Source organism: Symphalangus syndactylus, chromosome 7 (assembly GCF_028878055.3).
Source record: "Symphalangus syndactylus isolate Jambi chromosome 7, NHGRI_mSymSyn1-v2.1_pri, whole genome shotgun sequence".
In the NCBI taxonomy this organism is placed as follows: domain Eukaryota; kingdom Metazoa; phylum Chordata; class Mammalia; order Primates; family Hylobatidae; genus Symphalangus; species Symphalangus syndactylus.
In genome coordinates this window covers 115,310,428-115,454,606 of record NC_072429.2, presented here as the reverse complement: position 1 = coordinate 115,454,606, position 144,179 = coordinate 115,310,428, and the positions used below count along the sequence as shown (strand labels likewise).

The window sequence follows — 144,179 nt, the reverse complement described above, 5'->3', positions numbered from 1 at the left end:
ATTCAGTAACTTTCAACTGAAATATTATAATGACTTTGGCACCCACACACCAAATTTACATAACGAGCTAAGTGTTTACTTAAACTCATCCCCTAAGAGTCGTCTCTGCCTGCTTAAAGAGTTCAGAAAGCTTTTATAGATTTTCAAAAGGAGTTTTTCCTCTTCAGTGCCAAAACTGTGTACTAAAGGTAAATTTGCAAACAAACAAAGGGGCGGGGGTGGGTCCTGACAAATATGAAATGCAATTTTTAAACTTCCCATTCATTTAAACAATTTAAGCTTTTATTCAGGAAACTGAATAACTGTTTTCTGAATATATATGAATTTCTTATGAGAGCAGTCGCTCTCAGAATTATTGTTGCCATAATCCACATAAATTTACAAGAATGTAGTTCTCCCCTCCCTTTTTAGTTGTGGAACAAGAAGCTGATTGTGGATGTAGTATGAGTTGAAATATTTTGGAAATCCTGATCTTCACCCCCAAAATGTGCTTTGGTCTGCCGCCTTCTCCATTTTGGCTGATGGCAACTATATCCTTCTAGCTGCTCAAGCCGAAAACCATCATTTTACCTCTTTTCTTTCCATTCTGTGATGAGTTGAATCATATTCTTTAAAGAGATTTGTTGAAGTTCTAACTGCCAGTACCTAGGAATGTGACATTATTTGAAAGTAGGGGCCGGGCGCAGTGGCTCACCCCTGTAATCCTAGCACTTTGGGAGGCCAAGGTGGGTGGATCACCTGAGGTCAGGAGTTCGAGACCAGCCTGGCTAAAATGGTGAAACCCCGTTTCTACTAAAAATACAAAATTAGCCGGGCATGGTGGTGGGTGCCTGTAATCCCAGCTACTAGGGAGGCTGAGGAAGGAGAATCACTGAATCCGGGAGGTGGAGGTTGCTGTGAGCCGGGATCGTGCCACTGCACTCCAGCCTGGGCAACAAAGTGAGACTCCATCTCAAAAAAAAAAAAGGAAGAGTTGTTGCAGATGTAATTACAGTTGGGAATGAGGTCACACTGGAGTAGGATTGGCCTCTAACCCAATATGACTGATGTCCTTATAAGAAGAGGAAAAGAAACTAAAAGGAAACTAAAAAGAAAATAAACAACAAAATCCTTCTAGTAGGAGATAGCTAAAATAAATAAATAAATAAATATTTAAAGGAAAAAAAAGAGGAAAAGAGATGCAGGGACATAGACACAGGTGGGGACAGCACCCTGTGACTGCAGAGGTGGAGGTGGCAGTGCTGCAGCAGGAGGCCTTCCTTAAGGCTAAGGATTGCCAGCAACTGCCAGAAGCAAGGAAGGGGCAGAGAAGGATTAATTCTGCCCTGAAGGTTTCAGAGGGAACCTGGCTCTGCCAACACCTCGATTTCAGACTTCCAGCCTTCAGAACTGTGAGACAATACATCCCTTTTTTGTTTTTTTGTTTGTTTTTGAGATGGAGTCTCAGTCTGCGGCCCAGGCTAGAGTGCAGTGGTGTGATCTCGGCTCACTGCAACCTCCGCCTCCCCGGTTCAGTGATTCTCCTGCCTCAGCCTCCCTAGTAGCTGGGATTACAGGCACCCACCACCACACCCAGCTAATTTTGTATTTTTAATAGACACAGGGTTTCACCATTTTAGCCAGTCTGGTCTTGAACTCCTGACCTCAGGTGATCCGCCCACCAAAAGTTTTAATGGCTTCATAGTATTCCACTTTAACCTGGGAACTATTTATTGACCATGTATCAGGTGACAGACACTATAATTATTTACACCCCTATCAACTCTAGTTTACCTATTAGAAAACTGAGAAGGAGAGACCCAAGTTGATTATTTAAACCTGAAATTACCTGACTCTCAAACTCAAGTTCTTTCCTACACCAGAGCTTCTCAACCAACCTGCACATTAGAAACACCTGGAGGATATTTACATTACACAAATGCCTGGACCCATCTCAGACTAAAGGGATCTAATTCTCTCAGGTTGGAGTTGGATATCTATTAGTTTTATTACTGTTCCCCATAATCCTGGTGCACAGTAAGAGCTGAGAATCGTTGTCTCACAGCATTCTGCTTCTCACACTGATTGTACATATACCTATTTCTGACTTCCTTTTTCTTTTTCAGATTTCTTTTTTTCAGAAGGTCCTGGGTGTGTTTAGCCAGAGCATGGTAGGGACCAGATGCATAATGATAGGCCATTATTTCCAGAAAGGTTACAGTACTTCCTCATTGCAGTGAGAAATAATGGAGGATCGTTAGGTGTCTTCCAGGCAGCCAGTGCAGAGTAGATGTCAGTACCAAGGATAATGACACAGTAGGGAGGACACCGAGTCAGACACTGGTCAGATGATGGCTCTCTTATCATCAGCTTTTTTTGGTTGACAGAGAGAGAAATGAAAGAGTATGTCTCTGTCCTTTTGAAATTAGCAGTGATCTCTGGGAAACAGCTTTAGGATTGCTAGAAGGTGAGGGGCAGTAGGCAGTCTTGCCCTATTAATTACACTTGTTCTAAAAAAAATAGGTGTTTTATGTGCAACAGTGTGTACACACACACACACACACACACACATATTCAGAATACTCCCAATCAAAATAATCCATTAAAATAGAGTGATGAGGGCTGGGTGTGGTGGCACACGCCTGTAATCCTAGCACTTTGGGAGGCCAAGGAGAGTGGATAGCTTGAGCTTAGGAGTTTGAGAGCAGCCTGGGCAACATCCAAAACGCCGTCTCTATAAAAACTACAAAAATTCGCTGGGTGTGGTGGCACCCACCTGTAGTCTCATAGTCCCAGCTACTCTGGAGGCTGAGGTGGGAGGATCACTTGAGCCTGGGAAGCTGAGCAGTGAGCTGAGATGGTGCCCCTGCACTCCAGCCTGGGTGACACAGTGAAACCCTGTCTCAAAAAAAAAAAAAATATATATATATATATATATATATAGTGATGAGAAAAGCAGTAAATAATTTTTAGAGGTAAGTTAGTAATATTTCCGTTAAGATACACATTTGTAAAAAAAAAAGATACATGTTTGCCAACAATAGATTTCTAACTATTTCTTCCTTTTGACCACAATGTAAGATTCCTTTCTCGAACTGCTGATTATTTCCAAATGTACAAGTGTTCCAGGCATAAAGTTTTGAGCAATACCTGTGCTGTATTGACAAGAAAAGTTACATAGCTCCTGTTTTGTCATACATAAAAGAAACAGTGAGAACATGTCTGTGATACTGACAGTCATGAATCAGGAAGGCCGGAGATCCTATGAAACAGGTGATAATAATAGACTTTATTTACTTCAATTCAATTTGTTCATTCATTTACTCATTTATTCAACATTTATTAAGCACTTTGGTGCCAGAAATGACATCAAGCACTACTGGAAAACAAGAGTGGAATAAAATAATGTCTTTGAACTTTAACCAAAGAAAATCCTAGTTACAGCTCTAAGTGTCAGAATGTATTGTTTCAGGGAATGATGATGAGAGAGAAAAACCCAGAGCTGTCAAAATCAGGGCTGCTGCCTACCTAACTAGCTACGTGGCTTTACCACCATTCTCAGGGGCCTCAGATGGGAGAGCACATGCTAATAGCAAACATGGGTCTTCTAAACTTCAATGGCATTCCTTTCATGCCTTGCTCTTTCTGAATGTAGAAAACTAAGTAAGTCCTAGTATGAATGCTATTACTTCCGATAGCTAAACTGCACCATGTTCACATTGCTCAGCACGTTAAAGATTTGTTTGCTAATTCAATTTTGGAGATCAAAATATTTCATCACATAGGGATTATCATTTTCATATAAAGTTAAACAAAATATCATTGTAAAATAGTTGGGCAAAATGACGAGCGTCTGGAAGATTTATCTTTTCAGCATTTAGTACCCGTGGGTAATCTGTGACACTTTGGCAACTGAAAAGAACAGATGGCATATTTCTGACTGCATGAGGTGGTGGACAGTGAGCATTAGTAAGCTGGCAGAGACCCACTTGAGATTAATTCATAGGAGAAAAAGAAATAAAATATTAGCACCCAAATAGCTTGTCGGTAAATTTTGTTTTTTCCCCCCTTTTAAGGAAACTGGAAACAATTGGATATATTTGCTTTTCTTAGTTACCTACCACTAAATACATCTAAAGTGCAGAGGTATATTTTGTTCAATCCACTTGGTTTCTTGACTAATTCTTGAATAAGAATGTATTGTATGCCTACTGTGTGTACACTTTTTAAACAGCTTTATTGATAAATAATTTACCTAATACACAAATTCACTCATTTAAAGTATACCAATTCAATGGCTGTTAATATATTCACGTTGTTGGGCATCAATCATAACATTTGACTTTAGAATTTTTTCACTACCCTCCCAGAAAGTCCCTATACCCCCCTCTTCATCCCCATCTCCTCTAGCCTAAGGAATCCACTAATCTACTTTCTGTCTTATGTATTTACCTATTCTGGACATTTCATATAAATGGAATCATACTATATATGATCCTTCATGACTGGTTTCTTTCAGCATATTTTCGAGGTTCATTCATCTTGTAATGTGTAGCATTTCTTTTTCTATAATATTAAATAATATTCCATTGTACCACCTTTTGTTCATCCACTCATCAGTTGATGGACATTTGAGTTGTTTCCATTTTGCAGTATCATCAATAATGCTGCTGCGAATTTTCATGTACGTGTATCTGTTTTAATTTTTCTTGGGTATATGTCTATGGGTAAAATTGCTGGATAATATGGTAACTCTATGTTTAACTACTTGAAAAACTGCCAGACTGTTTTCCAAACCAGTTGTACCATTTTACATTCCCACCAGCAATATAGGAGGATTTCAATGTCTCCATATCCTCTCTTGCAGTTATTTTCTATTTGATTATAACCATCCTACTAGGTATGAAATGGCATCTCATAGTGGTTTTATTTGCATTTCCCTGATGGCTAGTGATGTTGAAAATCTTTTCATCTGCTTATTAGCCATTTGTATATTCCTTTGGAGAAAAGTTTATTCATATCCTATGCCCATTTTTTAATTGGGTTGTTTTTAAACTTTTATGTTGATATAATATTGGGTGTTTTAAATTATTGACTTGTGGTTTCTCTATATTCTAGATACAAGTTTTTTGTTTTTGTTTGTTTTTGTTTTTTTGAGACGAAGTTTCACTCTTGTTGCCCAGGCTGGAGTGCAATGGCGCGATCTCGGCTCTCTGCAACCTCTGCCTCCCAGGTTCAAGCGATTCTCCTGCCTCAGCCTCCCAAGTAGCTGGGATTACAGGCAAGCACCAACACTGCCGGCTAATTTTTTTGTATTTTTAGTAGAGACAGGGTTTCTCCATGTGGTCAGGCTGATCTCAAACTCCTGACCTCAGGTGATCCGCCCACCTCGGCCTTCCAAAGTGCTGGGATTACAGGCGTGAGCCACCGTGCCTGGTCAAGTTTTTAAATCAAATATGTTATCTGCAAAAATTTTATTCCATTCTGGAGGTTGTCTTTTCACCTTCCCAAGTTTAAAGATAAACTTAGTGCTTAGACATGATTTTTTTCTGATACCTCCTTGCCTGTCTTGGTAATAGGACCTTATATTTTTCCTTTAGTAGACTATGCCTTATTCAATCTCAGTCTATCTAATTTAGGTAGAGGTGATCTCTTCCTCTAGCTCCAGAATAGACACAAGAAGCAAGGCTGGCCAAGCAAAATTCTTGTAGTCCATCAGGGTCTAGTTAAGAGAAAAAAACACAGCAGTAATGTAAACAGAGAACATTTAATATAAACACATATTAATTAGGTATAAAGTTATTAACCAGATAACTAAATAGGTAAAAAGTGAACTCTAAGGATTCTGGAGGTAGTAACTGGAGGAAGCAGTTTCTGTCCCTAAGTCAAGGGGGACAAAAGGAAAGGGTTAGAATTCTTAAAATTTAAAAGCTTGAAAAAGGATCCCTATGGAGCTGAAAGCTCTGAGAAGCTAGGCTTTAATCCACAGGTGCTGATGTCTCTCAGCTTAGTGGCAGGGCCAAGTACCCAGACAAATCTCAGAAGAGTGGGCTCCAGCCAACTAGTGCTGGTATCTGGTTCTCTGGTGGGAGGGAGGGGGGTTGAAGCAACACAGCAGGTTCTGCAAATGTTGCAAACTTGATCTGAAGCCTACTTGGATGAGAAATTGCTGCTGCTAGAAGGGAAGAAATGATATTCTCAAACGCTACAAGCAGTAAGCTCACAGGAAGCAACAGGAGGAATTCAGTCTTTTCCTCCCCCACTAACCTTCCAGATCCTGCCTCTAGAGCCCATTATTGGCAGAACCCAATAAAAAGTAGCTGTTACTGGAAAATTGTATGCTGCAGAGTTCCAGCTCCAGCATCACAATGTAGAATATAGAAAGGTGAGCTTGGAACTGGCACAACGCACCCCTTTGCCTACACTGCATCCATATGCACCCTTCTATACATATATTTAAATTTTCATACAACAATTAACAATCTGTTTTCTCTTTTTTTTTTTAAGAGATGGGGACTCACTCTGTCGCCCAGGTTGGAGTGTAGTGGTGTCATCATAGCTCACTGTAGCCTCCAACTCCTGGTTTCAAGAGAACCTCCTGCCTCAGCCTCCTGACTAGCTAGGACTACAGGTACACGCTACAGTGCCTGGCTAATTAAAAAAAAAAATGTAGAGACAGGGTTTTTGCCATGTTACCCAGGCTGGTCTCAAACTCCTGGCCTCAAGTGATCTTCCTGCCTCAGCCTCCCAAAGCACTAGGATTACAGGAGACAGCCACTGCACCTGGCCCTCCCTCTTTCACCTAAGATGGTGCAACTATTTTTCATACAAATAAATCATTGTATTGGGCCAGTGTGATGTTGTGTAGAACGTCAAGATGATCAAGATCTCTTCAGACTATATTATGGCTGAGAGCCTATGAGCCAACATATGCATGAAGCAAGACTGTGAAGGTGTACTATTGACCTTGTCAAGAAAAAACAAAGTTCTTTTCATTTATTTATTTATGTATTTTTTCCAGACGGAGTCTCACTCTTGTTGCCCAGGCTGGAGTGCAATGGCATGATCTCAGCTCACTGCAACCTCTGCCTCCTGGGTTCAAGCGATTCTCCTGCCTCAGCCTCCTTAGTAGCTGGGATTACAGGTTCCCGCCACCATGCTTGGCTGATTTTTGTTATTTTTAGTAGAGAGCAGGTTTCCCCATGTTGGCCAGGCTGGTCTTGAACTACTGACTTCATGATCCACCTGCCTCGGCCTCCCAAAATGCTGGGATTACAGGTGTGAGCTACTGCACTCAGCCGAAAAACAAAGTTCTTTTAGTGGTCCTAGCACATTGATAAAGAGCAGGGTATGGGGAAGGGGCCAGGTGGTGTGGGGGTGGGGGGGCAGTGCACATTTTTGTATCAGGTGTCAAGAGCTGTATTCATTGTTCCAGTGAAGACATTACATCTGAAAAAACTTCTGGAAATAAATCACGCCTGATTAACATTAAAATAATTCACAGTCATTGGTTTTAAGATCATCTACCTTCTGCAGAGGCCCAATAGATGCATTAGATGGAGATGTAATAGGAATAAACACTACTACCTCATTCTATCACTTGATGATAGTAGCGTTAATAATCTCTGCAATTCCTCCAATGATGTCCTATCTTTTGGTTTATTATACGGCAGAAAAGAGAAATTCCAACAGCTTCTACTTGACCCTTCCTATCCTAATGACCCTTAGTCCATAAATGAGAGCCAATATGGGGACATGACCAGCTACCAAGTATGTCTTTAACAACTATACATTCTGAACTGGGAATAAACAGGATGGGCTCAAGTACCTACTGAGCTCACCGGACTCAAATTTGACCTATAACTCAATTTTTCTGTCACTTCACCACCATAAACTCCCATTCTAAATGGTGGTCCAGTAGCATTTTGAGAGCCTAGCAATTAGCATCAATTCAGAACCAGAAATACTCCCAAAAGTCTGAGTATTTCTATTCCCCAATTCACAGTCCCTCTAGAAAGTGACCACAGGTCCCTTTGGGAAAGGGGACTTGAAGCACTGCTACAAGTATATACTGTAATTTTTATATACTGGATTCTTTCTCTGGAGAACCCAGCCTCCCCTTAAATTAAGGGGTTCTGGCCCTTGAACTGTTTTAGTCTGGAAATTGGATGAGTCATGACTCTCCCTTCTGGTAGACCTAACCTTATTTCATTTTCTTTTTGGTTTGTTTGTTTGTTGAGACAGGGTCTTGCTCTGTCACCCAGGCTGTAGTGCAGTGGCATGATCAAGACTCACTGCAGTGTCACCCTCCCAGGCTCAAGCGATCCTCCCACCTCACCCTCCCATGTAGTTAGGACCACAGGCACATGCCACCACACCTGGCAATTTTTCAATTATTTTTAGAGATGAGATCTCCCTATGTTGCCGAGGCTGGTCTCAAACTCCTGTGCTCAAGTAATCCTACCACCTTGGCCTACCAAAATGTTGGGATTACAGACATAAGCCACCACACTTGGCCTTCATTTTCATTCATTCAACAAATATGTATTGACACATTCTACTCAGTACAAATTCGTGTATTATACATTCTATATTCTTATATGGAATATATATTTTTATAGATTATATGGAATATATAGAATATATCCCTATATGGAATATATAGACTATATTCCTGTATGGAATATAGGTATAGGGATAGTATTCACAAAAAAAAAAACTGAAGTACAAGGAGATGAGACTTTTGTTAAAATATCTTTTAATTTTACTGGCAAAATACATCAATGACTAATATATTCCCGTATGGAATATATTCTTATATAGAACATATAGAATATGTATATATACATATGTGTATATATCTATATACATATATATATCTTGGTGATATAAAACTAATTGGGAATAATGTCATGTACAGAGATAGTAAGCAAACATTTTTAAAAACATTTTAAAGACTCCAAACTATTCATTTCTATCCACCTATAAAAAACTAGTAATTAAACCTGTCAAATCACAGCCATCTTGCTTTACCCAGATTCAGAAACATGAAATCCTTTTACCTTTGAAACTCTAGTTTCAAAGCTGTTCTAAAGTGACTTGGTTTTAATTTATATACTTGCAGGGATGAGAAGTAGCTGTAGGGCTACAAAAATGTAAAGAATACAGTATCATGCCCATACACAACTGCAAACACTTATTTTTAAGTGTTCGTAAAAGACAGTGGTCTTCAGAAACACCCCTTTTCAGACTGGAAAACTTTCAGAGTTCAAAAGTGCATGTATTACACTTTTATCCCCAACAGAGCTAGTAGCTACCCTCTAAAGCAGAGGTTAACATTTTCTTTTTCCAAACCACAGAATGGATTATGATCCCATGTGCATACTCCCATGGTTCCCTTCCCCAAGTTGTATGAAAAAATAAAGCAAATAATTATGAGGATTTTAGGGGTAGTGGTATAGGGATAGTATTCACACACACAAAAAACTGAAGTACAAGGATATGAGACTTTTGTTAAAATATCTTTTAAAGTAATTTTACTGGCAAAATACATAAATGACTAATCAGTTTTAAAATATTAAACATACTTTTTTTTTTGTGAGACAGGGTTTCACTCTCTCACCAGGCTGGAGTGCAGTGGCATGATCTCGGCTCACTGCAACCTCCGCCTCCCGGGTTCAAGCAATTCTCCTGCCTCAGCCTCCTGAGTAGCTGGGACTACAGGCACACACCACCACACCCAGCTAATTTTTATATTTTTGGTAGAGACAGGGTTTCACCACGTTGGCCAGGATGGTCTTGATCTCTTGATTTTGTGATCTGCCAGTCTTGGCCTCCCAAAGTGCTGGGATTACAGGTGTGAGAAACCACGCCCTGCCAAAATATTAAACTAATATATTGTAATTTTTAGTACTTCTATAATTACTGCTTCATAAAAGTGGATTTTTCCAGCTCTCCAGTTCAGATGCTATTAACAGGTAATCAGATAGCACTGATTAAGTAGAAATAGATTAAGAGTAATACCTAAAATTAATGTACTTTAGCATATTGAAATGAGTATCATCAGTGTATCTTTATCACTTTGTCTACACTTTATTAGGTGGCCTTAATGCTTGTCACTGACAAATGTTAACTTTCCTCACAAAACCTACAGTATTCACTTTTTTCCAGTATTTTTGCCTTATTAAAAATGTTTCTACCGTCAAGAATTTAAAACAGAATCATGACATTGCAATCCAAACACTACCTTGGCTTGCCAGATTAATCTACGTGTCACTCCTTGGTGTAAAGCTATAATTCCAATTTCCAGCAAAGAAGTATCTCTGAATTCAACTGAGAATGACATTTCTATGGGAATAAATGTGAACTCTCTCACATTTAACCATTAAGAATTTACTCATACCTCATCATAATAACCTAATGTTAGACTGAGAATCACTGCTCTAGGGTGGCTCCAGAAGCTGTCAATCAGGAACTACTGATAAGATTTCACTTGTCCAATTTTATACTTCCATCTTGCAGTACAAAAACATTTTAATTTTGGCCTGATAAATGACTAAAACAATTGCCGGGGGAATTGAGAGAGACAGGTTTCATTATTCAATTCCTAACTGAATTGACCCTCATTGATCCTCAGACTAATTTAGACACTTTTCAATAATATTCACAGTCAATCTCAAAGAGAATATTATTTCTGAATTCTTGCTATTGAAGTTAACATTTACTTCTAAAAGAAAATCATCATCCTTATTGGACAAGTGGAACTCAAACAAACAAAAAAACCCTAGTCATAATAATGAAAATACTGAGTTTCTGATGTACAAAGAGTGAAATATTCATATACTGGAAAAATGGTGCAGTATAAATGGGCAAAATTTCACTTTCTAGTAGGAAGTCAATAAATAATTGATGTATCAAAAAGTAGCAGTATAATCATACAATTTGGAAATATAAATTCTTCAACTACTAGAATTGAAAGAGGAAGTTTCTTCTGTCAATGTGAAAGAGGGACTGCCTCTTTTTTGTCACAAGCCTTTTAGAACTATAAGATTTTTTAAAACCGTCTGCATATAATGTTTGAAGGTGGGAATGGGACCAGAGAGGCGACAATTTTACCTGGAGAAACAACCTCCCGAAACCATTTAGTAAGTAAAGTGAATACCATCACACCTAAACCCATTCATTGTTTTTGTTTTTTTTTTATTTTTATTTTTTGAGACAGGTTCTCACTCTGTTGCCCAGGCTGGAGTGAAGTGACGCGAACTTGGCTCACTGCAATCTCTGCCTCCCAGGTTCAAGTGATTCTCATGCCTCAGCCTCCTGAGTAGCTGGAATTACAACTGTGCACCATCGTGCCCAGCTAATTTTTGTATTTTAGTAGAGATGGGGTTTTGCCATGCTGGCTAAACTGGTCACTGTTTTTATTTTATAATTAATTTTAGCTAAAGCACATGGGTTCATTTACAAAAATGTTTGGTCTTTTATTATAAATACTTCTAGTTGTAAAAAATTCATTTTCACATTTGAATGTCCTTAAAAGTATCCAAAGGATTCATTCTCCTTCTGCATTCTGCTTCTCAGAAAGTACCTTTGAGTTAGATCTGTTCCGAATTCTTTTTCTTTTTCTTTTCTTTTCAGAAGCAGATGATTGTGTGTCCGGTGCCTTTTTCTTTTTCTTCAAACAGCTAAGAGGGTTGGGACCACTTATTTTCTTGCGCTTTTTTCTTCTTCTCTGTTCAGGGTTTTTCACTAAACCCTGTTCCTCTTTGAGATGTTTGATACTTTCTTTCTCATGCACTGAGACAAGCTGACCTGACTCCACTGCTTTTACAAAGGCAATTGTTTTGGGGGAAGGTTTGTCCAAAACCATAGTGTTCTGAATAATAAACATGAGAGGAACTCCAGCCTTCCTTTTTACTTTCATAGACAAATTCTGATCCTATTTAAAAGAAAACATAATTATTTAGTTCAAATGTCAATTAAGGTACCTTAAATAGGTTTTCAAGAACTGTATTAAAAATCAAAGAGATAACAGATTTTATTTTTCAAATGAGTAAGCCTCACTTATTCATTTGAGTAATGGGGGTATATTTTATGATAAAGGAAGAAAAACATAAAAACGGAGCACAGTGTTAGTAGCAGCTGTGTGAACTGGATTTATCGATATTCTAGAGCCATAAATTACAAACTAATGCAAAGGTAAATGCGTTAGGTGGGTTTCTCCTGTTTCCACTCTAAGATATTCTTTGGAAAGGGTCAAGAATGCTTGAAGAGGTTAAAGGAAAAGAAACTGGGTAGTAATTAGCTACTCAGATTCTAAATTCGGCTCTGCCTCTGTGTAATTTTATAATTCTGATAATCAAATCTGTATGTATGTGAACTTATTATCACCCCCAAAAGTCTCTCTTCTCCTGCCTTCAAGAAGATGGGAATATTTTTCTTTAAAAGCCTGAAATATTTCATACTGTTGGTACAGTCTTAGGCAGTATGAACCATGACTTTGAGAAACAGTAGGAAATACAGGAACATGAAAAAACATTAACAGAATATAGGAACTTTGCTCTACTTATCCTCCCTTCAAGAACCCTACAACAAATCATCACATCTCATGTCAACAATTTCTCGTTTTAAAAAAAGAAACTTCTGCCAGTGTCCAGCATGATGGCAAACACCTGTAATCCCAGGTACTCAGGAGCTGAGGTGGAAGGATCACTTTAGCCCAGGGATTCGAGACGAGCCTAGGCAACATAGTGAGACCCTCAAGTCTCAAGAAACAAACAAAAAAAGCAAAACAAAGGAATCATGAAAAAAAAAACCAACCTTCCACTACTAAAAGAATATCAACATGCTTAAAGTTTTCCTCAAATTCTCAAATGACAATTGCTTTTACTGACTGTAAATTAACTTAGAAGCCTGTATTTTTAAAAGTCTAATCATTCTAACTTTTTTCTGATTATAAATAGCTCCATATGAAGTATAAATAGAAATGGTTAAAACTGCCTGTGGTTTTAAAAGTAGTATCACCTGTGTTGCCACAAAATAATGATGAGGATTTCCCTCTTCAACCATGGAAAGCAGACATTGTGATCCGCTCACTGCATTCTTGAAATGAGGACAATTTCGAACTTGGCATTTTTGTGCAATCAGTTTTGCCCCATATAAGTCCTTTCCCAATGTTTCTAGCTCTTTTAACACACATCTGAAAAGAAAAATTATAGCAGATACATTTCAGTTGTTTACATAAAGTGTAAAAAACAATAGTCAATTTTTTCTTAAAATAAAACTATGCCGTTACAATCTAAATTTGTCATCTGGTAACCATATACTTTAAAAGATGACTTGAAAAATGCATTTACCAAGTAGGAAGAACAACAGTTAAAATTTACTGAGCACCTACTATGTTCCATGCAGCATGCAAATTGCTCTTTACATAAATTCTTGCTTAATCTCAAAATAACCCTATGAAGTTAGGTTGCTTACCTTGAAATTATCCTTATTTTAGAGCACCCCATTGTGAGATTTCAAGAAACATGCCAAAGTTCAAGTAACTAGTAAGTGGTACCGAGACTTGTAGTTTGACAACAGCATCCTTGTCCCAACCATAGCATAGTAAGCTTCTGCTTCAAGTACAAATTGGTACACTTTCAAAATATTTTCAATTCAGAACAGTAAAAGTTCTCACGTCATCAAGTTGTTTTTAAAAAAACATGAAGTTATAAGAGTTCCTCGACCCTAGCCAGCCTTTGCCAGATTCTTTCTTGCCTCATATCCTTTATCATCTTTCTGTTTTAAGAAGATTTTGCTTGCTTTAGTCATTAGACTTGACCTCTATTTTGAGTACTGCCAGCCTGTGGATATCCTGCCATCAACTCTTCAAATTCACCATGTCTAAGATCAAACCACTTTCCTGCATCCAAATTTATCCTCCAAGACTTGCTATCTCTTTGAAATTATTATTTTCCCAGACACCCTAGATAGAAATCAGAAATCACATTTGACCTTCCTACCCTTCTTCACCCATACTCCTACGCCATCAGCTGCTCGACCTATCTATCTCAGTAACGTAACGTTTCTTTGGAGAACCCTTGGGTTCCTGCCTTTCCTCTCCCAGGTTTAGGCTCCCCTTACTTCTTGATTGAACAACCGCAAAACAGATTTCATGCCTCTGCTCTCTTGTTTCTCCAGTTTACCCTTCACATCACTGCAGTTATCTTTTCTAAAATAAAACCCAGGCCTGATAATATTCTGCTGTTCTACTTCATCAATTAACTCCACCTATCTTCAAACCTGAATATGAGTAAACTCTGTAGAGACCTAACTACTAGTGGCCAAGAAATATATTCCACTGAAAAACGAATGATCTGATTTCTTAAAAACATAAATTGCAAAATTTAAAGGGAGGGGAAACTGTTAAAATTTTTAAAAACTGCCTGGCATGGTGGCTCATGCCTGTAATCCCCATGCTTTGGGGGGCCGAGGTGGGTGGATCACCTGTGGTCAGGAGTTCAAGACGAGCCTGGTCAACATGGTGAAACCTTGTCTCTGCTAAAAAATACAAAAATTAGTAGGACGTGGTGTCACACATCTGTAATCTCAGCTACTTGGGAGGCTGATGCAGGGAAATCACTTGAACCCGGGAGGCGGAGGCTGCAGTGAGCCATGATCGCACCACTGCACTCCAGCCTGGGCAATAAAGTGAGACTCCATCTCAAAAATAAATTTTTAAAAAAAACGTAAGTGACATATAAATCAAATGTAATATATGTATTTAGTTTGAATCCTGATTTTTAAAAGGCTTCTTTATCTTTTCAAGATACATGCCAAAGAATTGATAGAATAATATCCTCTAAAGTAACCCATCAGTAAGGAGAGGTAAGGGATTCGACAAGATTGGCCATGTTAGTAACTGCAAAAGCTGGAGAGAGGTTTCATTATATTATTCTACTTTTGAGTTGTCTGAAAAATTCCAGAGTTAAAATAAATTTGTTAGAAAAATTGCTGTAGAATATAATCTTATGTGGCACTTTTCAACCTTTTTAATATCATAGCACTATATTTAAAATGTTAATATTTCTATGGCACACAGGAGTATATGGACAAATTGCTTGTAGACAAAAGCAATCAATTCAGGGGTAAAGACTACTGAAGGATTTGTCAGACAGCCCTAAAGACTAAGGGGATCAAAACTTTGGGGGCAGCCAGGCGTGGTGGCTCACACCTGTAATCCCAGCACTTTGGGAGGCCGAGGTGGGCGGATCACCTGAGGTCAGGAGTTTGAGTCCAGCCTGATCCACATGGAGAAACCCCATCTCTACTAAAAATACAAAATTAGCCGGACTTGGTGGCGCATGCCTGTAATCCCAGCTACTTGGGAAGGCTGAGGCAGGAGAATCGCTTGAACCTGGGAGGTGGAGGTTGCGGTGAGACGAGATCGTGCCATTGCACTCCAGCCTGGGCAAGAGCAAAACTCTGCCTCAAAAATAAAATAAAATAAAATAAACCAACTTTGGGGGTATCTGTAACCCAGCCGAGACAGTGCTTGAGAAATTCTGAACAAATACAGAAAGCTGTTCATTAAGTAGTGGTATGTGAGGAAAAGGAGACTATTAACACAGTATACACAGAAAAAGCCCATACTTTGTTATGGCTGTAGTTAGAGATGGGGGTTTCCTTATGTTGCTCAGGCTCACCTCAAACTCCTAGACTCAGGCAACCCTCCTGTCTCAGCCTCCTGTGTAGCTGGGATTACAAGTGTGAGCCACCTTGCCTGGCTTAAAAGTCCATTCTTGTGCTTGTGTGAGTGTGTATAAAGAACTGGATGGATGACACTGCACATGTTAACAGTGATTATTCGTGAGTAGTGGTATTATGAGTCATTTTAATTTTCTTTTTTTGCTTTTTTAAAAGTAAATATTCTACAGTGAAAAAACTACTAAATTTGCCTTCTTCCTAGTTTCACTCCCAAATATATTCTGTGCTGCAACCTCTTTCCCAGGCGTTTCATAACTCCATTCTGTGTGAAGAGTTCTCCACAACAAGAAGTGTCATTCTTTTCTGTCATTCAAAATAGTTCTTCCCCTCAGAATTGAACAAGTCAATGGGCTCAAATGTTACCTGAAATTTGTCACAATTCTCTCCTCTCTCCTCTTCATCCTGACAAGCTTCCATCCTAAGTGTTCCCCCATTTCAACGAAGTGGGGAAACATCAGACCTAGAGTGAAAACACACACTGCAGACTGACTTATGCACTTGACTGGCCATGAGGGAGCAGTGTGTGGCATATAGGGGGTACTTAATAAAGCGAGTTGAATAAACAAATGTCCTTGGGCAGATTCCTTAATCTCAAGTACTGACTTTTTGCCGTGGACATCAAAGATGGTAACTCATAGGTTCACTGTGAGGCTTGAAGAATTTTGGTTTAAACTAAGAAAAGCTATGCGAATGACAGACAGCAACCATTTGAAGACGGCACACTTTAGATACCGAAAAATGCTCTAGTACACTATACTCGTTTGAGCTTACAGCAATCTTCTAAGCATTTATCATCTTTATTTTACAAATGAGGAATCCGAGGCTCAGAGAAGCTAAATAACTTGACCGAAATCACAGAGCTGGTAGAACTGGGATCAAGATTCGAAGTCACATCACCCTGCTATAATGTGCTCTCATTCGCCAGGCTAACGACACGTGATATTCACAGGGCACTGTCCAATCTGCCTCTATTATAGGTATTCGCCTGACCACCTTCACCTCTCCACTTAACTGTCAACTCCACGTGGGCGGGGCGTTTTGCACATCCTGAGCTCGCAATGAAGGTCTGTGAGCAATGGCCTCGCCTCTACAACACCCGACGGACCCTCTGTGCCTCCTCCCCAGCCCTCCGGGCCCACCTTGTGGTGCACAGCTGCGTCTCCCCCATGAGGTAGCGGGGCAGCTGCTCCCGCAGCTGGATGCGGCCCCGCAGCGCCGCCTGACAGAAGGTGCCGTCCAGCAGGATCTGGTACGGCTCGCGGACTCCGAAGTTGTTGCGGAAGAAGCCAAGATGCTTCTTGGCATGTTTCTGCCTTGTGATCTTCATGCCTGGCTTACCGGGACCAAGGCCACCGGACGAGGAAGCATCAGTAAACGCCTCACGCACGCCCCAGTACCCTCAATGCCAGTTTCACCCGGAAATGAAGTGCCTTTGGCCCCGGAAGCAAACGCCCCTGTCTTCCGGGCCTGCCCATTGGTTTACGTCATGTCCATACTAGCGCGCACTTCCACCGCGGTGCCCGCGCTTAAAGGGGCGGTCCCTTAGGGCGGAACTTGTGCGTACGCGGGAAAACCGCTGGGGTGCGCGATTCCGCACTGGGGCGCACATGCGCAGTCTGGGGCCACGGTAAAAGAAAATTACGGGAATACATTTAGCGTGTTACTTACGTTTCAGAGGCAGGTAGCAAGAGCTTCTCTGAAAGACTGGCAGTATAGTAGTAGTCAGTGATAATATTGAGACTTAATATGTTCCAGACACTGTCCTAAGTGATTTACCTTACATTATTCCCCTGAATGTTTGTAATTCCCAAGTGAAAGAAGGAAATGATATATTGGATAGCTATGAGTGGGGAGGTTTGTACTGGCCGCTTTCCCATAAAGAAATTAAGCACGTTCACGAAGGGCACGTAGTTTGTTAGTGTCTGGAACCCAGTTTTCGTGCCTGAAGTTCAAATGTTCTTGCTACACCACCATAGAAACTAACGTCACTCAGGAACCATTTGTCAGGGCAAAGGGTGCCACACCATTTTGCATTTCCTCCTGCCTTAGGACCATCCTAAATCACTCGCACGGAGTGTTTTGGAACAACTCTCAAGAGCTTCGTTTGCCTAGAGTCAGAATTCCTAACCTTTGAGTCCTGGTTCTGCCACAGACCCAAGACGTTTGATCTTGGGCAACTCCCCAAGAAAGCTGGGTTCAACTTCCTCACTGTCAAACTGGTTGTAGGTCTAGATAAGTTTCAAGTACTCTTTTTATGTCCATAGTCTCTGACATAGGAAGATTACATACTGGGCCAATAACAGGAAGGCACAAAGCTGACTGAAGGTTTAAAAATTACTTGGTCAATTTGATTAATGAGGAGAATGAATCAGAAAATTTCAAGTTCTCCCGTGGCTAACTGTCGAGTATCCACTTCAAGGCAAAATAATCAAAGAATGGGGAGTATGGAATTTTGCATTTTTGTCCTGGCCTGGAATCTCTCCCAGATCTAGTTTTGGCTAAAGATTGAAAGAACCAGCACAGAAAATGATTTACAACGTGATTGAATGCATTGTTTGCATTTGGGGTTTTATTTCAATATATGGGTTTATGAAATTGGAATAAGATCTATAATGTTAGCCCTGACCTGAGTCCCAGCACATCACTTAGATGGTTGCTTTCATTTAAACTTAAAATGAATTTAGGAATTGGAAGCCATGAAAACTTTTGCAGGGTTGGATTCATGGTCTTTGAGTGTAATTGCTCAGTACTTTTCAATTTGAATCCTCTTTTTATCCCTGTATGCCAACTCTCTACTCCAACTATGCGCCCACCACAGACAGAGAAACGAGATACCACCCGAGTCTTGTAAAACAGTTAAAAAATTTTTTCTTAAATAGCCTCAGATTTATCTACCAGCTCCTTGGCGCCTTTTCAGTACTAAGAAAAATGTGGTGCGGCGCTAGGGATTTTAGTCTTATCTTAGTTTTTGTTGTTGTTTTTTAATTTACCAAACTACAGCACATTTTTTTTCCCTAAGCTCTATGTATATGACAGTGCCAGTTTCCACCCTATCTTCATTATGAAAACATGAAGATGATCTATAATGGTGATTATCGAGTTTAAAACAAAGTTTTCGGCCGGGCATGGTGGCTCATGCTTGTAATACCATAACTTCGGGAGCCCGAGGCAGGAGGATCACCTGTCTCTACTAAATTAAAAAAAGACAAAAAGAGAAAAAAATAGAGTTTTCTATTACAGCAGTGTTTCTCAAAACATCATCTTGGGATATGCAGAAAAGCTCTTAGTGTGCTTGTTTAAAATGCCCATTTCTGATTCAGAGTAAATATTGAGGGAGAGGGGTACTATTCACAGAGGAAGTGGCATTTATTACAATCTCCCCAAGTCATTATTATGCTCATTAGTGTTCCTGAAGGACTTTGTTTGTAATAAAACATCGTTTATCCAGTAAGATATTTTTATTAATTGGTCCACTTAATACACTTTTGTTTAGATGCCAAATGATCTGTAATGGAAAATCAATATTTAGCCACAACCAAGGCAGAAGCCAAATACTGCCATTATTGAATGAACTACTTGGATATAAATTTAAATCTGAAATTTTATTTTGAAAATTATGTCATTATTATAATAGTTAATATTCATTGAAATTTTTTTGACCTTATACTGAAGGAACAATAATTCATAACAGCATTGCTAGTTTTTAGCCTTTTTCTCAGGTCAGTCCACTGGACATTTTCCACGCCAAATAGAAATCCACATTCAGCTGGAGTAAGTAGGCGATTAATTTATTTTTCTTTATTTTTTATGTTCTTCATTTTATTATGTCTGGATCAAATATAGTTTTATAATATTATGCTGTTGTACATGATTTTGAAGTTTTTTTCTTCATGAAATTTTGATGAAGCCAAGTTGACATGAGAATAATTTATTTTTGAAACGTATGACTAATTCCCAAATAGGACTTTCTCATGAAAGATTCATGGCCTAAATGGAATTAAAGAGGTAAACATTAAATATAATTCATAAAGGTTACTTTGTTGAATTTCATCAATGTTAGTATAATTTTGTTTAATTTCATAAATGTTAGAAAATTTAGCTAACATATCTATTGTGATATTATTCTGCCTTATATTCATATCTAAATATTTATAAACATTTGTTAACATCCATTAGCTCAAAAAAAAATTTATTCCTAACATTATCTAACATACTGTCTAAATAAATAATTTAGCTAAATAAATATTTTAAGACAACTTAGGTAAAGCACTTTGTATTGAGGTCCTATGAGGTTCTTCGCTAAGATCCCCTAGGATAGGCTCCATCATGGAATGCCTTACTGTGAAATTTTATATGTGTCAGAAGGTGTTACAAAGGTCAGATATGGAGGCTGTCACTTTTTAAAATCATCTTTCAAATAAAATAAAATAACAAAAAACTTTATGTATTTCAAATTACAAAAATAACATATGCCTCTTAAAACAAGTGGAACAACACAAAGATAGTAATTTCTTCTCCCCTTGCCCAGATAACACTTTGATGATGTATTATGTATCTCTCTGCAATGTTTCCATATTCACATATTGATACATCATATGCATATATATACAATTTAATATTTATGTAGAGATACTCTGTTATGCAAAATTGAATCATATTTAACAATTCTATACATTTTGCTTTTCTCACCTAACAATCCTGTAGAAATCCCTACACAGGTCTACCCAAAGTCAATTGGCAGAGTTCTCATTCATTATTTTTAATGGCTGCATGACATTTCTCACAAAATCACCAAATATAACATAATAGATATGACACAGACTATGAATTTTCACCCAATATCTCTTCTCTTCTTTGTAGGAGTAGACTCCCGATTTTATTCTGGAGTGTAATGTGCCCAGATAAACAAATCCATTCCCCAGAATTCTTTTTTTCTTTTCTTTTCTTTTTGAGACGGAGTCTCATTCTGTCGCCTATGGTGGAGTGCACTGGCACAATCTCGGCTCACTGCAACCTCCACCTCTTGGATTCGAGCGATTCTCCTGCCTCAGCCTTCCAAGTAGCTGGGATTACAGGCACAGGCCACCATGCCCGGCTAATTTTTGTATGTTTAAGTAGGGACAGGGTTGCACTATGCTGGCTAGGCTGGCCAGGCTGGTCTCGAACTCCTGACCTCAAGAGGTCCACCCACCTTGACCTCCCAAAGTGCTGGGATTACAGGAGTGAGCCACAGCACCCAGCCTATTCCCCAGCATTCGGTGCAGTTAGGTAGAACCATAGGATTAAGTTCTAGCCAAAGATATGTAAGTGTAAGTGTTGCATGGAATTCTGGGAAGCCAGCTTAAAGGAAGTCAACTTAGCTGGGCAGTGGACACTTTTGGGTTTTATATCTCCTTCCTTTCTACTACCTGGAATTTGGATGTGATAGCTTTAACTCCAGCAACCTATTTTAGACCATGAGGTAATTTTGAGAATGGAGGTCATTCACTTAACACTGGCAAAGCAGATAAGAGGAGCTTGGATCGCTTGCAACTGTGAAACTGTCTTTCCAAACATAGACTTTCTACTTCTGGACTTCTTTTACATGAGAAGAAAAATAAACTTCTACCTTGGTTTAAAAAAAATGTTATCATAAGTTTATTTTTTATGTAGCCAAACTCAATGCTAACTGATAGAGGAAGTTAAAACTACTTGCCAGAATTTGTTCATAATTTTATATGAACAAATATGTTTGATGAGACTTTGATGTTAGTTGATGTTAGTCAATACAGTTGCCCTTCCTTTGAACAGATTCAAAATACTAGTTTATATGTTTCCTCTAAAAGGTAGAAAGTCTTCAAAGTTAAATAAACCAAATCTTTCTTTACATACTGTAGAAACTGTCTTGACATTTGTTTCTCTTGAAAGTATAAACAATTTGATTTGAATTTGGTATGTCAGTGGGATATATCTCCTGTTGAGAAAAGTTAGTTAAATATGAAGAGCCCCAGCTGCTTGGGTAAGGAACATCAAGGAAATGTTAGTGTCACCCAATTGTCAATTAATGAAAGCAAGCAGAATTCACGTATATCGGTCCTGCCAGTATCAGTGAGCTCTTCTTTCAGGTCAAATGACAAAGGAGAAGCTGTCTCTTAGAAAATGATTTCAAGAGATTTCTGTTTCTCGAGGATATTTCTAAACTAGACAGTAAACAGGAAGTGCCTACATTAGTTATCAGATGACTATTGTCAGATCACTATAAAATTAGACTAGCAAGTTTGCTTTCTGTAATAATTTATTTAGATGAAATCATACTTAGAACAAATACTGCCATGTTAGGTAAATTGAAAGGAATTTATTATTTCTGTAACAGATGTATGTATGTATGTATGTATGTATTTTTTTCAGAGTCTCATTCTGTTGCCCAGGCTGGAGTGCAGTGGTGCAATCTCGGCTCCTGCAACCTCTGCCTCCCAGGTTCATGCGATTCTCTTGCCTCAGCCTCCTGAGTAGCTGGGATTACAGGTGCCCACCACCACACCTGGCTGATTTTTGTATTTTTAGTAGAAACAGGTTTTCATCATGTTGGCCAGGTTGATCTCAAACTCCTGACCTCAAGTGATCTGCCCACCTCAGCCTCCTAAAGTGCTGGGATTACAGGTGTGAGCCACCTCGCCCAGCCCGTCTCTAACAGATTTAAATAGTGTTCTCCATTGGCATTTTACTACAAAATGTTTAATGGCATTAATTTAAATGATAAAAATAAAAACTGGTAGAGCAGAGCAAAAAGTTAAGAAGTAGTACCAATGGCAAACATATTTTACTGTAATGCAAAGCAAACTGCCATTTGAAATTTAATTATATTATTATTCAAACTAATAGAGAAGTTCACACTAAATGGGTCTTTCATTTTAATCTATCAAAGCACTTTAGAAGATTAATGAATCCTTATAAAATTACTCTAGGTAACCAAATATTGTTACTGTTACTTAAAGAAGTTTAAAGATTGGAAATTATGTCAGATTACAGCTTTAAAAGGATTTTCTAAAAAACACTATTTATTTATATTTAACAAAATGTTGAAGACAACTCTTTCACTCATGGTTTTGTATATATTTTTAAGCAGCAGGAGGACTCAGGGCAGAAACTGAACTCCTGGTGGCAAGAAATTAAACACGTTTTCAATAATCTAGTAGAATATTTTTTCAAAGTCTAGTATTTATAACTGAATTACACCAATATGAAGTATTAATTACATGATATTATACAAAATAAAAGTCACTCTTACAATCCTCTCAAATTTTTTTTACTGCAAGATTACTTTGTTTAAATATTAGTTGGTAAGTGGTGAATCAAAATACTGGGATGAAAAGTCCAATGTCATTTTAAAAATTATTATTATTTAAGCAAACATATAGAAAATGACCACATGCTAATTCTTATGTGTAAATGACTATTATTTTCTTTTTATTGGCTCCAACTTTATACTCTCTCTAGTTTCTTTCATAACACTGAACAAATTACCTAGCTCTTCAAAGTATAACCTCCCATAGTCTTATTTCACACGTGTACACAAAAGGAGGCCTATGACTTAAATTGATCTCAATGAGGCTAATGAGCAAGATCTTTTTTCTATGGCTGGGGGAGAGGTTTCCTTGAAATAAACAAAAAAAAATGTATTGTTTCAATTGCTACTGAGAGCTTGAGATTATAGTGGTAGCCGGTCTTTGGTCAGAACCCAAACGTGGCAGGAGACAGAGTCCGGAGAGTCATGAAGTAATGAAACTGGAATCTTTATGCTGCTTCACTTGGAGTATGCCCTTCTCTAGACATCCGGATCCATCATAGCATATATTTCCCTCTTGTTTAAAATAATTTAAATTGGCAGCCTGAGCATGGTGGCTCACACCCATAATCCTAGCCCTTTGGGAAACCAAGGTAGGAGGATCACTTGAGCCTAGGAGTTCGAGGCCAGCCTGAGCAACATTGTGGAACTGGTTATCTACAAAAAGTACAAAAATTATTCAATTTTGGTGCTGTGTGCCTGGAGTCCCAGCTACTTGAGAGGCTGAGGTGGGAAGATCACCTGAGCCTGGGGAGGTGGAGGCTGCTGTGAGCCGAGATCGTGCCATTGCACTCCAGCCTGGGCAACAGAGTAAGACACGGCAAGCACGTGTGTGTGCATGCGCGTACACACACACACACCCCACACATCTTTTGGCTCATCTGAATATAGAATGAGCCAGGTGAACCCCCAAATTTATACTCTCTGTTGTAAGTTAACACTCTCTATCGTAATAAAATGACATTTAACAACATTTAGGGGCTCATCTTTGGTGTCCTGACTCATTTTACTGCATTGAAAGGGGTTTAAGTGTCTTAGCCAAGTGAGGGAAAGCAGCTCCAATACTGGGTGGTTCTGAGGCATGGAATGGTCCCAGCCTGGCTTTTACTGGGCTGTGTTTTTCTAGTGGGTAGAGTTATTATGCCACAAAAGCTGAACTAGTTAGACTGTTTATTTTTTATTTGCTCACTCAGGTGTGACAGGCTATCCTCTGCTTCCTGTCCCCATGCAGTAATCACACATGGGCAGCACCCACAGCTTAGTTTGGAAGGCCCTCATCAGCCTCTCTCTTTTTGCCTGTAACTAAATTAGAAATATTTCCAGCAATTGGAGAAGTATGCTAAAAACATTAGTTTCTGTGACAAAGAGAATGAAGAACATCTTGTTGCGAATACAGGATAAATTTATTTTATATAATAAATAAATATCCACAATGAAATTAATACCCACAGTATTGAACTTCCTTATGGGAGGCCAGAAAGACAACTTAATTGTTGTGACCAACCATCTTTAAGTGATTAAATATATTCAGTTTCTGCTACAATCTGTTGTTTACTTTCTTATGCATACTTCAGGTTTATTTTGTTCTTATTCGTCTAGGATGTTAGAGAGCTTAGATGATGGATTTGACACATTTCCTTTTTCTAATGTAGGCAGTTAGCTATAAACTTCTTTCTCAGCACTGATGTATCTGTGCCCCACACATTTTAATATTTTATATTTTTGTATTCATCTAGTTCAAATTGTGTGTATGTTTTAAAATTTTTCCTGGAGACTTCCTCTTTGATCTGTGGAGTAATATTATTAGAGGTATGTTGCTTAGTTTCCAAATATTCAGAAAATTTTGTTATCCCATGTTTTAATTCGTTCTTTAAATCTACTGTGATTTGAGAACATACTATGAATAATTTCAATTCAGAAATCATTTAATTTGTTGAGGTTTAAACTTGCTGAGGTTTGTTTATGGTTCAGGATATGACCTGTATGTTCCATGGACACTTGAAAACAGTGTGTATTTTGTACTTTGGGTGTTCCATAAATGCTGATTTGATCCTGTTGGTTGATGGTATTGTTGAGTTCCTTATATCCTTATTGATTTTCTCCATAATTGTTCTATCCATTGTTGAGAAAGGGAGTTGACATGTCCAACTATAATTATGCATTTGCCCATTTTTTCCTTTCAGCTGCATGAGATTTTTCTTCACATAAGTTCTGATTTCTGTTGGGGCATACACATTGAGAATTCTCATGTGTTCTTTGTGATTGATCATTTTATCATTATTTGATGTCTCCTTCTGTCTCTGATTATTTTCTTTTCTCTGAATTTTGCCTTATTTGATATTAATATAGCCACTCCAGCTTTCTTCTGATTAGTGGTTACATGATATATTTTTTCCATTGTTTTACTTTCTTTGTACTTATATTACTGTTAGAAGTGAGTTTCTTATAGACAGCCTATGGATAGATCATGTTTTTATCCATTTATTCATTCATCCAATTGTTTTCCTTTAATTGGTATATTTAAAACATTTATATTGGCTGGGCGCAGTGGCTCACGCCTATAATCCCAGCACCTTGGGAAGCTGAGGCGGGCGGATCACCTGAGGTCAGGAGTTCGAAACCAGCCTGGCCAACATGGCAAAACCCCGTCTTTACTAAAAATACAAAAATTAGCTGGGCAGGGTGGTGGGTGCCTAAAATCCCAGCTACCCAAGAGGCTGAGGCAAGAGAATCGCTTGAACCCGGGAGGCGGAGGTTGCAGTGAGCCAAGATCACACCATTGCACTCCAGCCTGGGTGACAGAGGGAGACTCTGTCTCAAAAAAAAAAAAAAATTGACATAACTATTAATATATTTGGGCTTAAGATTGCCATTTAAGTTATTTTTTATTCATTCTCTCTGTTTTCATTTCTCTCTTTTCTTTTTCTTCATTCTTCTGGATTACTTGAACATTTTAAATAATATATTGATTTATTTATTTTGAGTGTATCTCTTTGTAAAGCGTGGATGAGGTCACCATAAAAGAGAGCAAAAATAGGGGAAAGAAGATGTTCAAAGTCTAAATTTCGTGCTCTTCAATATTTAAAGGTTGAAAAGGGGTAGAAAAATCAGCAATGGGAACTGAGAATAAAGGAGGTAGCCAGTGAGATAGGAATGAAATTAGGAACCGAAGTGCCAGAAATGTCATTGCTTCTGGGCCCTTTCTTGTCAAGGTGATTATATTGATTTCTTAATTCAAATTCTTCATATTATCTGTCTCTCTCTCTCTCTCTCTCACTTGTACCTCTTACATCTAGCGTATTTCATAAAGAGGGCCCACATGAACTGTCTCAGGACAGATGAAAATAACCCATTGTAGTATGTTTAGCACACGTGGCTGCAAAACCGTAGTTGGATATTTTTAAGGACAAAAAAATTGCAAAACAATTTTAAACGTTACTTTGTAGTTTTACTGTTATGAGGATATTGGTATGGTAATTCTGAAACAAAACTGTGTTATGTTGTAGGATAAAGCAATAAATAAATGTATTATTGTTTATAAATGGCCTGACTGTTTTCTAATGCTCATCATTCCAGCTACCTAGTGGTAGGCAAAAACCTCCAGTCTGGTTCTTCCATGAGAGATTTTCTTTCTTCTTTTTGTGAACGTCCTATTACCAATTTCTAGTGTAATTTTACCAGGATCAACCTTTAAAACCTCTAAATTTGTGGACTTTCTGTGTGACCTAGGATTTGGTCTATTTTGATAAATATTTCACATACACTCGAAATGAGTGGATATTAACTTTTCATTTTGTAGTGTTAAGAATTTGTAACATGTAACTATTTCTCCTCCCAGATTGAAACATAACACCAGATCCCAATGACAAAACAACAAAAAACTTCAGGGCAGGATATGCGGTTTATTGATTTAACTATTTCATCAGTTCTGTATACATATTGATTGAATAAACATTTCAAAAATAAGAGATAGGAAAAAAGTCATTTGGAAGTAGAAAAGAATGTTTTAAATTACTTATCTAAAATGGCTTCTTACAGTTGTCATATATTCTTTTAAGGACTTGAGATGTGTATTTCAGAGTAATGTGTCATAAATCAGCTTGATTTTTAGAAAATATATTCTGTATTATCCCTCAACAATACCTCAAATAACTTCTTTGGTACTTTACTCAGGTAAATCTCTACAAGAAGCTAATAGCAAAAGGCTACTATTTCTGGTAATTCTGATAAAAGTTTCTATGTTTTAATTTCTGTGTAATCTAAGTGGTTACAAGCAGCTATCTAAACGTAAAACAAGCTGTGCAATACTGGCTCACCGCTAATTAACAGAATAATGTCGGACAAATCACTTCTCAGTTTTCTAATATGCATAATGCGAGTTAGTATAGCACTTCATTGCAACATCTGAAATGAAAGCATTTTTACATAAGAGACACTACAGAAATAGTGCGAACTAATGCTATTATGACGGTTTGCCTAATGGTGAATGATTAAACATTTAAAAAGTTTACTTTCATCTTAGATCATTCCATTGGAAAGAGGTCGAAAATGTACAGTAGGCGTGCACAAAGGACACCGCCTGGAAAGAAGGTAAAACTGGGAAACAGGAGAGAGGCAGGACCCAATTTTGGCTTCTCCTTCCATCTCCGCCCCTCGAACGCCGGCCTGCGAGTGACGTCACGCGAGACTTGTAGTTCCGCTTCCGGTAACTCACGTTTCTCTTTCTTCCTGTCTGCTTGGAAAGATGGCGTCCCGCAAGGAAGGTACCGGCTCTACTGCCACCTCTTCCAGCTCCACCGCCGGCTCAGCAGGGAAAGGCAAAGGCAAAGGCAGCTCCGGAGATTCAGCCGTGAAGCAAGTGCAGATAGATGGCCTTGTGAGTGCTGTTTCGTTTCCTCTGGCCCACGTGCGGAGCGCAGTTCCCAGACCCGTCCCACCAGACGTACTTTGTAGCATTCTTCCCCTCGGGCTTGGTGTGGCTGGGCCAAAGTGTTTCCCTAGTACCTTTCTCTTTCATCTTCACTTTTTGTTCGGGAGACGCGACAACCTTCTCTTGTCTTCTAACGGGACAGTTGGGGCTTCAGAAAGGGGACTGAGAATAGGGGTGTGAGTGACAGGTTCCTGAGGTCTTGTTTTGAGATGACCGGTGGGGGCATTTGGAGAAAGACTTCTGGAGACCAGCAGCTAACGAAGGTCGAGAAGGATTTAGGGACCTAGTAGGGCTCTGGAAAGGAGAGAGTAAGGAAACTCCACTGCTTCCCTGCTGGGATCTGACATCTATAACGTCCCAAGTGGAGATGTACTTTGTAGCCACTCTTTTGAGCCTGTACTTCGGCGCTTTATCTGAAACCGTATAATTTAGAATAGACTGTTTTGTAGTGTTCGTTCTGAAAAACATAAAAGAATATCAAAGAGAAGGGCCTTAAGTGTATTTAGTAGTTAAGGTTCGTGAACTAGGACATGCAAGGAAATTCTTGATAAGGAAATGGACTTAGCTGGGAAAAGGAATATCTAGAATGAGAAATTTTATTTCTGTTGTTTCGAAGCAAAATGCATTTATATGACGTTCTAGTTTAAAAAGTATCCTTCCTGCCTCTCTTTTTAAAAAGCATCCTCTCTTCCTTTGATTTTTTTAAAGGTTATTTCCTATTAATGCAGATCTTAGATATTTGTAATAAGAAAGTACTTTTAAATTCATGGGAAAATTGTAATTGCAAGGGGGTATTTTTAAGTGGAAACTGCTGATAATTTAAACCCAGCATATAATTGAATCTGTTGAACTGACTTAGTTAAACTGGATACAAAAGTGTAGCCTGGTGGTTAAGAGCTCATTTAGTTTTTAGGCTCTTCCACTTAACCAGCTCTGTGACTTTAGGCAAGTTAGCCTTTCTAGGCTTTGCTTTCCTCATCTGTCAAGTGGGAATGAGAAGTATCTATATCATAGAGTTGTTTGGATTAAGTGAAAAAATTTATGTGGTGACCTGTAGTACAGTGTAATCACTTAATGTTAGTTATGATTTTTTTTTTTTTTTGAGACGGAGTCTCGCTCTGTCGCCCAGGCTAGAGTGCAGTGGCGCAATCTCGGCTCACTGCAAGCTCCGCCTCCCGGGTTCACGCCATTCTCCTGCCTCAGCCTCTCCGAGTAGCTGGGACTACAGGCGCCCGCCACCACGCCCGGCTAATTTTTTTTTTTTTTTGTATTTTTAGTAGAGACGGGGTTTCATCGTGGTCTCGATCTCCTAACCTCGTGATCCGCCCGCCTCGGCCTCCCAAAGTGCTGGGATTACAAGCGTGAGCCACCGTGCCCGGCCATGTTAGTTATGATTATTATGATGAGTTTAATGTCTGTGGTTAGCAGTTTGAAAGATGCAGGCAAGAGATTAACTTTGGAATGTTTTGCTCTAAATGTCACTTGTGTAATACTTTGAAAATGCAGGCTGGGCGTGGTGGCTCACGGCTATATTCCCAGCACTTTGGGAGGCTGAGGCAGGCAGATCAGGAGGTCAGGAGTTCGAGACCAGCCTGACCAACATGGTGAAATCCCGTCTGTACTAAAAATACAAAATTAGCCGGGCGTGTTGGTACGCACCTGTAATCCCAGCTACTCAGGAGATTGAGACGGGAGAATCGCTTGAACCTGGGAGGCGGAGGTTGCAGTGAGCCGATATTGTGCCACTGCACTCCAGCCTGGGCAATAGAGTGAGACTCCGTCTCAAAAAAAAAAAAGGAAAAGAAAATGGAGTTCTGTCTGGCCTGTGTACTGCCACTGTGGCTTTCCCTGGCTCATGGGAGGCAGATGTGTGTTCAGGAATAAATGACGTATCTTTAGAGACTGCAAATCTCTAAAGTTAGTGGGTGGACTTAGATTACACTTGTTAAAATAAGTACCACTTATGCACTTGGGAAATGTTTATTTCTTAGAAACATGTTTCTTATTAAATTTGCTATGTCACAACAGCACTCTTTGAATCACTTAGTTTCCAGAGTTGAAAAAGGCAACAGGTCGGTGGCATAAATCTATTTGGAGATCATTTATTTAGCAAATATTTTAGGACATTCTGTTAAGTGCCAAATACTGTCAAACACAGGGCAGTGATAAAAGCACTTCAGTAACAATGTCCTGGCAACTAAGAGGGATTGTTGAATTAAAAAGAGACCTGCAGGTGGAGATGGACTGGATCACTTCAGGTTTCACAAATAGGCAGTGGTGCTTAGGAAGGTCAAGAGACTGGTTCTCAATTTTTTGGACTCACAAATTACTATTTTTTATCAGCTCTCTCAGAATTGATTAATGCTAAGGAACCAATTAGTCCTCACAGGAGATTGGTTTATATACATGTAAATGTTGATTTACTCATTTACTGTGGAAGACATACCTTTTCAGTGGTGAAAACACTCATATCTACCACCAAAAAGACCCTTTTTGATTACCAAAGCACCTTGGAATTCGAATAAAAAATCAGAAGCTTACCAGTGACTCCAAAATCAATCATAATAATAGCAGGTAAAGGATTATTTTACTTGAGAGTTATTTATGTCCGGATTCTTGACGAACTTAGTGAATTATCTGTTACTCACAGTAGTGACTACCTCTGTGCTTTTGTTCTCCACCGGTTGGGTAGATATTAACAAAATAAATTCCTAACAACTTTCCCCCTTTTTGGACATCTGCCTTTCTGTCATTTATATAATTTTAGGCAGCTAGATTATATTGCAGTTGCAAGGTTCTTTTATCTTGGTTGCTCATATTTTAATTGTGAATGTTTTCCAGTTACCATAAATCATGTAGGAAACATTTAAATGGTATGTTCTTTATGCCTTTTACATTGTTGATACAGGGAATAGTGGTTACTCTAAATTTTATTAATGGATTATTGCACATGGAGTAACCAAGAATCATCCATCTTGAATACTATCTCCACATGCATGTCATACAGGTATACCCACGTTTGCCCAGATACAATTTAAAAAAACTCCTTTCTTAAACTCTTCTCTTTTCTTTCTTCATTTCTGTTTTGATGAACAGTGTTACTCTTAGGAAAGCAATATTACATACTAGCCAAGACAATTTTGAAGACAGACTTGGATTCAGATCCTTATTCCAGCAGTAAGCATGACCTTAGGGAAGTTATTAAATTTTCTAGGCCTCAGGTTCATCCTTTGTAAAATGGGGATGATGAGAAAGTAGTAACTCATAAGGGTTGTGAGAATGAAATTCCGAGGTATTTAAAGTGTTTAATATCATACCTGTGTCGTCATAAACACTCAGATTACTGTGTCTTTGCCACTCTCATCCTTATTAATGTTTTTCAAATCATTTTGAATGCTAACTTTGCTAATGTAGATTGGAATTGTAGAAAGAGCACTGAACTGGTAATCAGGAGACATGCATTCCAGTCTGCATCCACCAGTAACTAACAACACTTCTATAATTGTTTTACTCCAAAGGTACATTTTCTCATCCACAAAATGATTGCCACTATCCCTATCAATTTTAATGGTTTATGGTTTCTTTCTTTTACTTCCATACCTGAATCCTGAGGGTTCTTATTGGTGTGTGACCCCAGTCAATCACTATCCTTCTTTTTAGGCCATTTACTCCTCACCTTTTATGTTTCTTCTCCATCTGTGCATATTGGAGTGCCTCATGGTTTAGGTTTTGGCTTTTCTTTTAGTCTCTGCTTGACATAGGTAGTGTAACAAAGTTGATAAAAGTACATGCTCTGGAGCCAGACTGCTTGGATTTGAATCCCAGCTCTGAAATTCGCTGCATGACATTGGGCAAGTCTTTGTGCCTCATTTTCCTCATCTGAATTGTTTTGAGACTTTAAATGGACTGAATATATGTCAATAACTAGAACAATTTCTGGGACAGAATAAGTCACCATTTAAGCTTTGCTCCTGCTTTATTTGCAGTAATTATAGTAGTATTCTTTAAAGTATTCTTATCTGTGCTCACGGCTTTAAATATTTATATTCTAATAAGTCCTAGATTTATATTTCTGCCAGTAATGGCTCTTGAGTGCCTCTCTTGAATACCCATTGCCTGTTTGACGTCACTATTTGGATATCTCATAGGCATCTCGTATTTAACATGTACAAAATAGAATTATAGACTTGTTCTTCTCCTTACTTTCCAACACAGCACCCTGTATTTCTTTCTAGAATTTTCCACAGCCTGTAACTATCTTGTTTGTTTTCTTCTTTGTTTTTCTCATCAGAATGTATGCTACTCAGGGCAGTGACTATGCTTTTTCACCTGTTTTATCTCCAATGCTGAACCTGTTAATTCACAGAGTAGGATAAATGAATGAGTATGTACTCCATTTTATTATTTATACTACTCCTAATTTATGTTCTGATATCTTATATAGGTTATTTTAATATTGTTTTCCCCTGCCCTCTTCAGTCTGCGATTCATGCTTTTATTAAAACATTTATTTAATGTGAACATTCAGATTTTAACTTCTTTTCTTCAATGTTTTCAGTGACTTTCCATTGAATTTAAGGCCCACCAAAATGTTGTCCATGTTTCTTGTATTTATGTTCAGGTTTATTTCCTTTCTTTCCAAGCTTTGTGGGAACTGTACATTCTAGCCACTCAGACTAGTTGGTTTTTTCTTTAATAACTCATGCTAAAGGCCAGGTGCGGTGGCTGACGCCTGTAATCCCAGCACTTTGGGAGGCCAAGGCAGGCGGATCACGAGGTCAGGAGATCAAGACCGTCCTGGCTAACATGGTGAAACCCTGTCTCTACTAAAAATACAAAAAATTAGCTGGGTGTGGTGGTGGGCGCCTGTAGTCCCAGCTACTCGGGAGGCTGAGGCAGGAGAATGGCATGAACCGGGGAGGCGGAGCTTGCAGTGAGCCGAGATCGCGCCACTGCACTCCAGCTTGGGCGACAGAACGAGAGACTCCATCTCAAAAAGAAAAAAAAAAAAATGAAAAAAGTAAGTCGTACTAAAGACAGACCTAGATTCACATCCTTATTCAAGCAGTAAGCATGACTTTACTTTTGTTCATGAAGTTCTTTTTGAAATTCCTCTCTTTCATCATCACATATTGAATAAAAAATGTGACTTAATCAACTTACTCTGTTTTTTAAAAATTCTCCATATAGTTTAATTTGAATCTGTATACTCCGGATGTATTCTGTTCTTCATCCATTTAACAAATATTTATTGATTGCTGACCATATGCCAGGTCTAGCCCTGCTACATTCTGGGGTATATTGCAGTAACCTACATATTATGTAGGTGAGCAAGGTAGAACCCAGTCCCGACTCTCATGACAATTCTCAGCCATATATAGATGTAGATGAACCCAGAGATTAATCTCATCCTATGTTTAGCCTGATGTTTTAACACATTTATTCCTTCCTGGCACGTTGATATGGCCAAGACCAATTTTTCTTGTATTCTCCTCCATAATTGAACCCTTCCTTTCCTACCTTTAGACCTATATCATCAATTCCTCTGTATCTGTAATGTAGCAGTCCCTCAATATCCACAGGGAAACCAGGACCCCTGTGTATTCAAAATCCAGGCATACTGAAGTCCTACAGTTGGCCCTATGGATCCTTGCAGAACTCATGTATAGGAAAAGTTGGCCTTTCTTATATGCAAGATTCACATCCCTGAACCTGTGCAGTTCAAGCCCATATTGTTTAAGGGTCAACTGTATGTTCCCTTAGCACATAAACATCATCAGGACTTTCCCATATTAAAATTTTCAGCATTGTCTCTTTTAGCTCCCTGTGTTCCATTTTTTTTGCCCTGGCTTTTTTTCCTCTTTAAGTTAATGGTTAAAGAACTATATTTGTAGTCTTTCATACTTTCTGAAACTCTATTGGTGTTAGAATCTGCCACCACAAACTCCCTGAATTATTTCTACTTTTTAAAGATTATTGATAACATCAGCAAAGAACTGTAAAGCATATCAAAATGTCATACATGGAAGATAGTGTCTAAACATCCAGTTACCCACTATTCAACTTGAGAAACAGAACATTACAAGTATCTTTGAAGCCCCTTCCCCTTTTTCATGCCTTCCTTCAATCCCTTCTCCCCCTATGTGAATCACTGTTGGTGAGCTTTGTTTTAATGATTCTTTTGTAGCTTCACCACATGGAGTATTAAACAATTTGATTATTTTCACCTGTCTGTATGAATAAATATGAATTAAATGATAGTTTATATTCTCCTATGTTTTAAGTCTTGTTATGTCTGTCTCACACCATGATTGGTAGGACTTGGGGGTGCTCCTGGACAGTTATACTAAGTACCATAATGTTAAATTATTTTCCTAAGCATTTGTACCATTTCACATTTGTCCTAGCAATTTATGAGGAGCCCCATTGCTTCACATGTCTTTTATCTTTAGTATGGGTAGATACCCATTTTTGTCAGTCCACTAAGTTGAAACGCTCTCTCTCAGTAATCTTTTAATTGTCCATTCCAATAGACTTGTCAGTGTGTCTCTTATTGTGTACCTTGCAGGAGTCAGTGCTTGGTACTTCCTTGTGAAATGGGAGAATGGTTAAATTGAAAGAACTTGATAGAAGGAACTCTCCACAGGGCTCATTTTCCAAAGAAAAGTATCATTTGGAGGAGTAAAGTTATAAGCCTACCTAAGCATGTCGTAAAGCTGTTCAAAAATAACTCAGAGCTAGTCTTGTGGATGGAAATGTAGTGCCCGAGTCACATTCTGCTTAAAGTTGTAACAAATACAGATGAGTTAAAAAAAAAAAACAAAAAACAAAAATAAAGAAACAAAAGAATGGGTGTTCATTCTGTCAGGTGGTCTCATTGTTCCTAGACAAGATCAAGCTAATTCTTCCCGTTAAACTTTTCATGTTGAACCCACTTTGTTCCCGAGAACATTTGAATTGTACTTTCTTATGTTCATTAGACTCTTGCTATTCAAAGTATGATCCATGACCAGTAAGATGAGCAATGCTGGCTACACTTGAGTTTCTTAGAAATGCAGACATACAGTATCACAGAATCTCAGGCCCCTCTCTTGACCTACACAGTCAGGTGATTTATAACATATTAATGTTTGAGAAGAAGCATTGCTGTCTTCCTTTCTCTGAGCTTTTTTAATGACAGCTTGTATCACTCACCTTGGTATGCGATCCATACTGTTAGTGATTTACTGTTAATATATTTTCCCCTTCTCATTGAGATGATAACCCTTTTGAAGGCGAAAGTGTAAAACATTTGTCTCCTCCATAATTCAGTGCCTGAAACCTATTGCTATTGAAATTTCTTACCTTTTAAATTTTGTTTTCCCCTTTATCTTACTAGATACCTTATTCCCCTGGTTTTGTAAGTAAGGTAGAGTATGTTATTAATAAGTAGAAAAGTATGAGTTACATATACAGTCAGCTCTCCATATCTGTGGGTTCTGAATCCAGCAATCTCATCCATGGATTCAACCAACCATGGATCAGAAATACTAGGAAAAAAACAATTAAAAATACAAATGAAAACCAATACAGTATAATAATTATTTACATGGCATTTACATTGTATTAAATGTTATATGCAATCTAGGGATGATATATAGGAAGATGTGCCTAGGTTATATGCAATAACTAATACAACACTGTTTTATATAAAGGACTTGAGCATCTGCGAATTTTGGTATCCAGTTTGGTCCTTGTTTCTGTCTGAAACTCTTTTTACTTGTTGCTTATTTCTTCACACTAGAATATCAGCTTCCTGTGAGTGGCACCCATGTCAGGTTTGTTCACTGCAGTATTTCCAAGTGTCTAGAACAGTACCTCGTGTATAGGAGGCACTCAGATGTTGTGAATGAATGGATATACTCCTGTTGTGTGGAAATTTTCTTGAAAATCAATCATGAAGAAACTGGGTTAGTAAATGCTTGAGTGTTGGTGAGAAAAGAGCACACAGTTGAGGATAAGCTAGTTAGCTTTCTGGGCTTGTTCATGTTTCTCCATCTTTTTACTTGTCGATTTCTTATCTGTTTGAAAAATCACTAATGTTAATTGAGCACCTATTATAAGACCCTATACAGGGATGTTAGGTTAAATTTTGTGTTGTTTGGTTAAATTTTGTGTTAAATTTTAGATATTGTGATCCTCACAACAGCTTTGGGTATAAATGTTATCATTACCTTACCTACCTGATGATTATTCAAATCTAATGGAAAAACTTTGGTGGAAGTACTTTGTGGTTTTTTTTTTTTTTTTTAAGACAGAGTTTTGCTCTTGTTGCCCAGGCTGGAGTGCAGTGGCGTGATCTTGGCTCACTGCATCCTCTGCCTCCCAGGTTCAAGCGATTCTTGTGTCTCAGCCTCCCAGGTAGCTGGGATTACAGGCATGTGCCACCACGCCTGGCTAATTTTTTGTATTTATAGTAGAGACGGTGTTTTGCCATGTTGGTCAGGCTGGTCTTGACCTCCTGGCCTCAGGTGACCCACCCACCTTGGCCTCCCAAAATGTTGGGATTACAGGCGTGAGCCACCACAGCAGGCTGGTGGGAATGCTTTGTGACCTGAGTTGAATACTTCGAATTTGTAGTGCCAGGCTATCACATGTGTCACTGTAGATTTTTTGTGATACTCTTATGAATTTAAAGAGACTAGACAACAGCTTGCTTAAAGTCCATTGAAATGGAAGCTCTTGTCTGAGATCCTGGTCTGAAGTAGAATATAGTTTGGCCTTTTAATGTTTTAATAGCAAAAAAATTATATGAAAATTATATGACCCTTTGCCTCTTTTTTTTTTTTTTTTTGAGATGGAGTCTCGCTTTGTCACCCAGGCTGGAGTGCAGTGGCACGATCTCGGCTCACTGCAAGCTCCGCCTCCCGGATTCACACCATTCTCCTGCCTTAGCCTCCCGAGTAGCTGGGACTACAGGCACCCGCCACTACGCCCGGCTAATTTTTTGTATTTTTAGTAGAGACAAGGTTTCACCGCGTTAGCCAGGATGGTCTTGATCTCCTGACCTCGTGATCCGCCCGCCTCGGCCTCCCAAAGTGCTGGGATTACAGGCGCAAGCCACCACACCCGGCCTCCCTTTGCCTCTTCTTTAAGTTTTCTGACTTGAGTGGTGCATACCTAAGTTGTTTCACATGTGAGATAATTTTCTCAGTCAGATAATTTGAAATCCTTTCAAACGCCAAAACTTGCACATTTTAGCTATTTTAATTATATGTCTTTTTGAAGTGTAATACATAGTTTTCTGCTGCTTTAGTCAGAGAATATTGAACACAATCTAACCGTGTTTTGATAGCATAGTATTATCATTAAGAACATGTTATTGTGCCAGGCCCCGCCTGTAATCCCAGCACTTTGGGAGGCTGTGGTGGGCGGATCACCTGAGGTCAGGAGTTCGAGACCAACCTGGCCAACATGGTGAAACCCCATCTCTACTAAAAATACAAAAGGAATTAGCCGGGCATGATGGCGGATGCCTGTAATCCCAGTTACTCGGGAGGCTGAGGCAGGAGAATTGCTTGAACCCGGGAGGCAGAGGTTGTAGTGAGCCAAGATCACACCACTGCACTCCAGCCTGGACGACAGACAGAGACTCTGTCTCAAAAAAGAAAAAACCATGTTATTGAACCAGACAAGACAGTAGATCTGTCAAGAAATCCCTTTGAGTAGTCTGTTATTTCTATAATAAATGTCCCCTGTCATTGAATTTTAGGTGCCTTGAGTAGTTTATGTTTCTAGTTGGTGCCTTTTTTTGGTTGTTAAATTTATCTGTTTCTTATCCCCTTGCTTTTCAGGTTTTTATTTGCTGAGAGTGAAAAACCAGTTATGCAGGATTATCTGTAACCTGAGTATTTGTGAGTGAGGATTAAATTCATTACGCAGTCTGACATTTTGATTGCTTAGTTATATTTTTTGCTTAGGCAAGTAAGATGTTATTGCTTACAAATAGTAACTTTTTAATAGAAAAATCATTTAGCATACATTATTATATCTTGGTAGCTCCACGAACTGGGTGGACTAGTATTATCTGGATTATACATGTGATTTTCCCACTCCAAGAAGCTGAGTGGCTTTTCAAAGACATAAAGTGAATATATCCTGGAGCTTGAATTCAGATCACGTCTAGCCATCTTTGACTCATTTTCTTTTACATTTTATAGCAGCTTCATGTACTTTAAGACCCCAGTAGTTGTTACGTGTTGTGTGACAGGTACTGTTTTAAGTATTGTGTATTTATTATGGCCTTGAAGCAATACAACAACTCTTTGATATAAGAACCATCATTATCCCTATTTTATCAATGAGGAGACGTGGGCGCAAATAGGTTGTCATTTGATTAATGTCCAGATGGAGGAAATAGAAGTTAAGGTGTGTACAGAATAGTTAATCTAGTGCTTCTTGTTTGAGCATTGGGAAGTATGTTTTTCAGAACTCAGGTGTCTTACAGACTTCTAACTTTAAAATGTATGAGAAAACATATATTAGAATCTTTATGTTTGATAATCCGTCATACTGTAGAAGATGTGTAGCTATAAGAAGTCAATTTAGTAAATATTCTCAAGTTTGGAAAAATGCAACCTTAAACTGCTGAGTTCACATATTAAGATACTGGGAATCAATAGTAAAGAAAATCAGTATATTAAGGAGCATTGGGAAGAGTACTGGTAGGTGTTCCTAAGTAAGGTAATTTACCTACATTAGGTGGGTGGTAATTCTAAGTCCCTCTGACTTTTCCTTTTCTTTTTTCTTTGAGACAGAGTCTTGCTCTGTCGACTAGGCTGGAATGCAATGGCCCGATCTCAGCTTGCTGCGATCTCCACCTCCCAGGTTCAAGCGATTCTCATGCCTCAGCCTCCCGAGTAGCTGTGTGCCACCGTGCCTGGCTAATTTTTGTATTTTTAGTAGAGATGGGGTGTTGCCACGTTGGCCAGACTGGTCTCGAACTCCTGGCCTCAAGCGATCCACCCGCCCTGGCCTCCCAAAGTGCTGAGATTATAGGGATGAGCCACCACACTGGGCCAGACTTTTGCGTTTTTATGTTCCTCCCAAGATTTGGATAAACCTGCAAACATCCTAGGCCACTGGTTCTTTCTCTTAAGGTCATACAACTTATTGAAATTCATTGTCACTTGCTTTTTGACAGTGCTTACTGTGTTTGTGACGTATATGCTAGTGATGACAATCTATCGTTTGTTTCTTGTAGCTGTCGTCTTGGGTGTTATTTAAGGCAGCATACACAGGACTTCTCATGGAGGAGATGACTTAATCAGTTATGATCTCTAGGCCTGAGTTTGATATGAAGATAGTGAATGGCCTTCCTACTGTAATAAAGAGAACCTGAATGGGTAATTTCTTACATTGTTGATATGATTTTTAGTAATAGATATTGATTTTAATAGTTGGTAATAGTTACTGTTGGATTCCAAACTGGATGGTTTCCCAAGTAAATGGAATATGATCAAAATATTTTAACTTTAGTTGTTACAGCAAATCTGGCCTGGATTTATATGGTTAATGCCTCAAATATCTATTTAACATTAAAAGGTGTGGGTGTACAATAAGCATTTTTTATCTTTTGCTTTCTTGTCACCTTTTGCTTCAACTGGTTTCTGTATATGATAAATTTGGATCTTTTGTTCAATATCTCGGACTTCATTGGTTTGGCTGAGCAACTCCAGGTATTTTAAGTCTTGGCAGCAATGCTCTGGACTTGCAGCTCAGTCCTAGCCCATACCTTGGAGAAAAAAGCCTCTACAAAGCATGAAGTTTGAAAAGAATCTTTGCAAGTTCTTATTTTTGTGTTTAGATGTTCTTACTTTTACTTCATCAAGTCTACCATAGGTCGTTTCTTAGATAAAAACTCCTAATTTTAGCACTTACAGAAAACTTGGTTGCATTTGCTTTCTTTTCAAAATTAGTTTATAAGGTTTTTGGTAAAATATTTAGTTTATGGTACTTGGATATTATTTTATTTGGCAAGGTTTTAGATAATATCTCAAAGAGAATATGGCTTTGTTTTTTGTAAACTACTACTGGTAGGTAGATCATTCTTTAAAATGGTTATATCCAGTAAAGATTAGGTTTAATAGCAAAGTGTAGTGTAATTTACTTAGCTGTTTGATGACAAACTGTACTTGTTTCATCAAAACTGAAAGGGCTGAAGTGGATACTTAAATATGCTGGAGTAGTATGCCATATTCTTGTTAATGTTGGTACCATGCTCAAGCATATAAGAAAAAAATTGGATTCAGGAAAAACAGTGATAACTCAGTATTAACTTAGTCAATATATATATATGTTTAAGCCTTTGAGTCTTTGACCCTTTAAACATCAGCTGCATTTTGTCATAAAATTTTAAGATTTTCTTTGCCTCCAAAATAGTACCTGAACTGGTACTTAAGTGCCACAGATGTTTGTTGTATCTTGAGGCGTACTATGAGTTTTTTTTTTAATACTTTCTATATTTCCACCTCTCCCTGTCGCCATTTAATTTTATTTCCTGTCCATTAATGATACCACTGTCTACCCAAGTCATGCAGACTTCTGGTATCGTCTTTGACTATTTCTTGAGGTTTTTCCTAAGATCACTTACTTAGTTCTTTGAGTTTATAACTACATTGTCTGTACTGTTCAGTTCTTGCACTCTTTCTCAGCTATCACCAAAGCCTATATAACTGGTCTTACAGACTTTATTTTGTACTTGGACAGTGCTGCTCAGTAAGTTATCTTCTCAATGGACAGCTGTAGTCCTAAAACTCAACCCTTTGGAAAATCACTATTACACACAAAATAAAATCAAACTTTATTTCCCAACTTATTATTTATATATGTGTGTGTGTGTGCATGTGTGTGTGTGTGTGTATGTGTGTGTCTATGTGTGTGTGTGTGTGTATATATATATATATATATATATATATATATATATATGTATTTTTGAGACAGGGTATTGCTCTGTCGCCCAGGCTGGAGTGCAGCGGTGCCATCTCGGCTCACTGCACCCTCCACCTCTGGGGCTCAAGCGATCCTCCCACCTTAGCCTCCCTAGTAGCTGGGACCATAGGTGCATGTTACCACACCTAGCTAATTTTTGTTTTTGTTTTGTATTTTTAGTAGAGATGGGGTTTCGCCATGTTGGCCAGGCTAGTCTTGAACTCCTGGGCTCAAGTGATCCGCCTGCCTCAGCCTCCCAAAGTGCTAAGATTATAGGCATGAGCCACCGTGCCTGGCCTATTATTATTTTTTGAGACAGGATCTCGCTCTGTTGCCCAGGCTGGAGTGTAGTGGTGCAGTCATGGCACACCACAGCTTCACACTCCTGGGCTTGAGTGATCCTCCTCCTCAGCCTTCTAGTAGCTGGGACTATAGGTGTGTGCAACCTTGCCCGGCTAATTTTTTTATTTTTCTTTCATAGAGATGGGGCCTCTCTATATTGACCAGGCTGGTTTTGAACTCCTGGCCTTAAGGTGATCCTCCTGCCTTGGCCTAAAGCACTAGTATTACAGGTGTGAGCCTCCACCACCACCTGGCCTTGCCTGCCACCTTTTGTTTTCATCCTCCAAACAAGGGCTTGTAGATGGTGTTTTCAAGTGTGGTTTGCTGGTAGCCTTTAAAACCAAATAAAAAGTATTTCCTTTTGGAGAGAAGAAAACTCCCATTTTACATTTTACACAGAAATGCATCAGCTTCGGTTTCATTCTAAAGGACCTCTTGACCAGAAAGAAGATGAATAACCACCTTGTGGACTTACTGTGGTGCGCTTTTTATACAGGAAAATGGGAACGCTTTTAATTTATTAAGCCTGTTTAAACACAACCATTACACTGGGTAATACATGCATATGGCACACAAATCAAAGACAAGGTAAAAGTATATAGTGAAAAGAAACTCTCACTGTCATCCCTGTCTTCCAACCACCCTCTTCCCAGAGGCAATCATAGTTGCTTTATACATGTTTCCTTCTGCACTTACCTTAGCAAGGAGGCAGAAACAAATTATAATGAGAGTGCGCCCAAATCACCTGAAGTCCTGCCTTCTCTTTAAGCAGTGGCCAGTGCTCCTGAATGTAATAAACTTGAATGTAATAAACTTAGAATGTGTTAGAAGGTAGATAGTTCATAACAATTCTGAACAGTTTTTTTGTTTTATGAGAAAGGAAATGAATTTTGTTCCAGCTAAGCTTTTTAATCACTCATATTATTTTCGAAAAATTACCAACCAGGTACATGTGGGAAAATTTGCAGGTTGGTTATATATATTGAATTGGTAAAGCAGAAACTTATAAACATCAGTTAATTCTTAATTACGATTATATATTTGTAATTTGATTGAATCATTATACTTACATGTGACTAATTTTTATAAGATTAGTACCATTCTTTTGAATTTCTTGAGGCTAAATTCTCTATCTTCTCTTTTTCCCAACAATTACTAGTTGATTTAACTTTAAAAATGTGGACCATCAGTGAGCATTAGATCCAAGAGAATAACAATGAAATATGCCCTTTCAAATTGAAATATTACAGAGGTTGATATTGATTAAATGTATTGGAGCATTGTAACTAATCCCATATGTGTCAGGAGCAAAAAAATCTTTTTTTTTTTTTTTTCCTATTGAAGTTACTTAAATTTCTTTCACATCAAAACTTAACAGCAGTGATTTAAATCCCATTTGTTATTTGACTCAGCCAGTTATGAAATGGAACCCTATCCCACTTGAGCCATAAAATGTGTTAAATTTAAGACTAATGCAGCTTTCTGCTTTTTGAATTTACATTTTGGCAATAACTACCATCTTTGTTCAGTGTTAGAAAAAATGATCTAGGCTTAACCAAATAAGAAAACTGCCAAGTTCACAGATCAGTCAGTCAAAGAAGCCAGAATTAAATGAAAGTCTAGATACTGACTTTGCAGAATATGCTAAAGGGAGATTTTACAGCATTACAGTTTCTTTGAGAATAAAAATCTTCTACAGTAATAGCTGTTCCTTGGCGGTGATTGATGTGAGAAATTCAGGCTGTGGGCCTTACCTCCCAGAAGCTACAAAACTGTAATAAAGCTGAGTAGGAATTGTGCATCCTGCCTGACCTCTTCTTCAACTAGGCAGTGACTGGTATAGTTTGAGCTTTGTCTTTTCTATTTCAGACTTTTAAGAAACTTGTGGACTGTACTTTGTCTTTAATGATGTTTTAAGGGAAAATTACACATAAACATGCATATGTATACAGAATATTTTGAGTAAATTTAATTGAACTCTTGACTTTTTCATGCAGATTTAAAACATCGTGTTGTAAAACTTTGTGGTATTGGTTATTATAAGAGATAGTATGTCCAGCTGATTGATGCATCTTAAAGAAAATGGAAGTTTGGCATCAGTTGAGTTAATAAGTTATAATTCACCTCTTATTAGGCTGAAAAAAATCTCTGAGGAATGAGCTGAAAACATTCTGGGGAGACAAGTGTCTGTGCCATAAGGTTAACTAGGCATATTTTAGTCACTAAATATTCCTTGGATGGACAGATGGATAAATGAATGAGAATAGGTGAAATATGACAATTCTAAAAAAAAAGATAGAAAAAAATTAAAAAAGACATCAGACTTGATTCTAAAACATAAAAAGGAAAAAAGAGAAGAGGTGAAATGTTTGTTGTCATAGTTGTTATAATACTAGCTAACATTTACTGAGGACTTACTAGTAATTGTGTGCTAGGTAGTTTGAGTGGATTATTTTTTAATCTTTGCAACAGGGCTTGAGATTGGTACTGTCTTTATAGGAGGAAGGTATGGGTAGGGTAGATAAGGTAACTTGCCTAAGGCCGCAGGACTGGCACTCAAACTTTATTTTGGATTCTGGTTCCCAGCCCCTCAACCACTCTGCTGGTTTTTTCTGTTTGTGTAGACTACAGGGTTGGGGAGTCAGTCACATTGGTGTGTACATTCATAAGAATTCATGTTTAAGCTTTTAATAAAATTTTTTTTTTACTCAAACATTACATTTTTGCAAAGAAATAAAGATTTCTAGAATTACTGTGTACTAGACAACAAATGGAAGAAGACATCAGTGAGAGGTTTGAATGTTGGGGTTTCACCTGGGCTTCCTCACTGAATAAATAAATCACTGTCTTACCCCTGTCTTACAGAAGTTGTGATTCAAAGTGGGCCCGGCTGCTGAAATAAGTTTGTTTTTACCATTCTTAAAAATACAATGTTCAGAATAGAATTGGAGCTAAGGGAGTCGTGATCTGACCTCAGTGGAGGAGTATGCCTGTCATCTGTAGAAGCAGCAAGGAGTAGCAGAGAAAACTATTCATTTCTTGCTCTTCTCAACTACTGCCACAGTCTTATGTCACTGGGCTTATAGTTACATAAGTGCTTGGTAGCTGCACAGTTTGGAGCTCATGTCTATTGTGGTCATGTATTTTGAGAGACTTCGTGACATAAATTAGGAAGTGTTTGATTCTGTAGTCTAAATGCTCAGTTTTGGGAGTTGGGAAATAACTTTACCTGCTTAATGTTACGGATTCTGTAAACCAGTGCTATTCAAAGTATGAGGTATGGTTTGGGAACACTGGTCTGCACAGTATAAACACAGGGTTAAGATAGAGTGTTTAGAAACTTTTATTATAGTAGTTTGACACTGCTGTGATATCCAAGTGATATCCCTGGGTTTTGCGTGCGTGTGCGTGCGTGTGTGTGTGTGTGTGTTTTATTTTCATCTTTCTAGTAAGTAATTTTTATTGTATTTTACTGAAGTATTGGTCTGTGATAGATTGGGGGAAAATGGGTTCTTTAACACTGATAACTTGAGAAGCATTGTTGTAAACTATTTTCATGTCTATTTTGGCTAATAGCATCTTCCTGTAACCAGAGTTGCCGAGACCAGCGCAGTCGGGGAGACCCTAACCCAGCAGTGCTAGAGGAATTAAAGACACACACAAACGTGGAGTGGGAAATCAGGGGTCTCACAGCCTTCAGAGCTGACAGCCTCCAACAGAGATTTACCCACATATTTATTTATTGATTTATTTATTTTTCTGAGATGGAATCCCGCTCTGTTGCCCAGGCTGGAGTGCAGTGGCACCATCTCGGCTCACTGCAAGCTCCGCCTCCCGGGTTCACGCCATTCTCCTGCCTCAGCCGCCCGAGTAGCTGGGACTACAGGCGCCCGTCACCACGCCCGGCTAATTTTTTTGTATCTTTAGTAGAGATGGGGTTTCACCGTGTTAGCCAGGATGGTCTCGATCTCCTGACCTCGTGATCTGCCTGCCGCGGCCTCCCAAAGTGCTGGGATTATAGGCGTGAGCCACTGCTCCCGGCCCCCACATATTTATTGACAGCAAGCCAGTGATAAGCATTGTTTCTGTAGGTTATAGATTAACTAAAAGTATTCCTTATGGGAAATAAAGGGATGGGCCGAAATAAAGGGATGGATCTGGCTAGTTATCTGCAGCAGAAGCTAGTTAAGACTTGAGCATGTCCTTAAGAAGCAGGAGCATGTCCTTAAGGCACAGATCGCTCATTGCTATTGTTTATGGTTTAAGAACACCTTTAAGCGGTTTTCTGCCCTGGGTGGTCCAGGTGTTCCTTGCTGTCATTCTGGTAAACTGACTGCGCTTCCATTGTGGGCGTCAAGGCCATCAGGAGCATGTCACAGTGCTGCAGAGGTTTTGTTTATAGCCAGTTTTGGGGCCAGTTTATGGCCAGATTTTGGGGCCTGTTCCCAACAAGAGTAATAATTTAATAATTTAATTATACTGTATTTAAAATAGTATTGTGATCACTAAATACCATTACATTAGATTTACTTAACTTTTAAATTAGTTTTAGTGGTAAAACATTTTAATAATTCAGTGTTTTTTAATACTGTGAACTGTTTAAAAAGATGAACAGGTTGTAACCTCAGCATTCTGTAGCTCAGCTTTATAAAGCAGGCTAAAAATGATAGGTGGTATGGTTCTAACAGTTTAAAATTACTTCTGTCCCTAATTATTTTAGCAGGGCTTTTCAGCAGATCCTTACTGTGTCTGTTACAAAGATGATAGGAAACCTGCTTTTCCTGGTGAAGGTTTATTGTAATAAGTTTGAACAAATTGTTCAATTGTTGAAGCATAGGTTAGGCTTCTCTTAAACAGGCCTTTCTGCTTGTTGAAAACCAGGCCAGATGTTAGTTACCTCTTTATGTTGATGGTGTGTGTATATGTGCATATTTTCTGGCAATTTGTATATGTGTGTGCAGTGATATTCACAGAGTTGAAAAGGAGTCAGGTTAACAAGAGATGAGAATTTAAAATCAGCAGATGCTTTGGCTTGTAGTGTGTGGGCTTCTTTTTCTCATCCTTTCAAGTCTTAACTGCTTCATTCAGCCCGTATTTTACAAATGTAAAGGAACCTGCTAAAATCAAGATATACTATGTCTCCATCATTGTCAACTCAGTAGCACTGTCAGAAAAAATGAAACATTAGTTTGTTCTGTTTTGTGAAACTCCACATAGCAAATCAGTTACTGCTGTATTTTTAAAATCTTTTTCCTTAGTTTTTTTTTTATGCTTTTTGAATTAAAAACAAACACATGCTCCATTCTATTATAACTAAAATACAGATGTATAAAGGAAGAAGTATGTCCGTCCATACCATTCTTTTTTTTTTTTGAGATGGAGCCTCGCTGTGTTGCCCAGGCTAGAGTGCAATAGTGTGATCTCGGCTCACTGCAACCTCCGCTTCCTGGGTTCAAGCGATTCTCCTGCCTCAGCCTCCAGAGCAGCTGGGACTACCGGTGCATACCACCAGGCCTGGCTAATTTTTTGTATGTTAGTAGAGATGAGGTTTTACCATGTTGCCCAGGCTGGTCTCGAACTCCTGAGCTCAGGCAGTCCGCCCAGTTGGGCCTCCCAAAGTGCTAGGATTACAGGCATGAGCCACCCGCACCCGGCCTTATTGTTCTTCATTCAGACATATAACTGCATGTAGGTAATAAGTTTTTATTACTATTAATTTTATTTTTTATTTATTTATTTATTTTTTTTGAGACAGAGTCTCGCTCTGTTGCCCAGGCTGGAGTGCAGTGGTGGGATCTCAGCTCACTGCATCCTCCGCCTCCCAGGTTCAAGTGATTCTCCTGCATTCAGCCTCCCGAGTAGCTGGGGTTACAGGTGCCAGCCACCATGTCCAGCCAATATTTTGTGTTTTTAGTAGAGATGAGTTTCACCATGTTGGCCAGACTGGTCTCAAACTCCTGACCTCAGGTAATCGGTCCTCCTCAGCCTCCCAGAGTGCTGGGATTATAGGCACGAGCCACTGTGCCCAGCCCTATTAATTTTTTTTTTTTTTTTTTTTTTTTTTTTTTTGAGACGGAGTCTCGCTCTGTCACCCAGGCTGGAGTGTAGTGGTGCAATCTCGGCTCACTGCAAGCTCCGCCTCCCGGGTTCACGCCATTCTCCTGCCTTAGCGTCCCGAGTAGCTGGGACTACAGGCGCCCGCCACCACGCCCGGCTAATTTTTTTGTATTTTTAGTAGAGATGGGGTTTCACCGTGGTCTCGATCTCCTGACCTCATGATCCGCCCGCCTTGGCCTCCCAAAGTGCTGGGATTACAAGCGTGAGCCACCGCACCCGGCCCCTATTAATTTTTAAAACTTTATTTTTGGGTTATGGACTTTTTTGGGAATTTGAAGAATGACAAAGTCTTTTTTTTTTTTTTTCTTCCCCAGGGAAATGTCTTCAAGTACGCAGATAGAAAATATTGTTGATGATTTTAAGAGGTTGGTAGATCTTTTCAAGTGCATATCTGTCCTTCAGGTTTGAATGTTTGCTTTTAGGGCTTGCACACTTTGAGAAGTATGCTTTTCGATATAGAATATTGGGTAGTGTGAATTTTAAAAAAATATGTCTTTTTGGGCAGGGAGATGGTAAATATTTTAACATTTTCCAATTTCTTTGAATTTGTTTTACGTAAACAGGCTTTTCTAGGAACAAAGTATCTATTGTCTAAATAATCTCATTAAATTCCAAAATACTGTAAACAGGAAAATTCTAAGCAGTATACTTTGTCTTCAACAATAATACAATTTAATTTATTTTTGGTGACCTAGGTTTATTAAAAACATGAGTCAATAGATATTTATTTTATATTATACGTAATAGATAGGGTTATAGTTGTGGTTCTTAGCTCTTTGGGTATTATAGCATCTCAAGGGATATTTGAACTCTGAAATTCAGAGTAAAATTGGGAGTCTGCGCATGTATGAATTGTTTCTTCATCAGACTTTTAAAGTATGTACAGTTTTGTTCAGTTAAGGTATTTATATAAAATAAATTCCACCTTTTTCTTTTCTTTTTTTTTTTTTTTTTTTTTTTGTGAGACGGAGATTTGCTCTGTCGCCCAGGCTGGAGTGCAAAGGCGCGATCTCAGCTCACTGCAACCTCTGCCTCCCTGGTTGAAACGATTCTCCTGCCTCAGCCTCCCAAGTAGCTGGAACTATAGGCGCGTGCCACCACACCCAGCTAATTTTTTTGTGTTTTTAGTGGAGATGGGGTTACACCGTGTTAGGATGGTCTCAATCTCCTGACCCCGTGATGCGCTGGCCTCAGCCACCCTAAGTGCTGGGATTACAGGCGTGAGCCACCGCACCTGGCAATTCCACTCATTTTAAATGCACAGTTGGATGAACTTTAATAATTGTAAACAATTGTTTAACTGCTACCACAATCAAGGTTTATTAATGGAATAGTTTCCCCACTTGGAGAGTTTCCTGGTATCCTTCTGCAGTCAGTATTTGCCTTCTCACCTTGGCCCTAGGCAACCACTTATCTATCAGCTTCCTGTTACTATTGTTTTGCCTTTTCCAGAATTTCATATAAATAAAATCATATGTGTAGTACATAACATTTTGTTTAACTTCTTTCACTTTGCATGTTTTTGAGATTCCTCCTTGTTTTGTCTATTGGTATTTTATTCCTTTTTATTTGTGAGTATAATTCCATAGAATAGATATACAGGTTGAACATCCCTAATTGGAAAATCCAGAATTTGAAAAGTTCCAAAACGTGAAGCTTTTTCAGCACTGATATGATGCCACATTGGAAAATTGCATACCTGACTTCATGTGATGGATTGTTGTCAAAACAGTTTTACACCACACAGTTTATTCGGGGGTCTCCAAGGGAAAAAAGTCCCTCCCAGTCTCCTTCAGCTGTGTTACATATTTTTTTTTTCTGCATGCCCAAATTGCCCCCTGCAAGCATACCTGCAGAGCATAATAAAGTGGAGGCTTGATATATCAACAGCAGATTCCCCACGATGATCCACATGGGGCCAAGACGACCTATCTGCATTACTCATTATGTGGTGGTGGTGTTTTGGCTTATTCTCTGCTCTGTGGTGTAAAGATAGGGTTGAAAATGCAACTATTCCAAACTCTAAAACACTTGTGGTCCCAAGCATTTTGGATAAGGGATACTCAACCTGTGCTGCAGTTTATTTATTCATCTGCATTTGGTGGTTTGGGTTGCTTCTGGTTTTTAGCTATTATGAATAATGCTACCATGAACATTTTTAGACATGTCTTTGTGTGGATGTTTTTATTTCTCTTGGGTAGATTCCTGGGACTAGGTGTAGTCATTTGGTGCGTTTATGTTTAGCTCATAAGATACTGTAGTTACTGTTTTCCGCTTTCGCACTAGCAATTTTCATAGAGTTGAAGCTTTTTAGAAAGGTCTCAGTTTCTACTTTCGTGGCTCAGCCAAGTTCAGAACTCCATATCCTGACCCAAGAACAGAGATTGGATTATTACTCAGCTCCTAGGTTTTGCAGATTATATCTATGTCTGATGTATTTTGAGGCATGGCTGCATTAACTTGCAGGTCCTGAAAGTCCAATGTGTTTCTTAAAAAGTTTTCTTTTTACCTCTTAACTTTATTGGAGTTGCAACCTTTATTAGAGGAATTCTGGTGTTAGCGTCACAGACATGCCTACTAGGTGAAGATTGACCCTGACCCTGGCATTAGGAATACGCATATTGCTAATTAAAAGCTATGGTAACTTTTCCTGAAAGGATTTTACTAGTATATTGTGTTTTATAATTCATTAACAAAAAATAAATGAAATTGGTTGTTTTGAATTACTTAATGTTATTTTAAGATATAACTCTTCCTGCTTGGCATGGTGGCTCATGCCTGTAATCCTAGCACTTTTGAAGGCCCCGGGCGGGTAGATCACTTGAGGCCAGGAGTATGAGACCAGCCTGGCCAACATGGTGAACCCCGTCTCCACTAGAAATACAAAACAAACTTAGCTGGGTGTGGTGGCGTGCACCTGTAATTCCAGCTACTAGGGAGGCTGAGGCAGGAGAATCACTTGAACCTGGGAGGCAAGGTTGCAATGAGTTGGGATTGTGCCACTGCACTCCAGCCTGTGTGATAGAGCGAGATCCTGTCTCAAAAACAGACAACTTTCTGCCGGTAGGTGGGGTAATTATTTATCTACCAGTTCTTTTAGTAAAAACGTGAACGTGTATCACTCCCACCCTAGTGCTTATCCATCTAGAGGCCTTTTTCTTCCCCTAAAATACAACTTGTGTGCTTTATGAAATGTAAATATTAGCATTTTTATTTAGGAGATTAAAAATCCATAGTCGTCAAGTATTCTCTTCTCCCAAGTTTTCATAGGGCTGATGGCTTGTTCTTCAGTTCTGTGGTCAGGTATCCTCTCAGAAGCCCTTCCTGGATCCCCCTAAGTTAAGGCTGCTTCCCTGCCCCTCCTTGTTACATTTCCCCTTTACTTAGCAATTTCCACAATCTGTAATCACATGAATTTTCCTAATTGTCATTCTAGAATAGCGGTTCCTAAAGTGTGAGGATCTTGGACACCCTTTTAGAGAGTCTCCAAGGTCAAAACTTATTTTCATAATAATACATAATTTGCCATTTTTACTCTCATTCTTTCACGACTGTTTAATGGAGGTTTCCAGATGCTACATGATGTGTGTGATATCATAAAGGATTGACTGCAAGAACAGTTGTGATTATCCATCTGTTTTCTATTAAACCAGATATTAAAAAGATTTACAAAAATGTAAAACTATGTTTCTCCTCTCCTGGATTAAATTTTTTTGAAAATGTAAATTTTTTACAAAAATATGACACATTGTCATTCTTACATCCTGATAAAATTACCTTGTTTTATAAAATATTTTTCATTAAAACATAGTTTATATGAGCAGGTAATGCATTTATTTTTAATTTTTTTCAAAGCTTCCAATAGAGGTTATTTTTAAGAGAAATAAATATTTCAGACATTTCTTGGTTTGAATTTCTGATATGCGGATATCACTGTATAAGATTTTTGGGGGCCCATGAAAATTTTAGGGATTTTAAAAAATTTTCAAGAGTTTTTTTTTTTTTAATTTTAAAGGGCCGTGAAATACATGAAATATCTTTAGTCTTTGTTCATGGTTTCTGTCACACTGTTCCCCAAACCTTTAGGATTTCCTGAGTGATAGGACTGTCTTTTATTCATAATGCTTTTTCTTTGATCACACCTGAGTTAATGCTAATGAGGTGATTTGGGTCAGGCCCCTCAGGATGGAGCTGGTCACCCAAAAGAGCAAGTGATTAGAGGGTTGGAACCTTCAGCCCCACTGACCTCTGGGAAGGAGGGTAGGTGGGCTGGAGATTAAGCTCCATTAAGCTCTGTAAAAACTCTTGTACAAGATTTGATGATCTTTTGGGTTTCCAAACACTTGGAGGAGCTGGGAGGATGGAGGCCCAGAGAAGCTCTGTCCCCTAACCTCCGATACTTTGTCCTATGCATCTCTTCATCTAGCTTTTCATTTGTGTCCTTTGTCATGTCCTTTATAATAAACTGATAAATGTAAGTAAAGTATTTCTCTGAATTCTGTGAGTCATTCTAGCACATTATTGAATCTGAAGAGGGTTTTGTGGGAACTCCTGATTTATAGCTGGTTGGTCAGAAGTACTGGAGGCCTGGATTTGGGATTGGCATCTGAAGTGAGGGCGGTTTTGTTTGTAGGACTGTGTCCTTAACTTTTGGAATCTGACACTAACTCCAGGAAGATAGTGTCAAAAATTGAATTAAATTGTAAGATACTCAGCTGGTGTTTGGCGAATTGGAAGAATTACACGGTATAGAAAGAACCCACACATCTGGTGTCAGCAGTGTTGTGTGAGAATAAAGAGAAAGTGTGTTTGAGACTTGCTGTTCTAAAAATATGAGCCCCATGAAAGTAGGACCTATGTGTTTGATTTAGTTTCATATTCCCAGGGCCTGGCAGAGGTGACTGATCTGAAAAGTCACTCAGTAAGTATCTAAGTGAATGAATGAACGAATGAATGAGAGAATGAAAGAAGTCAAAATAACAGAAGCCTAGTGATTCTATGCAGAAAGATTTCAAATCTTTCTGTAGTTACTGGTCTATGCAGACATGTTTGATGGGAAATTATTCTAGTTCATCAAAAAGCTTTAATATTTATTTTGGTGAAATTTGAACTGTTCCCTGTCATGGAACTGAGTCTTTGATATGATTTTGATAGAGAGGTCTTAGAGATTGTGTTAAATCTTTCCCTTTAGGAAGGATGAAAGATTTTACCTGCCATTCTTAACTCTTCTAAATTTTAGATTTATTGACTTATAATGTTATTTATTTGGCTATTTTAGATTGGTATTTATATTTTACCCTATAATACAGAGAATACTTGTCATAGAAGTTAAATCCTTTCTTGCTTTTAGATTTTTGGGCAAAGATAGGTTTTCTTTTCTTTTTTTTTTTTTTAAAGCCAGACACTTTAAAAAGTAGCATTGTGTTCATTAGAGATGGCATATAGTCTGCTTTGCTTTTTCAAAGTTTGCACTGAATAGTGAACAATAGTAGAAAACTGTTCCCTTCAGGGTAATTTCAGCAGACAGGACATCTGTTTACTATCTTGCAGGTTGGGATTCCTTGAAGATCTGCCCAACTTGAGACTGTGTAAACTTCAGAAACCTGGGAAACGGTTTGAGAGACAACTGACCTAATCAGAGAACAATACTTACTGTTTAGGGCACATAGAGTAGGTTAAGCATTTAAACCCAGAAGATGACAAAGTTTCAGAAGGTGTAGAAGAATTTGATAAGTTAGGTTTCTACTGGCAAGTTTGCTTCTGTCCCTTGAGGCATAGTTCATAGAAGAATCCTCATTTACCCACTAATTTATAGGATAAGCAAATCTAGTCAGCATCGGTTCTTAACAGTCTTAGATACGGGGTCAGATCTAAGGTGTAAGTCTTACTGTGCTGCAGAAAACATGAATGTTTCAAGGTGGGTTGCTGGTATTACCTTCCCTCTTGTTTTTTTTTTTTTTTTTTTTTGAGACGGAGTCTCGCTCTGTCGCCCAGGCTGGAGTGCAGTGGCGCGATCTCGGCTCACTGCAAGCTCTGCCTCCCGGGTTCACGCCATTCTCCTGCCTCAGCCTCTCCGAGTAGCTGGGACTACAGGCGCCCGCCACCACGCCCGGCTAATTTTTTTGGTATTTTTAGTAGAGACGGGGTTTCACCATGTTAGCCAGGATGGTCTCGATCTCCTGACCTCGTGATCCGCCCGCCTCGGCCTCCCAAAGTGCTGGGATTACAAGCGTGAGCCACCGCGCCCGGCCCTTCCCTCTTGTTTATATGCTGTAGAGATTCTTCCAACTAGGGCTTGAATTCCTCTTACTAGGGTGATATTTATGCTTTTATAGACAACATGTTCACTTTTGGGTCTGTATGTCTCAGTGCTTTCACTTTTCAGCAACCCACGAAGTCTTAGAGGAAAGGAAATTGGGGTTTGACCAGCAGTGTATTGTAGTCACCTGAGGAGTTACAACAAAACAAAAACAAAGGAAAGCTAGGCTGTGCAACTTTATTAGAAGTTAGAACTAAATAGGATGTTAGAGTAAGTTGGAGAACCTGAAACCAGACACCGCCTACCAAAACCAGTATAGGAACCCAGCCCATATCAGTTAGCTGAATTTCAGGAGTGTACTCACGCATTAGTATACGTTAAAGCTCCCCAGGTGGCTCTAATGTGTATCCAGAATGAGGACCCCTCTTCATTTATCTAAAAAAAGCTCTTTAGGTGATTTTGCTCAGCTGAGAATGAGTAAATAGGGCTCCTGGGTGTATATGTGTCACAAATGTGGGGTCATTTGTGATACATATAAACAAAATATGTATATAACAGGAGAGCGTTTTTGTTTTGAAGAATGGTTAAGCTTTCCATGTGTCTTTTTCAGCCTTGCTGTTATCAACATATTTGGTGCACTCAGTTTGGTATCGCTCATTTATTGTGAAGTAATTAGAACTGCTTTGGACTCAGAAGTCAGATCTCACTTCCCTGGCTGAATTCCCTGTCAGCTTATCTCTGTTTCCTTATGTAAAATGGGAAAATAATATAACTGACCTCAGGGTAGTTGTAAGGATTAAATGAGTCCTTGCATGTAAGACAGTGGAGTGCTTGACATATCATAAGTGATAAGTGTTTGCCATTCATTCCTTCAGCAAAATATATTTTGAGTATCTTTTATGTGCCAGTATCTGTGTTAGGTGTTGAAGATGTGGTGAATAAATCATTCTTTCATTTTTATGGGAACATTTACGAGGGGAGACAATGAGCACAACATGGATTCTATATTAAAAGATACTTCAAATCTGCGAAACTTTGAAATATATATACATGGCAAATTCTTGGTTATCTATGTAGAATAGCAGAAGTATGTATGTCATTTAGTTATATTTAATCAGGAATTTCCTTTCCTTTTAACATCTAAATCAGTGTCTGCAACCTTTCTGGCACAAGGGACTGGTTTCGTGAAAAGACAGTTTTTCCATGTGGGGGGTTGCGGGGATATGAGAGGATGGTTTCTGGATGACACTGTTCCACTTCAGATTGTCAGGCATTAGATACTCCAAAGGAGCATGCAACCTAGGTCCCTCGTATTTGCAGTTCACAGTAAAGGTTTGTGCTCCTATGAGAATCAGTGCCACTGGTCACCTGACAGGAGATGGAGCTTAGGTAGTTTACCTCCCGCTATGCAGCCTGGTTGCTATCAGGCCACAGAGCAGTACCGGAGCAGTACCTGTCCGTGGCCTGGGGGTTGGGAACCCCTGCTCCAAATGAATCCTACTCTAAGGCATTTCCATGACATTACTTCTTGAACTAACGAATTGAGGTTTTAGTGTGTATGTAGGGAGTAGGACGATCATAAAATGTCACAATGAAGAATGAGCTAGCTTAGTTTTGATAATAGTGATTTTTTTCCTGAGTACTTTATGAGATTATATTAAAATGACAAGATCATAAATATTAAAGTTGGAAATTATTTTAGTGATTGAGTCTTTCCTGAATGCTTTCTTTTTTGGACAGCATTCAGTACTAGAGAGAATTTATCCTTAGAGTTGATATCTTCTTTCTAGAAACTATCACCTGTGGTCCTGAGGTTTTGCCTTCAAAGTAAGACTAATCCTCTAGCAGCCAAAGAACTCTTCAGTGTTTGGAAAGTGCTTTTTTTGAGTGTCCCTTGCCTAGAGAGAGATTTGCATTAATTTTACTGGTTTTCATCACAGGATTTTAAGCTTTCTGTCATGTAATTACCCTTTTCTGTGGATTCTTACTCATGCTGATTGTTTTTTGTGCTTTTCTCATTTCTTAGTTGGGTACTGTTACTGGTAAGTTTTCTCTTGGGTCATTGTAAAGAACTGAGGATAACAGTTCAGTGACGTCAAAAGAGTGAGATAATTATTTCTTTTACTTGGAGCACTATTGATACTACATAAAATTGCATTGGCTGTTGGGCAAGCATGTCAAGCCTGGTGTGCTGTTTGGTTACATTATCCTTACTGATCCCTTTCGAATTCACTTTTGTTAGAGTTAAGACAGTTTTCAATATAGTTTGAACTGTAATAACTTGTTTTAAAATATATTAATAGTTTTTTTGTTGCTGTTTTCTTCATAACTGAAAATGAGGTTATTTTCACCTGGCTTCTTTATGAAGCTGTGCTGGTCCTAGTCACCAGTATTCCCTTTTGCGTATGTAGGAATCAGCTGTTTAGGAATCACTTCTAGAATTTGAAGAACTATGTTAAGCTCATATATCTTCTAGTATCTCTTGTTTACTTTGATTTCAGTAGTGGTTTAGCAATCTCATTAGTAGGGGTAAGTATAAAGGAATCTAGGTAACCTAGATGAATTTGTAGATGTGTTTGTAATAACTCTTTCTCAGTTTAGTTTATCCCATCTTAATCACCCATGTTCTATTTTTTAAGTGTAGAAATAATTTTTCTTGGCAGAGAGGTATGTTGAGTAAGCATTAAATAGTTATTTTACTGACAAAAATCAATAATATTGGTCATTTATTGAGCACTTACTATGTGGCAGACTCTGTGCAGAGAACTCTATACTGTGCCATTTTTAGTAGTGTCAGTAATGCTATGAAATAGTGCTATTTTGCAAATTAGAATCTAAGGCTTGAGAAGATTAAATAGCTTTCTCAAGGTCACAGCTAGTAAATGCTGGAGCTGGAACTCATACCCATACTTGTATGACTCATCAAGTCCATTTTTGTGCCTTTCAAGAAGTGGAGAGGAGGTCTTTCATACAGGAATGTATAGGTTGTGCACTTTCATTTCGTAGTATTGAAGGTCTACCAATCTTATTAGTTGGTGTTACTCCATTTTGAGCTCTTTTCCCTGCTGACTGCTTGCTCTCCTTTGGAGTTCTGTATCTTACTGGTGTAGTCTTTTTGGGTCTATTCATAACACAGTTTTTACTGCATGTCTATTGTCTGTTACTAACTGGTTATTTTAATTATCAATTTAGTTACTAATATGAAAATCATCTCCTAGGTTTAAACCTAAAACTGGGTTTAAAAACCTACTTTTAAACCTAAAACTAGGTTTAAACTAGGTTTAAATCTTGGCTCTACTACTTCCTAGATGTGTGACCTTTAGCCATTTACTTAATTTCTCTCTGCCTCAGTTTTCTTATCTATAAAATAAGTATAACAGTACCTTCGTCCTAAGGTGGTTGTGAGGATTACATGGTAGGGTAATACATGTGAAATAATTAGATTATTGCCTGTCATATAATGTTTAGTAAATGTGATGTGTTGCTATTAACTGGTCATTAATTAGTTTCTTTTTTTCTTTCATAATTGGTTTATTGGTTGTGTTGAGGATCAGTACACAGACGTTTCAATTTGTACACAATTCTTAACATATATACTACAAATCTAAAAAGCCATGTGTTGTAATTTTTAAAGTTATTTCAGTGACTTTCCAGCTTAAAATTGGGAAGCAAATTTTCCATAAGAGGCTATCAAGTACCAGTATCTTCACATGTTAGTAAGCTGTTACATAGATCTCACCAATTCACAATATAATACCATATAGACTACATACTCAAATTTTCAATCTTCCACAGCACATTAACGAAGTTAATTAGAAAAGCAGGACTACCACGACCAAAGATGTTACAGTGCACACAATTATGACAGGGAGAGCCAAAGAGTGTTTTCTTTAGGAAACAATTCTACTAAAAAATAATGTGGGAATGAAAGTAATTTAAAATGTTCAAGACATTAAATGCAGGACTGCAACTCCATATTGCCATTTAGTATGCTTTGTATTACAGGATATAAAAACTAACCCCCCAATTATGGAATGTTAAGCTGACACTCAAGACAGTCAAACCCTCCCATAATTCAGTATCTCACACAAACTTGTGTTTACAAAATAGTTGCTGACAGTATTCCTCTGGGTTGTACAAGAAGGGAAATAGGGACCACTGATAAGATAGAGTGTGTTGTGATATCAGTCAAACTTGGCTTCTTTATCTCTGGTGTCATCAGAGGCTGGACTCTTCTCAGTTTTAGTTTCTTCGTTTTGTGCAGGTAAATTTCTTCAGTTTCCTGGTTAGCCACTTTGGCTTGTTTTCCCTTTGCTCCCCTTTTCCCTTTGTTTGCACTTTTTTGTCTGAAGATTTATCCTTTCCTGCTGCCTTTTTTTAGCTTTGTTTCCACTTTGGCGGGAGCAGGTTTAGCTGACAACCGCATTGATTCTCTCTTAGGCTGTTTCTTCACCATCCCTGTGGCTGAGCTGACCTGTGGGCTCAGGCTGCACACAGAAGTAGCTGCTCACCCTGTGTGTGCCTGGCCCACCCATTACTTAGTTTCTAACAATAATATATTTGTTTTAAATGAAACACTAATAACGTACAAATAAATTGTCATTTTCTTGTTAGAATTATTTTCCCTCTGAGAACTTTACATACAATTTTGAATGTGTTGCCTTTTGGGTCTTCAGGCCATGGGCTTATATTAAATATTAATGCTATTATTATTAATATGTGCCAGGCACTATAGAAAGCACTTTACATATATCAATCCCATGTTGTAGGAATTATTAATGATTATTATTATTGCAGACTTTAATTGCTTGTCCACCTGTGCACGGTGTTACCTCTTTTATCTTTATGGGAATATTAAAGGAGAGAGTAGTATAAGACCTGGTTATTCCATTAGAGGTTGCTTAGTGAATCCTTCTGGCTGAGGAAAACTAAATCATGCTGGAGACTATACCAACCAGATTCTTGTTGGATACATGTGGGTACGTGTTCCCATATTTGCATCCTCTGACTATGGAGATGATCTGTTGAGAAAGGCAAAATGAGAATTTATCAGAAGGCTCTGCTTTCAGGTGTCCCGATAATTGAGACCTTTATCTCTGTATCTTACTGATAGTTTTGTCATTTATGTGTCTATTAACAGGAACACTTTCTCAATAATAGCCTCAGGTTGAGGGGGTATTCTTTGATTTGGCTGAAGGAACTCCTGGATGCCAGACCATGGGGGAGCTTTGATTTAAGAGCATAACTGCTGTACATGGATGTTTTTGACATGTAGTCAAACTCCTGGAGTTTCAAATCTGCATTTAGATTATGTGAGCTTTATTATTTATGTAAGGCTAAAGGAAAGGATTTGTAAGACATTTATTTATTCCTCTTTATTAATTTGTGGTTTTGCAAACCTAGTACAGTTTATTTTGTTTTTTCTTAGAAATAAAGGAAATAATAAACTAGGATGGTTGTTAAGCTCCCTTCTGTGTGTGTATGTTTTAGGTGGTATTAAAGATAATCAAACATTATCAAGAAGAAGGACAAGGAACTGAAGTTGTTCAAGGAGTGCTTTTGGGTCTGGTTGTAGAAGATCGGCTTGAAATTACCAACTGCTTTCCTTTCCCTCAGCACACAGAGGATGATGCTGACTTTGATGAAGGTAAGGGTGTTCATCACAGGTGTGTCTTTGCAGTGCATACAAATGGATATTAACACAGGTCTCACCATAACTTTTGATAATGTGTGAATTGGGAGTCTGTCAGGCTAGCCTACTTCACTTGATATCTGATACTTTGGGAAAATTATATAAATTCTGGGAAATGAGGGTTTATACCATCGACATCATTAGTTTGGCCTTTACTTATTTGGAATTTGTGATTCTGATTTGTCATAGATTGGATAGGAACTGTGCTGATGTTGACTTTGTCAACATGAAATCAGCTTGCTAAATAAAGTTTTGAGGGACAAAGATCATCCTTATGTGTCTGGTATCCATTCCCTTCTACCCTGTTTTGATTAAGTCAGTGTTTAGAAAGAGATGGAATTCAATTTTCTGCTTCAGAAAGAAGATACTCCTCAAGCATTTCAGAAATATTTTATTTTTGTACTATAGGTGTAATTGCTTTGTTAGCAAAGGCTGAGAGTAGTTAAAAGCTCACATCAAAGGCTAAAATCAGCATCTAAAAGATTTTTTAAAAATCAGGTTGAAAATAACTTCTCACTTATTTGAAATCTCAGATTTCATTTTCTGTGTAACTTTTTATTGTAAAAAGCACATAAAAATTTTAAGTATACATTACAGTAATGTTAAGTATATGCATATTGTGCAGTAGGTTTCTAGAACTATTTCATCTTGCAAAACTCAAACTCCATATCCATTGAACAATCCCTTTTCCCACCTCTTTCATTCCTGCAACCACTATTCTACTTTGTGTTTCCAAGAGTCTGACTACAGATACCTCATGTTAGTGGAATCATGTGGCGTTTATTGTTTTGTGAGTGGCTTATGTTATTTAGCATAATGTCCTAAAAGTTCATCCATATTGTAGCAATGACAGGATTTTCTTCTTTTTTCTTAAGGCTGAGTAATAAGTCATCATCTGTATATACCACATTTTCCTTACCCAGCCATCTGTCGATGGAAGTTTAGGTTGCTCCCACCTATTGGCTACTGTGAATAATGCTGCAATGAACATGGGTGTGCAAATATCTCTTCAAAATCCTGTTTCCATTTTCTTTTGGATATGTACCCAGAAGTGGTATTACATGGTAATTCTATTTTTAATTTTTTGAGGAACTTCTGTACATTTTTTTAATAGCAGCTGCACCATTTTACATTTCCAACCTTGCACAAGGGTTCCAATTTCTTAATATCCTTGTCAACACTTGTTATTTTCTGTGTGTTTGATAATGGCCATGTTAACAGATGTGACGTGATCATCTCATTGTGGTTTTGATTTGCATTTCTGATGATTACTAATGTTGAGCATCTTTTCATATGGTGATTTGTATATCTTTGAAAAAATGTCTGTTCAAATCCTTTGCTTATTTTAAAATTGGAGGCTTTTTTTTTCCTGTTGAGTTGAAGGAGTTATGGATATTAACCTCTTATCAGATACGTGGTTTGCAATATGTATTTTCTCCCATTTTGTAGGTTGCCTTTTTACTAGGTTGATTGTTTCCTTTGCTGGGCAGGAGTTTTTACATTTGATGTACTCCCATTTGTCTGTTTTTGCTTTTGTTGCCTGTGCTTTTGGTATTGTATTGAAGATATCAGTGCCAAATCCAGTGTCATGAAGCTTTTTTCCTCTGTTTCTTGGTAGTAAGTTTCAGGTCTTATGTTTAGGTCTTTAATCCATTTTGAATTAATCTTTGTACTGTATACAAGGTAAGGGTCCAGCTTCATTCTTTGGCATGTGGATATCCAGTTTTCCTAGCACCATCTGTTGGAAGAGACTGTCCTTTCCCATTGAGTCATCGTGGCACACTTGGAAAAGATCACTTGACACCATATATGCCAGGGTTTATTTCTGGGCTCTTTGTTTTATTCCGCTGGTCTGTATGTCTGTCTTAATGTCAGAACTACACTTTTTGGATTACTCCAGCTTTGTAATAGGTTTTGAAGTCAGAAATTTTGTTCATCTCATTTGAGATTGTTTTGGCTATGCAGGGTCCTTTGAGATTCCATATGAATTTTAGAATAGATTTTTCTATTTCTACAAAAAATGTCATTGTGATTTTGATAGGTATTGCATTGAATCTGTCTTTGAGTAGTATTGACAACATAATAAGATGAAGTCTTCTAACTTCTGAACATGGCTTTTCTTTCCATTTATATGCATCATCTTTTAGCAGCGTTCTGTAGTTTCAGTTTACAAGTGTTTTGCCTCTTTGGTTAAGTGTATTCGTAAGTATTTTATTCTTTGTGATGCTATTATAAATTGGATTTTTCTTAATTTCCTGTTTGTCATTTTCGATATGACTTTTAACTGATCACTTTAACTTTGATAGAATGTTACTTGCTTCATTTGACTTCACACCTTCATAGTACCTTGAGCATATAATAAACACAAAGTGTATGCTTGTTAAATTGAAATACTTTGCAGTTTGTCTGCAAAGCAGGTTTTCATTAAAGTAATTCCTCTAGAAACTAACCAGGGCTACTTTTGTTCTAAGCACCTGAACACTAGCATACTTGGATTTTTTAAACCTTTATGCAGTGTGCATCTTTTTTTTTTTTTTTAAACTGGCTATGCTCTCCCTATTTCATTTGAATTACCTCCTATAGAATTAAGGTTGAGATTTCTCTGCAGTTCTTTCTGGCAGTATTAGAATATCTCTATTTCTCTATACATGCACATATCTGGGGGTACTTAAAATAATCACTAGTTTAGGTCTGGAAAAGAAGAGATTGTTAATGCAGTTTCTTTGGTTTACAAGTGAGGAGCTTGAGAGGTTTAAGTTTTTTGTTTGGTTACTGGGTTGGTGGCACAGTTGGGAGTAGAATCTATTCCAGAACAGTTGACACTGTCACACAGTTTTCTCAAGTAATTAATTTTTTAAATAACATTCTTGGTTTAGAATATGAAGAAATAATATTCATTGCAATTACGGTAGGCGAACAAAACAAAATATATTACTAATTCTAGATAATTGGAAGCTAACTTCTTTTACGAGCTTGAAATACTTGAATTGACCAATGTTTTATTTCACGAACGTGTACTTTATTTTTTAAATTTCTACAAGCTCTTTATTTTCAAAATCTTAAAAGAATGTTTATTTCAAAAGTTTCACATGGAGTAAGAAGCACAGATTATTACCCTAATTTTACAGATTGGAAAACTGAGAACAGAAGAATAACTGTGTGTTTGGATTTACATAGGTAGACTTTGCGAGAGTAGATTTTTTTAAAAAAATGATCATTTAGGACCTTGTAACTGATAAGAAAAACAAAACCTCAATTCTTTGGTTTTCCTGCCAGTTTTCTTTGCTTCTTCACTTGGGTTAGAGAAAAAGCAAGCTCCAGAATGTACACTACATGCTGCTATTTGTGTGAAATTTAAAAAAATATAATACTACATACTGATAAAAGATATATACATATGTAGTAAGAGTATAAACATGCATGAGAATAATAAACACCAAATTCAGGGTAATAGTTACCTCTGGAAGGGGAGGCATAAAGGGGACACAGAAGACTTCAGCTTTATTGGTAAAATTACTTAAGTTGGCTAGCAAGGACACAAGTGTATGTTATTTGTGTTAGTCCATTTTCATGCTGCTGATAAAGACATACCCCACACTGGATAACTTACAAAGAAAAAGAGGTTTAATGGATTCACAGTTCCACATGGCTGGGAAGGCCTCACAATCATGGTGGAAGGTGAAAGGCATGTCTTACATGGCGGCAGGCAAGAAAGAAAACGAGAACCAAGAGAAGGGGGTTTCCCCTTATAAAATCATCAGATCTTGTGAGGCTTATTCATTACCACAAGAACAGTATGGGGGCAACCGCTCCCATGATTCAGTTATCTTCCACTGAGTCCCTCCCGCAACATGTGAGAATTATGGGAGCCACAATTCAAGATGAGATTTGGGTGGCGACACAGCCAAACCATATCATTCCACCCCGGCTCTTCCAAATCTCATGTCCTCACATTTCAAAACCAATCATGCCTTCCCAACTTTCCCCCAAAGTCTTAACTCAGTTCAGCATTAACTCAAAAGTCCACAGTCCAAAGTCTCATCTGAAACAAGGCAAGTTCCTTCTACCTGTGATCCTGTAAAATCAAAAGCAAGTTAGTTACTTCCTAGATATGATGGGGGTACAGGCATTGGATAAATTCACCTGTTTCAAATGGGAGAATGAGCCAAAATGAGGGGGCTGAAGGCCCCAGGCAAGTCTTGAAATGCAGTGGGGCAGTCAAATCTTAAAGCTCCAAAAGTGATCTCCTTTGACTCCATGTCTCACATTCAGGTCAAGCTAATGCAAGAAGTGGGCAGCTCTGTCCCTGTGGCTTTGGGCAGCTCTGCCCCTGTGGCATTGCAGGGTACAGCCTCCCTTCTGGCTGTTTTCATGGGCTGGCGTTGAGTGTCTGTGGCTTTTCCAGGTGCATGGTACAAGCTGTTGGTGGATCTACTATTCTGTGGTCTGGAGGACGGTGGCCATCTTCTCACAGCTCCACTAGGCAGTACCCCAGTGGGGACTCTGTGTGGGGGCTTCAGCCCCACATTTCCCTTTTGCACTGCCCTAGCCGAGGTTCTACATGAGGGCCCTGCCCCAGCAGCAAACTTCTGCTTGGACTTGCAGGCATTTCTGTACATCCTCTGAAATTCAGGCAGAAGTTCCCAAACCTCAATTCTTGACTTCTGGGCACCTGCAGGCTCAACACCACGTGGAAGCTGCCAAGGCTTGGGGCTTGCACCCTCTGAAACCACAGTCCAAGCTGTATCTTGGCCCCTTTTAGCCATGGCTAGAGTGGCTAGGATGCAGGCCACCAAGTCCCTAGGCTACACACAGCAGGAGGGCCCACAAAACCAGTTTTTCCTCCTAGGCCTCTAGGCCTGTGATGGGAGCTGCTGCTGTGAAGGTCTCTGACATGTCCTGGAGACATTTTTCCCATTGTCTTGGAGATTCACATTTGGCTCCTCATTATGCAAATTTCTGCTTGAATATCTCCTCTGAAAGTGGGCTTTTCTTTTCTATCGCATTGCTAGGCTGCAAATTTTCCAAACTTTTATGCTCTGTTTCCCTTTTAAAACTGAATGATTTTGGCCGGGCGCTGTGGCTCACGCCTGTGGTCCCAGCACTTTGGGAAGCCGAGGCGGGTGGATCACGAGGTCAGGAGATGGAGACCATCCTGGCTAGCATGGTGAAACCCCATCTCTACTAAAAAAAAAAAAATAGAAAAAATTAGCCGGGTGTGGTGGCGGGCGCCTGGGGACAGCTACTAGGGAGGCTGAGGCAGGAGAATGGTGTGAACCTGGGAGGCGGAGCTTGCAGTGAGCCGAGATCGCGCCAGAGCAAGACTCCGTCTAAAAAAAAAAAAAAAAAACAATGATTTTAACAGCACCCAAGTCATCTCTTGAATGCTGTGCTGCTTAGAAATTTTTTCCACCAGATACCCTAAATCATCTCTCTCAAGTTCAAAGTTCCACAAATCATTTAGCAGTCTCTTTGCTAAAACATAGCAAGAGTCATTTTTATTACAGTTCCCAACAAGTTCCTCTGAGATCACCTCAGCCCGGATTTTGTTATCCATATCATTATCAGCATTTTGGTCAAAACCATTCAACAAGTCTCTGGGAAGTTCCAAACTTTCCTACAGTTTTTCTGTCTTCTGAGCCCTCCCAGCTGTTTCAGCCTCTGCCTGTTATCCAGTTCCAAAGTCACTTCCACATTTTCAGGTATTTACAGCAGCACCCAACTCTTGGTGCCAATTTACTGTATTAGTCCGTTTTCACGCCACTGATAAAGACATACCCAAGACATGGCAATTTATAAAGAAAAAGAGATTTAATGGACTCACAGTTCTACGTGGATGGGGAGGCCTTACAATCATGGCAGAAAGCAAAAGGCATGTCTTAGATGGTGGCAGGCAAGAGAGAAAATGAGCATGAACATGCATGTTAAACATTTAAATGAAAACATTTAATATTTTTTCAGTGTAAAAATTTAAATTTAAAAACATTACAACAATTCAGGTTTTTAAAATTTCAATTTAAAAAAATTTTAAATTTAAATCAAACAATTGTAAATGTTTTTTTTTTTTTTTTTCTGAGATGGAGTCTCGCTCTGTCGCCCAGGCTGGAGTGCAGTGGCGCAATCTCGGCTCACTGCAAGCTCTGCCTCCTGGGTTCATGCCATTCTCCTGCCTCAGCCTCTCCGAGTAGCTGGGACTACAGGCGCCCGCCACCACGCCCGGCTAATTTTTTTGTATTTTTAGTGGAGACGGGGTTTCACTGTGGTCTCGATCTCCTGACCTCGTGATCCACCCGCCTCGGCTTCCCAAAGTGCTGGGATTACAAGCGTGAGCCACCGCGCCTGGCCGGAACAATTGTAAATGTTAAAAAATATTTTAACAGCCCTGAGATAGAGACTTAAGTTTAGCATTAAGTAATAAAAAATAGGCATTGTCTTCTGTGTACTGTATGTAAATTGACTATGATTAGTTGTTAATCCGCACAGTTGAAGGTCTTTTCAGTCCCATTTTCCAGAATTAGGATACTGATGTTTAGTGACATAAATAACTTATCAGAAATCACTTAACTAGGAATTGGTAATATAGGGACTGAAACTGGTAGCTGGCTGGGTTCCAAATACCATGGTTTTTCTACTATAATTTATTGTTCTTAGACTGTTAGTGAAGTGTGTGCCAGAGGTTAAAGGATGTTGAGTGTAGGTCATTATTCCGTATCTGAAATCCGCTTTTTGTGTAAAACAAGTAAATAAGTTTTTCTTGGTCTGCCTTTAGAAATTAATGGGAATTGTCATTTTTCTTATACATGTGAAAAATCTACAACAGTCTTCTTTAGTTTTTCTTAATCTCGTGATAGATTTAAATTTTAGGTTCTTTCACCTAACCCATATATTCTTTTTTTTTTAAAATATTTGCATTGATCTCTCTATTTTATTTTTCATGAGAATTTAAAAAATATTCATAAATTTTCTGACAACCATTTACTCCTCAACCCTTTAGAATGACTGTTCTTGGTGATGGTAACATTCCCTCTTTTTTATTTGCGTGCTGTCCTCTATCTGGCCTTTTTCCTGGATGGCTATGCTTTCCATTCAGACATTTTGAGGGTGGACTTTCCCATATTACATTCTCTCCATTTAAATGTTTCTTCTTATCCTTTCCACTCTTTCTTTTTCATCTCAGATTATTCATTCCCTATAAACATTTACTTTTTTTTGTCTTCCAGAGCCTTGCCATAGTTCTAAGAAGTTGGTGAGATATGACAGGCTTGATGGTGATAGCCACAGTTCCCATTCTAACTGTAGCTCTGAAAAAATGCCAAGTTAGTAACTCTGTCTTTTATTCAGAATTAAAGGGCCCATTATTATGCAGTTGATATTTCACCCAACTCTGATTTGAGAGAAGATTACAAACTTGCCAAGTGCTGTTTCTCAATCCATTGTCCTCACAAAGACAGTGAATTCTGATATGATCCAGTGGTCAGTTATTAAACTAAGGCTCATTCCTCCTGGCCTCGAATGTACTGTTCACATATTTCTAGTTATACAGATATTGGACATAATTATTTCTGTCTTCATTTTGTTTCCCACCATAGTAATTTTTCTTTATTCTTTTGTGTTTTTATCACAATTATCATTTTCAATACAATGTAACTCCTAACTTCTTTTCTTTTTTGGGGGAAACAGGTTTTATTATTAATTTTAATATATATATTTTTTATTTCAATAGGTTTTTGGGGAACAGGTGGTGTTTGGTTACATGAATAAGTTTTTTAGTGGTGATTTCTAAGATTTTGGTTCACCCATCACCTGAACAGTGTACACTGTATGCAGTGTGTAGTCTTTCAACCCTTACCACCCCCCCCCCCCACCCTTTCCCCAATTCCTCAAAACACATTGTATCCTTCTTAGGCCTTTGCATCCTCATAGCTTCGCTCCCACTTGTGAATGAGAACATATGATGGTTTTCCATTCCCGAGTTACTTCACTTAGAATAATGGTTTCCAATTCCATCCAGGTTGCTGCAAATGCCATTATTTTGTTACTTTTTGTGGCTCAATAATATTCCATGATATATATATATATGCACCACATTTTCTTTATCCACTGATTGATTGATGAGCAATTTGGGCTGGTTCCGTATTTTTGCAATTGCAAATTGTGCTGCTATAAACATACGTGTACAAGTATGTTTTTTGTATAATGACTTCTTTTCTTCTTGGTAGATATCAAGGAGTGGAATTGCTGGATCAAATGGTAGATCTACTTTTAGTTCTTTAAGGAGTCGCCACACACTGTTTTCCATAGTGATTCTGCTAGTTTACATTCCCGCCAAAAGTGTTTTCTTTTCACCCCATCCAGGCCAACATCTGTAATTTTTTTTTTTTTTTTTTTTTTTATGGACATTTTAGCTAGGAGTAAGGTGGTATTGCATTGTGGGTTTGATTTGCATTTCCCTGATAATTAGTGATTTGAGCATTTTTTCATATGTTTGTTGGCCACTTGTATATCTTCTTTCATGTCCTTAGCCCACTTTTGATGCAATTGTTTTTTTCTTGCTGACTTAGTTTGAGTTCGTTGTAGATTCTGGATATTAGTCCTTTGTCAGTTATATAGATTGTGAAGATTTTCTCCCACTCTGGGTTGTCTGTTTACTCTGCTGATTATTTCTTTTGCTGTGCAGAAGCTTTTTAGTTTAATTAAGTCCTGTCAGTTTATCTTGGTTTTGTTGCATTTGCTTTTGGGTTCTTGGTTGTGAAATCTGCCTAAGCCAGTGTATTGAAGGGGTTCTCCAATGTTAGCTTCTAGAATTTTTATGGTTTCAGGTTTTAGATTTAAGTCTTTGATCCATCTTGAGTTGATTTTTGTATAAGGTGAGAGATGAGGATCCAGTTTCATTCTTCTACATGTGGATTGCCAATTATCTCAGCACCATTTGTTGAATAGGGTGTCATTTCCCCACTTTGTGTTTTTGTTTGCTTTGTCGAAGTCAGTTAACTCTTTAAGTATTTGGCATTATTTCTGGTTTCTCTATTCTGTTCCATTGGTCTATATTCATGTTTTTATACCAGTACCATACTGTTTTGCTGACTATGGCCTTACAGTAGTTTGAAGTCGGGTAATGTAATTCCTCCAGGTTTGTTCTTTTTGCTTTAGTCTTCTTTTGGCTATGAAGGCTCTTTTTTGGTTCCATATGAATTTTAGGATTGTTATTTCTAGTTCTGTGAAGAATGATGGTGGTATTTTGATGGGGATTGCATTGAATTTATAGATTGCTTTTGGCAGTATGGTCATTTTCACAATATTGATTCTACTCATACATGAGCATGGGATGTGTTTCCATTTGTTTGTGTAGTCTATGATTTCTTTGAGCAGTGTTTTGTAATTTTCCTTGTAGAGATTTTTCACCTCCTTGCTAACCCATATACTGTATATTAATGGGCATTAAAATGTAGTCACCAGTAGATTTTTATTAAACTTAGATAAAAACTGTAATTTTCTGTTATATGGATATATATTAGAATAGTCCTGTATGTTGATTTTTAAAAATCATGGTAAAGACCCATTGCATTTCTTACTGCTTTTCTGTTGTTTTGTGCTCTCTAAAACTAGCGGTTATTCAGAGAAAGATCTTTTTTTGTGCCTTCCACCTTGGGGAGGTAATATACCAAATATTTCATAATTTTAATGAGTATACATTTCAATTGTTTTGGTGCCTCATGTAAAGAGGAGATTTTTAATCTGTTTTCCAAAAGTGAAATGTTAATAAATGGTTTAAATCAGAGATTGACAAACAGTGATCTGATTTGTAAATAAAGTTTTGTAGGGACACGGTGATGCCCATTCACATATTTTTTGTGGCTTCATTCCCGCTACAGTGGCACAGTTGAATAGTTGTGGCTGAGACCGTATGGCTTCTAAGCCTGAAATATTTACTGTCTGACCCTTAAAGAAATTTTGACCACCTGTAATTTATGTAACTTCATGTCTTATTGTTCTCCCTTTCCTGTAAAGTTAAAGAATAAGACAGTAAATCCTCTCTTTCATCATAAATTGATAACTTTTTGTGCGATATTTGTTCTTGATGTTGCCTTTAATCTTGACTGAGCTCAGAGTGTATTTTGAGCACTGAAACGAAAATACTGATACTATAGGATGTTTGTTTCACTGGCACACCCAGGAAGTATCAGAATAGGTAGTTTTTGCTTTAGTTTTAGTGCCTTTTTCATTTAAAAAGAAAACACATATTAAGTTGTAATTCATGGTTGCTGACCTGTGACTAGGCATTGTGGAAAGATAATGGTATGAGGCCAAAAAACCTGGGTGGAAATCTCAGCTTTATACTTTGGAGCTGTGCAACATAGAATAACTTCTGAAGCAATTTTTTCTGACTCTGGTATCTTTTTAATTGCTCACTTGAGTACTAGAAACAATGAGAATGCTAATTTCCTTATGAGATTAATGTTTTGTATTGTGCTGTGTTAGAATATGTTACTGGATGATTCAAAACCTAGAAAACTGTTATTATAAATTTTCTATTGCTGTCTCTCTCTTTATTCACAATTTGTTTCTGCACATGTGGTAACTCTCCTTTGAGTGGATTCAGTCTTTATAAACTTTTATATTACAGAATTTACCTTCTAGTTGAAAGTGAAATAATTTGATCATATTAGAGAATATATGCTTTTTCAAACAAACAAAAAAAAAGAGTAGAAAAACTCATACTAAAATTCCCATTAGGGGGCACTATTATCAAGCTTAGCAGAACTGGAGACTAATTTGTTTTCTCAAACATGCAACCCGAGGCTTGCTAAAAGGGAAAAATATTTTCATCTGATAAGATTCAGATACTGTTTTATACAACTGAATTCCTTAAATATGTTATAAAGTGCACTGAATTAAACACAGATTCAATAACTCACTGCCTTGCTTTTCAGCAGGCTAAATTGATTTACTATTTCAGGTGATACAAGAAGCTTACTTTATTTTGCATCAGAGCCAAATCCATAATTTTCATATTTGGAGTGGCCAATTTTTTATTTTGCTTACTACACACAAAGGATGATCCTTAGCCTTCAAAATAGGTTGATTTCAAAACGAAGCATGAAGACTGCATTGTACTCCTAAAATTCAGTTAGGGGAATAAAATAATATCTTTTTACTCAGACAGTATTCATGTGTGCACCATGTATAATTATTAAAGTGATAATGCACATTGTAGTGATAAATACAACACATAGCTTTTGTCTATTTTTTTCATTTTCAGTAGGAGAAAATTGTTACTTGAAAATTATTTGTTTTTGTATTAATCAAGTTTGGTGTTGGAGTAAGAAATGCTAGTGTCGACTGTTAACATATTTTGTTTAAGTTTTCAAAAGAAAAGCAGAGTTGTAGAATCAATCCTTTCAGAGGCTAAAATATGAATTGACAAAACTGTAATTAAAATATTGATGTATTTAGAGTAATTTTTCCCAGCATAGGGTTATTTTTGTGTGACTGAGGTTGGAGAGAATAAGTTTGTATGGTGATGTTATTTGCAGTGCTCTCTGTGCAAGTTAGTCATATTTTACATTGGAGAAAATCTCTGCTTAGTTACTTGCTTCCTCAAATCTCACCTTCCTTCTCTTCTTAGCTTTCCTGCAGCCCACACCCAGGGTAAAACTGCTGGAAACCTAGTCTGTGGTTACTATTTCACCTTTGTATTGCTTTTGAGCTCAGAGAAGTGTTGAATTTGGACAGAGAAAGCTTTTAATATTTTTTAGACAGATGGGGACATTTTGTGAATAGACATGTGTTTACTTATTATTTTGTCTTACCCCCATACAGATGAATAGTCAGTGATCATTGTGGTCTGTTTGACAGATTTTTTGAAAACTTCTGTTTCTTTTGTTGCATTTTTAAAAATGATATATTTTTGGTAGACATGTTAGAAATAATATGTAGACAGTTTTGGGGTATGTTTTGAAATTTACTGGAGAAAAATAGCATGTTTACCTAGTGACCTTGTATCATTGTGGTCAAGTGTGGAGGTATGATAAAATGTTTCAAATATCCAAAAAAAAAAATTAGTCCACCGTAATTCACTTCAGCATTTAGCCAGCAAATTACTTGAGTGGGAAGTAAAAAAGATACAAAGACACCAAATCCTGGTTACTGCCTCAAAAATTTTAAGTGGGAGAAACAAGTGCGTACATAAAAAAAATTGTAAAACAGAATTGATGTAAGTCTAGACTACGGAAGGGAAAAATGATGCGAACACTCAGCTATCAGCCACTAATTCCTTTCAGGGGTTGACTTCACAGGAGAGGTGAAGTTTGATTCTATAGATAGATGTCAGTTGCAATTTTAAGAAACTGTTAAACAAGAAAGTTGTGTCTTTTGAATGTGTTCTGATTATTTGTATATCTGGGTCCTCATAAGTGGCACACACACCTCTAGAAATCAAGAACAAACTAATATGTATATATTTTTTGACATCTTTGTTGTTCTGATTCCTTGAAAATACTTTTCAGATATTGCTGTTGCTTTAGTATCCAGGTAGAGAAGCTGTTTTTGACGTTTGTTTTTATACATGAAAGTTCTCCTGATAATGATATTAGTGTTATGTTTATAGAACCTCGGGGCCCATGTTGCAGTTGGTTCTATTTAAAATATTTAGTAAAATACTTAATAGATAACTTGATTTTAGAAGCATTATGTATGCAGGTAACTAGAGAGAATCTGTACACTGAATTATGATATAATTCCCCTTGGTACTCATCTTTTTGTTATGTAGTATTTTGAAAATGTTAAACTGTTCACATTTAGTGATTTACTGCTAAATAATCAGGGCAATGAACTTTAGATTACTGCTCACTTACATTTTTTTGGATCACTCAGACAAGCCTGGTTTGTGACGTGAAACTAACTTAAAAACCTAAATTTACTTTATGTGTTCGGTTTTTGGTTTATTAAGGTGATTAGAATATACGAGAAGCAAAATCTGAATAGGAAGCATCAGTTCTCGTATTTTCATGGCTTTTTGGTTCTTTCAGTTTGAGTGTCTCAAGATTTTAAATACAATAGTAGGAACAAAGTCTAGCTTCATTTTGAAAGCTTGAAAAATATTTTTGCATTTACTGCATGTTTTACAGTTTAGTTCTTTCTCTTTTCCTTTTTAAAAATGAGTTGAGAAACTCTTGTGCATGAAAGGATATACTTTTGAAAATGTGGTCAAGGTAAAAGATTTTTCTGCTTAAAGAAATTAAAGCGCTTTACACTATACTCTCCCTTAGTCCCCAAAGCATAAGTGCTATGGTTTGGAAAGAAGCCAAGTAAAACCTGTTCAAATTTTGTGCAGACTTAAAGTAATACTGTAAGATTTGAAAATTACAGGTGGATACAGTGCTTAAATAGTATTTAAAATTCCTAAGTTTCCCAAGTCTAAAAATGTAATCCTTAAATTACTGTTCCCAGTGGTTTAAATTTTAATTAAATAAAAACTGTCTTACTTTTGACCCACAACAACTTTAGGTAAAGATATTTGAATTTATTACTAAACTTTAAGGTAATCGCCATTAAAATGAACTGTTTTAGTACTAATTAAAATGTCAAAAGGTCACAATTACAGTATGTAACCGAAGATCCTTGCTATTTCTTTTTTTCAAGTTCATACTTGCTTCCTATCTTGCCCAAGAGAAATGGCACTCAGTTTCATTCCCCCAATTAAATATATTACCTAAAGTATGTTTTACAGATCGATAATTAGTTATAATTACATTTGATGTTTTGGTGCTAATACTGAGTTTTCCAGACTGCCCTTCATCCTAAAAGAGTGCTATCTTAGTTATGCCAGTAAAGTGTTCTGTTTGCTTTATATTCATCTCTCTCCAGGTGAAATTTTGATAGTTTGTGGAACTTTTATCTGTTTTGAGATTGTTCTTTTATCTGTTTGAGCTTATTCTTTGTGACTTACCTATTAGCAGTTTCAGAATTCTGTTTTCATACCGTTAACACTTCTCCACCATGAGTGTTATTTAATGCTTTTTTCTACCAGTAATTTTTACTCAGTACATTTTAGATGCTTTCTGATATAGTTGAAAACAAAGGCAGTATTTATTTTGACTTTAAGTAATAATGTAATGGTGTAGGTTTATAATGAAGCCCCACATCTCCCTCTTTCCTTACCGTCATATACATATTTACCGTTTTTTTTGCCCTTTAACATCTAACCTACAGACATTGTCTTTTAATAGACAGCCCTTCTTTCCTGTGACCGGTGAGAGGACCATACAATTATTCCAGTGGTCTTTGCAGAAACGTACTCATCTTTTTTCTGGTTTATAGAATTGGATGAGTGACTACCTTGTGCAGACATATTTTGGTGTTAGGCTACTAACCTCACAACCAGCATCTGTGGTAGAAGGAGTTTGGTAGCAGAGCCCTCAGTGGGGCTCCCTAGACTTGTGGGATGCTGTTATCCTCAGCAGACAGCCATGACAGCAGCAGCAGCAGCAGCGGTGGCAGCAGCAGCAGCAGCAGTCCTACAAATTCCAGTTGTTCTCAAGTCACTGTAGATTCCAGGCTCATCTGCTCTCACTTTAGTGTCTCCTTTTTGCTTTTCTTTCTTTCTTCTTTTGTTGTTTATTCATCAAACCAATATTTGAGTGGAAACTGTGTGCTGGGCACTTTGGCCTTTGCTTACCTACATTTCTGCTACAGATATTTTTTGAAATGTTTGTTATTTATAGAACTTGGCAGTTTTAAGCAGTGTATTTGACTTGAACATGAGAAGCATGAGGAGGACTTGTTTTAGTGCATTATGTTAGTGAATCAGATTATTGAAAGGTGAATGTTATGTTAATATGCAGGTAAACGTGTCTGGAATATATTTTTGTTTACCTGGAGAATGTCTTGGGGTTATAAACACATATTTACGTAACTGTGTATCTCCAAGTTTGTAATTCAAAGTCGTTCTGAATGTATTTGTTTCATAAGATACTTGTGTTCTTGAAAATTTGTAAGTTGATCATCTTTTTTTCTTTGTCATATTACAAGTACTTTTATTTTCATTTTTGATTCATTGTCATTTGGCAGCAACTTCCAATACTTTAAATGAACTCAGTTTTTTAAAAAGTCTACTACCAGGATTATTGGCAATGTGGATTATTTCTTCTTAATATTTTAATTTCTCTTCTTCCTTCAACTGCCAGCATCACCAACCCCATGAAAAAAGATAAAATAAAACATTAAAAAGATTCAGTACTAGAAGAGGATGAGGAGTTGTATAAAGGATGATGATAAAATACCTTGATGGGTATGAGCTATTTTCTCTGTTGATAAAATGGGGAATAGGGTGGTATAGATGCTATATGCAGTATTAAGATCATTGTAAGCCATATCTGGTTTGCCTCCCTGCCCCTTTCGGAGATATTTGATGTGACCAACAGTGAGACTGATGTTTTTTTCAGAATCCAGATTTACATTTCTGTCTAAATTGTCTCCTCATCTTCTGGGCAACCTGAAAAGATGCTAGTATCCAATTATGGAAGCAATGTGTGTACACGTATACTGTTATAGTTCTTAGTTGAGAAAATTTCTAAAATAGAATATATTTCTAAAATGTATGTATAGCAAATATATATATTTCTTATATATGGCAAACTTTCAGATAGGCATAACAGGAAATCTACACTGAGTTCTGGCTACTGTTGGAGTTCTGGCTTTACTGCTAATTGGAGTCTTGAGTCTCTACAGCCTTACTTTTCATGTTTACAAAGAGAATCACAGGAGGAACTTTTGTAATTATTTTAGCAGATGGGAAACTGAGTCCCAGAGATGCCCACGTTCAAAATTAATGGCAAATGCAGAACCAGAAACCCCAGTATGCCCATCTAATATATAATCCATCACAATTTAGGGAGGTGGCAGTAATTCCAGTATGTTTTCAGAAGCACAGTGAGTGATGCAGTTGCCTGCAGTTGTGACTTGTAGACATATTGTATTTACTTAAAAGGCTGCTTCTTGGCGTTATCATTTACTATCAGCACAACTGAAATCAAATGATATTAAATTTAACACCAGATTTTTAGAAAGTTAAGTTTGTGGGTGTACACTAGGTATTATATTAAGTAAAAATGAAGGTCAACAGAAAATTAGTGGTGATTGAATATATACAGACACTAAACCCATTTCACTGCTGAAAGTCAGCACAGCCTCTACTATTTTGCTACATGGAATGGAGAAACTAACTGAAAGTACAGATCAAGCTGGGTAGGGTAGGGGAAGAAAAATATGTTCTTATTAAATATCACTGAATGCAATTACAAATAATAGTTTGAATAGATGGTTTAATTTGACTTAGGAAATCAGTGCCTGACTGATGACACAGGAAGACTTTCTAGAATACATTGCTTTGCAGATGACTTAAACAGACAATACTGATAAAGCCTGTCATGTGAATTTCCTTCTTCACTGAGTACACAGTATGGTTAAGTAGTATGTTGTGCAATGCTTCCAATCTGCTGTGACTGCCATCTGGGCAAGCAGAATGAAAGAGAAGAGAGCATGGAAAGGAAATGGATCAGTTAACTGTAAGGAATCTGTGTGAACGCTGGGTGCCACTCATGAAACACTGAGCAGTTAGTGACTCCTTTGTAACCAGTCCAACTAGCTCTTTGTAAAAAATGAAGGTGTGCACCGTGAACAACTCTCACAATTCATCTTTTTAATGTCCTCGTACCTGTGGCTTAGACAGACCAGTAAATCCAGTGACAGTAATCATGATCATGCTACCCTTTTCTTATTTATCTCTTTGTATTTTTTTATTTAATTTTTTGCTGCTTCAGTGTTTGGCACAATGTTGAGGTAGATTTAATAATCCTAGCATTTTTACTTTGCCTAAATGGAGTCTTTTTGGAAAAAAATTATGTGTAAAAGCAAGTTCCTAAGAAACATTTAACTACTTAAAGACAGTAAGAGCTATAGCTTCAAAATCTTACAAGTTGTAATCCAACAAGGATCTATATGAGTGATGAAGTTGTGTATGGATGAGAGGACTGGCTAGCAGAATCTAATCTGTATACCTTTGTCAAGTGGATACATCTCTTACTTGAATTTCAAAAATTTGTAGAATAGTTCTTTTTGCATACGTGCATATGGTTACCTTTTTGATAAAACATGTGATCCCTTACAAAATTGTGTTAACCATGAGTCATCTATTACCTCCATAGAAATTAACATACCCTTATATAGATGGCTAATATACAGAGCCACCATGGTTTCTGTGGTTTTACTAACCGTGATTCCATTTCTAAAACATTTAAAATAAGACCTGCTCCTTTTTAAAAAATTTTTTGGACAAAGGGTTGTCTTATCAGAAAGTGCAATAATTTAAGCAGATCCATAACTGGGAGAAATTAATAACAGAAAGTTTTTGTTGACACCAGAAGTAGATTAAATAGTGCAATTGTGGTAATGAGTACCATATATGATAAGCCTGAGCCAGCTGGGTTATATTAGGCTGCTTGATACTTTGATCATAGTATTATTTCAAGGCTTGTCTATTTAAATTGCTAAGGTTTCTTGTCATCTTTGCGATTTAGACCATAATTTCTTTTATTGCAATTTTTTTTTTTTTTTTTGAAGGAAGGCTCTGGCTAAACCAAAATTGTAAGGAGGTATAAGTTCAACAGCTAGGCAAACCTTAGAACTAGAAAACCTGTTCAACATAAAAAAATGGAAAGCTAAAAGTACAGCAGTTGAATATTAAGTTCATCTGACCTTGCTTTTCTTTAGTTTTTTGCTTGGATCATAATTATCATATGGTAGTGAGTACCATAAGGATGTTTGATATAATTCAATTAGTTACTGTTTGATATAAGTATGTGCATTTAAAATATATATTTCATGTTTTAAGAATAAAGTACTGCTCTCGGTTTCCCTTCAGCTGGTATTAAGTGGTTTTGATGAACATCTTTGAGAATTAGGGAAGATTTTTAACTACTTTACCCATAGTGAATGAATTATACTAATCACAGAATTTAATTTGCTTGATAAATTATCTCACTTGGACTTTGAACTTGAAATCTTTAAATTTTAATTAGCCTAATATAATTGAATGAAATTTATAGTCATCAATATCAGCACTTTTACTGATTTTCTTTACTATGAAAATAGTCTTTTACAGGTATTTATTGGTATCTTTGTTATATATTTAAGTGACTGTTTTGTCTTGGAAAAATATTCATTTTGGTTAGTAAAGGGAAGACTATGAAGGTTTATAATTTTAAGATACTGTTGTCCTTAGCATAGTAATAATAGTAATAATGAGGTGACATTTTGAAAATTTACAAGTAAGTTGCTTTGTACTTTTATTCATGTGCCCATGATTTTTTGCTGTTTTGATTTTTGAGTACTCTGTTATACTGGTGTAATTTGGCTTGAAGTTTCCAAATTCCGGTGTAACTTAAAGACACCTAAGAATGTTGTCTTTTTGGAAGCGACAATCAGCCTTTTTGTTTTTCCTGATAAAACAAAGGAGAAAAGTATTTTAAAAAGGAAAAGATTTGATAATGCAAATACTGCTTACCAAGAGTTTGTAATATAATTTTTTTGAGAGTAGGACTGTACTCAAAGTTTTAGAAATTCGTGACTGACTGAATCAAGAAACACGAACTTATATAAGAGACAAAGGCATAGAATTAGAAACAAGCATGTATTATGAGCATAGAAAAATGAGATTAGTTAAATCAGAGACTTAGTTCGGGGAATGGTCTGAATAGGGTCAGATTATGGAAAACTTTGAACTCTTGAAAATGAAGCCTAGATTTGAAGTAGTTGTGAATCATTCTGGGTTTTCTGGCAGAGGTGTGTTGATATAAAAGCAGTATTTTGTGGCTGGAGATGGGGAAGACAGATAATGAGGGCTTTACTGAAATGTGAACAGTAGCCATGAGAATGAAAAGATGAACACTAGAGAAAGGTGGAAGAAATGACAAAAGATTGAGTAGAAGAGTACACTCATGTTTTAGGGGCTTGACTGAATATTATCAAATAACTTTAATATCTCACATATGAGATATTTGACTGAATATTATCAAATAACTTTAATACCTCACACATACAGAATTAAATTCCTGTTTGCCTTGCCTTCTATCTTGAATACTTTGTAAAAAGTACCTGTTCTGTGATGATAGTATGTATTACAGAGCAGATGAATTTAGTAAATGTAAGCTGCTGATAACCAGCAGGGGAATTCCTGTACTTGTAACAATATCAACTTCACTAAAATATGAAATATTTAAGGTTTTTCAATTCAGAAATTATGGATATCTTTTTGGACCATTTAAAAAGTACATTCATTATGTGGAGTATTGAGTCAGTGTAATATGTATGCGGACTGATATTTTTTAGGCCTGTTTTCTGGAGAGAGGATTAATCTTTACTATCAAGCTCCAAAAGACAAGGACTAAGATTACTAAAAGAGAAATAAGATACTTTTTCAACACAATATTCCATTTATAGGATAGGATTCCATGGATAATTCTGCCTTGTCTCTAGAATAACATGATGAAAACGTAGAGGAGAGAGACATTAGTTAACCAAATAAAATACAGGTGCTCCTCAACTTATGATGGGGTCACGTCCCGATAAACCTAGCATTTAATACACGTAACCTACCAAACGTCATAGCTTAGCCTATCCCACTTTAAATGTATTCAGAACACTTACATTAGCCTACAGCTGCGCAAAATCATCTGGCACAGAGCTTGTTTTATAGTAAAGTGTTGGCCAGGTGCTGTGGCTCATGCCTGTATTCCTAGCACTTCAGGAGGCCGAGGCAGGCAGATAACGTGAGGCCAGGAGTTCAAGACCAGCCTGACCAACATGGCAAAACCCCTGGTGAAACTCCGTCTTTTAAAAATACAAAAATTAGCCAGGTGTGGTGGCATTCACCTGTAGTCTCAGCTACTTGTGAGGCTGAGGCACAAGAATCGCTTGAAACTGGGAAGTGGAGGTTGCAGTGAGCCGAGATGGTGCCACTGCACTCCAGCCTGGGTGACAGAGTGAGACCCAGTCTCTAAATAAATAAATAAATAAATAAAGTGTTAAATATCTCATGTAATTTATTTAATGCTGTATTGAAACATGAAAACCAGAGTGTTTATATGGAGTGTTTAGAGTCCCTGGAATGGAGATATACTCAGTTGACACTTGAAAGATAAGAAGTAACTAGCTGTGTGAAGAGAGACAGACGAGGAAAACCAAGTATTAAAGGTCCTGAGGTGGGAATGAGCTTGACATTGTTCAGGAACTTTCAGAAGGTTAATCTGTCTGAATAAATCCTGCGGAATGAAAACCAAGGAGTTGTGTTCTTCAGAGCTTACAGGAGTTTAGGTTTTATTCTGTAAATGTAAGAGACTACTAAAAGGTTTTAAGCTATGTATAGTAATCTAGTTGAATTGCTGACTGTCATCAGCTGTCATCAGTGTCTTTATAATTCTGTGACTTAATCTGGGACTTTTCATTTGACATTTGAAATATTTATGGGAACTCAGCTTGGTGACTGGATTTATTGGTGGTAGTGTTTACTCCAAGAAAGTTTATCCATGGCTACTAGATAACCTTTGTAAACAGTGTGTCTGGAGTTTTTTTTTTTTTTTTTAAATTGTTTGTTTTGGAATAATTTTAGATTTTACTGAAACGTTGCAAAGATAGTACAGAGAGTTCCCCTGTATCCTTCAACCAGTTTTCCCTTAATATTCCCATCTTATATTACTGAGATACATTAGTTTAAGAAACCAACATTGACATCTTACTGTTAACTTTATCTGGATTTCACCAGTTTTTCCAGTAACGTCCTTTTCTTTTCTAGGATCCAGTCTAGAATACCACATTGCGCTGGTTAACGTGTCTCCTTAGGCCCCTCTGGTCTGTGACTGTCTCAGTCTTTTCTTGTTTCCCACCATCTAGGCAGTTTTAAAGAGTGCTGGTTAAGTATTTTGTAAAATGTTCCTCAGTTTGGATATGTTGGGTGTGTTTTCATGATTAAACTGGAGTTACAGATTTTTGAGAAGAAATCTCAATGTTGAAGTTCCCCTTTCATTGAATTCTTGCGGGGTGGAGGGGGGTGGTGTAACATGATACCCACATGACATCACTGGTGATGCTAACCTTGGTTACTTGGTGAAGGTAGTGTCTAATGTCTTTCTGAGTTACCTTACTATCTTGTGAATCTTTATAACCTAAGGAAGCATTAGGGCATGAATCTTTTGGTTAAGAAATTAGAAATTCATCTCTCTTGGATAAAACAACTTAAACAGCTTTTCTCATATTGATTCTTCCTAATATTTTCATAGTCTGAACAACATGGGTAAATGTATAAATATATTCTGTGCCTTTCTAACTTTTCATAAATATCATATGAAAATATGTATATAGGTATCTTGGTCATACTGTTGATTATCTAAATTCATGTGAGTGGATTAGGATCCATCTCTGACCGAGTATGAATTAGATGTTGAAGAACATTCTTTGTAGATAATAAGCACTTCAGCATCAGGAATGTTTGATACAGCAGTTAGTGTTTCCTGTGGGCAGTGCTACAAAGTGTTATTGGCATAGTTGGTTTCCACTGCAAAGTACCTTTTGTACAGAGGAACTCTCTAGACCTTTACATTTGGTATAGTGTACCTTTGGCCAGTATCATAGAGTACACTGTCAACGTGAGAGCTACACATTGCATACAATCTACAAAATTATTTAAATAGTTGAAGAAAAAAAATGCTTGAAATAATTTGCTTTAACATAGCCGTAAGTAGTTTGTGTTTTAGATATTTGAAATTTATTAGCTTGACCTCTTTTAAACTGTTGAAATTAAAAATAATAGGAAAGGAAACAGTAAAATTTTAGGGCTATTCCTTTGTTTTCCCTTTTTTGCAGTTGTTCTTCAACGTTTATCTGATTATTGACGCCAAGGATATCTTCCTGTTTGTCGATTAACCTTACTCTTCTGTATGTGGAATAAAACAACAACTGTACATGAAGATTTTACTTTTAGTAAAATAGATATTTTTACTAGCTTTTAGGAAGAACACAGCAACAAGAAATTTTTCCCCTCTATCTTTTAAGCTAGAGAAGGTCATTAAAAAGTAAAAGACTTAGGAGTGAGCAGAGTGGCAAGGCAGTACTCTTGAATGGTATCATCATCCTCGCCATTATTGTACTGGTAATGATAACATTACAGTCACAGTTGTAATTGCTAACATTTGTTGAGCACTTGTCATGTGCCAAACATCGATTGTGTTGAAGACTTGCATGCATTGAATCCATATGGTTCTGTTAAGAGTTGAGTACTGTTACTGTTCCCATTTTACTGAGGGCTAGAGAAACTAAGTACTTTGTCCAGGAGCCTTTGCTACAATGTATGGAATCAGGATTCAAAGCCTGGATTCTTAACCACTTTATAGGAGACCCTTTTGTTGATTGTTAATTGTCAGGAGGTAGAATGGAGCAGAGTATCAGAATGATAGGCAGAAATGATGTTACGTCGAAGTTTTTATCTTCTTAGTCTTTTAAGTCCTCTAAGGCAGGAGTCCCCAACCCCCAGGCCACGGACCAGTACTGATCTGTTAAGAACCAGGAGTGCTGCCTCCTGTCAGAAAAGCTGTGGCATTAGATTCTCATAGGAGCACTAATGTAGGGTCCAGCCCTACTGGGCCTGTGGGTTTTTCTCTTCGTGTGCGGAGACGAGAGATGGTAGTAATAAAGACACAAGACAAAGAGACAGAAGAAAAGACAGCTGGGCCTGGTGGACCACTACCACCTAGATGTGGAGACCGTTAGTGGCCCCGAATGCCTGGCTGTGCTGTTATTTATTGTGTACAAGACAAGGGGGCAGGGTAAGGAGTGTGAGCCATCTCCAATGATAGGTAAGGTCACACGAGCCATGTGTCCCCCAGACAGGGGCCCTTCCTTGTTTGGTAGCCGAGGCGGAGAGAGAGAGAGGACAGCTTACATCATTATTTCTTCTATGCATTTCAAAGACTTTAGTACTTTCACTAATTCTGCTACTGCTATCTAGAAGGCGGAGCCAGGCGTACAGAGTGGAACATCAAAGTGGACCGGGAGCGTGACTGCTGAAGCACAGCATCACAGGGAGATGGTCAGGCCTCCGGATGGCTGCGGGCTGGCCTGACATCGCCTTCCATAAGAGGTGGTGGAGCAGATTCTTTGACTCGGCCGGGGAAAGGGAGACTCCCTTTCCCGGTCTAAGTAATGGGTGCTTCCCAGGCACTGGCGCTACTGCTAGACCAAGGTCGGCTAAGTAGGGTGCCTTCCCAGGCACTGGTATTACCACTAGACCAGGGAGCCCTCTAGTGGCCCTGTCCGAGTCTTCTGGTCACTTCTCACCGTGTCCCTTCAGCTCCTATCTCTGTATGCCCTGGTTTTTCCTAGGTTATAATGGTAGAACAAAGATTATTATAATATTGGAATAAAGAGTAATACTATAAACTAATGATTAGTAGTATTCATATATAATCATATCTGTATTCTATGTCTAATATAACTTCTTATTTTAAGTATTTTCTTTATTATACTGGAACAGCTTGTGCCTTCAGTCTCTTGCCTTGGCACCTGGGTGGCTTGCCGCCCACATGCCAACCCTGTTGTGAGCTGCGCATGTGAGGGATCTAGGTTGCACATTCTTTATGAGAATCTAATGCCTGATGATCTGAGGTGGAACAGTTTTATTCCAAAATCACTGCCACTGCCCCAAACCCCACAACCTTCTATGGAAAAATTGTCCTCCAGGAAACTGGTCACTGGTGCCATAAAGGTTGGGTACCAGTGCCCTAAAATGATTTCTGAGGTTTTTAGTACATTGTCCTTTGTTATTCGTACTTGATTTTGGAAATATCTGTACTGTTCTCTGTGCACCCTCCCCCTCCCCAGTGAATCAGCTTATGATGATTAAAATCAGCTTCTCATTGATACAGTATTCTTCAGATTAATTCTGATGACCAGTTTATATTATATATTGCTCATCTGTTGAGTCCCTACTATGCTAGACACTGTCTAAGGCATGATGTAAGGTAGAAACCAGTAAGGTAAATTTCAGGGAGTATGTGAAGCTTGGTTCCTGCTATCTGACTCTGTGGAGTAAGATTTACATTGGGAAAATTAAAATAATAGGACAAACTTATCACAAGGCAGTACATGGTTATGGCCAAATGACTAGTATAGGAAATGATTTCAGGAGATGAAGTCACTTCAGCCCTAAGTTGATATGATATGTGTGGGATTTGAGGCTGGGTCTTGAAGACAAGTAATTCCTGCTTTTCTCTCTGACCTTATTTCTTGACACTACTTCCATTTCTTCTCCCGTTATGCCAGCCATACTGAACAATTTATTAACTACACAAACCAAAAATCTGCCGTGTTCCTGGATAGTGGATTATTCTGTTTTCTCTGCCCCCTTCCCCATTCCAGCTGATCAACTCCTTCCCATATTTCAAGAGTAAGTTGAGACATTATTCCCAGACTTCACACACGTAACCCCTGATGCTGACCCTGGCTGCATGTCTCATAGATCGTATGCTTATCTCATGATGATTCTTACCAGACTGTATATATTTAAATCTTTTATTTAAAAAAAATTTTTAGATTTACAGAACTTGCAAAGACCATTAACATGTAACCATGATATTTGTCAAAAGTAAGAAATTAAAATTGGTACAATACCATTAACTAAAATGCAGAATTTATTCACATTTCTCCAGTTTTCTTACTCATGTTCTTTTTCTGTCAATGTAGGATGCAGTCCGGGATGCCATGTTGGATTTCATTGTATCTCTTTAGTATGTTGCAGTCTGTTTCTTTTCCTGGTTTTTCCTGGCCATGACACTTTTAAAGAGTGCTTGTCAGCTGTTTTACACATTATCTATCAATTTGGGCTTATCTGATGTTTTCTCATGATTTAGGGAAGAATAATCTCCATGATTTGGGGAAGTATACAAGTGAATTGGCCCTTTCATTGCATCATCTCAACATGTCTTAATGATGATGATGTTAACCTTGGTTACTTAGTTTAGGTGGTGACTGCCAGGTTTCTTCACTGAAAAGTTGCTTTTTATTCCTTCCCCTACTCTGTTACTTAGAATTGAGTCACTAAGTCCAGCCCATAATTAAGAGGAGGGGAATTAAATTCTGTCACTTGGTGGGAAGGAACATCAAAGAATTTTTGGAGATATATGAAAAACACCCTAGTAATTAATATTATGGGGACTATCACACTGTATCTTATCAATTATTATTCACTTGCTAGATTGGATGCTCACTGAGCTTAGGGGCTGAGATTTATTTATCCCCAATATTTATTATTATAATAGTGGAATATAATACATGCCCAACAAAATATTTGTTGAATGGATTAAATGGAGATTGTGAATTGCATACAAAGCTAAAGTAGCTAAATTTAATCCTGTAGGTATAGAACAATATTAACTGAATGATGTGAACCCTCCAGCCCCCCAAAAATTACTGTGTCAGTTTCCTTTGTTTTAAATTTGTTTGAAATTGAGGAATGTATTCTTTCCTAAATTTAACACAATATTTAGAAAGTAATTTTTCTTTCTGGCTTTGGAGAACTGATTAGAATAAAGTAACAATATAAATTTAGACCAGAAGTCTTACTTTATGATTAAAGATAGCTAGTTCAATGTTTTGAGTATACCCTATATTTAGAAGGGTGGACTGACTTGGGAAAACATGTAATTTGTAAGTGAATTAGCAGTGATAGAAAAATTCTTTCCCATTTCTCAAAAAAGGTGTTTAAAAGCATCAATTTATTATGTTTACCCTAACTTTTGCATTTCAAATGGACTCCCTGAACCCCAACCACACTAAATTTAACTTTCATAGTAGTTGCCAGTTTTACTTATGGATGTCTTCCGGCCTCCCTGATCAAACTATATACATTTTTTTCTTTTCTTTATGTTGCTTGACTCACTAGAAACAGGAACAGTAAGCCATACTTGCATTTGATCTTTGTCTTTTTTTGCTAAGTAGTAGGTAAAAAGTAGAGAGGATTTGCCTTAATAACTTGCAGACTTTAGGACAGAGATGTCTGATCTTTTGGCTTCCCTAGGCCACACTGGAAGAATAATTGTCTTGGGACACACATAAAATACACTAACACTAGTGATAGCTGATGAGCTTAAAAAAAAAAAAAGAAAAAGAAAAGAAAACAAGGAAAAAATCTTATAATGTTTGAAGAAAGTTTACGAATTTGTGTTCAGCTGCATTCAAAGCTGTCCTGGGCCGCAGGTTGTGCAAACTTGCTTTAGGAGATGGATTTTAATATTTTGTTTCAGCTGCGATTGCCACCATCCCAAGAAGGTTGAGTTTTCTCTTCCTCCATTTTTCCCTAGGCAATTAATTTAAGGAGCTCTTACTCCAGTGCCAGACTTCTAAGTGGCAACTTGGCACTGTTAAAAATACTGTCTTCTATTTTATTGTTTCCATTAAAAAATAAAAATAAAAAACCTGCGGCCGGGCACGGTGGCTCATGCCTGTAATCCCAACACTTTGGGAGGCCGAGGCAGGCGGATCACCTGAGGTCCAGAGTTTGAGACCAGCCTGACCAACATGGAGAAACCCTGTCTCTACTAAAAAATGCAAAATTAGCCAGGTGTGGTGGTGCATGCCTGTAATCCCAGCTCTCGGAAGGCTGAGGCAGGGGAGTCTCTTGAACCCAGGAGGCAGAGGCTGCAGTGAGCTGAGACCGCACTATTGCACTTCAGCCTGGGCAACAAGAGCGAAACTCTGTCTCAAACAAACAAACAAACAAACAAACAAAAAAAACAAAAAAAAACCTGCATTGTCATTTGCCATTAAGACCCTCACCCTTAGAAGAGAATAATTAGAGCACCTATGCATTCATTTATATGTATATTTATTTTTATAATTTCAACTTCTAGATTCACAGAGTAAATGTACAGATTTGCCACATGGGTATATTGCATGATGCTGAGGTTTGGGATACAGATGATCCTGTTACCCATGTAGCTGGCGTAGTACCCAGTGGTTTTTCAACACTTGTCCCCCTCTCTCCCCACCCACTCTAGTAGTTCGTAGTGTCTTCTGTTCTCATCTTTATATCCATAAGTACCCAATTTTTAGCTCCCACTTACGAGTGAGAACATGCAGTATTTGTTTTTCTGTCCCTACGTTAATTTGCTTAGGATAATAGCATGCAGCAGTGTTCACGTAGATTACCTGTTTTAGCAAGATTTAAAGAAAAAGTTTGTTGAATTTAGAGTCAAATGTCTAAAATTTGACAAAAATTGTTGGGAAATTGAACTCTGAAATGGATGAAAATTGAAACGTGTGTCATGATATCAGTAATTTTTTGTAATTCATATGATACAGTTGAGTAGTTTAAGAATGGTGGACCTATAACTCAGTGGATTTAGGCATGTACACCCAAGTAAATTTGTGGATATGTGTGTATTATTTATTTATTTATTTTTGAGACAGGTTCTAGCGCTGTTGCCGAGGCATGATCTCAGCATGCTGCAACCTCCGCCTCCCGGGCTCAAGCCATTCTCCCACCTCAGCCTTCAGAGTAGCTGGGACTGCAGGCACATGCCACTACGCCCAGCTAATTTTTGTATTTTTTTTTGTAGAGACGGGGTTTTGCCATGTTGCCCAAGCTGGTCTCAAACTCCTGAGCTCAAAGATCTGCCCGTCTTGGCCTCCCAAAGTGCTGGGATTACAGATGTCAGATGTCCGCCACTGCACTCTGCCTATATATACATTTTTTTTTTTTTTTTTTTTTTTTGAGACAGAGTCTCACTCTGTCACCCAGGCTGGAGTGCAGTGGCATGATCTCGGGTCACTGCAAGCTCCACCTGCTGGGTTCATGCCATTCTCCTGCCTCAGCCTCCCGAGTAGCTGGGACTACAGGCGCCTGCCACCATGCCCGGCTAATTTTTTTTTAATTTTTAGTAGAGACGGGGTTTCACTGTGTTAGCCAAGATGGTCTCGATCTCCTGACCTCGTGATCCGCCCGCCTCGGCCTCCCAAAGTGCTAGGATTACAGGCGTGAGCCACCGCGCCTGGCCTATATTTACATTTTTAACAGCTCCACCTCTGTTTGTTGCTCTAATGAGCCACTGGTATTAACAGTGATTCATGTCTCAATAGAAAAAAAAAATCATCTTAAACAATGAAAGTTGGTAGTTGGCAGTGTTAAGTTGCAGAAAGAGATTGGTAGTGGTAAGAGGTTTTGAAATGGAGGGTATGGCATGGGCAAGGATGCTGAGAGATGCAGGGTATATTAAAATTTAGTCTTTCAGCTTCAGTTTCCTCATCTGTAAAACAGAGACAATTGATATCTACAGCATATAACATGTATTGTGATCATTTTGGTCAGGAGTTTGGCTTTTATACTATTGATAGTGGGCAACCATGAAGGCTTTTTGTAAGTATCATGACATTATTCAGATCTGTTTTAAGAAAAAAATTAATAGTTGAATGCAAGAAGACTAGTTGGTGGTGGGAATGAAGGTGGGGTGGATATGAGAATGTGGTGTCTACTGAGGAGAGGGGTAATTTTCATTCATGAGTGACATCTGATTTGTCATTCATGACTTGTGGGCTAGGCTCATGAGTATCTGGAAAATTGTACCTTATGCCCCTTTTGAATGAAATGTGTATGGTTTACTTCTCTGAGTAATCCGTCTTGTGAAATTTATTTTACATCATATTGATCAGCTTGTTAAAGCCATGGTTAAAAAAAAATAGCTTTTATAATTACTTTGCCTGTGAAATTGTAGCTACCTAGTAGCCATGATAATGGCCCTCTGGTATAATGATCAAGATATAGTCTCTGGAGTTAAACAGACTTGGTGCATTTGAATCCAGTCTGATCCTGAGCATGATAATTCTGCCTACCCTTTAGAGTTGTTCTGAAGATTAAGAAAGAATGCATATAATACATTAAGGCACTGCCTGCTTTTAGTAAGCACCTAATGTGTAGTAGATATTGTTATTTTTCACAAAAGTCTTGGTACAATTATTAGTTCATTGTGTGTCTGGAGGTATTTGAAGTATATAGGGTACGCCCCCCACCAAAGCATAATTTAACTTAATCAATTGAGATGCTCATCAAATTTCAAGACCAATCTTTATTCAGTAGGCTAATTTGCATTGCATAATTCAAAGTAATCAGGGCCAGTTGAAATTTAGAAGCTTTTAAAACAGAATAATATTTAATAAGAACAAATAAAAGTTTAGTCCCTGAGGGAAGAAACATAAACCATTACACAGTGTGAAGAGGACAGGCTCAGCTAGAGGTTTCTGGTAAGGGGGGTAAACATAAATTTGTAACATAATGCAGTGGGTATCTCACCTCTTTATGGTGGCTTTAAGGAATATAGGGATAGCGGCCTGAGTACAGAGTAGGTTGTGGTCATCCCTACAATTTCAATTTAATTCAAAAGCTGACTGGTGAAGGGACTGGACTTCCCCTTTGTTCCCAGTCATTAAGAAGATGTAGGTAGTAAAACAGTGGAGGAAAGCAAACAAGTTTGTCAGCACTGACACTGACCAGCTATTGGGTTGGTGAAAGCAGCAATAGTTCTTCAGTATCCCATATGTTTGCAAGCAGACATGCAATTTTTTTCTTTTTACACTTCAAAAAAAAACCCTAAAAATCTATTCTTTTTTTGTTTTTTTCTGATTTCATCTAGGCCCAGTATTTCCTTTGGGGTGATCTGCCAACCCCTTGGAAAAAGGGACAAGCACACACAGGAGAAGAGGCACAGGTTTGGGAGGGAAGGGAAGCAGAATTTGGTCAGACACTGAGAGAGTGAGATTGACCAGGGACAGCTGGGTGGTGATGGAGGCCTCTCAGAAGAGAGATCCCAGCTGGAGAGGCGAGCCAGGGCTGTCCACAGTGAGACTACTATTACCTCTGTGCCCTAATTGTATTAACATGTAATATGGAGAGGGTTGGTGTCCTAGCTTTTTTTGTTTGCCTACATGTTCTGCCTTAACTGTTGGTTTTGTGTTGTTTTCTTTTACAAAATTTTGTGACCTGTGCTTTTGACTTTTTTGTGTGTGCAGGGCTTTTCTGCCTCATATGTTTTGTAGTCAAACTTATACTTTATCATTTTGCCCTTACAAATTATTTAGATTTTATTCCTCGAGAAGACTAAGCATGATACAGAGATTAAATAAATGAGAACACAGTAGAGATTCAATATCATGCTAACAACAACAACAAAAACCCCCCACTATTTTGTAAGTATTCTGAAGCCTTAGTCATTGAACTCTGTATTTTAGGCAGAAATAAATTATTTCAAAAACAGTATGTTTAGTGCATTGGAATCTGATCCTTGATGCAGTCATGAAGTATGCTTATCATCTTTCAAACCTCAATCATTATTCCTAATTATTAGTTGCATTATAGAGCTAGTAAACTTTAAATAGTCTCAGGAAAGAACTATTGCCAAGTATTTTATGGGGAACTTTGTAACTATTCTCTTTTAACAAATTTTCAATTTAGTCATGTATCTATATAATTTTCAATTTAGTCATGTAGCTGTATAAACTTACGGTTTCCTGTTTTATTCAGTGGGCTATTAACAAGTTACTGTCATTATTTAATGTTCAGTTTATCCCCAGTTTGATCAGTGGAATCCCATTCAAGGTAGCTTGTGCCCTTTTGCAATGTTTCCATCAATTATTTGAGCATTCTTCACTCTTTGGCATAATGTAATGTTCCAGGCTCATTTTGTACCTTCCCTGTCCCATCTCTGGATTCAGTCATTTCTCAAAGGAGCCCTAGATCCTCCAAGAGAAGAATGGTATTTAGATGCCAACAACACCCTGAGCGTGGTCATTGCTCTTGGGATATTACTACTTGAAGGCCTTTTGAGCTGACTGAGCATGTATTTGAATATACAAATGACACACAGATAAACACAGTTACATCTGTATTTCTGTATTTATTTATATTGAAAACCATGAATTTACACTGATAGCTCTAACTCCAGTTCATTACAACAGAGTTTATTCTACTTTTCTCCCTTTTCATATTTGTAATTCCCTTCTCTGATAGTGAAAACACTTGTTCATATTATTCTTAATAAATTTAGTTATTTGGTTAATTTTCTTTTTATGTAACTAATTTATTTCTGCTCCCAAGCCTTTTCCTGTTCAGATGCCTTCCTCACCTTGCTCAGTCTCTGACTCCACATACCATCCCACTTGGGCTCTGAAGACCCATGCCAGGCCACCCATGCGTGGATTGCTCTACCTTCCTTACCCTGCTCAGATGCTGACTCCTTGTGCTATTCCTCCTGCTACCCCCAATACCTTCCTCACTTTACTGAACCTCTGAATCCGCATGACAACCACTATCTTGTGAGTATTCCTTTCTTGCATGGTCTAGTCTCTCACACTCTAAAGTGGACAGGCCTCCTACTCTGATACCCTACTTACCTGGTTGTGCTGCAACACTGCTCTGAGCCATTGCATTTTCTTCTCCCCCCAAGCTGTAGACCTTTTCTTCAGAAAAAAATGTACCTGTATGCCAAGTTATGCATAAGAATTCAGGAACAGTGGGCGTGGTGGCTCTGCAATCCCAGCACTTTGGGAGGCCAAGGTAGGCGGATCCTTTGAGGCCAGGAGATCCAGGAGTTCGAGACTAGCCTGGCCAACATGGTGAAACCCCATCTCTACTAAGAAATACAAAAATTAGCCAGGCGTGGTGGTGCATGCCTGTAAACCCAGCTACTTGGGTGGCTGAGGCACGAGAATTGCTTGAACATAGTGGTGGAGGTTGCAGTGAGCCTAGATTGCTCCACTGCACTCCAGCCTGGGTGACAGGGTGAGACTCTGTTTCAAAAAAAAAAAAAAAAAAAAAAAAAGAATCACGAAGTTTACCTTAGTTTTTTTTGCACTACATCATTTTGTTGCTGCTGCTTTGTTTCGCTTTCTTTTTAAAGACAGTGGGCAGGACCATGGGATACAGAGGAAGTATGGAGATACATTTTTATTTTCTTGTTCTCTGTTACTATGTTGGAATACAGCTATACAAGTCAGTTCTGGCTCATTCTTCCTTCTTTAAGGGATTACACTATCCGCCTTGCTAGTATATGTCTTCATTTCCCGTAGTATGTATCTCCATCTCTCCTGAAGATAATTTAGTGTTAAGAAAACTTATTTTGGTACAAGTTATAGATCTTTTCAAAAATAATTTACATGTAGGTCAGACATTTCAACATATAAAACAAAAAAATTGTGAAACAGTCAAAGGAAAACATGAATGAATGATTTCACCGCAGTGTGAGACCAGATATGACACAGAACCCAGAAGGCACAAAATAAATGGTCTATACTTAAAACAAATAAAAGTAAAAACAAATCTGTATGGCAAAGTGAAAGAGAATATTCGCAGTTTAGCATTGACAAAAGGCTAAATTTTTAATGTATAGATGACTTTTTTACTAATCTAATCGAGAAGGAAAACAAACCAACCAACCAACCAACTAGTGGCTACAGCAGGCCAAAGATGGTTTAGACAGTTCACAAGAAAAGATACAAATGGCACATGTGCAAAATGATGCCCAACCTTATTCATAATGAAAGAAATGCAATTTCACATTATAACAAAATATGACATTTCACACTTTGGATTTGCAAAGATTAAAAGTTTTATAGCTTGATGAATTTGACAGACACTGGAGGGAAACAAACACACTCATGTACTGCTGATTGCTGATGGGAGTTTAAATTGGTACAAACTATGTGAAGAGAAGTTTGGCAGTGTAAAAAAAAAAAAGGTTTGCTCATAATTCTTGACCTTGCAGTTTCTCTGAAAGGAATTTGACTTACTCATATTCATATACATATGTAAAGTGATATACATACAAGAGTATTATAGGAATGTTTAATATCAAAAGATTGAAAAAATCTTAATGCTCACCAGTAGGAGAATTTTTGAAATATGATACATCTGGCCAGGTGTGGCAGCTCATGCTTGTCATCCTAGCACTTTGGGGGAGACCAAGGCAGAAGGATCTCTTGAGGCCAAAAGCTCAAGGCCAGCCTGGGTAACACAGGGTGACCCTGACTCTACACAAAATAGCCACGTGGCGGTGCACCCCTGTAGTTTCAGCTCTTTGGGAGGCTGAGGCGGGAGGATCCCTTAAGGAATTCAGAGCTGCAGTGGGCTATGACCATGTCACTGTCCTCCAGCCTGGGAGACAGAGCAAAACCCTGTCTCTTAAAAAAAAAAAAAGAAATATACATAAACTGGAAAGAGTGGTTACCTCTGTATGAGAGAGATACCAGTGGGAGGGAGACCTAGTTTTCAGTCTGTACTGAATTTTGAAACATAGGTTTCCATTTAAAGTGCCACAGTGGACTGTTGACATTAACAGATTTATCATTCTTCCAGCATGGTGACAGAATATATAATCATTTGGTGAAATTAGCTTAGCATGCCACCCAGTTCAACATTTAACATCTACTTATCAATGCAGCAGTGTGTTTCTCTATTTGTTACCATGTATGTGGTGCCATTTTAAAAGTGATTGAGACTTTATTTCTGGAAAAAAAATGGCCCTGAAGAGTAGCACTCCTCACTCTTAAGGAGCTCACTCTGTTGAGCTAACAAGCAGTTGCTAAAATTTTCTGATGTCAAACGATACTAACTTAGTTATAAAATTAAGAATGTAGTTTCCTAGAAATTGAACGTTCTTTATATTTCAGTTATACTTTAGGTCTATTTGATTATTTAATATAACCAAATTTAGTACTTTGACTTCCAAATATATTCCTGCCTTATTGTCACTGAAGGCGAAAAACTTACTTAGGGTTCAGGAAGGATAACATTTTTATTTAATTATATGCTTTTCAGGATATGAACTTTGAATATTTAAAGATTTGAGTTATAAAAAATCTTCTCTACAAAGTAAGTTACTTTGGCATATATAAATTAATTCCATTTTATTCCCAAGTAGAAAGAGCAGGAAGTATGGTATTGATACAAAGATAAAATTAACTTAAGCTTTGTGCCAGTTAGAAGAACTTGGGGCTTATTAAGAAAATAGCTTCTCAATAGATTGTGAAAACCAACTGAAGGCTTGTTGTTTTCTTAGTGTCTCAAATTTGACATTAAACTACTATTTTAATATTTTAGTTTGGAGAATAAACTCATTAAACATTATGAATACAGTCTTTTAAAATAAATGTCTGAGTGCCACAATATAAAGTGAAAATATAATCTGAGTGGAAGGAAAGGGGTTTGTTTTCTGTAGGACAAACTGTACTTTTCCTGAGTGCTCTTTAATTGTGCTGTGAAATCCTGTCTTAATTAAGTAAGTCTCAGTCATTTATCATACGAAAGCATTCTCTAAATGTTTTGCTCAAGTTCCAGTTAGGTTAGATTTTAAAACAATATTTACCTTTATTCAAAGTTAATAAGCTAGGTGGTCTTTTCTCTAAATTAGAAGATTTAATTGGTCTTTATCATATTGATGCTTTTTTTAAATATAATCAAGGCCCTAGAAAAATATGTAGCTTGTATTTTTGTAAATATGTAATCTTTTAAATGTGCTGAGAATTTTCTGTTGAGAGGAATCTTGGGAAGGTCTTTATAAAGTGAATGGTAATGGTTCTTTTCTCCCAGTTTCTTCTGGGTTATTTCATATTATTGAAATTGTGGAATTATTGGACTTAGGGAGCCTTTCAGAGTGCCTGCAGAGTTGCATGTGTATCTGTCTATGCTTACCCCTGTAGTCTGTTAGATTTAGTTCAGTCCAATAAGTAAAAGAATGTAGTGCCAGAATGGGATCCTAGGAAGGATTTCTTGGGAGATGGTAATCTAGAAAGCCGTACTACTTAATCTGACAACAATGTGAAACAGTGAGCATTTGGGAAGAGGGAAGTTTGTATTAGTGTTTGCACAAGCTATCAGAAAACTTCTGGTCCAGGAGGAATAACATAAAAGGTAATTGTGTCTAACCCAGAAAACCTTAACATTCAAAATAGAAACTTTAAATGTTGTACCTTCTCTTTTTTTTTTTTTTTTTTTTTTTTGAGACAGTCTTTCTCCGTCACCCAGGCTGGAGTGCAGTGGTGTGATCTCTGCTTGCTGCATCCTCCGCCTCGCGGGTTCAAGCGATTCTCCTGCTTCAGCCTCCCAAGTAGCTGGAATTACAAGCGTGCACAACTACACCCAGCTAATTTTTGTATTTTTAGTAGAGACGGGCTTTTGCCATGTTGGCCAGGCTGGTCTTGAACTCCTGGCCTAAAGTGATCCTCCTGCCTCGTCCTTCTAAAGTGCTGGGATTACAGGTGTGAACCACTGTGCCTGGCCTAAAAGGGCATTTCTTTTACAGGCTTTTTTTTTTTTCCCTATTAAAATAGAGCTTTCTGTTGGTGGTATTTTGAGGCAAAATTTAGATGACTGAAGAACATGGTATGTCAGGTAGAAAATGCATGGGGATTATGTAGTACATATTAACTGACTAAAGGAAACAACACTTGAGAGTCTATATATTTGGGATGTCTTGGGGCTTTTTAGACAGAATCATACCCAGCGCCTTCCCCCATTCCTCTTCCCCTAGGTTTGTAGGAGCTTGGGGAGTGAGTCAAAACCAAAAGGTGGCATTTGGTCTTGAACCGCAGTCAGCTGTTAGTACTGCTGGCAACATTTCTTTCAAAGTGTGGTATATGTGTGTTTCTCATGGATGCAGTCTGCAAATGGATTGTTATTTATGAATGGTAAATTAAAGTTGTTTTTACATTTCCTAAGTAGTTTAACCAATGTTTGCTCTCATTGGGAGTTGCCATCACACTTAGTAATGTAGTAAACTGTGTTTGAGCTAGGGCTGTAAAATGCCCCTTTGATCTAAGAATACTGAGGAGCAACAGAGTTGACTGAACAGTAAGCATTAGGGTTGAATGTATTCCCAGAGACAGAGCAGTATCACTGATTTTGGTGAAAATTAGTATGGACTTAGCCATGATACATGTTCATTTTGCTTATCAGAGCCTTTAATGTGCTGAGAATAATAGGTTTCTGATTCATTTGCTTAATTTAACAGAGGAAAAGTATTTTCTCCGTTTTTACGTTTTATTTAAAATGAGTGCAGAGAGCAGAGATAATCTTTGAATATTTGCTGTGTGTGATTATAGTAAGCATTTTTTCTTCTACATACTAGAATTAATAAGAAAAATACATTATAATTAGATCCTAATGTAAATCACACCTGGAAATGGCAGTTAGGGTCAAAGTAACGTTATAGCAGTCTACAAGGATTAATACATTCTGTGCCCCTTTTCCTAGGCTTAAATGTCTGCTATTACAGCCTTTTCAGTAAGTGCCTTAGCTCAGTGAAAACTTCTTTTCAAATTGTTTTGTTTTGTTTTGTTTATTTAGAGATGAGGTCTCACTATGTTGCCCCGGCTGGTCATGATCTCCTGGGCCCAAGCAGTCCTCCGTCCTCAGCCTCACAAAGTGCTGTGATTACAAGTGTGAGCCGCTCTGTCCAGCCCATTCTTTTCAAACTTTATGGGTTTTTTTTTTTTCTAGTTTATTTCCAATAACCATTATTACTGGTGGGGTTGAGGGATAAAGGAAGAGAGGGCTTGTTTTTCTTTTGAATTGTATTAGCCCTTCAATCTGATAGTTTTATACTGCTGTATTTTCAGTAATAGAGTGTGTGACTCTACTAGTTTCTGCTGTGTGGTCCATCAGAGGTTTGTCATCTCTGAGATCTATACCAGCTCTTTGCTTTCGCTTAATACAAAATAGTAGAATAGTAGGAAACAAAGAATGAACGGAGAGCCAGTATGGAGAAGGACCTGAGACTTGGTATCCTCTGAAAAAACAGATATGACTGACTTTTAGAAATAATTCTAAATGTAGAAATTATTTTAAGTAGATGTTAAACTGATAGGGATTATTATAGATATGAATATGTTATTATATATGGGAGGGGTAGATATGGCATTATCAAGCCACCAGCTCAAACCCGTTGCGTCTTTTGGGTTGTGTTCATGTGATACATACTTTTCCTATTGTGCCATTCATTTTACTCATACTAGTTAACTAAAATCCAGGAAATCTGACCTTTCAACGTGATAGAGCCTCTGACTACATTTGAGTTTTTAATAAATATAAACATGGTTTCCAGAGTTCTTGATGATTTTGTAATAGCAACGCATTGGTTTTATTACTTTTGTTAATGAACTTATATACAACCCATATTACTGAGCTCTTTTATATTACCCTTATTTTCTTTGGCTTTAGTTTTTCTTGGTTCTTAAAAATAGTCGAGTCGATTGTAATTAATTGTTAGATGAAAAGAATGAAACCTGTTTCTGCATTCTGCTCATGGATGCTTTTTATATACTTAATTCAGAAATCTGTAGTTATTAAAATATACAATTTGAATCTGCATTATTATTTCTAAACAGATGGGGCTAAAACATTACCCTCACTTGTACTGAAATATTTTACACATTATTTTTCGACAATTTTATTGAGGTGTAATTCTTATACTCTATAGTTCACCTGTTTAAAGTATGCAATTCTGTAGCTTTTAGTATATTCACAGATAAGTGCATCCATCGCTAGCGTCAATTCTAGAGTATTTTCAGCACCTTAGAAAGAAACCCTGTAACACTTCCTTCCCAGTCTCTGGTATCCTCAAATCTACATTCTGTCTTTATGAGTTTGCCTTTTCTAGGTAACTCATGTAAGTGGAATTATATAATATTTGTCCTTTTGTCTCTGACTTATTTCACTAAAATAATCTTTTCAAGGTTCATTCATAGTGCAGCATACATCAGAACTTCGTTCCTTGTTATTGCTGAGTAGTATTCCATTAAATGTATGTAAGTAATACGTTTTTGTTATTCATCTGAACATTTGCCTATTATGAATAATGCTGCTGTAAATCTGTGTGTACAAAATTGTGTGGACATTGCTTTCATTTCTCTTGGGTATATTCCTAGGAGGGAATTGCTGGGTCATACGGTAACTTTACATACAATCCATTGAGTAACTGCGAAGCTGTTTTCCAAAGCAGTTGCACCATTTATACATTTCTATTATTTTTTAAATCAAGATACATGCATTGTGAATTTAATTTTGTTGGTTTTTAAACTTTATAAATGTAATGACAGTATATCTTTTATGTCTTGCTTCTTTTACTCAGCATTATTTGTGGGTTCATTTTCTGTAGTTCATTTTTCATTGCTATATCCTTTGTTATGAATATATCACGTTTTATTTTTTCATTCTACTGTCAGTAGGGATTTTGGCTGTTCCCACTTTTTATGTAAAATTTCTAGATTCTTTTAAAGCCCTGTATATGTCAGAACATTTGTATGCTGAAATTGTCCTATAAAGCTAGCCATTTTACAACCCTTATCTAAGGTCTGAATACCAGTGAGATAAGACACCATTCTGTGTTTCAAGCATATTGCATATTCTGTAGAAGGTATTTCACTACTGTCTAGCTTGTGGTAAGCTTGTTAATAGTGGCTTGTTGCAAAATTTTTGGAATGTTTCCCTTAGAATTCAGGTATGTTTCTACAATTTTCCCCAATAATGTATCTTATATAAGTGAAGGAAATTATGAGTTAAATTGGACTGTTCAATATGATATTTATCTTCAGATTGTCTCTTTGCATTGGTAGTAACACTTTATTGTTTTGAACTTAGCTGTGGTCAATATTTAGAAGACCCGGACCTTCTGAAGTACTTTATTTTTTACAAATATTCTTAGCTTGTATCATTAAGGATATGCTGACAGTAGTCAGAACTGATTCATTCTAGATGGGTATCTTGGACATTTCAGGTTCCTTATTTAAATGAATGATTGCTTTCATGATGCTGTTTCTAAGTATCTTTAAAAGGAATCATGGGGTACACAAATAACTTAGCAACCCTCATTGTTAGAGTTTTTTTTTCTTTAAGTTTGGATGGTTTACCATAGATTTGAAAATTATTTCAGAAATGAAAGCAGCGTTGGAAATGATGCAGTTTTAAAATCCTATAAAAATGCCCCAAATTAAACAAATGTTTCCTGACCCTTCCTAAAGCACAAATAGACAAATCAATTTTTTGTGAATTCCTACTTTTGTCTTTATGTGATACAGTAATGAAACAATGTAATTATAAATTGTAGCAATTATTTAAAAATTTGGAGATTGCACTGTTGATTTGTGAATTTAGTGCTATCAGTTTGTGGTTTGCTTTTCTTTTGCTGGAGCTCCAAAAGTTTCAGCAAGTAAGATGGTGATCTTTAGTTATTTTTGTGAATGTGTAAACTTCGTAGATTCTTACTAATTGAATTTGTTTTGGAATATTCCTTTAGTAGTGTATCTGGCCTAAAATTCTTTCTGGAATTTTGATGTTTTCTTGTTGATGCACTTTTCCATGAGCCCCTTTTAAAGGTAACACATACAGTTCTTGCTTATGTTCCAGTTTTCATGCTAACTCCCTATTCACATTTCCTAACTCCAGGCTTTCATTATCATCTTGTGCATGAATTATTTATTGCAGTAGCCTCTTAATAGGTTTCCTCATCCAAGTCTTTTCCTTTTTAGTCCATCCTCTGCTCCTAGGTAATGTCTTACAGCAAAATTTTGAGTGTCACTCTCCAACTAAACCCTTGTCTGACACCTTCTTGCCAGTTCAGTAAAGTCTAAGTTTCCCTGGCCTGTGGCCCTTTGAGATATGGCTCAGGCCTGCCTTCTCAGCTTTATTTTTTATTCTTTCTCCTATGTATAGTATAAGATTGTTTGAAGATTACCCTAAAAATTTATCCACATTTTTATGCCTTTGCACAGTGGTTTCCTCTGGCTGAAATACTGCTTTTACTTTTTTTTTGGCCTGGCAAACTCTTGCCCATCCCGCAAAACCTAGCAGAGGTATCATTTGCTCTGCAAAGCCTTTCCTAATTCCCCTGTCCCCATAGTCATCCCCTTTGCATTAATTCTGTACCCTACAACCTGTTGATCACCTGGTATTGTTTATGTGGCTTTTTTTTTTCTTTTAAACATACTCTGAACTGCTCGGAGGCAAGGGATGTGTCTTAGTTTAGCTGGCTGTGTCAGCTTTTACCATAGATCCTAGAAACAGAACTAAGTGCTCAGGAAATACCGGCAGAAATCAAGAACTGGAGTCGAGACTGACTCTGTAATGACTGATGACTATCTTTCCACAACCTTTTTATTTTTATTGTAATATGGCTGACTCAAGCACATTTGGTCTCCAGGGTATGTAGATTGTGTTATCCTTTCTGATAAGTAGGTAGTCAAGATATCCATAGACAGACAAAACTCATTCCATGGGGCTTATCATTGACTTTGAACTTGATGTAAAATCAACTCCTGATGAGATGCTTTTATATTTGAAGTAATAATGTTTTGATTCAGAATATAGAGCCCAAAATAAACTTCATGAGTAGCATTTGTAAACTGTTGTGTAAGGCTTTTGTGATTAGTATAGTCCATTAGGGAAGGGGTAGAAGTATTCTTTCTCTTCATTGATGACTTCCTATGTTTAATAATAGGATTAGTTTGTAATTGTATTCTCTTTTCTACTGTCAGTGAAGTTTATTGTATTAAAATGCTGGGTAAAATCCAGTGTCTTTTTCATGGGTACTAATGGAAGTAGCTGATAGTGTGAGGTGATGGAAACATTTTATTTCTAAACACTTTTCAGTTTGCGGTTGATTTCTATTACTGTAGGAGACTGATCCTTCACAGCTGTCAGAAAATCCAAGTAGGTTCTTCTCCTGCTGTGCAGATCTTTCCTTGTTTGGGAACCTTTCATGACACAGTAGGGGCTTTTAAAAATGTCACAAATGTAAGGCAATTTATACTGAAGTAAGCCTAGAATTTGGTTGTTGCTGTTCATGGTAGAAAATTGAAAGTTAAAAACAAATAGAGGAGCAAGGCTGCTGAGCATTGTGTGCCTTTTGAGTTAATAATGCCATCTCTCCTGGTCACCTGGAACTTGCTCAGTTTTTCTTTCCTATTTCTTCTGCTCCAAATTCTTTTATTAGTGGGTTGAAAAATAAAAGCAGAATAGATCGATGAATCACAGACAAGCAGCAGCATACATCCTGTCTTGATGAATGCCTAGGTTAGTATATTTGGGGAAGGGATGTAATCAGCAGTCATATGGGAGAAGCAGTCTATTGAACAGCTACGTGTTCTGAACCAAAGTGTATACTTATTATGGAACTGTTTCTCCAAATACTGTGTGAGGCTCAGTGTTAACACATTGCTGAGAAGAAGAACGTATTCTGTGGCTGAAGAACAGGCTTCTTGCTACCTAGTTCTTTGTTATGCTTTTGCTGTTTAACACAGAGATTGCAGCTCTCACATTGCACGCTAACCTTAGTAGCAGACATAATCCTGAGGCATGTTACACGTTTCACCAGATGTTCTCTTTCTCTGTAGGGTATCTTCCTGGTTAGATTCTTACATCAAACATCATAAGAAATCAGAATTTGAAGTTTATCTTAAACAGATAAGAGAGGGAGAACACACAGTCTTGTATAACCTAAAGACGGAGTGATTTGCGTAATATCAATATCAAATAAGTTGCGCTACAGCTACATTTTATAAATATTTTTCTGATTCATATTGCATCTATACTCTGTATGAAAACATTGGGGGAAAATACCTTTTAAGAAGTACCCCTTACGAATAAATAGTAAATTAGTATTCTTTCTTGACTGTACAGCAAATATTTATGATTTACATACTCCTTCCAAAAAAGCATTTGAAGCAGATATGAGTTTCCTGTTATATGACAATTTAAAACATTTTATAATTGAACAAATTGTGGATATTCCTAATGATAACATCTGGAGGATGTTGATTTATAAACACTGCAAAATGCTGTGTTGTTTTGATGCTGTGCATATTTCCTGTAGTGTATGTGTACAGTTCAAAAGAATTATTTTCTTATCTGTCTCCTTCAATCTTTGAATTTTAGCACTGGTCATAATTCTGAGTCTGGAAAAGATTTCATGATATTCCAGATTTCTGTGTTTTTCCTTCCCATCAATAATTGTCTAGCAGTTTTATGTAACATTAAGGACTGTTGCTTTAAAAAAATAGCAGTAGTAGTTAAGGAGAAATGCATCATCTTGTTTCTTTGGAATAATAGGAATAGAATAGCTGCAAGGTGATTTTAAAGTTTATATTAATTGAAGAAAGGAGAGAATCACCGTGTCTTTTGGAAACTGCTTTAAAACTGTGTTCATTCTAGATCTTCACTTTGGGGGGGGGGATCCATAAAGAACAGTTTCAGTGGATATATTTTAGAAAATTCACTCTGTTTTTTCTACTTTCAATCGAATACTTTGGAAAAAGCCCTCACGTCTGCAGGACTTCCATCTGGGGAGAACTTGATCCTTTCTGCCCAGTTTCATCTTGGCCCCCTCCAGTGGTTGTATAAGAGCATCTCTTTGAGATTAAAACATAGAACAAAGACAGGCTCTTTTTATTAATAGTCAAATGAAAAGCTACAGATTTTTGACTAGTTCTTTTTGCAGAAATGGAATTATTAGTGACACATCTTATTTTTCTCTTTTCTAAACTCTATATTTTAAAGTTGTACTACTGTAGGGGACAGTGCTTAGACTTCCTCACCTGTCAAATGGGGGCAGAAACAGTAGCCTTGTTGTTGAACTGTTGGGAAGATTAACATAAATACATGCTAAGTGGCTACTGTGTAGTAAACTGTGAATAAAATATGGGCTACTATTAATCATGCCTGTGGCTTCAGAAAAAAATAAGGATAGCTAGAATTAGAAAGAATTAAACATATGTAACCTGCCTGGGTTATATAAATCACCAAGTGCTAATGTGACCTTTAGCATTTATAAAATAGCATCTTCGTAACCAGAGATTGTTTTTTGCTTTACCCAACTTTGGTATTATTTTCTTATATAGTCTTTTTTGTGAATATTGATATCAACCATTTCTTATTACAAAATTTATGGTTTAAATAAAATATTTTAATTTAGTCATCCATCCCCATGCACACATACCATCACCAAATTGAGAAAGTTAAATAAAAGTTAAGGGCTGAATGTCTAACATTCCTCTAAAATTCTTATGTCTAATTTCTAACCCTCAGTGTGATGATAGCTGGAGGTGGGCCTTTGGGGAGGTACTTAGGGTTAGATGAGGTAATGAGAGCAGGGCTTGTGTCCTTACAAGAAGAGGCACAAGGGAACGTGACTCTTCCTTCTGCCACCTGAGGACACAGTGAGAAAATGGCCAGCCATCTGCAAGCCAGAAAGGGTCTCTTACAAGGAGTATAACTGGCTGGCAGCTTTGATCTTAGACTTCCCAGCCTCTAGAAATTGTAAGAAAATACAATCCTGTTATTTAAGCCACCTTGTCTATGTTGTTTTGTAAGGGCAGCCAGAGCAGAGCAATACACAAGTGAAATTGAAAATTGGAGCGAATATGTATGAAGCAGGCTGATCTCTATCTACACTAAGGAGATAAATTCATTATATAGAACATGAAACAATGAAAAGGCATTCTGCTTAATGTGTGGGGTATAGCTTTATCTGCCTTTATTCCCGATAGAAGAGCAGATGTCTGTTGAAGTTTTTGTTTATGACGCCATCTGTAAAATGTTATTGTTTAGTAGGTGGTAGGTAGCCTGAGATGTTTTGACCTTTAACATTCATGGAAATTTAATTGATCTTCTCTGGACAGGCACTTAATGTAGTAGTCATAATTCAGTGTCAGATGATTATCATCTAAGCATAGTTCTCTATGGAAAAGTTCATGGGTCACAACCATAGCAAACCACATATTACAGCATTTCATTTTATATATTCTCTTGATTAGGTTGTTGAATAGAAGTAACAGGCAATTGGAAAGTAAGACTTTTACCCCTCAAAAAACCAAACATTCTCAGCTTAAGTAGCTACATACTACTCTGTATAACCTTAATTCCATTTTAATTTTGGAGGGAAGGTAAATTCAATAGGTACAGACCACTTGGAATAATTTTTACTTTTTACCTATTGTGAGTAATTTAACTGGAGTATGCATCTTTTATCCTCTTGAAAGGTGATATAGACCTAGGAAGTGTTTTGTGACGGCATTTGAACTGTGCTGCCTTTGGAGACAGGAATATCTTAAGGAGTTTTTCATCTGGTTTTGAGAGGTTTTTGGAGGGAGTGCCTACAACATTGTCTACAACATTGCCTGTGTAAAAGTAAAGCAGGAGAGAGATGCTTGGAAAGGAAGGCATGATGGTGGCAGCAAAAGCAAGTAAAATGGATCTATACCAATCACTGTTAGTAACTTTTTAAAGCTTCAAATGAGACACTATTGACTTAAATTATGCTTTTGACCTCTATGTATTGACCCGATTGCCAAGCTTCCATTTACCAGTGAAATGTTTGAGGAAGCAGTCTTCTCATCGTTCTAGTACTTTCTTAATCAACAGCCTTCAACTGATTTTAATTTTGGGTTTTGCTGAGAGCATAGAGTGGCCTGATTCTTTGAGTATAATGGACATTTCTGTAGTGGACGGACGCTGCTACTTTTATGCTCTTTGATCTGAGTACAGCTATTGACATTATGATTTTCTTTCTCCTGTATTCTGTGCTGCAGTTCCATAGGAACATCTGGTTTACCTCTTGAAATGCTTCCGTTACTGAACTCCTTAAATTCTTGCATCTCTCATTTGCTTTTTCTCTCCCTATCTTATCTATATCTTTAAACTTAACTATCACTTTTGTGAGCATGTGAATTTTGTTATGAATTAGAGAACAGAATGTACTCTCTCTGAACTTTTAGCCTTTGGTAAGTTTTTTAAATGTTTTTTGAATAATAAAAGTATCAGAACAGTATTTTACAGAATTTAGAAAAGAATTGTTTATCTTGTGTCATCTTTAACACAGTAGTTATTAGGTTGGTATAATTCTTTCTAAACGTTTAAAACATGCTTTAAAATTTTAGTTTTTTCTTTTTCTTTTTTCTTTTTTTTGAGATGGAGTTTCGCTCTTGTTGCCCAGGCTGGAGTGCAATGGCACGATCTCGGCTCACTACAACCTCCACTTCCTGGGTTCAAGCAATTCTCCTGCCTCAGCCTCCTTAGTTGCTGGGATTACAGGCATGTGCCACCACGCCCGGCTAATTTTGTATTTTTAGTAGAGACGGGGTTTCTCCACGTTGGTCAAGCTGGTCTCGAACCCCCTACCTCAGGTGATCCGCCCACCTTGGCCTCCCAAAGTGCTGAGATTACAGGTGTGAGCCACTGTGCCTGGTCGTAGAGTGTTTGTACCTTGTCTTTTAGACAGAGTCTTGCTGTATTACCCAGCCTGGAGTGTAGTGGCCTGATCTCGGCTCACTACAACCCCTGCCTCCCAGTTCAAGTGATTCTCGTGCCTCAGCCTCCTGAATAGCTAGGACTACAGGCGTGCTCCACCACACCTGGCTAATTTTTGTATTTTTAGTAGAGACAGGTTTTCACCATGTTGTCCAGGCTGGTCTCGAACTCCTGACCTCAGGTGATCTGCCCACCTCAGCTTCCCAAAGTGCTGGGATTACAGGTGTGAGCCACTGCGCCTGGCCAGTTTTTTTGCCTTTTATATGTGTTTCAGATTAAGTATATTTTTGTATTATTGAATGATCCTCATCACCATCATTATTTAAGCTATATTGTAGACTCTTGAAGGCATGAATATATTACATTTAACTTAACATTTCCTGTCATCAGACCTGTTAGGTAATTTCTAATTTTTTTATTAGTATACATAGTTTTTGGTAACCATTTAAAAACAAATATTTTTTCTTTCAAATTAGAATTGTAACCTTATTCTAGATTTCTATCAACAGAATCAAAGAATCACAGGATATAAACATTTTATGGTATATTGAAAGGAACATGAGCTTGGTAACTGAGAAAGTCTAGCCTTGAGCTGTATTATTATTATTATTATCACTTATTATTACATGGGCAAGTTACACATGTGACGATTGGAAAAATGTACCTACCTTAACATGCAATATGGAAACTATCAGGTTTATTGATTGAAGTGTAATAGGTGCTCAGTAAATGGAAGCTATTATTGTTGGTGCCAGCATTTTTTCTTCAACGTTGTTGCTCTCAGTATATGAGAATGGCATTTAACTGTGACTATATAATTTACCATACAAACTGGAATGCCTTACTTCCAAGTAAATGCTAAATCATGGGGGACATTAGGACAAGTAAAAATGGCGATCCAGCCACATTAGAACATATATCCCTCTATGGTTAAAACACACCTTAACCATCATCGAACATTTTTTTTTCGGTTGCACATTTTTCAGGTGAAAATTACATGTTTTAGTTGAAAACATATTTGATTGCAAAATGCATTGATTTGTAAGCTGCTTATTTGGATAAGCCCAGTAGAGTAAAATTCTGGATTTAAACATCATCTGAAATATTATCTTTATTTTTGCACAGAGTATTTTTCTGCAAAAGACATAAGTAAAATTAGCTATATAATTTCAATTCACCCCTTCCAAATATAGAGACCGTCATACACAGAGCTCATTGAGATTTGTAAAAGTTTGGAGACTTTGCAATGTTTTAGATTGCTATCAGGAATTTCCCCCCTTTCCTTGATATTCTTAATTATGCTGGATAAATTTGTGTATGTTATTTCTTTTACATACCATAAGGAGAGCTATCACAGTATTCATATGAATCCTTTTTTTTTTTTTTTTAAAGCAAGGACTTAGTAAAGCACCCACTGGTGCCAATCATCTGCATGGTGCTGGGGACACAGTGGCTTATTTGGAAAATGTAGACAAAACAAGACAATTATAGCATAATGGGCTAATCTTATGAAAGCAGAAATACAGTGCACCAAATGAAGGAACTGAACCTGAATTTTGGGGAACTAAGTACGTTTCTAGAAAGAAGGGACTTCTAAGCCAAGACCTGAAGGATGAACATCCTATTTTTAACCTTTCTCTTCCTTGCCATTTACATTAGTAATACTGTCATACTAATTCAGGCTTGTGGTCTGATATGGTTAGGCTTTGTGACCCCATCCAGATCTCATCTTGAATTGTAATCCCCATAATCCCCACTTGTCGAGGGAGAGACCAGGTGGAGGCAATTGAATCATGGGGGCCGTTTCCACCATGCTGTTCTCATGAGAGTTAGTGAGTTCTCACGAGATCTGATGGTTTTATAAGAGGCTCTTCCGCCTTTGCTCAGCACTTTATCCTGCCACCTTGTGAAGAAGGTGCCTTGCTTCCCTTTTGCCTTCCTCCATGATTGTAAGTTTCCTGAGGGCTCCCCAGCCATGCTGAACTGTGAGTCAATTAAAAGTCCTTTCTAGATTACACAGTCTACTCTCAGGCAGTTCTTTATAGCAGTATAAAAACAGACTAATACACGTTCTTCCCCACCTTGTATTCTTTCTCTCATTAGTATTAGTAAATAGTATTGTAACACGAGACAAGTTTTATGAGAAGTCCTAATTGCTGCAGTTGATAACCAACTTCAAAATCTTAATTGCATATGTGTCTGTTGTTAGTTTATCTAACCTTTTAAAGGTTCCTGCATGTTCCTGGGCCTATATCACATTTCGATGGTAGTGAATTAGGTTAAATACTTACTATTTAAAATAGCAGCTAATTTTTTTAACTTGGCCTTTACTTTCTAAAAGATCCCCATATTTTGGTGTTTTCAGAGGATAAGACATTGAAACAATCTTACTCATATACGTTTTACACATTGAAATGTAAGATTGGTTATGCATTTTCATGTTCTTAGTTTAACGGTTGTATGTGTACCATAAAGGATAGTAAGTTGGTTACCATGTGTCAGATAATATTCAATTAATAGGGTAGTTTGTTTTGGTTAACATTTTTACATCAATTACATATTTTGTTGCATTCAGATGCTTCATTCTCCTTGTGTTATAATCCCCTCTCAAAAGTGGATCAGCAGTACATTATCCAATCATAAAAATAGTAACATAGCACTGTTTTATTTGACTAAAATAAAGTTGACATTTAAACAGAATTCCAGTGCTTAAATCAGTGTTCAGGGCTTGAGGGATATTGGGGATTACTCCTCAGAGGACATCAGGAGGTGTTTCGAGACACTTTTGGTTGTCACAACTTGGGAAGAGGTGTGTGTGCACTCATTACTGGCATGTAGAGGATAGAGGCCGGGGCACTGTGAATGAAACGTCTTACAATGCACAGGATAGTCCTCCACAACAAAACATTAGCCTACCCAAAATGTCATCATTAGTGGCCAGGATGGGAAATTCTGGTTAAAATGAAATGTGGATCTGTATATACTGGGAATAAGAATCTAGGAGTTTGATGATTTACACAGGCAGTTGAAAAACAAGAGTGTAAATAGGAATTTCAATGACACATGTCTGAAATAGGTTTTATTGGTTTCTTGAGTCATTTGCTCCTAGTTCCAAGAATCTTTGTGTATTTATGACTTTATCAAGTGGCAGCACAGTGCCATCAGAACATGTGATTTAAAAATAAGTTACAAAGACATTTTTTATAAATCAATAAAGTTTTTGAGGACAGATGTGAAATGAGATATTTTATATTTTCCAAAGGCTTATTTCCAAAAATAATCTTGTCTTTAAAGATGGACAAGAGTCCTAACTACAGGAGCATTGTTCAAAGTAGCACTTTGTTTAACACAAAAAAGCAGAAGTCTCACTATAGTAGCAGAGAACCTTGTAAAAGCATCTAAAAAAAACCAAAAACTTTTTTTTGTACCTGAACTCTATGAAATTGGGATGCATCTGTTAATCTATGATGTCTTAGAATTAAAATTGCCAGCTCTCTTTCCGTAGAGTCTTGGGCTTTATGAGTTACTGACAAATATTATTTGGAGAGAAAGTAGAGTAATTATATTTCCTTTACAAAATGACTGTTGGATAATACTGGTCAATATCAGTCACATACAATACACAAAAGCACTTATTTTAATTGTGCACATTACTAGATATTCAGGCTCGTAGTTGATCTGCACAGGAGTGTTCATTCTGAGCATATGTGTTCTTGTTTGGAGAGGTACTAGGTGTTTTCTTTCTTCGTTCATAATGGAAAATCCCTGATTCAAGGGAAGAGACTTTGTATTTAACAATTGTGTTGAGTTATGACATAGACTGGAAAAAGTGGGATGGATAGAATGCGTATGATAGAATGCAGCTGTGCTTCAAGAAAAGGCTATTGCTACCACAGTGCCTACCCATCCACTACTTCATTTGCTGGGAACAGCTTTATCTGCTTTAGAATCCCTTCCCCACCCCCACCTCCACCCCCAGGCCTCTTTTTTTGCACCTGAACTCTATGAAATTGGGATGCATCTGTTAATCTATGATGTCTTAGAATTAAAATTGCCAGCTCTCTTTCCTTCTTCTACTCAGCAGAGTCTTGGGCTTTATGAAATAATGTATTATGCTTTCTAATCTTAATTCATTGTGGAAGGAAGTAGTCAAAATAATAAATTTAAAATTTCCACCTTTAAGTATTCATCTCTTTTTTTTTTTTTTCTGAGACGGAGTCTTGCTCTGTTCCCCAGGCTGGAGTGCAGTGGCGAAATCTCGGCTCACTGCAAACTCTGCCTCCCAGGTTCACGCCATTCTCCTGCCTCAGCCTCCCGAGTAGCTGGCGCTACAGGTGCCCACCACCACGCCCGGCTAATTTTTTGTATTTTTAGTAGAGACGGGGTTTCACCATGTTAGCCGGGATGGTCTCCATCTCCTGACCTCTGATCCGCCCGCCTCGGCCTCCCAAAGTGCTCGGATTACAGGCATGTGTCACCGTGCCCGGCCCGAGTATTCCTCTTTACAGTGTGCTGAATGAAAAACGTGTGGCATGAGCTTAAGTCTGACCCTGCTTTTCCATACTGCCTGTGAGGAGAAAGATGCTTGCATGAATCTTTGACATTAGAGACGAGATTACATTTTTACCCCTTATTTATGACAAAGTTAATGCCAATAAAGCCATTTCTATTTTTATAAATAATTTGCCAAAGTGACATGCTTAGCTAAACATATAGTTTCCTGGGTAGCTTGACAGCATTATTTCTGAGCAAAAATATCACAGTTTTTTACCATTGAGGTTATCATACTGGAGTTAGTAAGATGTTTTTTCTTTACTAAACCTTGATAATTTTATTAGAGGAAGAAATTGATGAGATTACTGGGCATATTTTTGAAAACCACATCTAAATACCACAGTATGATATGAATAGCTTCCAGCGCTTTAAAGGATCGGAATCAAATCCCCATAAATGAAATACTAATTTTTAGATATAGTGTGTTTCTTAGACATTTAGGGTGGAGTCTTAATTTTGGAGTCTCTATTTTGTTTATATATCTAGGATCCTCCAACAGTGACCAAATGCTTGCTGCTTTTGCTGATGTTTTAAAAGTCTGAGTAAAGAGCTTCTAATTTAGTAAAAATTGAGAAAATAAGCTTCCTAGACATGGAACCTATAGTGCAAGCCATTGCCTCCTGGCTGTGTATTGAAACCCTGGGGAGAGGTACAAATCATCTTTGTCCCTGTCATTGGCACACAGCAGTTTTTTGTGGGGTGTTTTTTTGTAATTTTATTAAAACTTCAAATTGTATAATTAAGATTGGGATAACTTTTTAAAACTTGGACTCAGTGGATTTCATGAGTGCCATATGGCTGTTAAAGGGTCTGCAAATGGTAAACGTTTGAGAGAGACGTTCTTCTTTGTCTGAAATAAAATTTAAAGTGTTGGGAGGAAAATCTGATGACACCTTTTGAGCCTCTTCCTCCTCCTCCTCTTCAGATTAGCTTGAGGCTGATTTTCTGTCAGGGAACCCACATAAGCTCTTTGGTGTCATCTTTAGACTAGAAATCTTGTCATTTCTTAAATTGTGATTCTTGTTGCTATTCTCCCTCTCCTGACCACTGACCACTGTTTCAAGTTGTTTTTTTTCTTTTTTAAGAGACAGGGTTTCACTCTGTGGACTAGGCTGGAGTGCAGTGGCATGATCATAGCTCACTGCAGCCTCAAACTACTGGGCTCAAGTGATCCTCCCACCTCGTTCTCCTGAATAGCTAGTACTACAGGCATGTGCCACCATGCCTGGCTGATTTTTAAAATTTTTTTGTAAAGATGCTATGTCATCTGCGCTGGTCTCGAACTCATGGCTTCAAGCAGTCCTCCCGCCTTAGCCTTCCAAAGTGTTGGGATTACAGGCATGAGCCACTGTACCTGGCCTGTTTCAAGTCTCATTTTTATTTTCTGTTCATTTCAGGTTATTAGGATTTCTAGACCATATTTTTAGTGAAACTATCTTTTTCCACTTATCTCTATGGAATATTAATTTTTGAACACACAGTAGAGATAATTGATTTTAATACCAAAACTTAGCAAAGAAATACGTGGAATTTTATTCATGGCAGATTTTTATCTGATCTCTCCTTTAACTCTTTTAAAATGTCAGCTTTCTCTATCTAACAAGGATACTCATTGCTGTTTTACTATTTTGTCTCCATACCATTGTAATAAACATTAAACCAGACAATTTTTTCATTTGGAATAAATTAAAAATTAGGTTATTTTTAAACTGTATTTTTAAGGGCATTTAGGTTTTGGGGAGGTTTTTCTCTGCTTTGATTTATTATTTGTAATGGCAGAGCCAAAATTGCAATTCAGATCTTTTGTTTTCTCAGCCTGCAACTATTCTTCTACACTGTATTATTTTACAAGGTATGAAGCTGGGCCTTTGACTTCCAAGTTTGATTTTTTGGTGGTTCTTGACAGAGATAATTTGTTTAATTTAAAGGTGTGGAGAACTCTGTGGGATTACCCAGATATTTTCTTTAGGGAACAAACATTAAGCATTTGAGTAGACCCTAGAATGCTGACTGTCAGCCTGTGTGCCCTGTCTGCTCCTCTACACTACTATGTCAGCTGCAGGAGCTTTCTCTGTCCTTACTGCCCTATGCTGGACAGCACCCAGAAGGTCTGGCACAGTTAGAACACAGAATAAATAATTGTCATGGGAATGAATGCATGAATTCATTCTTTCAGATTTTTCTCCCCCAAAATATAAGGAGAAAGCCATTTAACACGTTGGTCTAACTGAGCCTCATAATCTTTTCTGCAAGGAAAAGATATATATTCTTCAGGGGAAAAGGAAGATTTTGTTGTTGTTAAGATGATATTATTACCTGGTTTGAAATGCTTTGAAACATTGCAAATACTCTGATTAAACTTAGCTCCCTATGCAGATATTGTTTGATCTGCCTTTGACACATTCTCCAAAGCCTTGGGATACACTGCTGGCTTAGTATCAGTGGATACTACATTGAATGACAATTTTTATGCTGCGTTAGGGGATGACAAACAAGCTGAAGCAAGTTTAGGGAAAGTAAAACAAAGATAGTACTTCCCTAGACAGTTATTTATGCTTCCCTAGATGTTTATTTATTTATAGTTGTACAGTTTATTTCTATCAGTATAGCCCATAGAAGTTAATTCTATTTTAAACATCTGGCAGGAGCATGTTTGCCAATTGCAGAAGATAATTATTTGGTCTGTTTTGCAGCCTTCGGACATCTTTCTGTAGTAACGTTTTTGCCATCCAATATTTTTTACTTCCCCCACATATACTGTATTTCACCTTCCTCTAATCCTAGTGGCCCTCCATAGGAAAGTATCTTCATGAGCTTCAGATTACCTAATGGCAGCTGATAAGGCTAATCTCAGTAATGACTTCAAGACATCTGTGTGTAAAAACTCCAAAAAGTAACAGGATTGTTGGTTGCTTGAAGTTAGTCCCTAGTATGTGACAGTAGAGCTATTTATATCTAAGGTACATTTCTAACATAGAATAAAATTTGTCCTAAGAGTATTTCAAAAATGTGATAATGTGTTATTTTTGCTAGAGACTAACTTTCCCCCAAATTATAAACGCGTATTCTTCTCAAATGTAGAAGTCTCTGGTCATATCACCTTGGGGGTAAGGGCATGCACAGCTTTTTCTCTTTCTCCACCCTGGAAAGTAATAGTCTGGATCACAGAGTAGTTAGGTGAAGCCTCCATCCGACTTCCCTCATCATGCACTTTGTGTTTTTGGTAGGAGAAGGGCAAGGGTAACAGTCACATTCTGTTGGCTCTCCTGCTGAAAGCTGGAGTTTTCTCGGAACCCTTGGTCTGTCATTTGTACTTGTCCTGGTAGTGTATCTTTGGTGATCTCAGTACTGATCTGTGCTACTTTGTAGCTGCCCCAGAACTGGATTGATAACTGCCTCACACCTAGCCTCACCTCTGCATTCTCCCCACGTACTTGTGAGGCAGTGGGAGTTTCAGGAGCACATTTGGTTTGTTCTCCATTGCATCTCAGTACTTGTTACCTTTTAGATCTTGAGCCTCTTTGAGAATTTGGTGAAAGCTTTGGACTATCTCCATAGTAGTGCATATGCATATGATTATAGGAAATTCACACATTCCTTGAAATCCCAGGATAAGGATTCCTGGGTTAGACATTGTCATAACAGGAAATGTAACATGGCCCCATTTAAAAATAAACCATAGGTTCCTAACCTCAGATTTGTCATTTATCATGGGCTGCCATGAAGGTTTCTGCTTGATCATTTTTCTTAGCTTGGAATGCTGTATTTCCTTTCCTACGAAAAGTGTTTGGAAGAAGCAGAGTGTGTAGGGAAAGAGGTGAGGAAGTGAGGACAAGAAGGGATGGATGGAGTGTGTGGTTATAAAAACTTCTATTTTTCTGGTTTAACTAAACCATAGGAAATTGTTTGCTCTTCCTAACCTTTTCTATAACTGCTGTCACTCTCCATTCTTGCCACCTTCCACTTCTTTAGGTTGCAGTTAAGGATAGTCTTCAAAAATTATATTCCTCACGCTTTATCTTTGATACTGTTTTTTAAAATCCAAATCATCCTGATGTTTGAAGATAAAGGAAGCTTGTCTTTGGGCAGTTGAGGTTGCTGGAGTGGACCCTTCTCCTAAGCAATACATGGTGTATGATAAAGCTGTTTGCTATATTTAACTGACTTTAGCTATTCACTTGGGTGGGCAGTTTTTTCAGATAGCCTTGACCCAGTCCCCTGAGTAAGCTGGCATTACTGCTCACTCCTCCTTCTCATCCCCACTACTGTTCTCAATGTTTTTCTTTAAAAGTCACCTGTTGGGGATAGGGGCAGGAAGCTTATTTCCTCTCTTTGGAAGAGTTATTAATGGAATCAGGAGATAGAAACTTATATGGTACAATGCAATTATATTGTTATATGCACAGTAATAATAGAACACCCAAGATTACCTTTTCTTGAAATCTAATTTCTGTAGCTTGTCTCTTTCTTTATTGAATCTGTTCTTTATTGTACTGAATATAATTAGCTTAGTGTTTTTAGTATCTTAGAAGTATTTTTTTCTCATCGTAGATTGTTTTTTGATCATATTCCTGTTTGTACATATGAATTCTGTTTCATGACATGAATGTTAGAAATGCATAGACTTTGATTTTTGTAGTGACACATACAATCTCCAGTCCGCCTCCCCATTTTCCTGATTTCCCCCATCGCCAATATGGAGATGAGAAAAGGGGAGCTTGCGTAACACTCTGTGGAGGCCAAGTTAATCCAATCCAATTCTACACAAACTTTTCCTTCTGACCCAGATGGGTATCATAGTACCTGGGTTCTAAGGAACACTTCTGAATAATAGGTGATGGTGGTAAGGGCTTAGGCTCTTCCTGAGGTTTCCAGTGCACCAAGCTTTTGATGTAAATGATTTCGTTTAATCTTAACTGCCTTATGAAGTAGATAGTATCGTGCCCACCACCACCCCCAGCCCCCACGTCCGCCACATTCCCCATGTTTTCTTTTTTGGCAACAGAGGAGGCCAGTCTAGTTAATTTGTCGCCGGTCATACAATTAATGTGTGGTAAAGACGTTATTCAGACCAGGTTAGGTGCTTCAGATTCAGAGTAGTCCGGTACCCTATCCTGCTGCTCCCACAGTTTAGGAGCACTGGTAACCAGGTTATAGGTGACTATGGGAAAATCAGCAAGTTGGCAAGCAATAGAAAACTTTTGTCACTATGTATGTATGTATGTCTGTATGTATGTATGTATGTATGTATGTATGTACTTCTTTAACATCGTATGCATTGAATAATTCTTTTGCCAAAGAAACATGGGAAAATGATGATAAGAGTAAATAAGAAAGCAAAAACCTTTTATGATCTCACTCTCTGGAGAACAATTCCGTTACCATTTTAGCATATTTCTTTCCAGTCTTTCTCCTTAGGAAGAGAGTGCAGTCCACACTGTTTACGTATTGGCATTTATAGATGTTTTATAGTTTTATATTCTGCTTTTTTCTCTTAGCACCTCACGAGCATTTTCCTATGCCATTTAAAATTTTTGGAAATGTTCTAAATGATTTTTGCCTTGAGGAAAACAAAGTCTACTCAGAAGGTAGTTGACTATTATAAGCCGAGTGGTGGAGAAGTAGTCACAATTGACGGCACAAATCCTCTAACTGAGGGAGAAAATATAGAAGTAGTAGAGTTTGAGGGTGGGGTTAATAAACTCAGTCTATACCTTCATGGTGTGTGGTACCTATGGGACTTTTGAAAATGCTCATTAAGCAAAAGAGCCCTTGGGCTTGTAGGAAAGTTTTTAAAATTGCCATCATCATGTGTTTGGAAGTTGAAACGATTATTTTCTAGGTGAGGAAATTAAGGCCTAGAGAGACAAATGTGTTGACTACCACCAGTTCATTGGGCAACCTTATTGAAGAGGGTATCTTTTAGAAGATGAGGTCACTATAGCATTATCAGACTCCTAGTGCAAGCAGTGTCCAGTAAATGGTTTCGGAACAAATAAAGTGAAGTGATTCTGTGGGTCATTTATTATCACCACACTTTGGTGTGTACACTACAAACAGTACCTCCCAAAAGTGATCATTTGTTCTCTTTTGAATGTTTAGTGCTCACTTCTGATACATCTCTTTCTGTTTTGTAAACAAGTGGAGTTTGAAATTTACAGATTGTTTCTGTAAATTTGATTACAGATTGTTTCTGTAAATAGAAGGAACCTATTAATTCATTTTGTTAGCCCCTTAATCTTTTTTTTTTTTTTTTTTTTTTGTAAAGTTGTACAAACAGTTTTCTGTGTTTAGAAAAGTACTCAGGTCGTTCTCTCCTTGATTCAAATTAGAAACTGAGATTTATAGGAAAGGCAAATCAAGCATGATTTTTCTATAACAGAAATGTCTTCTTAAAATAGTTTTCATTGAAGCCCCACATGAAAATTTCATTTTAGGGTTAAGGTAATTTCATTTAGGGTTAAGTATTAGGAAGTGTTTCACCTACTTTAAGATCTGATATTTGTCTCCCTTTGGATATGAATGACCATGTTTTCCTTTTTGCTTTGATTTGGCTTGGAGCCAAATTGTATGTTTCAATCAGAATATCTATGGACTGATTCACTTTGTTCAGGTCTCTGCCTCTCCTTCAGTTTCTACTTTCTATATTCTAATTTAGGTGTTTTGTAGTTCTGATATTACTTATCACCTTGTATGGTTTAATGCAAGCTACCTCAAGTCCTTTGTGAATGGGGCAGAGCGTACACAGGTGCACGCACACACGTATACTTTCCCAGTAGTTGTGACTTTTTTCAAGTACGTTAACAACAATCACATTTTTTAAATATTCCATTCTTTGGGAATATTTTCAGCATCTCTCTGCTAACATTAATTTAGTACCTGGAAATGTGACAAGAGGTGTTACTTGTCGTCATGAAAGAGCCTATTACATAGTGTAAATTTTTTTTTTTGCCTAACACTAAAGATTCTCATTTGGTCTTCTAACATACCATGCTCTTAATTGTAGCAAGAGGTAGCATTGGTCAGTAAGCTATTCTTTATATGAGAGTTCTTCATGGTGAGCCCTTCCAGTTAAATTCAGTTTGTTTGTGTAAACACATCTCAAATGACATAGAATTAACTTCCTGATGGCTCTCTATCTTCCACTATGTGTATGTGTTTTCATGACCAAGGCCATAAATGTATATATGTATTTCAGATTCTTATAACCTCAAAGAAATAATATCTCATGGTTTTATTTCATGATTTGGTTAAGAAGATAATATAGATTTGTTACAGGATGTAAGTGTTATTTTGTGTGAAGAATCCAATTTATTTCATAGAAGACTTCTTGAGACAGAGTAAAACCTCAGAATACCTGATTTCTAATAATTGTCAAAGTTCGTACTAGTTTTAAAGATAAAATAGGGTGACAATGCCTGCCCCCACCCTATTCCTGTTCCATTATCCCCCAGCTTGGCATTCAAAAAAATATTTTTTCAGAATTCATAAATACTTTAAAGAAGACATTAAACCACCCACGACTTTAAAAAATATTTCTGTAAGATTATTAAGAAAGGCAGTATTTTTGTTCCTTCTTTTACAATACAACATATTAGTGTCTAGGTAGAATAGAACTTATTGGACACTTCATTGTGAAAAATTGAACTATTACTAAAATTTTTAAGCAGTCGCAGGGTGGTATTAATAACAGATGTATTAATTGAAACAAGAGATGAATATGTGGTACAGACTGGATGCAGAGAATATGGACGTTTTAAGTCCATAATTCTTTCTGCCAAAAGTAGACTCTTATTTAATTCTTTTTTCAAATGCACATTCTGTTTGCCTAAGTCTACATCTGCTAGTAGCTTTGAACATTGCCTGAAACGTATGTGCAGCTTGGCAAAAGGTCTGATATGAAGAGGAAAGCACAGAATAAAGTTTGTCTTGTTAAATAATGGCACAGAGCCTTCACTGTTCACAGCCTAGTGCTCACTGGTGTCCCATGTTGCAGCTGGGAAGGAGGCCTATGATTATATTCTTAAAAGTCCTACTTTGGTTAGCTCTTACGCCAGAACAGATAGGAGATTTTTATGCATTCCACCTCCCTGTCTTATTTGTTGAAATCATTGGTTTGTTTCTGGGAAATTGTGGGGTTTTGTTTGTTTGCTTGCTTTTTAAGCTATTTGCATCTCCTGATTGAGCTTTGTGTTTTTTTGCTGCAAAGAACATGTACTAGATCTGGTCTCTGTTCCATCTATATACCTGTATAGGTCATCTTTGATCTAAGCCAGTATTTAGTTACAAAGTAGACATGGCACAGGCCTGAAATAGTAACATAGAATGCAGCATTTTAGGGGCTTGATTATGTATTTGTGATAATTATCAACTGTAGTATTTAAAAATCTTTGATGGTGGTTTTATCACTTAAAATTTTACTGGCAGTGCTAAATTATTGGTTAATTTAATGTCAAATATACACAAGATGCGGTTTCTGGAAACCTAGAAATTTGTTGTGTATTTCTCTTGTATTTGTGCTGTGCTTCAATGATTCAGAAATAATTTACTGTATACTTCACCAATAAGAAGTAATGAGGCTCTCAAAATGGGTGGCTGGCTAGCCTTTGGAGTCAGTCTGAAGTAATAGCTATGGTAAACAGCTTTTCTAAAAGGATTTCAATAATCATGATTAGCTCATTAGAGTTATTGTGAGGAATATAAAGTTAGATAACATATGTGGAACACTTAGCAGGAAGTCTGACATAATAAGTGCTCACTAAGTGGTAGTTTCTTTCTCTGTGTCTAGCTCTACTCTTTCCCTACAGGCTATGTTTATTTTAGAAATAATTTTATTGTATTTTTAAATAATTTGGATTTATTTGATAAAATATTAAGTCATTAAATATTAGATGGTAGATTCTTAAATTGTTTTTAATTTTTAGAATTTAAATGACTTTGTTAATTAAGAGTTCCCTAATAACACATCTGCAAAACACTTCTTTTTTCTTGATCTACTGGACATATCTTGAGTTTTCGAGTTTGAATAAACTCCATTTTTAGTTTTCTACTTTCTCCTCATCCCTGCCTATCCATTGGTGGCAATTATTTGTTCCTGTTTTTCAGTGAGAAATTGTATTTCACAAAGGCTCACTTAACAGAATCAAAAATATGATTTTTTAAAAATGAGGATGAAGAATTGAAGGTGAGAAGAATGCTGTTTAGTTATTCTGCTGAACTGAAAAGCTTCTACTCTGTTGTCCTTTCTAGTGATCTTCAGGAGCACTTGAATCTCATACTCTTGTTTGGTTGGTTGCCGTTGCAACTCCAGATACATGTAACATTTAAATGTAAGACAGCGTATTATTTTCAGTGTTTTCATATGTGACGGTAAAACAAGAGAAAGCTCAACAAATGTGGTTGATGTTTGAAAGGGATAGTTGTTGGACAGTCCACCTCAGTGAAGACAGATTTAGCTCTAGGTGCTTTAAAATGGACTGTTTTGCAAAGAGGATATCTGGAAAAACTGAATATGAATATACTGGTGCCAGACTTCAGGCAGTTATTCAGTGTTGTAAAGCAGGCTTTCTTTTGCTTGGGACATGCTTACCAATTAAAACAATTGCAGAAGTTGAAGAGATTTATAAAACTTTTCATTTTTATAATCCTTCCAAATTTTGTGGCACCAGCTCAACTGCATCCAAGTGTGGCTTTTTGTATTAGTAGTTTGAGTTGGCTTAATAGTAACGACCAGTTTGTCTTTTTTTTTTTTTTTTTTTTTTTTTTGAGACTGAGTCTTGCTCTATTGCCCAGGCTGGAGTGCAGTGATGTGATCTCAGTTCACTGCAACATCTGCCTCACGGGCTCAAACAATTCTCGCGCCTCAGCCTCTCAAGTAGCTGCGATTACAGGCGCCTGCCACCATGCCTGGCTAATTTTTGTATTTTTAGTAGAGACGAGGTTTCACCATGTTGGCCAGGCTGGTTTCGAACTCCTGACCTCAAGTGATCCACCTGCCTCAGCCTCCCAAAGTGCTGGGATTACAGGCGTGAGCCACAGCGCCCAGCCGACCAGTTTGTCTTTGAAATTTATGTGTTGCATACTACTTTTCCTCAGTGGGGATGTTTGCTTTTTTGTACTAAGAATGCATAAAAGGTTGTTTTCTACTAAGTCCTTCTCTTAAACATTATGAATTTTAAAATAGTTCTCCCTCCCAAGAGGATTATCCCCTTGCCATTCATCTTTGGGAAATTTCTCCAGGAATATTTAGACACTAACTCAGAAGAGAATGTCATTGGTTGAAATTGCTGTTTTGACTTCTCTTAAATATGAGAACTTTAGAACAAAAATTGAAGCTTGTCTAACCCTGGACCAACTCTGCAAAGTTGCCAATCAGTGCCTGTTTCTTCATTGATCTGCATTAACACAGCAGTAGGCCGCTGGCACTTCGAGTCAAGGAGCCTCTTTTTTTCTTTTCCTCCTCCTTTTTCCATTTGTTTCTTTGACATGATTCTCTTCCTTCTGAGGTGTGAGCCACTCCTGGGCCTTATTTCTCTGGAGTGAAATACCGTCCTTTTAAAACTCCAGCCAGAAAAGTGAGGACTGGCTGCATATGAGGAAGCAAATAGTACCTCATAGTCACCAGAGCCTGTGGGCTATGACATGGCATCTTCATCACAAACCAATTCCAGATATGCAGAGGCTTCTTCCCTCCCTCATTTACCTGTTTTGTAGCCAAACTGGGTCTCTCGTGCTCACGTTACCTACCCACCCAATACAACTCCTGAGAGAAACTAGCATAACCACAAAAGCAAGGGTGTTCATCTAGGAGATTGGAATCTGGAACGACCATTTCTTATTTTCTGTGTAAAACTCAACCAGTATGTCATCATTTCACGATTGTTCCCTCGTCCATAGGCCAGAGGGGTAAATACATGTCAGCTGGTGCGGCAGCGTAGCTCCATTGCTGGTGCCTGCCAGGAGCATGGTTTTGAAACAGGTCACTGGGACAGTTGCTTTTCATTTCGTATTCCTACTTAGGTTTACCAGGAAGCTTTTGCAGGAGTTGGCTTTCTACGTTTTGAAAATTTGGATGGAAAGAGGAGGAGAAACTGTGGGTGAAGGGAGATGGGATTCAAAGAATGGGGACACAGACCTGAAAGTCTGCAGAGATAATGCAGTTCACGTGGCTGTTTGTGAGTTGTGTCTCTTGTTCCTTGGCTTATAATAAAGAGAAACAGTATTACTTATTTTTTTTTTTAACCTTATTACATCAAAGTGAGCTCTTTTCAAACACTGCATTTGTTGGCGCTTCATATGAGCAGAGTCATGGTGAGAACTGGGCCTCTGTGCACTGTGGTTCATTTTGGAGCTCTAGCATCCCCAGCCCCACCTTTTAAGACTCACTGGAAGTCTGTTGAGGTCCTTTCTTTATATGATGCCTCTGAGAGGGCACTTGAAAAAAAAAGAAGTTTTGTTTTGTTTTTAATTTTAAAATTGGGGTGGTAAGTCCAAACCAAGATAGAGAATCTCCTGGCACTTTACATAGATTAGGCCCAACACATACATTGTTTATTAGTGAAATTCTAGTGCATTGTATATTTTTAAAATGATTTTCTTAATTGACCAATCATTGCTCTTAGCCCCTTTATTTGATATTTAGGTGATATGAAAACTCTTATGACTTACAAATGTGTCCAAAATCTTTTATGTCATATTCTAAACCATGGGGGAGGAAATGGAAATGCTCCCCTCATTTCCCCTAATAAAGAAGCTTGTCTCTCTTTACTCCTCAGTCCCCAGAAATATGTTGGAGGAGTAGTATCTCCACACAGCTATAGGCTTTCTTGACTTTCTTCCCTAGTTTAGAGGAACACTTCATTTTCATTCTTATCATTATCAGAGGTGCTGTAGAATAGGTAAGACTCTGGATAAAGAAGAAATTTGGAAGTTTGCTGTGGATCTTGGAGTTTTTTACCTCGTGTATCCTGAAATGCTGTTAGAGAATCTCTTGTATTCAGGCTGTTTGAGGAGAGACTTAGCAAGATTACAGAATATTTTTCAGAGGAATGTATTTTTATTTTAAATCATAATGCATGCTGGAGGCCCCTTTAGCTAATAGAAAATTCTTTATTTATAATTAGTATATCCAATGAACAATGTGGAATAATAGCGTTTTGACCGGGATTGGGTTCTCAGATCTCTTGGGAGATGGGAAAATTAAATATCAAAGAAGAATTATTAACTGTACAGCAAGATCCCCACAGGGGAAACCCAGAGCTGGCATGAGAATCTCAACCTCTAGATTCCAAGTCTTTCTTTTCTGCTATTATAAGCTGGCAGACTCCAACCTCTTATGTTGTAGCTAAATTGTATACTAATATGTTGCGTAAGTTTTTATTTAAAAATATATTTTTTTAAAAATCTTACTTGTTCTGTCAGTTGCTTAATAGTCTCTCGTCTTCCCTTTCCCTTTAAAATAAATAGCAAATTTAGTTTCAGCTCCCATTTTACTTATAATACTGGGACTTTTCACTCATAAATTAAATTTGATTAAAATTTATTAGCCAAATCAGTGATTTTACTTTGATGTAAAAGAATTATGGAATTTCAAAACAGAAGGAGATCATAGCAGCGATTCTATCCCACTTGCCAAATTTATGTGGTTGATGTGAATCTGTTAAATTAGCTGGGGGGAGGTGAGGTTCCTCTTACATGCTAGAGAAATAAAATATGAAGATAAAAAATAATTGGTGTAAGATTATCATATTTCATACTGCTTTTTCAGGCTATCATATTGTGTATAAAATAGTTTTCTAAGGTAGTGATGTTTTAATGGTGGTTTAGAATATAGCATAGGTTATATGACTTCGTTTTTGTATTTTATTCATAAATGTACAGAAACACTGGTTTGGTATATAAAGTGTCTGGTGTCTGGTATCACCTTCTCCCCCATACTCTTAGTAGCCTAACTTCCTCTATATTAACACTTTTTTTCCTTTTTATGAATGATTGAGCCCACTTTCAAAACAGTCACTTAAAACTGTGTACATCTTGACAGTAGTGCAGCTTCCAGCTCTGTTGCAACATTGCCATAGGCTTAAGAAAGTCTCTTCAGATAGTGGCAAAATAACTTTATTTGGTTGTTTTGTTTGTTTTTTAGCTTTTCTACATAGCAAAAAAAAAAAAAAAATCTCAACACAATTCTTGCATAGTTGATGAGTTGGCTGCCATCTTTTAGCATGAGAACTGTAACCTTCCTTGGAATAAGCAGATTTATAACTTCTTCGCCTACAAGTAATGAAAAATCAGACTGTCCATCTGAGGAACACTCTTTTATACTTTATGATCCTGAGTCTTGTTGGCTTTGTAAAACCATAGTGGTGTAACCAAAAGAATGACAGATGTGTAACTTTTCTTTTGCTAAAACCTGAGTAAGAATTTTGAAAATGAAACAGGTTTCAAGTTAAGCAAATAACGTTTACTCAGCATGGTCATGTATTCGTTATAATAGAAATAGTTTGGGGCTGGATGCAGTGGCTCATGCCTGTAATCCCAGCACTTTGGGAGGCCGAGGTGGGTGGATTCTTTGATCCCAGACCAGGCTGGGCAACGTGGTAAAACCCCATCTCTACAATAAAAAAAAAAAAAATACAAAAATTAGCCGGGTGCGATGGTGCACACCTGTAGTCCCAGCTACTTGGGAGGCTAAGTCAAAAGAATCACTTGAGCCCAGGAGGCAGAGGTTGCAGTGAGCCAAGATCAGGCCATTGTACTCCAGCCTGGGCAACGGGAGTGAAACCCTGTGTCAATAATAATAATAATAATAAAAAATAATAATAATAGAAATAGCATGGCTACTATGTTGACTATAAAGTTTTCTCCTGTATTGTATATTTGCTGTGCGTTATTGTGCTATATTGCTTTTTAAAATGTCTTTTATTATATTGCTAGTTTTAATCTGTTTTTCTGGTAATACTGCTTTAATATAGTATACATTATAGTTATTAGTATACATTGTAGTCATTAATTTGACAAAAGTAAAAGTCACTAAACCTTTTCATTCTATACATGGTCATTAAAATATAACTGTTCTAAGGAAAAAAATAGTGTCTGTTACTTAACATAAAGGAACACACAGATGAGAAAAAATAATTCTTTAAAAAATTTAGCATATGCAGCGGGGGCACCAGATGAAGGCAAAAATGTATTCTTATATTTTGAATCAGCTACAGCCTGTATCCTCTTCATATATAAACAGTGTGGTTGTTAGTTGTTTCCCCTTAGTTTTCCTAATGGTTTTAGTTTCTCAGCTCTAAAAGCTGTGTTGAAGAGATTGATAACTCTTCCTCTTTTATTAATTCAAATGAAACTTCTTACAACCAACCAATTTAGTAATTACACAGATTTTTCTTAAACATTTACTATTTTGAGAGTTTCAAAAAGGGGAGTAGAAGCCACATTTAATAATTCTTTGGTTAGAACAAGGTATTAATACTGTGTGTAATACATTTTCTGCAAAATATTTTTTCATTAAAGAATAAAAGGAAACCCCTGATGATTTAAAAGCCTAATTTTGTTTTGCTTTATATATGAACTGAATGAATTTTAAATCTGGAATCCTGTTCGCTGTTGCTAATAAATTGTTATGTAGACATTTGTTTTCAGAAAGGCTTGTTTTTAATGTTGCTAACATCATTAAAAAGTTTTTTCTTTTAATTTCCTCTTCCCCATCATCCAGTCCAATATCAGATGGAAATGATGCGGAGCCTTCGCCATGTAAACATTGATCATCTTCATGTGGGCTGGTATCAGTCCACATACTATGGCTCATTCGTTACCCGGGCGCTCCTGGACTCTCAGTTTAGTTACCAGCATGCCATTGAAGAATCTGTCGTTCTCATTTATGGTTAGTAGGAGGTTTATTATTCTTTTTTCCCTTAATATTATTACTACTATTTTTGCTTTCTGTCTTTTTTTGCCTCTAAGAGCAGTCTGGCAGGCCTTCTCAAGTAAATACAAACCCTGTTTCTGCAGCACCCTCAGCAGCAGCTCAGTCTAGACAGGGTTTCCTTCTTTCTGTTTATTTTTCTTGCTATCAGAGCCCTGATGTGTACATTTTGGAATGCTGGAGTAGCTGCTTCATTTTTATTCCTCCATCTCCCCTCCCTCATTGAAGGGGCTGGTGGAACTAGACCAGATGTCTAACAAACCCCGATTGCTAGAGTGTCTGGCTCTGTACGTGACTGACCAATCATAATACAGTGTGCCAAGTTTTTTTTATACCTCTGACAACAGCGTACAAAACCTGGACTGTTTCTTAGCACAAAGATTTTTTTCTTTTCGGCCTATTTAATGGTGTTTCCTCAAGCTCTCCAGACCAGATGTTCTGTGCTGTATCAGAACTGTAGGCAATTTAACAGCTTTATAGCCTTCCCCCTCCCCAAACACTCACAGTTTGCCATATCTGGCAGACTTGCATATAGTTTCCAGCTGAGAAGTAAATGTAACGTCCTGAGTATCTGTCAGAAAAAATACTAATGAATACGGTCAATCTTATGAGCTGCCCCAAAATTGTTTCAGTATGTTAACAATTGGATTACAGTAAAGAACAAGTTGTTAAAGTGTACTTATATTGGCTGGAAACATTGCATCATCAGACCTTGATGAATTTTCCACTTGTTTCAGTCTATTTTGGTTTTCATTTTATCACCTATTGCTAAAAGTTTCACTGTGTTAATTTTCAGACAACATGAATGTTAACACAGGTTTTAGGCGAATATTGGCATGCCAGAGCCGTTATCATGCAGCAAGTGCAAAGCTCCCTTACTCATGGAGTGTTTCAGCGGTTAGTTTTGACAAAATTAGTTTCTCCAAAACCAAAAAGACACTTTTGTGGTAGCAGTTTGACTTGAATGGTTTTGTTTTTACAATCTGTTTTAACGAAGAAATGTGAACAGTGATAATTAGGATGGATAAATTTTGTGTACGGGGCTATTCATTTTAAGTTGAATGAGGAGCTACCCAAGTACATGCAGTGAATTTTCATGTTTAATATTTATCAGTGATTTCCTAATTGTCTAGAACATATGATACATTTAATTTTCAGCAAGATTACTGGTTCTTGCTGAGGAATGAATTTGAAAATAACTCTTTTGCATCTTTAGTTTTTGACAGAGGAAATTACTCTGTTGTAAGTAGGATAGAGGTATTCCTGCATTTTCAAGTGCTATTTGCTACAGTGCTTTGAGTCTGCTTCAAGTTCTGTTCTGGTTGTTTATTTTGATCTTTATTTTGCAAAGATTGTGTGATATGTAACAGAATGTGCCTAGAACCAATGCCATTCAAGCATGGTAGTGACAAAATTCTTAGTAATTTATTTCTCTTTCCTTGTTTGAGATCCCATAAAAACTGCCCAAGGGTCTCTCTCACTAAAGGCATACAGACTGACTCCTAAACTGATGGAAGTTTGTAAAGAAAAGGATTTTTCCCCTGAAGCGTAAGTGTTTGGGGGCATCTGGTAAAGGGTTGGGTATTTTTCTGTTAAGATTTTTCTTTGCCACGTTTCTTGAATCCTCGGTTGTGGTGTGGTAATGCTTTTGCCATGTGGACTGTGGAAGTTTTCTGCATGCTGAGTGCTGCTCGCTCTCTCCCTTTCCATGTTTAAATTATTCTTTAAGGAATATCTCATCTGTTGTTCTCACCAAGGGTGAATTCAGTTAGAATGGGAATTAATTAGCTACTGGATTCGAAGAAATAAATGATTGAATAAAGGGAGGTGGAAAGAGTGATCAGTGGCTGTCAGATTGTAAGCTCTGTATCAGGCTGGTTGTGAGCTGTGTGTCTTATTTTCCGAACCCTTGTTTAATGAGGGGGTGGGAATGATATAAACATTTTAAGAATTTGGTAAAGAATGTGGCTTGTTGGAAATTTTATGGGTGACAATTATGCAGAGAATTAACTGATGGAGCTGTTTTGGGATCGTATTTAATGGCATTGTAATATTTACTTTAAATAAATTAAATACTTAGAATTCTTCCATTTTCTGTTAATTATAGAAATTTTTAGTTCTTATTGAATCAAAATTAATGGATTTGACTTCATGTAGGATGGTTCATCTCTAGTTTCTCATTTGGCTCCTAAAAAGTTAAGGTGCAGAGAATTTTAAAAGAAAAGCTAACTCATGAACAATTCCTGGATGTGGTGGTTATAACTAAACTATGAGAAACTGTGTTCTTGGCATGTTCTAACTATTGTATCTGGAGTCTCCTTGTGTTCTGCTACTTGTTAAACTGTAATTCAAGAGGCTTTTAAAATGAACTTTTCAAGAAATAGAGTATTTCTCATTTTTAGCTATTTTAAATTAAGTTGTAGGTGTAGGTTGTGTAGCATAACTTAGTGTGACATTTACATTTTAGTATCAGTGAAATTTTAAAGATACCTGATTACAAAGAATGAGTAGTTTCTTCTGCCAAGAATCTTATTTTCTGGGCTTTAGCTCAAATTCGCATCATTTTCAAAGTTACTCAAATCACTCAACTTATGCTTGACTCTGTAAAACTCTAGTTTCTCTACTTTTTTTTTTTTTTAAGAGTGCTAATGAAATAAAGATCTTGGATAGGGCCTGTAATTAGGTAAATTTTATGATGTAGTCAATTTAGCACCTACTTTTGACCATCAGACTAAAGTATTTTTAACATGCTTCACAGATTGAAAAAAGCAAATATCACCTTTGAGTACATGTTTGAAGAAGTGCCGATTGTAATTAAAAATTCACATCTGATCAATGTCCTAATGTGGGAACTTGAAAAGAAGTCAGCTGTTGCAGATAAACATGAATTGCTCAGCCTTGCCAGCAGGTAAGTGGCCCTGCCTAATGAAAAGCCCATGTTTTAGAACTTTTTGCAAAAGATTCTTTCACATAAACTTTACCTGTGAAACAAGAAAACAGTTACTTAAGAACATTTATAGATTCTTAAAACATGTATAACATGGAGTAATAGTCTGGCCCTGTTAGGATCTCAGGGAAAAACGCCAAACTGATAACATGAAACAACACATTATTTGAATACTAATTGCTCATATTAGAAGAACCCTCTGCTGCCTTCTTTGCTGTATCATTTGTGCTTTGATAAGGTCAGTGCCCATGAGGGAGGGCTTTTTTATATGGCTCAGCTTTATTTCTTGTACACGATCCTAAGAGGCTTAGGGTATTATGTCTGGATATTTAATAATGCTCAGGAAAAGAACAGAAATGCTTTTTTCTTTTACTGGTTGTACTTGCCCTTGTTCAGATGCAGACTCTTGCAGTTGGAAAATTCCAGTTGTTTGAGTTTTCAACTAAAATTTGAATTTTCTGAACCTGACACTGGCTTCAGCTATTTTAGTTGGTGATACGATTTCCTCCAGTGTGACTGCCTTAGCTATCTAGTTGCTGAGATAATGTTTATTATATTTGTAAAATGCAGATTGAGGTTTCCAAAAGGAAGTTTTGTTCCCTTTGTTAAATTAATGTTTATTTCCCCCTCATCTATTACTCTTAACAGAAATGTGAATAGAGCCACTTGTATAGCTCCTCTTAAATGCCCTTTGAGCGTTATGTTAGTGATTATTTTGTCTATGGTGGAAGGAGGCTAGCAGCAGACTTGTGAAATGAAATTAAATGGTCAGAGTAGGGAAAGAATCAATATATGCTTGTTGGCTGAAAGAAACAAGGTGTGTTTTCTTAAGCAACCAGTTTGGAGCAGACTAAATTATTTATCAGATTTCTAGTTATCTTAGATAGAGACTTGTAAAAAAAAAAAAAAAAAGTGTACAGACTTTGTACCTCCTCGATATAAAGCAAGTGGGATGAACCCAGAAGGGCCAGAGGCATCAATGTTCTTCTCCATGCTCTGGTACAGGTAGGACTGTGGTTGAAGCGCCGCCTTCCATCGCGTTAATTGATCACAAAGGCCACTAGAAAGTCTTAACAGGGCAGGGAGATGGACGATGAATGTAAACGGAGTGCTAAGTAACACAGCCAGGTTGCAAGGCTAATTTGGCACCAAAGAGTGTACTGTGACTGCAAACATATATTCATAATAGTCCTTTAATTTGTCTATTTTAGAAGGTCATATTTTTCTTTACTGCTTTTACAAACGTACTGGGCACACCTGTATTTAAAGCATTTAGCTAAGAACCTTTTTCAGCATACAAGGTTACAATTTGATGTATTAAGTATATGGTTATATAATAATTTTAAATTTACTGCATGAAAGCTTTTGCTTACATAATTCATGTCTTCACCTTTTCCCAGGCTTCCTTTATTGAGCATACAAAAGAAATACATCCCTGATGGTGCTTTAACGTTACCAATGAGCTGGTCTATAATGTCCATTTGTCCAAAGCAGCATTTATAATAGCCAAGAAAATGTTCTCAGTTTGCCCTGGCAACTGAGACCTAGACAAATATTTTATTATAGTTTTTGTCTTCTGTATTTTTATGTAAACGAGGAAAAAGAGGCCCCATTTCTTTGCTTTCCACGTGAAATTGTTTAAAGTGTAAATTGGTGTTCCTGTTAGGAGGAAAAAAAATGAAGCAACTTTGAAGCAGTGCTTTTTTGCTAGTAGATGCTTACATTGAACCAAATCGATTATACTATTTTAAAAGACAGAAAGATAAGTTTTGTACGTCTCAATTTTTAATTTCTAACAGTAGTTGTGTGATGATGGCTCAGGCCAGTTGCCATAAAAGTTTGTATAGGAAACCTCATCAGAAATCATTCTTATGCAGGTGCTTAAACTTGGTCTTTCGTTTCACAGCGTATACATGGGCACCAGTTTCTTTGATGTGCCTGATAAATTTGTTCTCTGCGACAACTAAAACATACTGTATTTGCTTTTGTTGAAAAATTCAAATTTTTTTATTTTAATTTTAATTAGATGGAAGTTCTAGTAATAGTTATTCCATAACAGCCTTTATTAGTTTTTAAAAATGTGTATTACAGGCGTTCAGCTTTTCACACATGTAAAACAATTGTTTTTATTTCCTCTTTTAAAAAAAGTAAACTAAGGGTGGGCATCATACATTAAGGATTATAAGCATAAATTGATACTGTAGCCAGAGCAGACTTAACACTTCATGTCCTGGTTCACATCTGTTTAAGTTATCTGTTTTCAGTTCTTTATTTGCTTGGCAATAAAAGAAAAGGCAATGTTACTGAAACTCCTAACAGTAAGTCCCTGTTTCAGCATCCTACTTAAGCTGGTACTGAAAAGATTCCCACAAAATTGGTCTTGGTAGTGGTCTGATTTTCTGTCACTGTTAATTTCTGATGCCCTTTTAAGGCATATAGTACACAGATGTGTGTGTGTGTGTGTGTGTTTCTAATTTTTTTTTCTGAAGAGCATTATCATAATATAAAAGTTATGAAATACTTAAAGTCCACATATTTGTGCTTGTAGCAGTGTTCTTTCACAATAACTTCATATACTTGCAGCAGATAATATTAGTACTTAATATTAAAGACTTTTCTGGTAGAAACAGTGGGTCTGTTTTAGTAGTGCCTTTCTCATTACTGTAAACAACCTCCAAGATTTAAGGTCTGGGTATATTTTCTCTGCCTATGGCAGTACCTCTCCTGTGCTGTTATTTTTTCCCTACTGTCACTGCTTTCCCCGTAACCTCCCAGCCACAGCATTGGTGATGATCTTTTCTTTCTCTAATTTCCTTTTGCAATTAATGACATAAATGACTTCACAACTAATCATGTAGCTAACGACATTTCTTATACTTAGTATAGCCCTTTGGGCTTCACGTTGCTCATTGGTAAAAATGAAAGGATCAGAAACCTGAAGCCAGTGCCTCCTGTCTTCTTGCCTTCTCAGGACCTCATTAGGTTGATCTACTCCTTCCTTCTTCATAGATTTTCAGTTTCTTTCTATACTAGTTTTTTTTCAATCTTTATAGACTTGTTTTTCCAATTAAAAATTTATGTTTAAATTTTCAACTCTTTAGACAATTTGAAAGAAAAATACAGTGAACATCCATCCATAAACCTTTCATTTAGATTCACCAATTGTATATCATGCCACATTTGCACTCTATCTACGTACATAAACACTACTTTTTCTTTCTGAACCATCTGAAAGTAAATTGTAGACATGACTTTTAACTCCTAAATACTTCAGCATGCATCTCCTAAAAACAAAGACATTTAAACTTGTTTACGTCCCCCCATCTCAAAAGAAAAACTTAGGAAAAGAATACCTTTTGATCTCATGCCTTTAGTATCCATCTCCGTTTGTCTTCTGCTTAATTTTTCTATTTGTTTCATAATCAAACTTCTCGATAGAATTTTGATGTCACTGTTTCCTCATTTCCCACTGATTTCCGAGTGATTGCCAACAGTTTGTGGTGTTCAACCCATTATATGTAGTAAGACCTCCCTCGAAAGTCACAAAAGACTTTGATGTCACTGTGTCACTGAGTATTTTAGACCCTTCAGCATGTAATATGTTGATAAGGCCTTCTTCCTGAGATCCTTTCCTAGGAGCCTGTGAAACTATAGCTCTTCTGGGTTTCCTCTCATTCTCCTCAGTGAACCCTCTTGTGCTCATCTGTGTCCGTGTTCCTCAGGGTCTGTCTTCTCACACATGTACTCATGGGGCGATTTTGTCTTACTCCTGTGACTTTTACTGCCTTAGTCTAGGACCTTATTTCTCTTCCTCATTACTTTCACAGTTTCCTCACTTCCTGTTTTTGACCTTTTCCTCTTCAAAATTGTAATGATCTTGCTAAATGCAAATTAGATGCTCATATTACTCCTTTGCTTAAAATCTTTAGGTGGTTTCCCACTGTGCTTAGGACAGATTCCAGACTTGTAGTATGTTTTTAAGTCATTGCACTTTGACCGTTGTCTGCCTCTCTTTTCCCCGGTCTTGCCCAATTCTAATACTTAAGTCTGAGTGAATTAAAATCAACTATTTAGAAATTAGGGTAAAGCAGAAGCAAATACATTGTATCCAGGGAAGAAGAAATGTTTTGCAGTTAAAAGTGATTTAAAAAATTGCAACACAATAAAATAAATATGAAAGAAGCACTTGATTCCTCAACAGGTGAAGTCATCAGACCATGTTACTGGACCAAGGTTATCTAGGTAGTGCCAGGCTGGGATTGAAAGGTAAATTTACTCACATACACCCTAGTTCTGTGTTCCTTCCATTATTTGAGAAAGAGCCAAAACTTTCTGATTTTCTTGAGGTTACTGATGGAATCCGTATTTTAGTTGGATTTATTTTTATTCATTCCCAATATTCCCAACCTGTTCACTTCTCAGTGTTTCCTTTCTCTGTAAATGTAGTAACCAGCTGCCAGAAGACTGGGAGTCACCCTCCATTCCTCTCTTATGCCCCCTATCAAATAAAGATTGCCTGCTCCGCCCCCAGAACCTCTGTCAGTTCTGCTCACTTTTCTCTATGCTCACTGCCACCATCCTAGTTCAAGTCACCGCAATTTCTCTCTGTAATATCACGATAGATTATTTGCCAGAGGTGCAGTTTTTAACATAGAGAAAAAAATTGACCATTTAAACTCAAATGTACACTTTAGTCGTTTTTAGTATATTCACAATGTTTTACAACCATTACTAGCTCTAGAACATTCTCATCACCCTGAACGGGAACCCAAACCCATTAAGTTGTCATTCCCATTCCCCTAACCCCTGGCAGCCTCTAGTCACTTTCTATCTCTACAGATTTGCCTGTTCTCAATATTTTATAAAACAGAGTCCTGGCCAGGAACAGTAGCTCATGCCTGTAATCCCAGCACTTTGGGAAGCCGAGGTGGGAGGATCTCTTGAGGTCAGGAGTTCCTGGCGAAACCCCGTCTCTATTGAAAATACAAAAAATCTAGCCAGGTGTGGTGGCGCATGCCTGTAGTCCCAGCTACTCGAGACGCTGAGGCACAAGAATTGCTTGAGCCCAGGAAGTGGAGGTTGCCCCACTGCACCAGCCTGGATGACGAGTGAAACTCTGTCTCAAAAATAAAAAAGAGTCCTACAATAAGCAACCTTTTGTGTCTACCTTCTTTCCCTTAGCAAATGTTTTCAAGGTTCATCCATGTTGTGGGGTGTATCAGAACTTTATTCATTTTTAAGGCCAAATAACATTCTACTATATGGATATATAATATTTTATTTATCTATTCATCATTTGATGGAATTTTAGACTGCTTTTAGTTTTTGGCTATTAAGAATAATGTAGCTATTAACATACATGTATGAGTTTTTGTGTGAGTATATATTTTTAATTCCCTAGGGTATATACATATTCATAGGGTATATTCCTAAGAGTGGAATTGCTGGGTTATATGGTAATTTGGTTTAGCTTTTTAAGGAACTACCAAACTGTTTTCCACAGCAGCTGTATCACTTTACCTTCCCATCCCAATGTATGAGTGTTTTCATTTTTCCACATCCTTGCCAACACCCCACAGTAGACTTTTAACTAACCTCCTGGTTTCTCCTCTCCAGCCTATTTGCATAGCAGCAGAACGATCATTTTAAAATTTAAGCAAAATGTGTCATAAACATGCACAACTCCAGGGTATCGTTCACATTGCAGTTGTGAGGTCTCATTCACAACAAACTACATTGCTGGGGAGTTGTATGGTGTTAATGAGCTTCCCACATGTGCTTGTCTGGTCTGCCTGACCTAATCCCTGTGCTCTAGCCATGCCAGGCCTCTTCTTTTTATCAAATCTGCCTAGTTCTTGCTCATCTCAGGCATTCAGCACTTGTATTTTCTTTTGCCTACAATATTTTTGGCATAGCTGACTCATCTTTCAGTCTGTCATCTCCTCAGAGAGATATTCTGATCATGCTATCTAAAGTAAGTGTCTCTTCACCTCCCCCTTCTCTTTCTCCTCCATCCCTAATCAGTTATAAGATCAGTGAAGATATAGAACATGAATGTCTTATTCACTGTTGTCTCCCTGTTTTCTAGTACTAAGGCTGGCACATAATAGGACTTTAGTAAATACTTGTTTGCAGTTAATGAATGGGTACTACTCTTTAGAAGCTTGCTATTTAAAAAATATATATATGTATAGTAGCTGTCCAGGCGTTACCATGGTAGGAGGTAAGTTGCAGGCAGAAATCAGTGAATATGGTGGTCGTTGTGCCAATCATTACATCACTTTATAAAGCGATGTTGGTAGCTGAGCTGCAGTAGGAATTTCTGGAGAGAATAAGAAATATGAAAGACTGTACTACAGATTCTAGGAAAGGTAAGAGGAAAGGAGCCTCTTCATCAGGTTTTGTAGAATAAATGTTACCATTGCTCATTTAAAACCTAGATAGAGAAATCATGTGCCAGATGTCATAATCTGTATGGTTCTTTCCTGAGACTACTGATTTAAATGTTATGGAATGCATTTGGGCAGGGTAAGTTAATGAAAAGAATTTGGGAATACTGAACTTGGTATAAAAAATATGTATTATAGATGTCTCACTAGTATGTTTCACAGTTCCTACCCTAACATACCTGTGCCCTCACAATAAGAAACTCAGCTATTTCAGGTATCCCTGAGATTGTAGTTGGAAGTTTGGTATGGAAAGTTTAGTAACAAGTTGATTCAGATTTTTTCCTCTTGCTTTTATGCCCTTGCTTTTATGCATATGTGTGCTCTCATTCTTTTAGCAAAAGCCAGTTCAAGTTCATATCTTAAAACTGTTTAGAGCAGTAGCAAAGCTATAATTTAAAGTAAGACTTGTCAGTGTATTTACTTTACATTTCAGCAATCATTTGGGGAAGAATCTACAGTTGCTGATGGACAGAGTGGATGAAATGAGCCAAGATATAGTTAAATACAACACATACATGAGGAATACTAGTAAACAACAGCAGCAGAAACATCAGGTTAGTATTGTGGAAAAATTCAACAAACATGTATTTCTAAGTTTCATGTATTTCAAGAGTCATGTTCAGAATGACCTAAATTATCTTTGGTAAAGCAATGACCGTTAGCTAGTTACTCTATATCATATTTTTAAAAGATTATTATTTTTATGGCATGTTTGTAACATATTATTTACAGGTTATACTTAAAAATACCTGTGTTAAAGAGAGCTATTAAGCTCAGATTGTAATGCCAAGGTTATGCAAATAGGAGATACATTTATTGAGAAAATCAGAAGCAAAGAGATTCCAGAATGTCACAGCTCATTTCTTTACTAACTATAATTGGTTTGGCAGTGGCTCATTGCGGCATAGTTAGCAATCTTCAGTTCATTTAAAAAACTGAGCAATTGTGATTAAGAGCAAGCAATGTTGATAGGAAATAATAGACCAACTGCTGTGAAGTAGATAGTATAATACAGACAAAAACCCTAGAATTATCCGAATATTCTCATATGCACACATCTACAGCTGTGGCCATTTAACCTTTACTTTATTCGTGTTGCCTGCAGGCCACATCGTTTTCACAGTTCCTGAAATATTGTATTTGGACTATACTGCTCTAAAGTGTTCTTAGCATTTGATTCATAGATAAGTTGATTCCAGAATGTTTATCTGTGAAAGTAGTATTTATATATGACTACTCTGTTCGTTAAAATGTACTTTAAACAGAGCGTTGTTAAATATAGAATTCTAAGCACAACTAAGTGGTTTCTGAGAATGTTGTATTTAAATTTTTTCTTAATATCAGAGTTCATTTTCAGTATATAGTGAAATTTAAAGTACTTTGTTTCTGCCAGCTTAGAATTGAGAAAACATACGTAAATCAGTATTTTTTTTTTTTTTTTCTTAACTGAAAAGATGGGAGTGGTTACAAATGTCTGATAAACTGAGAGGGGAAAAATCATCTCAGCTGGATTTCATTTTCATGCTGGTTTTTCCTGTAAGTGAAGGACTCATCCAGGGTATCAAATTGAATGCTTATTTCCTATGAGTACCCCATAATGAATACAGGAATCTTTATAAAGCAAGTTACTTTCCTTCACTAGAAAGAATTGTTGTTTCCCTTGATTTTCTTAGGAATCCAAAGACTAAATTTTTACTAGCCCAGCTTGGTTTCTTATTACCTGACATTTTAAGGTTGTGTATGGGATATTACGTGCTTCACTGTTGGGAGCAGTCATAGCTGTTAGCTCTTACTGTAGTTGATCTATAAGTTTATAGTTAAAGTTTATATATATCCCTACTTTCTCTTCAGCGAATCGCAGGAATCCAGAGTTTGAAAGTATTTGAAGCATTATCTGAGCTATTAATAGTATCCATCCTTAGCTATAGAGCTAAGGTACAGACAATTATCTGTTAAGAGTAGTAACAATAGGCCAGGAGTGGTGGCTCTCGCCTGTAACCCCAGCACTTTGGGAGGCTGAGGCGGGTGGATCACGAGGTTAGGAGTTCGAGACCAGCCTAGCCAACATAGTGAAATCTTGTCTGTACTAAAAATACAAAAATTAGCCGGGTGTGGTGGTGGGTGCCTGTAACCCCAACTACTCGGAAGGCTGAGGCAAGAGAATTGCTTGAACTGGGGAGGCGGAGAGGCGGAGGCTGCAGTGAGCCAAGATTGTGCCACTACACTCCAGTCTGGGCGACAGAATGAGACTGTGTCAAAAAAAAAAAAAAAAAAAAAAAAAAGAAAAAAAAAGTCGTAACAATAGTGAACATAGCAGTAATAACATCATCTGTATTGTTATTTTAGGTCAATAGGAGTAAAGGTGAAAGAATTTCCAGTGTGGTAGTTCATTACTTAGTCACTAAAGTTAGGATGAATCATGTATTACCCCATTGTTATAAATGGTAAAGGAACTCCCTTTACCTTACTAATCATGAGCTTCTTTCCCTTTAAGCCCCCTGTTACTTACATAACTAGTTTTGTTTTCTGAATCATTAGTTATAGACTCTTAGAGCTCAGAGTGACACTAGAGTTTTCAACAAAGGAATTTTCTTCTACTATTGGCATATTTAGCTTCTTAGACGCAGGTTACCAAATGTTGCCATTGATAAAAACCGAGGTTGGAATTCAGAGCAGTGGGGTTCCGCTGGTTGTGTAGGGGAAGGACATCTTTTTTTCCTCCTCAGATGGAGAAAAATAACCAAATCATTTTCCCTTTGAATTTTAGTATCAGCAGCGTCGCCAGCAGGAGAATATGCAGCGCCAGAGCCGAGGAGAACCCCCGCTCCCTGAGGAGGACCTGTCCAAACTCTTCAAACCGCCACAGCCGCCTGCCAGGATGGACTCGCTGCTCATTGCAGGTATTGTTGCCCAGTGCAAAACCTGGCTGGTTTTGTTCGTTTCTTAGGAAGCAGAAGACAGAAATTTACAAACAGAAAAGCATGCCATAAAAGCTAGTATGTTTGAAATAGTTGCAGGATGAATTTGAATCTAGCACCTGTAACATCTGAAATCTAAGAACTTGTAAGAGTTTGTTCTTTTGTCCAGGTCCTTTCAGTGCTTCACTCTATGTTTCTAAACATTTTTGAGATGGCATTATAAACTTCCTAAAATGAGTCCTTTTTCATGGAAACCCAGAATAATTGTTTACAGTCTTAATGCAGAAGATCACTTAGCTCAGGCCTCTTACTATTCCTCTTCCAGCCCAGCACTGTACAGTGGGTACTTGACTTGAATTTAGGAAATCATTTCCCTTACTCGGACTTAAATTGTGGCAGCACAAATGTATTTCTGGATGAACTTTTTCTGGTTATACTTAATATTTAATACCACCTTTAAGCAGGAGAGCTCCTGTGTCCTGTTCTAGGACTTCATTTTGAATATATGACATTCATGCCCTTATTTGGCTATAATCTTATAGAAATGTTAAATGCCATCTGATTGAGTCAGATCCTTAACCTGTGAGAAGATTTTATCAAAGTGAAAATCCTACTCAAAAGCTGATTGGCAATTTCTCAATTATATTGATACATTTGTAATGTGGGAGGAAATTCCAAACTCCTTAACATTTTCTAGTGTACCTACAGATTAAATTTGGAAATGAGACACAATTCCTTCCCAAAGGTCCAATTCAAACAGAATTGAAATCCTTATATTTTGAAGAAGTATGTAACTGATGTAACTGTTGCATGAGATTAGATCATTAACACAAATGATCTATGTTATTAACATGAAAAGCAATGATGGAGCCCTTTCTTCAAGTGAACTCCTACTCTTACTCTGTCTTGGCTCGTAGGAAAACTCCTTAATGTTCCCAAAGCGCAAACTGAAAACCTACCATACTTGTTCACATCTGGGTCCAGTGGGTCTGTCTGGTTTGCAGCTCTGTGATTTATTGTTAGTATCTCCTTTGTACCTGTGAAGGCTAGTCAATGCTGTTTTTTTCTGTTTTCTCAGTTGTACAGCATTGGTTTGATCTACTTAGTCCTTTTGACCAACAGCTATTATGTCCTTACGGCTGATAAGCTTTTGAGGAGTAGTTTTTCTTTATTCTCCGTGTAATTGAGAGTGGACAGTAGCTTATTTTCAAAAGAACTTGTGTTTTTATCCCTTATGGAAAAATAAACTCTGGATTCAAAACAGTATACAGGTGATTCTGTTTTATGCTGATTTTTCTGTTTGACTAGCTTTCTGGATCATTTTACAATTTGTGGAACATTATGGCTCTCTTTCTCAAATGCACAGGCCAGATAAACACTTACTGCCAGAACATCAAGGAGTTCACTGCCCAAAACTTAGGCAAGCTCTTCATGGCCCAGGCTCTTCAAGAATACAACAGCTAAGAAAAGGAAGTTTCCAGAAAAGAAGTTAACATGAACTCTTGAAATCACACCGGGGCAACTCTTGGAAGAAATATATTTGCATATTGAAAAGCACAGAGGATTTCTTTAGTGTCATTGCCGATTTTGGCTATAACCGTGTCTTTCTAGCCATAATAAAATAAAACAAAATCTTGACTGCTTGCTCATTTGATTTTAGATGTATTTTCTCTGGCTTACTTTTGTTTGCCTATACTTGTTTATTTCTAAACGCTAAAGCAAGGCTTGACCGGAAGTTTCACCAGGCAGAAACCTATAGGCTCCACCACTTTTGCTACCTCTTCAGGTGCCACCTTTCAACCCACTTCTCCCAACTACTTATCCCAGCTCCTGACCGGGAGGCCCTGGCACCTACTGTGAATTTTTTTTTTTATTTTTATACTTCACTGCTCCCAAATGAGCACCCCGAGAGAAGTCCAGGCTTCGTGTACTTGCCCAGGAATTCCTTGTCCCCGGACCTGGAATCACTTGGCCTAATTCCAGTCAGTCTGCCTTTTCGTTTCTGCAGGTGATGGTCAGCCAGTCCCTGTACTCATAGGCCATGGGACACAAGTTTTTTTTTAAGACAGAGTCTTACTTTGTTGCCCAGGCTGGAGTGTAGTGGTGCAATCTCAGCTCGCTGCAACCTCCACCTTCCAAGTTGAAGTGATTTTCCCACCTCAGCTTCCCGAGTAGCTGGGACTACAGGCATGTGCCATCACACCTGGCTAATTTTTGTATTTTTAGTAGAGATGGAGTTTCACCATGTTGGCCAGGCTGGTCTGCATCTCCTGACCTCAAGTGATTCACCTGCGTCTGTCTCCCAAAGTGCTGGGAATACAGGCATGAGCCACCACTCCTGGACAGGACACAGAAATTTTAAAGAATCATGCCACCACAAGTAAACTTCATTTTGTTTATATTATTTAGGACTTCACATTTGTCTTCCCAAACCATGAAGTATAATTCTGCTAATAGCAAGTGTTGTGAATGAGGAATTAGGAGAATGGTAGTACATTGGGAAAAATATATTTTAGTAATTTTTATATTTTAAAGATAATCACAGATTTTGCTGTTTGTGCACCACCAAAATCAGTGAGATCTGCCAGCTGGTGGGGGTGTGCCTATGAGAGTTTTAGATTATGATCCCCTAGCAGGGTTATCAGAAAAGGAGATAGGTGAAAGATCACGAGAGTTGAGAAATCCATTTTTTGGACAACATTGTTTTGAAGGCACTACTGGGGCTCTGGGATCAGGCAGCCAGATTGAAACCTGGCTCCTCATTTTCATAAGTTACTTAACCTCCCTGTGCCTCAGTTTTTGTCAATCAGATGAGATAAGAAATGGGAGCAGGTCTGTTACCTCACCAGGTGGCTGTGAGTGTTGAAGACGTTTGTTGGGGGTTTGGGTGAAGCATGCAAACTCTGGTTGGTATGTGGCAGCCACTCAGCCTGTATGTATGATAAGGGAGGCACTCTAGGCACCCTATCCAGGATATTGGGTTGTTAGCTGGGTTTTACTTTAAAAAGCTCAGGGCCTAGAACATTCTAGAATTCAAGTACTTGCTCACATATATAATTATTTCTTTAGGATAATCTTTGATACAGACTTACGAATCAAAGGGTATGTAAAATGTCAGCCCTTTTATCTGTATTGCCAAATTGCCTTCAAAAGTTTCTGCTGTTTTGCTCTCCTACCCATGGCGATACCTTAAATTGGAGTCAACACAAATTTGAGTGTCACTGTGTTAGACAGAAGGGATATATTAACAGGTAAAACTGGCCATGGCCCCTGCCCTTGTGGAGTGTATGCTCTGTTGGTTCATTTCCTCTGCATTCTAATTTTCTAGACTTGGGATCTTACTGTGGAGATAAACAAAGTAGCAAGCGAGCAAAACAAAAGCAAGGAAAATCAGTTCAAACATAACCTACATATTTTTTAGGATGTAAGAGTAATTTAACTGAATCAATTCAACTATGTTTTTAAAGGTGTGATTCTTAAATTCTTTATGATTGTTTAGATTTCTATAACTTGGTAACGTGAATACACAATGAAAGATTTCAGTAATTTTTGATTTGGGAATTAATCATAGTGGAAAAAACTGTTTAGGAAAACATGTCAGTGGAAATTAACTCGCCACAGTATGTAGTGTTAGGGAATAGCTTCTGTTCAGCATTTGATTTGAGTGCTGTATTCTGACATTTTTCAGGAACAAATACATGTGATTCATTTTCTATAAATATTTGCAGTTCAAGTTGAAATGAGAAAAGCTCGTAAGTTGAGCACCAGGTCTAATAAATCATTCACTTACCCAACAACAGAAAGGAAAAGCTAGCATGTTAATCTAATGAAAAAATCGAATGTTAAAAAACCAAGAAAGTAGAAGATATTTGACATTAACTTTATAATCATTGATAATAATATAATAATCATAACATTATTCTTAAAACCTGAAAGAATGGATTCCTGCTCCCAATGCGTTATTCTTTTTAATATCAACTTAAACTAAAATAATTTTTTTACCTATTTTTGGAAGCTTGGAAATTGAGATGTGGTTATCTAGTGTTAACCTGATTAAGAGAGCTTGGTGTGATTTCTCATATACAGCATCTAAGTATTTAAGTTTTAGTGCCTTCTAAAATATTACTACATTCTTCATACTATAGTTTTTTAACATGTTTTAGAAAACTTGTATCAGCTTCACTTTCAAACCATGCTGGCATTGAACTCAGGTGTAGTAGTATCAGAATGTTATGAAATAATTTTTTATTTTCATTATAAACTCCATTTTTATAATAAACATTTCTCAACCAAATTAAGTATGTAATACACTATTTGTCATTTTTAAAAAAATTCTCACTGGGCATTTTTTTCTATGCTAGTTCTGTACTTTTTAAAATTCTGTTTTGTTTTGTTTTTTTTAATTTAAGAAGTATTTATCAGATACCTACTATGTCAAGCACTCATGATGTTCCAAAGCAGACAGGACACAGATTCTGCCTCTGAGCTTATTAATCAGCATATGACCCAAGAGGGGAACATGAAGTCATAAATGCCTTGGAGAGTGCTTTGGGCCATCTTAACAGAGGATCCTTCTGCAATTGGGGTGTACAGAAGGAGTGACAGTGGTCAGTAGCCATTGTGGTAAAAGGATAAAGATCTGAGTCTATTATTGAAAAGTGGTGACTCCCAAGTTGGAGTCAGAACCTCTTTGGATGGATTGGAAGAGGGGTTCATGTGACTCCAAATTACTTGAGACGGAGTGAGAAATAGGAAGCCAGAGCTATTGGGAAATTACAGTTTGCTGGAGCAAACTGCTGTGGTCCAGTACTTACTGCCTTGAGACTTCATTTTACATAAATAGACACTTCCCTATAATGCACCTTGAGCCTGTTTGGCTCCACAGCTACTGGTAGAACCTGAAATGGCTTTGCATAAGCCTCAATGGTGATTTTAGGGATATAGTCCAGGTATGCAAGGAATGGTTTCCAACTGCTATACCCCTCCTCCAATGTGGGGAGTTTGGGCCATTCTGTAGGAGTTTGGTGTTTCCCAGACATTGCTTTGTCTGAGTACCTGCATTCTTGTTATAGGCTGTTAAGCTCTCACGTAGTTGCCATGTGATTAGTTTGTTAAAGTCAAAATTTGATTTCTACACCATAGAATACCACTCTGCCATAAACAAGAATGAAATAATGACTTTTACAACAACTTGGATGGATCTGGAGGCCATTATTGTAAGTGAAGCTGTGGGCACACAAAGAGTATAATGAACTTTGGAGACTCAGAAGGGAAGAGAGTAAGAGGGGCATGAGGGATAAAAACTGAATATTGGGGCCGGGCGCGGTGGCTCACGCTTGTAATCCCAGCACTTTGGGAAGCCGAGGCGGGCGGATCACGAGGTCAGGAGATCGAGACCACGGTGAAACCCCGTCTTTACTAAAAATACAAAAAATTAGCCGGGCGTGGTGGCGGGCGCCTGTAGTCCCAGCTACTCGGAAAGGCTGAGGCAGGAGAATGGCATGAACCCGGGAGGCGGAGCTTGCAGTGAGCCGAGATTGCGCCACTGCACTCCAGCCTGGGCGACACAGTGAGACTCCGTCTCAAAAAAAAAAAAAAAACTGAATATTGGGCATAATGTACACTACTCAGGTGAAGGGTGCACTAAGATGTCAGACTTCACTGTACAGATTATCTATGTAACCAAAAACCCCTTGTACCCCCAAAAGCTATTGACATTTTTTTTTTTAAAGGCTAGCCTGGTAGCATAGTGAAGACTCCATCTCTACAATTTTTTTTTTTTTTTTTTTTTGAGAAAGAGTCTCACTTGGTCACCCAGGCTGGAGTGTAGTGGGCACCATCACCACTCACTGCAGCCTCGACCTCCCAGGCTCAGGTGATCCACCTCTGCCTCCCGAATAGCTGGAACCATAGGCACATATCATCACACCTGGCTAATTTTTTTGTTTTTTGTAGGGATGGAGTTTTGCCATGTTGCCCTGGCTGGTTTGGCTCCTGTCTTGGCTTCCTAAGGAGCTGGGATTACAGATGTGAGCCACTGCACCTATCCTTAAAAACTGTTTGATTCCATGAGATTACATGTTGAGGCCAATTGCATTTTTTTTTTATGAGTTAGGCAATCAATTTTCAATCTTTCATTGAATCAATGGCAAGCAGTCTGCTACAGATTGAATACATCCTCAGAGTCTTAGTAACCTGAGTATTCCCTGGAACCATCATGAGTTGAGAGGAGAGGAGATGGAGTGCTGAGTTCATGCTTATTCTAGGACTTGCTTGAAGTCTTTTTAATAGGATTCAGGTACATGTTTGCTTTCTTTTCCTGAGCATTCCTCACCCACCCACCCCCCAAAATAGGTCTCATTGTCTGATGTTGTCCTGTAAAGAAAATATATTCTCCTTTAATCCACAGATTACTGTTTTGACATTTGAACGAAAGTGAAGGACTCTGCTACTTCTTCCTCAGACCCTTAACAATGCAGAATGGCCGATTTCCAAGTGTCCTTGTTTAAAGTTGATTGCAGCAGGAAAATACTGCTTCTGGCATTTATGTCAACCTCAAGACAAACTCAGGTGTCACCTTTATTTCCTTCAGTAATATTTTATTTCATTGACCCTTCTTCAGGGCACAGCCATTTCTGGCATCTTCCATCTTCCTTTGTGGACATGGAAGCAAAGGATTTGTTTAACTTTCAGCAGTGTTTACTGCTTCTGACAGTAAATGGTCCTTGCCGTCTCTTCTTGGACTGTAGTCTCTCTTGCCAGTGTCTTAACTTTGTGTGTATTGGAAACAGTTCTTATTTTGTCAGATCCCCTGGGTGATCTTTCTCTACCTTTGTTTATCTTGTCATTTGGCTTTCACTTACTTAACTCATTCCTAATTTCAGTCTGCCTATGATTCTTTAATGTTGATTCTTGACCTCCATTTTGAGGTTTAAAATTGCATTTTATTTATTAAAACAGTCACAAAGATTTTAATTTTTCCATGATCTAATCATGCATCTCTGAATGTCGTAATTCTCCAATCAGGCAAGCAAGTGTCCCAATAACCTCATCTCCTAGATCACAATGGAGAAGGTCTATTTTTCCCTTTGATGCATGCAGCTCCCATTATTGCTAATGAAAGGTCTTCATGTGCATTAAGGGGAAACTAGACCTCTAATGAGATACAGAGAGGAATTGCAGCTGATGATTTCCACTTCTAGCCCACTGTACTATAACAAATGCACACTCAGGAGGCAATGGGCCAAAGAAACCAAAATGCATGTGCTGCTTATATAAAATGTCTTGCCTAGTCTTAATGTAGGTACTGTTTTGGCTTGTAGTGTCTGATGTTCTATACCTGCTGAAGGGGGCCCTCATTATGGAGGCAAAAGACCCAGGTACTCGGAGAAGAAAATGAATAGACAGATTATATTTCAAGTAGCTTTTTAAGAGCAATCTCCAAATTAATATTTTACAGTTCACAAAGTACTTGTTCATGTATCTTCTCATTTGGAATGAGAAAAAGAGTACAAAATGCATTATGAAGCCAATGCACTTGATACGGAAAATACTAGGTTTGAAACACAGTAACGGCCCAGGAATGATGAAACCAAACTTCAAAAAGGTTGTGATTGACTAAAGCTAGCCCACCCC

General features: G+C 37.5%; 2 protein-coding genes across 3 annotated transcripts; one reads left to right on the top strand and one right to left on the bottom strand.

The window, feature by feature from the left end:
- Positions 1 to 8,720: 8,720 nt before the first annotated feature.
- Positions 8,721 to 17,233, bottom strand: UTP23 (UTP23 small subunit processome component). Of its 2 annotated transcripts, XM_055287098.2 has the most exons (4): positions 16,869 to 17,164; positions 16,093 to 16,189; positions 13,003 to 13,177; positions 8,721 to 11,917 (listed from the first exon to the last, which is right to left on the bottom strand). In XM_055287098.2, the coding sequence occupies exons 1-4, from the start codon at positions 17,032 to 17,034 to the stop codon at positions 11,531 to 11,533; spliced, it is 825 nt and encodes a 274-aa protein (XP_055143073.1). In that variant the 5' UTR covers positions 17,035 to 17,164; the 3' UTR covers positions 8,721 to 11,530. The 2 variants fall into 2 exon arrangements, with proteins under 2 accessions (XP_055143073.1, XP_055143074.1); XM_055287099.2 differs by lacking the exon at positions 16,093 to 16,189 and having other exon boundaries at positions 16,869 to 17,233.
- Positions 17,234 to 27,730: 10,497 nt separating this feature from the next.
- EIF3H (eukaryotic translation initiation factor 3 subunit H) lies at positions 27,731 to 138,182 on the top strand. The gene is made up of 8 exons (XM_055287095.2): positions 27,731 to 27,929; positions 59,161 to 59,317; positions 124,021 to 124,188; positions 125,679 to 125,778; positions 126,989 to 127,138; positions 134,060 to 134,180; positions 136,394 to 136,526; positions 137,911 to 138,182. Exons 1-8 carry the CDS (start codon positions 27,798 to 27,800, stop codon positions 138,006 to 138,008), a joined length of 1,059 nt encoding a protein of 352 aa, XP_055143070.1. The 5' UTR covers positions 27,731 to 27,797; the 3' UTR covers positions 138,009 to 138,182.
- Positions 138,183 to 144,179: the final 5,997 nt, after the last annotated feature.

Bases quoted from the DNA above. Each gene is read 5' to 3' on its own strand.
- UTP23 (XM_055287098.2), bottom strand. From the start codon at position 17,034: ATGCCAAGAAGCATCTTGGCTTCTTCCGCAACAACTTCGGAGTCCGCG. The intron at 16,190-16,868 runs GTGGGCCCGGAG...TTTTCACTCTAG, and splicing joins ACGCAGCTGTGCACCACAAG to GTCTGATGTTTCCCCACTTC. The intron at 11,918-13,002 runs GTGATACTACTT...TCTTTTAAATAG, and splicing joins ATTATTTTGTGGCAACACAG to GATCAGAATTTGTCTATGAA.
- EIF3H (XM_055287095.2), top strand. From the start codon at position 27,798: ATGGCGTCCCGCAAGGAAGGTACCGGCTCTACTGCCACCTCTTCCAGC. The intron at 59,318-124,020 runs GTAAGGGTGTTC...CCCATCATCCAG, and splicing joins TGATGCTGACTTTGATGAAG to TCCAATATCAGATGGAAATG. The intron at 124,189-125,678 runs GTTAGTAGGAGG...TCCTTGTTTGAG, and splicing joins ATCTGTCGTTCTCATTTATG to ATCCCATAAAAACTGCCCAA.